This window comes from Ovis canadensis, chromosome 2 (genome assembly GCF_042477335.2).
Source record: "Ovis canadensis isolate MfBH-ARS-UI-01 breed Bighorn chromosome 2, ARS-UI_OviCan_v2, whole genome shotgun sequence".
Classification (NCBI taxonomy): domain Eukaryota; kingdom Metazoa; phylum Chordata; class Mammalia; order Artiodactyla; family Bovidae; genus Ovis; species Ovis canadensis.
This window is the reverse complement of record NC_091246.1, coordinates 65,340,722-65,484,900: the sequence shown is the minus strand read 5'-3', so window position 1 is coordinate 65,484,900 and position 144,179 is coordinate 65,340,722. Positions and strand designations below refer to the sequence as shown.

At 39.4% G+C, this 144,179-nt stretch overlaps 1 protein-coding gene across 1 annotated transcript; it reads right to left on the bottom strand.

Moving 5' to 3' along the window:
• Nucleotides 1-62,895: 62,895 nt before the first annotated feature.
• CEMIP2 (cell migration inducing hyaluronidase 2) lies at nucleotides 62,896-143,428 on the bottom strand. Its single transcript, XM_069576363.1, has 24 exons — nucleotides 142,889-143,428; nucleotides 124,633-124,975; nucleotides 118,502-118,642; nucleotides 117,368-117,929; nucleotides 113,780-113,949; nucleotides 109,757-109,945; nucleotides 107,855-108,024; nucleotides 106,336-106,545; nucleotides 105,827-106,032; nucleotides 105,615-105,684; nucleotides 102,460-102,588; nucleotides 100,584-100,672; nucleotides 94,508-94,639; nucleotides 92,855-92,890; nucleotides 91,961-92,116; nucleotides 89,272-89,449; nucleotides 86,812-87,027; nucleotides 82,513-82,721; nucleotides 78,278-78,460; nucleotides 75,778-75,997; nucleotides 72,305-72,403; nucleotides 69,143-69,297; nucleotides 65,262-65,365; nucleotides 62,896-64,927 (listed from the first exon to the last, which is right to left on the bottom strand). Exons 2-24 carry the CDS (start codon nucleotides 124,961-124,963, stop codon nucleotides 64,731-64,733), a joined length of 4,152 nt encoding a protein of 1,383 aa, XP_069432464.1. The 5' UTR covers nucleotides 124,964-124,975; nucleotides 142,889-143,428; the 3' UTR covers nucleotides 62,896-64,730.
• Between the last annotated feature and the right edge of the window lie 751 nt (nucleotides 143,429-144,179).

Sequence of the window (144,179 nt, the reverse complement as noted above, 5' to 3'; positions counted from 1 at the left end):
GGCGCTTCTTGACTCCCTACTTTTGCATTCCAGTCCCCTTTAATGAAGAGGACATCTTTTTTGGGTGTTAGTTCTAAAAGGTCTTGTACTTCTTCATAGAACCGTTCCACTTCAGCTTCTTCAGCGTTACTGGTTGGGGCATAGACTTGGATTACTGTGATATTGAATGGTTTGCCTTGGAAACGAACAGAGATCATTCTGTCGTTTTTGAGATTGCATCCAAGTACTGCATTTCAGACTCTTCTGTTGACCATGATGGCTACTCCGTTTCTTCTGAGGGATTCCTGCAAACAAACTGCAGAAGGACCACAGAGAGAAACAGTGGCTACAGGCCTGTCAAGCTGTGCTGTGACTTTCTCATTGCTATGAAAGCAATAACAAAGTCCTGAGCTATTCAACTAGATGTTAGAGAAGTGAGACATGTACACAGACATGAAAAATGAAAAAGAGATAGTTTCAACCCAGTTTTCCTCCCCTGAAGCCAGTTTTCCCTTAAGCATCCTTAAAAAGGATGGCTTATCCTTATAGTGAATAAATGAGACATTTAGGTCCAATAACATAGAAGGGTCTTTTTGAATATTTAAACAGATAACAAAAGACAAGACTGACAATCTTACATATTTATGTCTTCACAATTATTTTTCACTAGACTTCATGGGAGCTGCAGACAATACTACAGATTGGTATACTCAACACCCACCTCAGGTTCTTTCTAGTATGTGTCTTCATGTGTTACAAGGTTAATATCACCCAGGTTCTATTGTAGAAATCTGTAAGGTTCATTTATAGAAATATATTTAAAATACATAATACATAACCAATTTTAAATACAGTCTATGACAAACCTAGACAGTGTATTAAAAAGCAGAGATGTTAATTTGCTGGCGAAAGTCTGTATAGTCAGAATTATGGTTTTTCCAGTAGTCATGTATGAATGTGAGATTTGGACCATAAAGAAGAGTGAGCATCAAAGAACTGATGCCTTCAAATTGTGGTGCTGGATAAGACTTTGAGAGTCCCTTGGATAGCAAGGAGATCAAATCGGTCAATCCTTTAGAGAATCAACCTTGAGTACTCATTACAAGCACTGATGCTGAAACTGAAGCTTCAGTACTTTGGCCACCTGATGTGAAGAGCTGACTCACTGGAAAAGATCCTGATTCTGGGAAAGACTGAGGGCAGGAGGATAAGAGGCAACAGAGGATGAGATGCTTGGATGGCATCATCGATTCAACGAACATGAGTTTGAGCAAACTCCAAGAGACAGTGAAGGTCAGGGAAGCCTGGCATGCCACAGTCCATGGGGTCACGAAGAACGGAACACAACTGAATGACTGAACAACAAAATTTTCTACTTATCACTCAGTTCTTAGAAAGTGCAATGTTATTTCCTTCCCCTGTGCACATTCTCCATATTCAAGTATCATGAATGTCTAGTTACCTAGGGCAATGGGGTTGGGGTGGGGGGATGGCAGGTGGAAGGGAGGGTGAAGAGGGAGGTGATATATGTATATTTATAGATGGTTTACATTGTACAACAGAAACTAACACAACATTGTAAAGCAATTATCCTCCAATTTTAAACATTTTAATAAAATTTTTTTAACAAGCTTTAAAAATTACCCCTCTAATAAACAATACTCAATTACTCAGCTCAACTTTTAAACTCCCATGGAATTTGCTACAAATTTGGGTCCTTCAATGTTTTGTATGGAATAATGCTAAATGTATGCTCAGACCTCTACAATGGTGGGCCTAGAGAGGCATCCCCAGGTGGAGAAACTCCACCACCAAGGAAGCCCCCAGGTATTCCTCCTGGCATGCCTCCTGAACTCTGGTACAGCTTGATAATGACAGGGCTGCAGACATTTTCCAGCTCTTTCTTCTGATGTTCAGATTCCTTCTTCTCTGCAGTCTGGTTCTTATCAAGCCAACTGACAATTTCACACTTGTCAAGAATCTTGTTTGTCCTTATTATTGATCTTGCCTTGAAGTTTTTCATCTTCAACAGTTGCTTTCATGTTGAATATACAGGATTCAAGCAAATTCTTGAAAGACACCTTGCCTGTTTTTTGCAGAAGAAAATTTTACAAGATTCTCTTGCAGAAATATCTTTTGGAGATTTGTAACGCGTAACTAAACAACGGTAGGTGGCAGCCACATAGGGAGATCAGAACTTCTGTCAAGGAGAAGAGGTATTTGGCTCTCCTGCAGTAACTGTGGCTGAGGTTCTACTCTCACACTGCTAATATCATAAATAATATGGAACATGCAACAGCGACAAGAAAGTTTCCATTAAAACAATTCCAAGGTGGCTTAGAGTTTCTCTACACTATTTTTCCCTGACTGTACAGTATCCAAATGTAGCTCCCTGGCCCTCCTCAAAATTTGGCATGCTAGCTAATGCTCTAAAATTAATCACTTTCTATATAAACTACTGAAAGTAGATTCTGTTATCTGCAACTATTAATGCGGGTCCATATGGGACTTTATACCAGAAATGCTTCCCAAAATTGGATCCTTTAAGGAAATGGAAATTTAATGTTGGTTATTGGGTTAGCCTGCCTCAGCTGCCATAACAAAATATCAAGGACTGGGTATTTAAACAACACACTTATTTTCTCAAAGTTCAAGAGAGTGGAAAGTGCAAGATCCATTTTTAGTGAAGTCCCTGTTTGGTGAAGGCCCTCTTCCTGGATTGCAGATTGCTTTCTTCTCACTGTGTCCTCACATGGCAAAGAGAGAGAAAGCACTCTCTGATCCCTCTTCCTCTTACAAGAACATTAATCCTATCATGGGAACTCCATCTTTATGACCTCATCTAAACCTAATTATCTTCCAAAGAGCCCACCTTCAAATCCAAATACCATTCACATCTGGATTAGGACTTCAGCACAGAAGTTGTGGGCAGGAGGTGGGAAGACGAACATTCAGTCCATAACAGCTATCTATTCTGATTAGGTGTGTGTGAGATCAGTCAGTCTGGTTAGCCTTAGAAATTGGGGCGTGCATGCATGCATGCTAAGTTGCTTCAGTCATGTCTGACTCTTTGCGACCCTATGGACTGGAGCCTACCAGGCTCTTCTGTCCATGGGAATCTCCAAGCAAGAATACTGGAGTGGATTACCATGCCTTCCTCCAACTGAAGAATCAAATCCACGTCTCTTACGTCTCCTACATTGGCAGGAGGGTTCTTTAATACTAGCACCACCTGGGAAGCCCCAGAAGTTGGGGCACTAATTACTTAATGGATTTCCAAGGATTTCAGGGTCAAACTGTCACTATAGTTCCCTTGAATGAAGAAACTGCTGCAGGCTTTTATGGGTCACATTACTGCTATAGAAAGCTATTTTGAAAAATATGGGGCATACAGTGGTCATGTGTGAGCCAGGCTGTACTGGAGAGCTTTAACAAAGAAAATGGCATGCTTGGGCTGTTAAATTCTTGGCCAAAGGCACAGTCAGATAACCCTGACTTCCCCAGTGTGTATGATATCTCTTGTAGCTGCTGCACAGATGCAACCCAGAACCTGTAAACTGTTAGTCGCTCAGTCATGTCTGACTCTACCACCTCTGGACTGTAGCTCATGAGGCTCCTCTGTCTATGGGATTTCCCAGGCAAGAACACTGGTGTGGGTTGCCATTTCCTTCTCCAGGGGATCTTCCTGACTAGGGATCAAACCCAGGTCTCCCACATTGCAGATTCTTTACTGACCAAGCCACCAGGAAAGCCCCCAGAACCTGTAAGATCTGATCCTACTGGTTGCTAAGTTACAATATAAGGCCAATTCCAACCCACCCAAAAGTCTTATATGAGAGATAAGGCATGAATTTGGAAAGAGTGGGACCTCAAAAACAGAAATAGGGAAATGCATGGAATTTGGGAGACTTCAAGTTACCCATTCTCTAAAACCCCACTGAGCCTCTCTTATCAGCAAAAGTAGCCTTAACCTCCCTGTTGGATAAGACTTTTGCTGCCTCACTTGAAGACTTTTTCATGTTTAAAAGGAGTTGAAGTCAGGGAGTATGATTCCTCCAGCTCAGTTCTTTCTCAAGACTGTTCTGGCTATTTGGGGTGTTCTATGTTTACAAAAAACACAAAGTACGAGTCTGTCATGAAAACATTTTTTAGAGGCAGCCAGAGTTCTGAATTGGAGAAGGCAATGGCACCCCACTCCAGTACTCTTGCCTGGAAAATCCCATGGACGGAGGAGGCTGCAGTCCTCTTGCCTGGAAAATCGCATGGATGAAGGAAGCTGTAGTCCTCTTGCCTGGAAAATCCCATGGATGAAGGAGGCTGCAGTCCTGCTGGTGGGCTGCAGTCCATGGGGTCATGAAGAGTCGGACACGACTGAGCAACTTCACTTTGACTTTTCACTTTCATTCATTGGAGAAGGAAATGGCAACCTACTCCAGAATTCTTGCCTAGAGAATCCCAGGGATGGGGGAGTCTGGTGGGCTGCAGTCTATGGGGTCGCACAGAGTCAGACACGACTGAAGCAACTTAGCAGCAGCAGCAGCATGTTTCCATACAAGTTTAAAAATTTTATTCTCTGTACTACAAAGCTACAGTAATCAAAACAGTATGGTACTGCAACAAAAACAGACATATAGATCAATGCAACAGAAAAGAAAGCCCAGAAATAAACCCAAACACTCATGATCAATTTATCTACAACAAATTAGGTAAGAATATACAATGGAGAAAAGACAGTTACATGTAAAAGAATGAAATTAGAATATTCTCTAACACCATATACAAAAGAAACCCAAAATGGATTAAAGACCTAAAGTTCAAACCCATATCATTGAAGGGCATAGAATTCTACCAACTGGCCTTTATGAACCAACAAATTCAAAGGTGCTTAAAATATCTATCACAAACCAGGATGTTCTGTGGTAATTGAGGAAAGTCTGCAAAGAAGGATCACAGTGTAAGCCCTTTGGAATTTGGGGAAAAAAATTAACTGTTTAGCAAATCATTATTTTCCTTCTAAAATAAAGTTTCTGACTTGGTCCTGGTCCCTGAAAATATGGACAATGAGACACAAAGCAACCATGAGATCTGAAATATATGTGATAAATTAGGGCTATTGATCCACCAAGCCAGCAGCACCTCAGAATCAATTAAGGTTTTATATTTAATATCACTTCAAGTAGGTCATGAAAGTACAACTTGCATAAGCATGTATTTTTATATACATATTCCTAATATGCCTACTTCTGCTACACTGCCACATATATGACCTGGTGGGAAGCTGCCTTTCAGAAGCTGATTAAGGGGGGTTGGAGGTTGAAATGTTAGTGTGATTCACAATTGGTCTTGTCCAAAATGCTAGCATTAGCCATAAATGAACTACTGCATACGTACAGCCTTAATCAGGTCTGGCCCTAGGGACAGCAGTTGGAAAATGTCTAGAAGACAAGTGGACTGAGCACTCAGTCTACAATAATTCACAGAAGTTTGTGGCTAATGGTTTGTCTGAACAGTCATGGACTTAGATTGATGAGTAGGTATCAGGAATAAGTATATATATGGTCTTCTTGGGCTTCCCAGCTGGTGCCAGTGATAAAGAATCTACCTGCCAATGCAGGAGACCCAAGAGATATGGGATTGAATCTTCCGTCGGGAAGGTCCCCTGGAGAGGGGCATGGCAACCCACTCCAGTATTCTCACCTGGAGGAGTCCATGGACAGAGAAGCCTAACAGGCTACAGTCCACAGGGTTGCACAGTCAGACATGACTGAAGCGACTTAGCACGCATGCATGCATGCATGGTCTTCTCAGAATCAACCAAGTATTAAAACACTTGTTAAAAGCTCCTTCTTATAGCACTTAACAATAATTTATGTGAACAAAATTATTTACTCTGTGGATGTCAGCTGGCATTTCTATCCACTTTTCAATGGGCTCATCTATCAAGTAACAGCAGTGGCAGGAATGGAAAGAGTGCACTAGAAAGTACACCAAGGTTTATCTGGCTAATGACTATCTAAAAGTCAAGCCACAGAAACCAATAGCTAGCACTATACCTCTGGGAAATCAGCCAGGCACCTGGTGGAGCAGAGGAAGTAATTCATCTTCTCTGGGATAGACATTTATTCTGCATATAGATTTGCAGTCCCAGCTAGTCATGCTTATGCCAACATCACCACCCTTGGACTCTCTCATTAAAACAGACCACAAAATATTGATCTGGACTAATGAATTTAATTTTCCAGCAGAGCTAAAGCAATGGGCGCCACTCACAGGAGTCACTAATCTTCTGATGATCTCCATCACTCAAAAGCAGTTGACTATATTAAGCAGTGGAATTGCCAACTGAAAAGTCACAACATTAGCCAGGAGTTTGGGTTGCTCTTCTACAGTTTATTATAAGTAAGTAAATAATATATGGTGCTAAACTATATTGGTCCAGGATTATATCTCTTTGCTTGGGCTGCCATCATAGTATACCATAGACTAAGTGGCTTAAACAACAGAAATTTATTTTCTTGCAGTGCTGGAGGCTAGAAGCTGGAGATCAAAGTTTGGCAGGGCTGGTTCCTTCTGAGAGCCATAAGAAATGGACCTCTTCCAGATCTGTATCACTGACTTGCAGATGGCTGTCTTCTCTCTGTGTCTTCACATTATCTTTTTTCTGTATGTGTCTGCATTCAAATTTCCTCTTCTTAAAAGGACACACATCATCTTTAATTAATGTACACCTTAATGTATTCATTTTCACTTGTTTTCCTCTGTAAAGATCCTCTTTCCAAATACAGTCACATTCTGAGGTACTAGGGATTAGGATTTCAACATATAAATGTTTGAAGGTAACACAATTCAGCCCAAAACAAGCAACAGAAGGGTAAAACTTAGAATGATGCTTCTCAATACTACCTCTAATAAACTCCTGACAAAATTTCTGTTTTCCATTCTTGTGTCTTTGTGCTTAACCTGTGTAAAGACCTCAGCAGGTAAGGGAGTGACACTTTTTGCTCACAAAGTAATAGTTCGATTTATCTAGAACATAAGAATGCTACCCAATCATTTTGAGCTTCTATGTCTCTGCAATGTGTTGGCAAAAGGACTAGGGGGATATTTTGTTTGCTGAGGTAACAGATCCTAATAATGGAAAGGAAAGAAGGTTGCTGCTCTACAATGTAAGCAGAGAAGCACGTGTCATGAAGTCAATGATTCCTTTGGATCCTCCTAATACTCCTAATACTGCTATGTTCAGCAGTAATAGTCAATGAACAAATACAGCAACCACATAAATATAGAACCAATGAGGCTCAGCCCCTTATGAAATGAAAGCATGGGTTATTCTGCCAGGGGTATTATACCCTTTCTGAGGGTAAAAGAATGGAAAATGAGAAAAGGAAATTGTTAATGTGTTGTAGAAATGATGACAATAGCATACATTCATATTGCTCAAATATGTTAGTAAGTTTTTCTTTTAAAAAAAAATTTCCCATCCCCTTTTTATTTCATATATGGTACATTCATGGTGATTAATAATTTAGCTATGGGATATCAAGATAGCATTACAATTAGCTAGAACAGGTGCCAGCAAACTTTCTGAGAAGGGTCTAACAGTGAATATTTTAGGCTTTGTATGTCATATTGTATCAATTGCAATTATTAAACTCACCTATTGGAGTACAAGAGCAGTCATAAACAATATATAAACAAATGAGTATGGCTATGTCCCAACAAAATTTCATTTACAAAAAATGAGTGGTGGCTAAATTTAACCTGAAAGCTACAGTTTGCCACATCCTGAACTAAAGGATAAATGCATATCAAGATATTTTTATTAACTGGCGAAACTGATTTTCCCCTTTGGAAGGAAGGTAAGAAATGGTTGCATTATGTTTTGGGGGAAAGTTTTCTTACTGCCATAGTTGTTTTGAAGTTTAGTCATAGGTCTTTGTAGACAGAGCTAAAGAGGTAGACTGTGGAAGGTATAACAAACTGGCTCACTCAGTTCCTGAAGCCAACCCCTTTACCATGCTTTTCTGTATAAGAGGGGGTGGAAAGATAACACTTCATTCCTATGAATCCCTTTTAACTGGAGCTTAACATGTAACCTAAGTTCTACCAAGAAGGCACATTCATTCAAGACCTGAGAACTGAAAAGAATAAAGGAAGGTAGAGCAGTACTCAGGGAGATCAGACAAGCACAGTAGCAGGACTGTTTGGTTTTCTTAGGGCTAAAATGGTGACAGTTTTACTGTGTGGTCCCTAAAATCACTGGAGTTGAGCAGAAAGTAGCACTGGAGGGAAACTGTACTAGAACAGTCTTTGGCACGATTAGAGCTTTCTTTAGACTTCATTCTTTCCAAATGTTAGCATCCAAGGTTGGTGAACTGTCTTCCAAGAGAGTAGAATACTAAAAATATTAGTTTTTATTATATTAATCTCTCTTCTTCTGAATGAGAACTCCATTTTAATAATTTTTTAATTCCCAGAAATTTGTATATGCCAACACAGAGTTGGCATCTGTTAAACTGTAGTAAACTGAAACTAGTGCCTCATTATTATCCTAAATAGAAGAGATTCTTGCCTGAAGCACGTAAGGCTGGAGAATGCTGTAGTGGCCTGCCAACTTTCTCCCCACCATACCAACCAACTTCTGGGACTTTGTCAAGGGAAACCAATGACACAAAAACCTTTGAAATAAGGCTCAAAAGTGGAAGGCACAGAGTTTGTTAGATTAAAACTCTATCTTTCACAAACAAAATCAGATTTCTGAAGGTAGCACTGGATAGCCACACAAACAGCACAGAGCCTGACACACAGTAGGCCCTCAGCAAATATTTCTTGAATGAATGAATGAACAGATGAATGAATGACTATCCTGCGCCAGGAATATTGCTAAACACTTTACCTCAATTATCTCATTCAATCCTCACAACAAACCTATGAGTTATGTCCTATTTTTAATCTCTATCTTGCAAATAAGGAAGCTGAAGAGCAGAAATACAATAACATGCCAAGGTTTACATACATAGCGAGTGACAGAGCTGGTATCTTTCCACTACCCCATATTGCTATTACATATTTCAATTAGCATCTTCAGATAGATTTTTATTACTCTTTAAATGAAAGTGAAGAACAGGCACTGCAAGACAAACAAACAATCACAAACATCATTTGAAGGCTGATACAAATGGATGAAAACACAGTATCAGGGTCAGAAGAGATTGTTTTCACATTTTTATGGTAAAGAGGCAAAACCTGGAGATCGAAGAAAACAAACTTTGCCCTGCGCAAGCTTTACACGTAGCTTAACAAATCCCCCTGTATACACTGAACTTCTATAATACCATAAGTTAAAAGAGTGACCCTTTTAGGCTTTGACCAAAAAAAGTCACTAAATAAAAACTATAAATAGATGAGTAAATAATATTCCATAGAATTTTGCTTTGGGGGGAAATTATCTTCATAAATTCCATCACCTGGATTATTTACTGGTAAATAAACTTCTATTAATATTTATGGACATGTATATATTCAGTCACAATTTTATGTAAATACATAAATGTAGGTTTTTGTTTTTGTTTACTTTTTCAAGCTTTTATCTTTCCTGCTGTATACATAAGCCCTTGTGCCCACCCCAAAGAGATTCACTTTTAAAACACAGTCTATATCCTTTTATATATTATTTATGCTTATATAATTCTATTTAATCATATTATATACAGATTTATACATCTATATATTACAGTGACAAGTTTGGCGGGGAGCATTGTTTTACAAGAGGGAGTTCAGATTATGCTTTTTTGTATCCCGCTTCCTCCCTCAACTCCTCATGGAAATCCCTCCAAGTCAAGTGGGACTGCTCACATTCATTCTTTTAAAATGGCTGCATCATATTCCAAGGTCTGCGTATATTGTATAATGTATTCAGTCCTGTTCCTATTAGTAAGGAACGTTGTTTTCCTACAGGCCACTAGAGAGCACCAGTGAAACAGTGTCAAGTTCAGCAAAGTCTAGTTTGGGGTGAAGATTTGGGGAGATTTATTAAATTTGCCTCTTCATTCTCACTGTCCTGATCAAGGTTTTATTCATCCTCAGCTCAGGGAGTAAACCCAGAGCTTTCTGGGTATCTCCAAGCAGTATCTTACCATGCTACCCTGGGGGGATGCAACAAATTCACCAGGATTCTTTTTCAGATTCCCTGCAGTCATTAACAGGCCCAGAGGGCAAAAACTGCAGAAACACTGTAATCAGCATTGTTGTTGCTCAGTCCCTAAGTCGTATCTAACTCTCTGCAACCCCATGGACTGTCGCATACCAGGATCCTCTGTCCTCCACTATCTCCCGGAGTTTGCTCAAATTCATGTCTATTTAACCATCTCATCCTCTGCTGCCCCCTTCTCCTTTCCCCTTCTATCTTTCGCAGCATCAGGGTTTTTTCCAGTGACTTGCCTCTTCATATCAGATGGCCAAAGTACTGGAGCTTCAGCTTCAGCATCAGTCCTTCCAGTGAACATTCAGAGCTGACTTCCTTTGGGATGGACTGGTTTGATCTTCTTGCAGTCCAAGGGAGTTTCAAGAGTCTTCTCCAGCACCACAATTTGAAGGCATCAGTTTTCCAGGCAAGAATACTGGAGTGGGTTTCCATTTCCTACTCCAGGGGATCTTTCTAACCCGGGGATCAAACCCACACCTCCTGCATTGGCAGGCAGTCTTCACCACTGCACCACCTGGGAAGCCCATATAATTGGCAAAACCAACAAAAACAGCCACTATCACTGCTGTCACTGCAATTACTACAGTTTATGGAGAAGAAAAAAACTGGCAATAATCAGGCTGATACATTTATCTTATTTACATTTATAACCCTGATACATTTATCTTATCTTCACAACAATCCTATGAAGTATGCATAACTGTTATCCCATTATACAGACTAGAGATACACACACACACACACACATGTATCCAGACCCTTCAGAGAGCCCAGGAATATTCCTCATGCCTGTATACTGCGTGTGTCACTATGCAGCCCCTTCTCTATCTCTGTTTTCAGCTACTGGCTGAAATCCATCCATCTCAAACCATCCATCAGCTACCATCCATCTCAAACCAAATCCAATCCAAATTCCCTACAGTTTTCCAAAGACAGCAGAGTGCCTCTGACTTTGCATTTGCTATTACTGCTGTCCTGTGTTAAGTCTTCCTCAGCTTCCCAGGGGACATCACTTGATCCCAATCAACCCCTTATCTTCAAGGAAAACTCCTTCTAAAAAGGAGCCAGACTACATTTTACCCTGTCTGGGGAGCTTCCCTAAGTAGACTTTAAAAAACTTCTTGTACCACAAGAAAATGGAAAAAGTTGTTTACTTTAGAAAGTTCGAAAGCCGAGTCTTAACTGTTCTTAGTAACCCTGTGCCTGGCAGTGGCTGGCAGATGTTCAGTACACATTCATAAATGAATGACTGAATGAATGAGCTGTAAGGATTCTCTCTCAAAAAAATAAAGAGTCAAACCCAATTCTTAGCAGCGTAAAATAAATAAATCAAAGCCAAGAGACTTGGGTGACTTCCTTTCAGGGAGGATTTGTGTGACAAATCCATTCACCAAGCCAATCAGATGCAAATAAAGAGCCCCCAGCTTTTGTTCGGCAGCTGAGCCTGCAGTGCTTCTTTGACTGTAGATCTGGACAGATTAAAAAAACTGAAGAAAGAAAGAGTGTGTCGGGCTATTCACAGAAGTCTAGGGTCTGCCATTAGTTGCTGCTGAGAGATAAGGTGCAATTTTTATTAGAACAGAAGTACTTCAGGCTCCAGAATTACAAACCAGTTGTTGGGAGTGGGGTGAGGGGTAGAAAATTCATCTTTCATCAGAAAAAAAATTTGTGGTAAAGTGGATATTATTTTTCTCTTATAAATACACACAAAAACTCTTTGACTTGGTTGGTCTTACTTATTATTTCCTCTTGTAAAAGACTTACCAGTCCTCCTGAGGAAGGAAAACAAAGACCCAGCAATGTGCAAGTCATTGGGACCACAATTAGAAATGCTCCTTCTAATGAAATGTTTTCTTTTCTGTAAACTCCAGATGCTACTGTTAAGAGCTCCCAATTTATTGACTAGGGGCAGTACTCTTTGCTGCCCAGTATTACAACATTCTCTGCCAGCTCATTCTAATGACAGATTAGGTTCTTGTGGGATTCTTCACCCAGGAATACAGTCAGGAACTTACAGTGGAACCTGCAGCCACAAATACATATATTCACAGGTACTATGAGAAGACGGTTAAAGTTTTTCCCCTCTCTGATAGAAGCTAGCCTCCTCGTTTTTTGCATGTTTCAAGTCAAATCAAGTAGAAACACATATGAAGTATTTTTACTTTTTGTGCCCCAAAAGCTTAAATGCATTTTTAATATCACAGAACCAGAAATCTGGATGGAAGCTCTAAACATTATCTGTCCCACACACACAAAACTCCACTTGACTCATCCCTGGAAGCAAACCACCCACCCTTTCCTCAGGAATATCTCAAAAGGACATCACGCACTGGTGCATCCTGCTATCTCTTGGCACAATTTGTTTCCTTGAGGTTCAAATACCATTGTCTTCATTTCCTTTACTGCTCAAGTAGGAGCTTAACTTTTCCATTACTTTCATTTCCTGCACTGCTCCAGTAGAAACTTGTTTTTTTTCCATCATCTCCAATGTCGCTGTGGGCTTTTATACTGTAGAGAGTCATCTATAGACGGGGCCCTATATGTTCTGTGTATTTTGCACCTCTTGTCTTCGCACATACTGTGCCATCTGCCTGGAAATATTCTCTTTACTCATGATTCACGGTCTCCCACATTAAGAGCTCCTACTGAACTTGCAAGACCTAGGTCCTTTGTGAAAAGCCTCTTCACATCCATGTTCTGCCACTCCTCAATCTAAGATATTAAGTACTAGTTCCTGAGTGCTACCTACAGCTCTTCTAAAACTGTGCTAGTCAGAATGTAGTCCTTAGACCAATGGGAATAGCATTACTTGAAAGATTATTAAAACTGAGCTTTCATAGGCCCCACTTATGACCTACTGAATAATATCTAGAGGTAGGATCTGGAAAAAATCTGAATTTTTAACAAATTAGCTTTAATAGCACTATTTTCGAGTAGTTTAATCTCAGATAACTGTTGGCCATTGTGAATTTAATATTCTTGACAGACCAAAAGATTCATGTGTTATCATTTTACTGAACAAAATTGAAACAGAAGCCTGTGGATGTCATCTAATGAAAAGGAGATTATTGCTCTTCATTCTTAATTACAGATATATTGGAGCAGGGTTTGAGGGTGGAAGTTATATGGCAAATTTGGAAAGCCACAGATAACTCCCTTGAAGACACCAAGGGTCAAAGCTTTTGCCCTTTTAACATTATATTAGAATTTTCCCTTTGCACTTTTTTCTCATATTAGCCACAGAATCTAGATTCATCTCTTACTCATTGCAGAATGAATGAGCAAAGGCCCTCACACATACACAACATTTAAGATGTTAACTAAAACTGAATGAATGAACATTCGCCAAAAGCATTTCTTTCTGAAACTTCACTGTCTATTTTGGATAACATATTCACCAAAGTTACTTTTGATTTGGTCTCTGCAAATAGTTCTGGCTTCCCCTACTGTTTTTCAAACTGAGATCTCTGGACGGATCAGCTGCATCAGCATCTGGGATGTATATCCTGTACAGATTACTAGACTCACTCTATAATACTGTATCTGAATCTCCAGTTTGTGGGATCTAAAATCCCAAGTGATTCTTATGTAGACAAAATTAAGAGACCCACTGGATTATGTGGTTACCCCAACTTGCATGGTCTCTAACCATGGAGTAAGGAAAATATCCTGAACCAGACGGCTCATTATCTAAACTCAGCATAGGAGGAGTCCTAATGGGACAAGGAAGAAAGCAGGAATCCCACAGAGAAATTTCATTATGCAAAGATTTCAAACCGTCTCGTGAGTTCCATTGTATGTTTGGATTGAAATCCATACCTTTGTCAATACTTGCTTTGGGAAGTGAGAAAACAGTTTAAGAAGTTTCTTTTGCTAAGCCATCTCTTACATAAAAAAACCAGTGAAATATACTCCCAGGAATTCAAATCAAGAAAGGAAAACAAGTAGAGGAAGTAGGGGAACTATTTAACAAAAATAAAAAATAAAGAATAAAGAGCTAAACATAATGTTATATATTCTTCCCAAGCTCCCTTTCTCAAAAGAGTCTGATGCGAAGGCCCAGCAGATATCAATTTACCATGGTATGATTTTAAGGGGCTGAAAACTCAGTATCTGTTCACTTTAAAGCTCTGGAGATGTATTTTCCTGTTCCATGAGCTGAGTAATACCTAAAATATAAATATACTGAAAAAAATGCACACTGGCTTAAATTCAAAACAGAATACAGGAAGACAGTGGTGAAAGAGAATAGTTTTTTAATCTTCCTGAATCACCCCATAAAAACAGAACCAAACCAAAAAGGCACAGACAGAAGCTAAAATATTAAGGAATAAATTATTCTCATGAACCCAAACAGGAGTAAGCATGAATGAATCACAGACCCAGATAGTATCAGCATCTATAGAGGAAAAAACCAAGGGAAGTAGGGAGGCATCTAACAGATCTGAGAAGAAAATAACTCCAAAACTGCCAACGTATATTGACTGGAAAGCATGGGTAGCCAGTTTGAGGACTGCATGCTGGTGAACTGGAAGGAGGGCTTGCAACTGAGCACAAAGAGCTGGAAGTTAACTAATTAATCTGGGACTTACAAACTGGGAAATTAATTTGCCAAAATGCTTTTCCAGAGCAAGGCTCCATATAAGGAAGGACTGTTGGGAATAGAACCTAAGCTGACCAAGAGAGGGAAAAAAAGCAAAGGTCCAAAGAACGTAGAGATGAGGAACAAAACCAGGAGACATTCGAAAGTATGAGGCAATGTTTCTGAACAAGAACAATAATTAACAGAAACACAGAATTCCACAGCAATGGAGCTAGAAAAGCTATCCTGACATGTCCCTTCTTTCTCAAAGTGGAGGAAAACTAATCTCATGCAAAAAATAAGCAACAGAGAAGAATCACAGTTGAATTCTATACAATATTTTTATAAGAAATAGAAAATTAGGTACAAGATAGCATCTCTACAGATAATTAAATCACTCCAGAAAAATATTCACAGATGAAAATTGAAACTTAATGTTTTTCATATTAACTAATCAAAAAAATTTAATGATAAATTATATAAAATAACAACATAAATCTGAATTAGAATAACTCAGAAATGCAGTCATAGAACTCATGACAGAATAAGCAGGTTTTAAAAAAAATCATTTCAAAATATAACATGAATCACATCACAAAAGAAGGTATCCAAATGGCCAATAGTAATATGAAAAGTATCTCAACGTCACTCATCATCAGAGAGGCAAATTTAAACCACAAGATATCACTATATACCCATTAGTAAAGTCACTCAGTCGTGTCCAACTCTTTGTGACCCCGTGGACTGCAGCCCACCAGGCTCCTTAGTCCATGGGATTCTCCAGGCAAGAATACTGGAGTGAGTTGCCATTTCCTTCTCCAGGGGATCTTCCCGACCCAAGGATCGAACCCGGGTCTCCCTCATTGGAGGCAGACGCTTTAACCTCTGAGCCACCAGGGAAGCCCATATACCCATTAGAATGGCTAAAATTAAAAAGACTGATAATACCAAGTTCCATCAAGGATGCATACTGGTGGGAATGTAAAATACTATGGCTGCTTTAGAAAACTGTTTGGCAATTTCTAATACAGATAAAAATGCATCTGCCCTGTTATCCAACAATCTGGCTCCTAGATATTTTCTAAGATAATTAACATATATGTTCTTCTCAAAGATTGATACAGGAATGTTCATCATAGCTGTAATTTTTAATAGCCAAAATCTGGAAACAATACAATGTCAACAGAAGAAAAAATAAATTATAGTATACATATAAACTGCTGATATATACTACAATGGATACTCTATTGGATATACTGGATCTTTTATGAATTTCAAAAAACATTACATCGAGCAAAAGAAACCAGACATGAGACTCATACTACTATGATTCTATTGATTTTTTTTAAATTTATTTACCTATTTGGTTCTGTCGGGTCTTAGTTGCAACAGTTGGGCTTAGTTGCGCTGTGGCATGTGGGATCTTAGTTTCCCAGCCAGGGATCAAATCCATGTTTCCTGCAATGCAATGTGGATTCTTAACTAGTGGACCATTAGGGAAGTCCCCCATCCTATTGATTTGAAATTAAAGAACAGGTAAAACCAATCTGTGGCAACAGAAGTCAGAATAATGGTGAGATTTTTTTGGAAGTAAGGGTTTTTACTGGAAAGAAGCATGAGGAAAATTTGAAACTATAAAAATGTTCTACATTTTGATCTGATTGATAGTTACACAGGTGTAAACATATGTGAGTCAGGGAACAAGACCACTCTCAGCCCCAGGAGGACTCAGCATAAAGTTAGACTCATGCCTATAATTTACCACAGAGTACAAAAAAAAAAAAAAAGACGCAAAGAAAAAGCAGAGAAAAAGCACATGAAGCAAAGTTCAGAGTAAACCAGGAGCAAGCTTATAAGAGTCCTCTCCAGCGATGTCACACAGGACATTATTTTCTGCAGCAATGAATTCTGATATGTGTGAAGTGTTGTCCATTAGGGAAATCCATAAAAAAAAAATAAGACAAGACTTTATCCAAAACTGGACAAAAGTTATGAGGGTTCTTCAAAGGTTCAATGTCTACAGGAGGCCAGGTGGAGGTTCCTGATGGCCAAAAACAGAACTTCATGAGAAAGGTAGAATCTGAACTGATGGTTGGATGTTAGGTAGAATTTTGAGATTCAGATATGAAGAGAAGAGCATTTAAGGACTAAGGAAAGACACATGCAAATTAGCAAGGTGGATTTGTCTTGGGCTTTTGTCAGCCCAACGTGCGCTGAGAGAACTAGCGTGATATTACCTACATGACTTGCCATGATCAAGCCATTATGGGCATCAGACAACGCCAGGCTGAATGTGATGACACCACAGGCTCTTCCAGTCCACATCTAAGGCAGATGCTATTTTTTGCCTCTTGATACATGGCAACATGGAGCACGAGTATGACTTCAACAAGGAAAACTATTGACTCCACAAAGCAAAATGATGTCTTCTAGAGAAACATCAAATACATTGTACAATCACCACTTTGTTTGTAACAGTTTGGTCAGACTTCACCTTTTTTTCCCCCTCATTTGCTCAATAGATATTTATTGAGTGGGTAGTCTATGCCAGGCATTGTGCTACACCCCAAGGATGAAATATATGGGACCCAGTCCCAAGAAGTTCAGAGACTGGTCAGAAAAGCTACATGCAAATGCATGGATTTCATTAGAGAACAGTAGGGGCTTTAGGCAAGAGAGAAACAAAGGACTTTAGGATCACACAGGATAGGACAGAGCCCTAATTTGATGTATCTGCTTTCCACTTTGACAATAACACTCACTAATGACTGTTAAACTGAAGAATGGATATGATAAGCTAGCTACTTTCCAAAACTGGTCAAATGAAAAAACACTAGGTTGTATGTAGGTAAGGTCGGAGTGCCCTCTGCTGAAACAGGAAGCTGGAATTAGAAGATAAACTATTCTGAGTTTGTCTATATAAAAACACTCTCTCTACCTTTTGTTTGTAGAAATGAATAAATATCATCCTCTCCTAACCATCATCCATCTCAAGCCTTGTTTGATTCTTGCATTTATTGAGTTGGCAGGCAATAAAAGAGGACCGAAAAAACACCTGTGGACATCCCAATAGCAAAAACAGACAGGCAAACAGGGATATAAAAACTTTCCAGGTTGATTGATGGGTTATCAAAATCCAAGGTGTGCTAGCCTAGGATCTTCTCACAGAATGACCACAACACTGGAAGCCCAGCTCCTGGCAAGCTACTATGTGTTTTTGTTCTCCCCACTCCAACACAAAGAAATCTTTACATGAATAAAAAGAGATTCAGCCAGGAAAGATATGGAGGAAACTTAACTTCGAATTACTAAGTGAAAGAGGCCAATCTGAAAAGGCTACATACTGTATGACATTTTGAAAAAGGTAAAATCATGGAGACAGTACAAGATCAGTGGTTGCCAGGGGTTACGAGAGAGGAGGAGATAAATAGCTGGAACACAGAGAAGTTTTAGGGCAGTGAAACTACTATGTGTGATATTATCATGATAAATGCATGTCACTATACATCTGTACAAACCCATAGAATGTACACCACCTACAGTGAACCCTAGTGTCAACTGCAGGCTTTGGGTGATAATGATATGTCAATGTATATTCACTGACTGTAACAAATGTACCTCTTATATGAAGGATGTTGATAGGGAGGAGTCTACATAGCAGGGGACATAGAGGTGTATATTAGCTTTCTGCTGAATTTTGTGTGAATATTGCTCTAAAAGAAAATCTGTTTAATAAAGAGAAAAAATTAATTCTGGCTAAATTCACTCTAAGGTCTCAGAAGGCAAAAGAGGTAATCTGTCTTGCCATCTGAATGGGCTGTAGATAGAGACGGAGGGAGGGAAGATATGTGTGATGAACTGCATGGAAATGTGAGCTTCAAAGCAAACCACCTTACTTCTTTCCTTTTGCCCAGTTAGTTGAGTCGCTCAGTCGTGTCCAACTCTTTGCAACCCCATGAATCGCAGCAAGCCAGGCCTCCCTGTCTATCACCAACTCCCGGAGTTCACTCAGATTCATGTCCATCGAGTCCGTGATGCCATCCAGCCATTGCATCCTCTGTCATTCCCTTCTCCTCCTGCCCCGAATCCCTCCCAGCATCAAAGTCTTTTCCAATGAGTCAACTCTTTGCATGAGGTGGCCAAAGTATTGGAGTTTCAGCTTTAGCATCATTCCTTCCAAAGAAATCCCAGGGCTGATCTCCTTTAGAATGGACTGGTTGGATCTCCTTGCAGTCCAAGGGACTCTCAAGAGTCTTCTCCAACACCACAGTTCAAACGCATCAATTCTTTGGTGCTCAGCCTTCTTCACAGTCCAACTCTCACATCCATACATGACCACTGGAGAAACCACAGCCTTCACTAGACGGACCTTAGTAATGTCTCTGCTTTTCAATATGCTATCTAGCTTGGTCATAACTTTTCTTCCAAGGAGTAAGCGTCTTTTAATTTCATGGCTGCACTCACCATCTGCAGTGATTTTGGAGCCCAAAAGAATAAAGTCTGACACTGTTTCCACTGTTTCTCCATCTATTTCCCATGAAGTGATGGGACCAGATGCCATGATCTTCGTTTTCTGAATGTTGAGCTTTCAGCCAACTTTTTCACTCTCCTCTTTCACTTTCATCAACAGGCTTTTTAGTTCCTCTTCACTTTCTGCCATAAGGGTGGTGTCATCTGCATATCTCAGATTATTGATATTTCTCCCGGCAATCTTGATTTCAGCTTGTGTTTCTTCCAGTCCAGCATTTCTCATGATGTACTCTGCATATAAGTTAAACAAGCAGGGTGACAATATACAGCCTTGACATACTCCTTTTCCTATTTGGAACCAGTCTGTTGTTCCATGTCCAGTTCTAACTTTTGCTTCCTGACCTGCATATAGGTTTCTCAAGAGGCAGGTCAGGTGGTCTGGTATTCCCATCTCTCTCAGAATTTTCCACAGTTTATTGTGATCCACACAGTCAAAGGCTTTGGCTTAGTCAATAAAGCAGAAATAGATGTTTTTCTGGAAGTCTCTTGCTTTTACCATGATCCAGCAGATGTTGGCAATTTGATCTCTGGTTCCTCTGCCTTTTCTAAAACCAGCTTGAACATCAGAAAGTTCATGGTTCATGTACTGGTGAAGTCTGGCTTGGAGAATTTTGAGCATTACTTTACTAGCATGTGAGATGAGTGCAATTGTGCAGTAGTTTGAGCATTCTTTGGCATTGCCTTTCTTTGGGATTGGATTGAAAACTGACCTTTTCCAGTCCTGTGGCCACTGCTGTGTCTTCCAAATGTGCTGGCATATTGAGTGCAGCATTTTTACAGCATCATCTTTCAGGATTTGAAATAGCTCTACTGGAATTCCATCACCTCCACTAGCTTTGTTCACAGTGATGCTTTCTAAGGCCCACTTGACTTCACATTCCAGGATGTCCGGCTCTAAACGAGTGATCACACCATCATGATTATCTGGGTCGTGAAGATCTTTTTTGTACAGTTCTTCTGTGTATTCTTGCCAGCTCTTCTTAATATCTTCTGCTTCTGTTAGGTCCATACCATTTCTGTCTTCTATCGAGCCCATCTTTGCATGAAATGTTCCCTTGGTATCTCTAATTTTCTTGAAGAGATCTCTAGTCTTTCCCATTCTGTTCTTTTCCTCTGTTTTTTTGCACTGATCGCTAAAGAAGGCTTTCTTATCTCTTCTTGCTATTCTTTGTAACTCTGCATTGAGATGATTATATCTTTCCTTTTCTCCTTTGCTTTTCGCTTCTCTTCTTTTCACAGCTATTTGTAAGGCCTCCCCAGACAGCCATTTTGCTTCTTTCCATTTTTTTCCATGGGGATGGTCTTGATCCCTGTCTCCTGTACAATGTCATGAAACTCAATGTCATAAACCTCATTCCACAGCAACAAGTATCAGAGGCCATCATTATGTGTTGGTTAAAATCCAGCTGATTTAGTAGAAATGGAAGCATTCGTTCCAAAGTCACAAGGATTATAATCTTAACTTTTATTTCTAACATACATCTCAAACTGCAGAACTCAAACCAACATTCAGATATAAATGTGATCAGAAAAAAAAGGGACTTGTTTAAGGACCCACCTCCAACAGCCTGGTAGTGCCTGGCCCCAGGGACTGGCATGTGCTGAGGATATCACATGCATGTAACAGAAAAGAAGAGGCAATCCTGTGCCTTGTAAACGTGGAAGTTCTACAAAAAATAACTCTTCTGCAAATGAGTACCTTATAGCAGCAATTAGAGCTGCTAAATGTTGCTATCTTTCCTTTGAGTTAGATTATTTGATCTGAAGTTCTTTTTTTACTCTGAATTAACTTGCCAAAGTGGATCTCATATTTTGAACAGTGTGATTAATAAATCTTTAAAAATATCCCAAGAGGAATACTACAGTCATTTATTTAACTGTGTTTAGAGTAATTAACAGTTTTAGAAATTGTCCTAGCCTCTTTAATTACTGAGTGAGTCTAAATATTTTGTCACTCCTGCATGAATAACATGTTAATGCACATGAAAAGGTAAGGGTTGGCGGGGTGGTGGCGGGGGTGGGGTGGGGGGTTGTCTCCTTGGACAGGTGCTGAGTGCCTTACTTGCAATAAACATCTCCAGCCAGTTTGGACATCTGGTAGAGGTTTTGTAGTGATGAACATCTGGAATTTAATTTGCAACATGTAGTAGAAACTCCTTCCATGAAAAAAAAAAATCTCTTCTTTATTCAATGTGATTTGCAATCTCTTAAAAGCTACACACATCCCCCAGCCGGCCTCCTGGGAAAAGTCTCCTCAAGGCCTGTTGTTGAAAACCTTTGGAATTTCTTGGCTTTGCAAAATGGTAACAATGCAATCCAAGAAGGTTATTCCAGTTCTTTCTCCCTCATTTCAATCCATTGATGAGCTATGGATTTATAATTAAAGTGACCCCTTAAGACACTTGGACTTCCCTAGTGGCTCAAATGGTAAAGCATCTGTCTACAATGCAGGAGACCCAGGTTCAATCCCTGGGTCAGGAAGATCCCCTGGAAAGGAAATGGCAATCCACTCCAGTACTACTGCCTGGAAAATCCCATGGACAAAGGAGCCTGGGAGGCTACAGTCCATGGGGTCACAAAGAGCGGACATGACTGAGCGACTTCACTTTCACTTTCACGACACTTAGCTTAGTCAATGCTGTCCTCAAATCCATAGCCTGTGGATTCGACAATATGTGCGAAGATGTGTTAAGAGGTAGGGAGAAGAAAGACAGCATGGAGTTTGTGTTTACAGAATACAACATTCTTCTCCTGTCAAAGAGGGTTTTTGAGACTGCTCTTTTCATAGTCCAGTAGATTGTCTGCTCCACTGTAAAGGACTAATATCAATAAACACCCTTACTTTCACTTTTGAGGCCCAACCACCATTTCTTGGATATAAAGCTGGCTTAGCTTTCAGCACAATGCAAAACACATTCTAAGACATTTCTTTAATTGAGTCAGGATATCTGAAGAAAACCTAACAGACAGACCTTAGATAAGATGGCTCTTCCTCTTTTACTTCCATCCTCAAACACAGGGCCAACCCACCTCCAGAAACCAAGAAGGAGTCATGAGATAACATCAGCTTCTTCTCTATTTTTTTAATTGGAGGATAATTGCTTTACAACGCTGTGTTAGTTTCTGCTATACAACAAAGTGAATCACCTATATATATACATATATCCCCTCCCTCTTGAATCTCCCTTCCACCTACCCCTCCATCCCACCCCTCTAGGTCATCACAACACTGAGCTGAGCTTCCTGTGCAATACAGCAGCTTCCTACCAGTTATCTCTTTACACATGGCATCAGTCCCTTTTTTCAATCTCAGTGGTGAGAGGTAGCCCCACAGGATGAAGTCTAAAAGCTGACATTCAGATCCTGAGTGTGTCTTTCCCAATCCTTTCTAAATTTGGCCAATGGGCAGTTTTAAATGCAATATAAGCCAAAAATTACTTCTCAGAATGATTTCCTCCTCTATTGAAACTGATCCCAAAAGGAAATGTTGACTCTGACTCTTCCTCAATTACTCACATTCAGCATTTCCTACCGTCACTAACACCTATCTCATTAAATGGAAACTGCCTTCAAATAGTTATGGCTGTTACAAAAATCTTATGTTCCAGTCTTTCACTTATTTCTTCTTATAACAAACTTTCTCTTTAGAGCTAAAATATCAGATTCAACCTGCTAAAGTCCTTATTATTTTTCTAATAATTGAAACATGAATTAGTTGCTTGTGAAAAACATGTTCAGACCAGAAAAATACATCCTTGTAATTGGGACCTTTTGAAATGGAAATTCATACGGGAAATATACAATATGGGAACAGCTTAAGCGGGTTTCTTTAAGTCGGTACCAGATGAGCTTCCCGAAGTCTTTAGCTTTAAAACAAAATGAAGCCTAAAATTGGCTGAGTAAAAGAGGACTTATTGGTGGTCAGCTTTGCATGTGTACATATATGTATTAGATTGGGAACATATGTTTCAAGGAAAAGAACCCTGACACAGTGAAACATTTTCACCTGACAAAGGAAGGAAATCTATCTGAGTGTCTTGTCTATAACATGTCGTTTGCAGTGATCAGTCTGTATACAAGCGTAATCTCTGGTGTCCCTGTTTGTATTGGAACCATTTCCTGAGTGATAGTACATTTCTGTTTGACACCCCATGCCTGGGAAAATGTCATATCACTTACCCCCACCCAGGCAGGCACAAGCTTAAGACGTCATCAACCCTTTCTGTTTCCGTTGCTGGGCGTGGGTTATTCTGCAGAGTTTGCATCGTTCTCTATTTACTTCCTGCTCAGTTAAAACTATAGAAGTGTCCAAATCTTGGTTTCAAAATGACTTGGCAAAGTTCAGAAAAGGAAGGCAAGAAGGAAGTCAGAGTTTTATAAACAGAATTTTGAAGACCATAAAATGTCTCCTTTCCTTGCTACTCAAAATGTGATCCATGGACCAACAATGTTGGAATCACATGGTCGCTTCTTACAAATGCAAAACCTCAGATCCCACCAAAGATCTACTAAACCAGAATCTACCTTTTAACAAGATACTCCAGTAATTCGGTACATGCTGAAGTTTGAGATGTGATCTTGTTCAACCCTTTTAATTACATATAAAGAAACTGAGTCTCAAGTATCTTGTGCCAAACCACACAGCTGTACATCAGGGTGGCTAGGATTAAAACCTTAATATGAATGTTCTGTCTAGTCTATTTCCATTGTGCATGAAAGGACAACACACAGCTCAAATGCCTCAGGGACAATATTTCTTTAAACTCATCATAATCTTTCAATCCACAGGCCAAACCAATTTCTCCTTACCTGTCAGAGAGCCTCCTCACTTCTCTCTTCATCATCTCAGATTCCACTACAAGCCCTCTCCTGTAAATTCCTGAACTTCTCTAGAAACCTTTTCTCAAAGTACCCACCCTAACTGAATTCAACAACCCACTGTCCCCATTCCTGCACCCAAAGAACTGAGCAAAGCTAGAGAAAAGTCATTCAGCTGAATAAATTGCTATCATTTTACATTTAAAATCAGCAACATCAACTGAGTTGATGTTAATCTTATTTTTCTCTAGTAGTTTCTTCATTTTATACGTTTCCAATTTTCTCAAACTCCCACACCCATTCTCAAGTGATGACATGTCTCCAACTTTACAGAGATAATACAAGTAATTAGCTATCAAACCCCTCAACTTCCAACCACTAATTCTAAATATACACACCATCCAGCATCTCTTCACTCACCTTGTCCTTTTCTCCCTTTTACAGCAGATAAATCACCTATCTCCCACCTAATAAAGGCGAGCTCTAAATGGCCTATGAAACTCACTCACTCTCCTCTTCTCTGGAAGGGACCTTGACCCATTGATCATCTCCCTATGCCACATGCATACATTCTTGCTTCTAAATCCATTTTATCTGCATTCAAATATATTCAAGTATCTCTCTTGTTAAATAAGGAACAAACTAGCAAAGTTTTAGAGAAAATCTCCCAGGCTGATCCTACTTCAATTCTCTCCTTCATAGTGAGCTTCTTGGGAAAGGGTATTCTCTAAACATGCAGTATATACTTTTTCTTCCACTCATTACTTTTCAAAATGACTTCATTAATGCATGATTTGTTTAATGTAGGCAATGGGGGAGGGGGGTGGGGATGAAAGAATAAAGAAAAAAAAAATCACCAGAACTCTCATATCCCAAAACAATCATATTCAAAATAGTCATTCTCTTTATAACATTTTTTATATCACTGTATACCAACAAGAGGATGGATAGGTAGGGAGAAAATGTAAAACAGAATAGTATTCGAATGCTGTTTTTTAAGTAAAATTTAATTGATTTAACGGTTCTTGCATTTAACAAAAGAAGTGTTTAGGCAATGAAATAAAGACTGACTCTATACTTGAACAATAAGGAAATTAGCCTTCACATTCTTAGCTTTATGAGTTATATTGTGATTTCCATTTTGTCAAGATTTTTTAACACTTTAAATTTGTTTTGTAGTCATAATTCTCCAAGTGTTTACCCCTAGTTTTCTGTTTAAATGTATTTAATCCTCAACCATGAAATTAAAAGAAGCTTACTCCTTGGAAGAAAAGTTATGACCAACCTAGACAGCATATTAGAAAGCAGAGACATTACTTTGTCAACAAAGGTCCATCTAGTCAAGGCTATGGTTTTTCCAATGGTCATGTATAGATGTAAGAGTTGGACACTAAAGAAAGCTGAGTGCCGAAGAATTGATGCTTTTGAACTGTGGTGTTGGAGAAGACTATTGAGAGTCCCTTGGAGTGCAAGGAGATCCAACCAGTCCATCCTAAAGGAGATCAGTCCTGGGTGCTCATTGGAAGGACTGATGTTGAAGCTGAAACTCAATACTTTGGCCACCTGATGCAAAGAGCTGACTCATTTGAAAAGACCCTGATGCTGGGAAAGATTGAGAGCAGGAGAAGAAGGGGACAACAGAGGATGAGATGGTTGGATGGCATCACCAACTCAATGAACATGAGTTTGGGTGGACTCCGGGAGTTGGTGATGGACAGGGAGGCCTGGCGTGCTGCAGTTCATGGGGTCACAAAGAGTTGGACACGACTGAGTGACTGAACTGAACCGATCCTCAACACTGATCATTTTTACCATAGGTTTTCCATTCCTGAATATATTCAACAAATACATTTGGGACATCCAGACACTGGGGAGATGAGAGTGAGAAACAGGTAAGATTCTTACACTCATGGAACTTACCTGCTAAAGGAGAGAAAAAATGAACAAAACATATAAGAAAAAAGCCCAAAATAGTTTTCAAATCATGTGTGATTGGTGCTATGTACATATGGACACATGGAAAATAAGTGGGTAAAAGGCTATTTACCCAAGAAAGATCTCACTTTAGATGTGACGTGTGAGCTGAGTCCTTGAACAATTCAAAACTGTCAGTAAGAAAAGTCCTTTAAGGGCAAACATTATGCACAGAAAGACCAGAAGATGCCTAAGGCCAAACTAAGTGCGGCATGTTTGAGTAATAGAAAGAAAGCCCATGTGACTAGTGGAGATTAGGAGACAAGAGTATACAGTTAGAAAGGCAGACAGAAGTCATTTCATGCAGGGAATTTTAGGCCAGCATATGAGGTTGATACTCATTCAACATAAAGATGTTAGAGAATATAAGCAAAGGAGGAAAGATGGACATGAACTAATTTACATTTTTAGAAGACTAATTTTTGACGCCTGTGTAGAGAATGAATTGAAAGAGATGGTGGGGCTTCCCTGGTGGCTCAGCAGTAAAGAATCTGCCTGCCAGTGCAGGAGAGGTGGGTTCAATCCCTGGTCCGGGAAGATTCCATATGCTACAGAGCAACTAACCCCGTGCACCGCAACTGCTAAGCCATGCACGCTACAGCCTGTGCTCCACAAGAGAAGCCACCGCAACGGGAAGCCCACGCACTGCAGGGAGAACAGCCCCCACTCGCTGCAACCAGAGAAAAGCCTATGCAGCAACAAAGACCCAACACAGCCAAAAGCAAATAGATAAGTAAACAAATAATGTTTAAAAAGGAAAAAGATAGTGGAGTGAAAAAGTAGAAGTAGGAAGTCCAGTTAGGAGATTATGGTAGTAATCAAGGCAACACTACTTGGTGGCTTGTGCTGTGTGCTTAGTCACTCAGCTGTGTCTGACTCTTTGCGACCCCATGGACTGTAGCCCTCCAGGCTCCTCTGTTCATGGGACTTCCCGGATAATAATACTGGAGTGGGTTGCCATTCCCTTCTCCAGGGAATCTTCCTGACCCAGGGACCGAACTAGTGTGTCCAGTATCTCCTGCATTGCAGGATTCTTTACCTGCTGAACCATCAGGGAAGCCCAATGGTGGCTTGGACTAGAGCAATAATAGTGAAGATATAGAACAGTAGCAGATTTGGGATATGTGACGTAGAGGAGAAGGGACTTTCCAGAGCAAGGTGAACAAATGAGGAAAAAAAAAATGGAACCAAGGACAAATTCTAGTGTGTGTCTGATTGTTCATTTTGTAGGTTTGTTGGTTTTGTTTTACCCAAGCAACAAGTTAAATGAGTGGCACTTACTGAGAGCAGTAAAAGCTGAAGCAGTAATAAGTTGCATTGGAAACAGCAGTCCGGGAATGTCACATCTGAGATATCTATGAGAAATCCAGTAGACAGAGCTATTTATGTCTAGTCTGGAGTTCAGTGAAGAGAGGAATTTAGGAGTAGTCAACATATGGATCGAATTAACACCAAGGGGGAAATCACCTTGTGTAGACAGTGGTCTTTGTCCTCACTGTACAACAAAACCACCTGAAATGCTTTAAAAAATAATTGGGTCCAGGTCCCTACCCCCAAATAAGTCAGCATATGTGAGGATGGCATATGGCATCAATGTTGACAAAGCAGACCTAGGACCAAGCCTTTAAATACACTCACACCTTGAGTGGAAGGAGGAGAATCCAGTAGACAGAATCACAGGGAGAGATGAAGAGAACCAGCAAAGTCCTAAAGCAGAAAGTGTTCTGTGAAGGATGGAGTGGCCACTCTCCTGCTGAGACATCTAGAAAGATATGGATTGAGTATGAAGGAGAAAGTCAAGTCGCCATCTGTTTGCTTTTATCAGTTAGGCAAAGAGAAAACATCACCCAAGAGAGTGTAGAAATAGAGGGATACTAAAGGCAAGAGGACAGGAAGTGTGTAAAGGTCATTTCGAAGAACCAGAGAGTAAAAAGGAAACACAAGAAAAGCCAGGAAGTATCAAGTGCTCTTTTGAAAATTATGGGCACAAACTTATAAAGCGGGACTAGTAAATGCATTTGTATTAGTAATTCCAACCCCTACTCAGAGTAGATGATAGTTGGGTTTATTCATGATAGGGTTTCTGTTTTGAATTTTAATTTTTGTTTGTTTTGTCAAATGAATATAATAAGGGGAGAAAGAGAGTTAAGCTCAAGTTTCCCAGGGGTTGACTGCAAGCAACAGACCACTGAATCAAAGCTTTCAATATGGGAAATCTTTGGCTCTAAACCAAGCATCATCCATAACAGAAAGGCTATCATTCCAGCGAAAATTTGCCAAAAAGCGAAATAAAAAGCATGATTTAGGTTTCCAAGGAATGTATTTTTGAGTATATCTAAGCTGGATAAAGAGGACACGACGCTAGAGAGGTGGACGAATAACAAGAAGAGGTAATAAGGTCAATGAACTGGGGCTCCCAATGGGAGAGAACTGGTGGAGTACGAACACAAACATGAGCAGAGGACCAGCGGTGGTGAGACTGCTTGTTCTAACTGCTTTCAACTCTTAAATTCTTCTGCTGTGATTATCTCCAGCTTTTTCTCTGTGTAAGTAATTTGATCTTCAGCTGTGTGTACTCTGTTCTTTGTTGTCTCTAGTTTATGTATAAGTTTGCTAATGACGTTGTTTCAGTTCTCAATTTGTTCCCTTAGCTCTGAAATCTCCTTTTGTACTTCAGGCTGCTGTTTTGTATCATTCTGTCCTTGAATTCTTATTTCTAATAGCCCTGTTCTTAATAAGGAATTTTTGTTCATAATTCTTTTGCGACCCAAACCCCTCACAGAAATATGGACTTAACTATTGATCTGTGTTTTTCCCAGTATGTGCCCCCTTCTTCCTTCCTTCCTTCCCCCTCTCCATCCCTTCCTTCTATCTTCTAGTCTGGCTTCCTTCCTTCCAACTTCCCTTCCTTCTGCCCTCCTCTCCTTTCTTCCTTTTCTTTCTTCCTTCCCTATTTTCACTCTATCTAGCACTGTGGATTTTTTTCTTTTCTTTTTAACACAAGGTTAAGACAGATAGCTCTAACTAAACCTTTCTTTTATCTAACAGAATGCAAGCCAACTCGGTGACACTATTTGAAGCTCATCTGAGTCTGCATGGTTTTCTCCTTTAAGCTAAAGGTTAAAAAGTGATTATTGTATTAGATTGATTTTTCTATGGTCTATGGTGCAAAGGAATAAGGGAAGCTCTGCTGGGGCTCTGGGCAACTTAAAAGACATGAGTTCTTCTATTTCTTCAGAGATTCTCTTAATATCCTTCTGAGAATTCACATCACAAAGCTGTGGGTTCTATTTCCCCTAAAAATATTCCTATGGGTCAAGGATGCCCAAAGTCTTAAGATTACTGCTCAATTTATTTAAAGCCCTGGAAAACCTGAAGCTCTGGAAACCCTTCTTTTCTCTACTGAGAAAAGATGATAGTTGAGGGTTTCCCTTGACTTTTTCCTAAGCTACCTACTCACTTCTTCAGTCTGCTTCTCCACAAACGTGGGAATATTTATAAGAAGTTTCAGGATTTTGCAGACCTACCATTTCTCCTTGTGCTTCTTCTAGAAGGTGGGAGTGGGCTAAAAGCACTGCTAAGCCTATCCATGCTAGAATCTTCTGATTCTTTGGCTACAAGATTTTCACAGTTAGAGAGTGGGATTATAACTACTTTCTTGTTTGATTGCTGCTGGTGAACTTACTGCTGGTTTTAACTACATTTGCTGTTTGAGGAACATATTTTTGTGATCCTTTTTCACACGATGGTCTAACCAAGGAGTACCAAAAATGAAGTGTCTGTCTTCATAGAGTTCATATTCTAGTGGAGGATGTTAAACATTAAATAAATAACAGGAAAGTTTCCAAGTATTTCAACAAAAATAAAATACAGAGAAAATAGCATCTTTTAGAATCCTCTCACTAATATTAACCTCTGTTATTCCCTAGATCTATTATTTATAAGGATCCAGACCTACAAAGAGCACATTAAAGGCAGTTTCTTTGGTTGGATGTATTGAAGCTTTAAGCAAGGCTTAAGTGAGTTGTGATGTAACATTTAATGGAAAATTTGTTATTTGGGATTATCATGGGAGCAAAGAAGGCTTAGACACTAAAAAGTTCTGTAAACTGGCTATTCACAGATGGAGGGAGCCCTTAATTACAGTGTTTGCAAATTTCTGTAATAAAAGTACATATAGCATGCAATTTCAAACTACTAACAACTGAGTAATCAGCTTAGAAAGTCCTGAATTAACAATGGGCTCTTGTGAGCCAATACAAAACAGCAAAAGGCAAATCTTTCAACCTGTGACCACAAGGGCTCCTGCTTTGGAACTCAAGTTCCAGTCCTTATTTTCAGAGTGGCCCTGAACAAGTTATTTAGTCTTGCTAAAAGTCAGGATACTCTCATCTTTATTAAAGGTTCAGTGATATCTAACTGATAGGAATTTGTGGTGGTTAAATCAGATACTGAATAGTCCGTAAAATCTTCCTAATTCATTAAGAACATACATTGGGGTATACTGTGAGCTAAGCTCTGAACCAGAGACTTTGAGAAACTTCATAACAACTGAAGACAGAGTTCTACAATCAATACATAACTCGATGGTGAGGACGCACTTCCTTCTCTTAAGCCCTTTTTCTCATGCACCTACCCAACCAATTTAAGCCACCTGAATGTCCCGCGGTGGAAACTCAGCCTCCTGCTTTAGTCCTGACTTCTTTGGGGACTTTGGACAAGCTATTTTGGCTCTTGGCCCAACCACTTCCCCATTTGGAAGGGGAAGCTCATTCTCAGCAATCCTACCCACAGACCTTACAGGGAAACTTCCCTTGGGAGATGGGATTAAGTAAAAATGTTTACCTCCCTCCATAGCCTCTGGTCCATTTACATGTGACCTTGTGAATTCCTTTCCTCAGAGACTCCATCTAGGGAAATGTGCAAAAGGCAACGAAGAGGACAGGAGGGAAATACATCTTGGCTGGTGTGGCCCCATGGAGGACAAGCACTGTCTGTGCATTACCTAAGCCAAGCTCTGTTGTCGAGGCAATAAACCTCCTTCTTGGGAGGCAGAAAGCATTAGGTTTGGATCTAGCAGATCTGGTCTATTAAAAAGGCCTTGGTCTTTCTCATCAGTAACCTGGGCACAATAACTATATAGTCTTCATAGTGTTATGTAAATGTTAACTGAGAATATGAATGTAATATACTCAGTATGGTTTCTGGCACCCATAATGCTCATAAAGGTTAATTAAAATTATTATTAACATTAAATGTGCTCAGTCACTCAGTCATGTCCAACTCTTTGTGACCCCATCAACTATACCCTGCCAGGCTCCTCTGTCCATGGAATTTTCCAGGCAAGAATACTGGAGTAAGCTGCCATTTCCTACTCCAGGGGATCTTCCCAACCCAGGGGTCCAGACCCAGGGGTTGAACCCACATCTCCTGCGTCTCCTGCATAGGCAGGCAGATTCTTTACCACTGGACCACCTGGAAGTTCTTATTATTAAGGACATCTTTCCAGTCTTTGAGAAGCATCACCTATGACTTTCTTACAACATATGCCATTAAGTAAATTTCAAACTTGCTATTTCAGGACTTGTCTCACTATGTTGCTACTTTATAATTGTTTCACTATGTTGCTACTTCATAATTTTGTGATCCTTTATGCCATTTTGCCTGGTAGGAATTTTTCTGTGTGGCTTTGTGCTACATGTCAGTTTTGACTGTTTTAAAAACCCTATTAAAGGTTCATTTGTTTGACATTTATTTCTAGCTTTCTTGAGAAATTTTTTAGCTTATTTCTATTACTTCCTTATTCTGTTTTTATAATGAAGACTGTGAAGCATTCAGCACCATGATGGCCATGGGGAAAATCCTTTAGGAAGGCTGGATCCACTTATTCATTCCACACACATCTGCTGAGTACATGTCTTATGCCTATGTGCCAGGAACTACCCTAGGATCTGAGGCCACGGAGAACAAAAACACAAGTCATTAGCCTCAGGGACCTCACAGACCAAGTAAAGATATAGACAGAACACCTGGTAATAAATATATGGTGTGATAAATGCTAGATCCAAAAATTCTACAATGGTACACAGCCTATGGGTCAGAGTAAGCCAAACTGGGGAAGGAGGAGACAGGGAAGAATTTTTGCAGTTTGGAAGTAATAACTGGGTGACTGAAGTATAGTCATTTGAGAAAGAGGACAAAGAAGTCCCAGGCAGAGGGAACACCATATGCATAAGCACCAAAGCATGAGAGAGACTCGTCCATTCAGGAAACCATATGTAGCTTGATTTATTGGAAATTATGAACAAGCAGAGGGAATTCCAGAGATGATGCCTCCTTCAGGAGCCGGGTCAACCAGTTCATATTGCAGCCTGATGTCCATGGGGAGTGATCAAAGGACCTTAATCAGAAGAGTAAAGAGGCCAGCTCTGTGCTTTGAGAGGTCACTGCAGTAGTGATAAGGAAAAGATCTCTAAAGAGAAGAAAGGCTGAAAATGGAGAGACCTGTTTGTAGGTGAATGCAACAGGCAGAGAATGAGAAGGGCCCAAGCTAAGGTAATAGCAGTGAAATTCAAGTAGTAGATAGCTACCAAAGAAATGAAGTAGCAAAATCAGTAACTCTTGGTGACCAAATAGACACAGTAGAATGAACTCTTAAATGCTTAGATTAGGTATATAGACAGATTATAATGGCATTCACTGATAGGAAGCATTAGAGGAAGGATATAGTTAAAGGAGTTTTAAAAATATCCATTTTAAGTGTCTTAGATTGAATTGCCTGTCAAGCTTCCAGACTAAAGTGTTTAAGAATGATTCAGCAAATATTTTTCAATTTATACCAGTACCAGATCATCACACTGTACACCTTAAACTTACACAATGTTACATGTCCATGATATCTCAATAAAGCTGGCAGGGGGAAAGAGTGTGCAATATATCTAGCTTGAAGTTTAAGAAACAGATCTAGACAGGATACAGCTGGCAGTCAAAGCCACAGATATATAGAGAGAGTGAATAGAATGAGAAAAGAATAAAGGCTTTTTTCTTACATGATAGTATACATGTTTCAATGCCATTCTCACAAATCATCCCACCCTCTCCCTCTCAGTCTGTGTCTGACGCAGGACAAGGCATGCTTGGGGCTGGTGCACGGTGATGACCCAGAGAGGTGTTATGGGGAGGGAGGTGGGAGGGGGGTTCATGTTTGGGAACGCATGTACACCCGTGGTGGATTCAAGTCAATGTATGGCAAAGCCAATACAGTATTGTAAAGTAAAATAAAGTAAAAATAAAAATAAAAGAATAAAGGCTCGAGGAAGGAGAGCAGAAAACAAACACAAAACAGAAGAGAGGGGTAAAGAAAAAGCCAAAGACATAAAGAGTTGGAAACCACATCAATACTTTGTTCAGGTACCACTTTCTCCAGAGAGAACTTCTCTTGGTCTCTCTAGAACCAGGCAGGACCCTGTGGAGCTCTTGGGCATGGACACCTTTCTGTGTCCCCTATTTCTTGTTTATCAGAAACAGATTCCAGCCTCCATGACCTTCCCTGGGTTACATAGCACAGGTTCAAACTGCTGCTAATCAGGGAAGGAAGGGAATGCAGAGGTAAGGAAAGAGTAACCAAAAAACAGGATTTGTATCCAACAGATATGTAAAAATTTTAAAGCCTGATAAGTCTAAGTGTGAATGAGGAAAATTAAGGAACAGAATGGTGCCAAAGAATTGATGCTTTCAAACTGTGACGCTAAACAAGATTCTTGAGAGTCCCTTGGACTCCAAGGAGATCAAATCAGTCAATCCTAAAGGAAATCAACCCTGGATATTCATTGGAAAGACTGATGCTGACGCTCCAATACTTTGGCCACCTGATACAAAGAGCTGACTCATTGGAAAAGACTCTGATGCTAGAAAAGATTGAAGGCAGGAGAAGGGGAAGACAGAGGACGAGATGGCTGGATGGTATCACCAACTCAATGGACATGAGTTTGAGCAAACTCTTGAGAGATGGTGAAGGACAGGGAAGCCTGGCATGCTGCAGTCCATGGGGTCACAGAGAAACACTGAACAACAATAGGGCAGCCTTGGAACAAGGTCCTGGTTCCACCTCAGGGGATACACATAAAAATATCCTTTAAGCTCTTTATAGAACTAAAACTTCCAATGGAATATTTGTAGCATTCTTCATTCTAGAGAAGTCCATTTGAGGCTAGATTATAGGATCAGAGAAGCTTATCAAGAGATTACCTGATCTAATACCAGATTAAAGGAGTGCAGGCCCTATACACACCCTAATCTTATCAGCAACCCCACTCTTGAACTATTACTATTAAAACTCCTCACCAAATCTTTTTTTTTCTCACCAAATCTTTGCTTGGGACACACAGTTTTCAAGGGCAGAAGCCTGCTGTGTCTCCCTTCCTCCTTGCCTGGCAAAGCAATGTTGCCGTAACATTCATTCACATACCTCTGTACACACATGCAAAAGTTCTTCTGGGTTCCATGTAAGCAGAACTCCCAGGTCATAGAGAATGTGCATCTTTATTTTGATATAACATGAGGATTATAACCCTTACAAAATATAGTCAAATTGTTCTCTGAGGATTGCAACAATTCACTCTCTCACCACCTGTATGTCAGATTTCTGTTCTGTTTCTTTGCTTTCCCCACTCACACTTAGAATCATGAGACTTTTATGTTTTCACCTATCTGTTGGATACAAATCCTGTGTTAATTTGTATTTCCTGGTTAGTGGTGAGGCTAAGCACTTTTCATTTGCTTACTTAGCCATGCTGGTTTCCTTTTCTGTGAACTGCCTTCATATGCTTTGCAAATGTTCTAAGATTTTGTCTTTTTTTTTAGATGTTTGCAAAGATTCTTAATATAGTCTGGACATAAAGTCTTTTTCAGTTTTGTGTTGCAAAGACTGTCTTTATGTCTATGGGCTTAGTTATATCATTTCAACTTGTGTTATACATAGTTTCTATTCTATTATCAGTCACTCAATTTTTTGATCTACAGAGTCAGTGACAATATTTTTCTAATTAAGTCTGGAGGATTGGTTTTCAAGGTGTGGACCTCAGGCCAGCAGCATCAGCATCACCTGGTAATTACTAGAGACGCAAATTCTCAGGTTCCAACACAGACTTAATGAATCATAAATTCTGGGGATGGGACCCACAACTTTGTGCACCAAGTGATTTTGACAGATACCAAAGTTTGAGAAACACTGACCTAGAATTATTTACCATCTCTATCCAACTCCTCAATAACCAAAGTCTTCTTTTCCTACATAATGAGAAGACATTGGCTACCACTTCTGTTTCCACTCGGTATTCTTATCTAGAAGTCTGAGTATGTATGTGTGTATCAACAACGTCAATAGTTAATCAAACACAGCAGTATTCTAAGAATGTGAGTTTCTCTTCTTTTGCATCTTGATCCTTGGATATGTGTTCATGGTTCTCTCATTGAGGGTTTTAAGTGGTAAATTTTTATAATGTTTGAAACTGTCTATAAGGTCCTAATTTTTGAGTCATAGTTTATCTGGATTTAGAATCCAATGTTTGCAGTTATCTGCTATCAGCACCTTGAAAATATCTGTTGTAATCTGGCATCTGCTGCAGATGAAAAGTTTGTTATTCATCTATAGGTATTCATTAACAGGAATTCTGTTTTTTTCTCTTGTGGCTTTTAAGACTTCTCTTTATGCTTGGAGTCTGCAGTGTTACCATCTTGCATCTACATGTGCACTTATTTCTTTTTTTTTTCATTGTTCTTCATGTTCTTTAAAATATGAAGATTTGTGAATTTCTTTAACTCTGAAATGTCTTCAGTCACTCTCTGAGTAATTTTTCACCATCCTTTCTTTCTTTTGAACTTCTTGTTGGATGTATGCTGAAGCCTTTCAATCTGTGTCTTCAAAAGTCTCTTCTCTCCTTTTCCACATTTTTTTTTTATCTTACTCTCTTTGTACTGCATTCTTGTGGAATCTCTAATATAACCATCCAGAATACTATCATTTCCTTCAACCGTATCAGTTTAGAATATACTGTGTCTTATTCCACTGCTTCTATTTGTCATGTACAAGATTTATAATGCATATGTATCTTTTTGTTTCATTTCTGCCTGTTTTTCTTATTTTTATGAAAGTTTTTCCTTTATTTACACTTTGAGGATCCTAAATACATGCATCTAAAGACTTTTTTTCATAATCTATTATTTTTAATTGTACTAAAAATGAATTTGCCTCAAATTATTGGTTGTCCTCTTAAGACTAGATTTCTTCATATGTTTCAGAGTTTGTAGTTCAAGCTCATTTTGGTAAAATGTCTTTTTTCCCCTTCCTTTCCAGCCAGTCTCCCAGGTCTAGAGGCACCCTGCAATTGCCCCTCTTCCCCTATGTCCCTGATGGTATTGCAGATATTGAAGATTTGCTACTGTGTAGGCCTCACCTCATTATCACGTTGCGAATATGTACAGAATCTGTTTTTCCCAGGCACTAAGTTCATAGAAGTGACAGCCCCAAGGAGCTCTCCAGCCTCTTTTCTTAACCAGGAAAACCCTATTCAAGGGCCTCGTTTCAAGAAGCTTCTGCCTCCTTTCAAATATACTGCAGCATGGTCCAACCCAACTATAGCTTTGTTGTTCTGTTGTGATTCTAGTACAGGGAAATGTTATCCTTTTTTATTAGTATATCTATTACTTTCATTTTCTCTTTTTAAAACTGCTGTATATTTCAACCAAAAGTGGAACTTAAAAAAGTAAATGTATAGTGGCTTCTTGACACACAAGGTCTGACAAGGAATCCGCTTTTTTATCCTTTTAGGATCCAGGAAAGTATACAGAATGAGGTAGACTTTTAGTCTCTGGTCCAATAGGCGATGTTTGAAAGTTCCCATATCATCCTCAGTTCAGTTCAGTTCAGTCGTGTCCGACTCTTTGAGACCCCATGAATCGCAGCACGCCAGGCCTCCCTGTCCATCACCATCTCCCGGAGTTCACTCAGAGTCACATCCATCGAGTCAGTGATGCCATCCAACCATCTCATCCTCTGTCGTCCCCTTCTTCTCCTGCCCCCAATCCCTCCCAGCATCAAAGTCTTTTCCAACGAGTCAACTCTTCACATGAGGTGGCCAAAGTACTGGAGTTTCAGCTTTAGCATCATTCCTTCCAAAGAAATCCCAGGGTTGATCTCCTTCAGAATGGACTGGTTGGATCTCCTTGCAGTCCATGGGACTCTCAAGAGTCTTCTCCAACACCACAGTTCAAAAGCATCAATTCCTCAGTGCTCAGCCTTCTTCATAGTCCAACTCTCACATCCATACATGAATACTGGAAAAACCATAGCCTTGACTAGACGGACCTTAGTCGGCAAAGTAATGTCTCTGCTTTTGAATATCCTAACAATGAGTAAAATGCTAAACAAAGTGAAAATCCACAATTCTCATACTTATCAAAGAGGTGAGGTCATAGGGCAAACTGCTGCCCCCAAATTGGAGAGACAGACAGGTAGATACAAAGAATCACAACTTAACAGAGCAAAACCCTCCACAGGAACCAAAAGCACAGTAGGAAAACCTAAGCTGTACCTGGAAAACTGCTGGAGGTTCACTGTGGACAAGTCTGGAAGTTAAACCTCCCAGAGGACCCAGCCATCAGGAGGCCCTGACGCTTTTCTGAGTTCTACCTACCAGGTTCTCACAGTGAATTTGGGGGGAAAATTGTCTCATGCTTCCAGGGAAGGGAAAAGGAATCATTCTGAAATATCCTAGATAATTTTTTTCTTAACATGGTCAATCCTTAAAAGATACTATTTGACGAAAGCGTAACTTGATGAGATTTAATCAGAGTCTAACAAGTTGGGAGAAGGGAATACTCAACTCCAGCCTACTCTGGCCATCCTGACCCACCCATGGTGTAGAGCTTTGGACTGAGAAACACTTGTGAAGTTCACAGCCCAGAGACACAGGCTCACTAAAAGACTGAGACTTAATCAATTCAGTACAGTTCAGTAGCTCAGTCATGTCTGACTCTTTGCAACCCCATGGACTGCAGCATGCCAGGCCTCCCTGTCCATCACCAGCTCCCAGAGTTTACTCAAACTCATGTCCATTGATTCAGTGATCCCATCCAACCATCTCATCCTCTGTCGTCCCCACTCCTCCCGCCTTCAGTCTTTCCCAGCATCAGGGTCTTTTCCAATGAGTTGGGTTCTTTGCATAAGGTGGCCAAAGTATTGGAGCTTCAGCTTCAGCATCAGTCCTTCCAATCAATATTCAGGACCAATTTCCTTTAGAATGGACTGGTTGGATCTCCTTGAAGTCCAAGGGACTCTAAAGAGTCTTTTCCAGCACCATAGTTCAAAAGCATCAATTCTTTGGTGCTGAGCCTTCTTTATGGTCCAACTCTCACATCCATACGTGACTACTGGAAAAACCATAGCTTTGACTAGATGGACATTTGTTGGCAAAGTAATGTCTCTGCTTTTTAATATGCTGTCTAGGTTGGTCATAATTTTTCCTCCAAGGAGCAAGCATCTTTTAATTTCATGGCTGCAGTCACCATCTGCGGCGATTTTGGAGCCCCAAAAAACAAAGTCCGTCACCACTTCCATTGTTTTCCCATTTATTTCCCATGAAGTTATGGGACCAGATGCCATGATCTTAGTTTTCTGAATGTTGAGTTTTAAGTCAGCTTTTTCACTCTCCTCTTTCACTTTCATCAAGAGGCTCTTTAGTTTTTCTTTTCTTTCTGCCATAAGGGTGGTATCATCTGCATATCTGAGGCTATTGATAGTTCTCCCAGAAATCTTAATTCCAGCTTGTGCTTCATCCAGCCCAGCATTTCTCATGATGTACTCTGCATACAAGTTAAATAAGCAAGGTGACAATATACAGCCTTTACGTACTCCTTTCCCAATCTGGAACCAGTCTGTTGTTCCATGTCCAGTTCTAACTGTTGCTTCTTGATTCGCATACAGATTTCTCAGGAGGCAGGTCAGGTGGTCTGATATTCTCATTTCTTGAAGAATTTTCCAGAGTTTGTTGTGATCCTCACAGTCAAAGGCTTTGGTATTGTCAATGAAGCAGCAGAAGTAGATGTATTTCTGGCACTCTCTGGCTTTTTCAATGATCCAACAGATGTTGGCAATTTGATCTCTGGTTCCTCTGCCTTTTCTAAATCCAGCTTGAACATCTGGAAGTTCATGGTTTGCGTACTGTTGAAGCCTGGCTTGGAGAATTTTGAGCATTACTTTAGTGTGTGAGATAAGTGTAATTGTGTGGTAGTTTGAGCATTCTTTGGCATTGCCTTTCTTTGGGACTGGAATGAAAACTGACCTTTTGCAATCCTGTGGCCACTGCTGAGTTTTCCAAATTTGCTAGCCTATTGAGTGCAGCATTTTCAGAGTATCATCTTTTAGGATTTGAAATAGCTTAACTGGAATTCCATCACCTCCACTAGTTTTATTCATAGTGATGTTTCCTAAGGCCCACTTGACTTCACATTCCAGGATGTCTGGCTTTAGGTGAGTGATCACACCACTGTGATTATCTGAGACTTAATCATAGGACTATAAAACACTTCCCCTTCCCCCAGTACTTTACCACTACATCACTAAAGTCCTATTAACTGGAATTCCTTTTACCCAATACATCATGATTGACTTTCAGCAACAACAAAGCATAAGGCATACTAAAAGGCAAAAATTAGTTTGAAGAGATAGAATAAGCATCAGAACCAGACTCAGATATGGCAGGAATAAGACCTATTTCAGACCCATTATCATGAGACAGGGAATTTAAAATAATCATGATCAATATGCCAAGAAGTCTAATGGAAAAAATTGACAACATGCAAGAATAAATGTGTAATATAAGCAGAGAGATGCAAATTATAAGAAAGAATCAAAAACGAATGCTAACAATCAGAAACACTGTAACAGAAATGGAAAATGCCTTCAAAAGCTCACTAGTTGACTGGACATGTCTGAGGAAAAAACCTCTAAGCCTGAGCATATGTCAATAGGAACTTTAAAATCTGAAAGCAAAGAGAATAAAGATGGAAAAAGAACATAATATGAGGACTAGAGAATACAAAAGGTAACACAAGTGAAATGGGAAAATCAGAAGCAGAATAATGTATAATAAAGTTTGCATCTATATGACCAATCAAATTTCATCGTATAAGCAGTTCTCTTGGAAGAAAAGTACTCTCACTAGAATTTCTCATGAAATTTCTTCATAACTAAGTTATAAGTTACACAAGAAAAGCATCCTTGAAGTCACATCTCATGCAACTGGAACCAGTATAGAAACTGAAAAGACCATAAGTATAGTTTCTGTAAAGTGTAAATAAGTATCAGCAAATGTTCAGCATACACACCATAGTTGATCTAGGTAATTAATTGCTGTATTCTTCCCCACTGTGCCTTAGCAGTACCTCATGACCCTTCTCAATGCAATGCACTGGGCAGTCACTCCCAATTTACTACAATTACCATGCAAAATTAATTCTGTTCATCAACATTTCCTAAGGTGTTTATGTGGTGACTTCCTTCCATAAAACATTAATTGGTGAGAAAAAAGAATAAGGTCAAATGAACTTTAAAATAGTGAATCAAAACTATATAGGTTTTTTCAGTTACCAGATTTAACAATATACATCATAAATTTCTATTTTCTGAACTTCCTAAACCAGGAACAGTTCACTGAATTAGTGTTCCCTGGAACATACTTTGAGAAATAGAGCTCCAGGATTATTCATGGATACACTGTTTAGGGGAAGGTAGAAAAGTTTAGCAGTAGAGCAGTAATCAGGACATTTTCTCTGTAAAAGGCCACCTAGTAAATATATGGGACTTTGCAGGCCAGGTGGTCTCTGTCACAACCACTCACCTCTTCTATAATAACACTGAGTGTAGCTGTATTCCAATAAAACTTCATTTGGCAAAAGAGGCCTTGGGCCATAGTTTGCCAACCCCTGCTATAAACGAACATGATGATGTTTGGTCACAAAACATTCTTTCACTGAACAAATTGAGTGCCTACCATGTGTATTCTGGGTCCATAAATATTGTTTGATGACTGAATAGATGAATTTATGTGTGGAAGACAATAGTGTTTAGTGCACAGACACTACAGAGTCCTGGAACCTTCTTAATTTACATTTATATATGGTTTTTCACTTGACTTTTTTTAATCAGTATTTTTAGTATTACCATTGCACAAAGGAGGACACTGAGAATGTTTTTCGGTGGTTGAGCCAGAGATGGCATCTAGGAATTGTGGGAGCATAGGCATACATTCAGAATGGCATTTCTAAGTCAAGCTTCCTGTGTCAACTTGACATTGTCCAAACTTACAGTAAGTCCTGCAACTACTGAAGCGCAATGAAAACATGAGATATTAACTAACTTTTGTCTCAGGCAATGGAAATAAATTCTACCTTGCAGGGTTATATGTTCAGGATGGGACAGATTCTCGAACTGCTCAAAGAAATTGGTTGCATATTTTCCACATCCAACATACAGGTCCTGTCATTGAACTCAAAACCTGGCCAGTAGCAAGGAAAGATAGAGGCATCCTCTGTTCTTTTCAATGTTTTGTTTTGAAAATCTGATGGAAAAACTTTATTTAGATCTGGCTAGCCTGCAAAACTCCAAACAAAGGTTTCACATTTTGGTTGTTTTCTAGGTTCTGTTGATTCCTTTAAATTAAGTTAACCTCAGGCATGTTTGGGCTTTGTTCAAGTTACCAGCAGCCTCCATGTCCATGCCTGTTTCCCATGCCAGCTGTTTAGACTACAGTGTTCTGATATAAACATGCTTTCCCTGGTTATACTCTGCCCTTCCTGGAAAAAAAGAACCCAAGAAAATTCAAGTATTTAGCATCTGATAACTACAAAAGCAAAGAAGAGGACACAATATATAGTGAAAGGAGAGACTGTTGCCCATGATCACTTTCTCAAGCTCTGTTACACAATTTTTCCTAGTTGTAACCTTCTTGAATAAATGCTAGAAGTTAGCCTGAAAAAGAAAACACTTATGTCCCCATAGGACTGTATATCAAGTGGCTGATGCCAAACAATTAGCATTGTGTCCAGACATAGGGCTCCAATTTTAAAAAGAGCTATGCTCCTTGAAATTCCTTAGGTTTGGCTGCCCTGCTGGCCACATACCCAGCCACTGGAATGTTTAATAGAGCAAATGTTGCTCTCTTCCTAAGCCATTTGTTTCTCTTTCTAGAATCCCTATGGAAAATTTCCTATGAAACAGATTTGAGAGTCAGGATGAACAAAGAGAACCTCCCTTTGAACAACTGACTTCCACTCCCCCACCCCCAGTCACACCAGATGAGAGCAAAAAATGTTCTCAGATTGCACAAGTGAAATCCTTACAGGATTTGTAAGAGCTAGAAAAAGTGGGAACCGTTCACTGGGTTCAAATGTCTGATCTACATGAAAGCAAATTTCTACGATTCCCTTTAAGCTGGCATCACTCAGTTTAGCCAGTTCTCAAATAAATGAACCTATGGGGGTTGTCACTACTCACTATCTGTAGATTTAACTCACCCCAGAGCTCTAAAGTGTGGGAAATCAGGCACTAGCCATTTCCATAGAACAAACCAATCTTGACCCAAAAAGGGACAAAAACGATGCAAAGCAAAATGAAATGATAAGAAAGATGTGTGACTAAAGGAAGACAGAATATAAAGATGGGAAAAGGGGTTGTTCTTGTAAATGGAGAATAGACAATAAAGAATGCCTACAGCATTTAGAACCATGCCTATTAAATTCATTTAACAAGACCATTAGGCCAAGGTGATGCTAAATGCTGTGGTGTGCTACGTAAGCAAACCAAAATCTAAGCCTATATTTGCCTCAAGTTTACAAGATCAAAATGCTAAGGACAACAAATCACAAATCGTCAACAGGCTTTAAGTTACAGTCAATCAATAAACTCCTTACTTTGTTTCCACCTTTTCTCTACAAAAGCCTCTCCCCAGCTCTGGTCAGTGGAGCACTTCTAGCCACTTCTGGTTTGGCCCTGCTTGATTTAAATATTTTCTCAAATAAACACTTAAAATTTTTAATATGCTTCAGTTTATCTTATAGCAGTGCTGATGTCAGAAGAGGGGACTAAAAGAAGCTCCCCCACCCATAGTGCCTAGGTATTGACAATACAGTGAAGATACTTGTTGAGCCCTTCAGCTCACTGCTTTCTCGCTGCCTCTGGACTTGGTAGGTAAGTCCCTCTGAGTCCCTAACTCCACACTTTCTGCATTATGAGCTTTTAAACTTTGATTATTTCTTTTTCCAGTCTGGGTCTGACTCAGAAATCAGACTGAAACCAAGCAGGACTCTGCAGAACCCATCCAAGGACAAGCCCCTCCATGCCCCCAGCTTCATATCTGGCCTTCTCTGAGTTCCAAAGAGCAAATTCAAACAGCTAATGATTAGAAAAGTGAGGGAATGCAGAAACAAAGGAAAAGCAGTCAAGCAAGAAAAGTAATGATAAGCTTAAACAACAGTTCAGCAATAAAACAGAGTCATAGGACACTTAGTTCCTCCTCAGGGGATATACTTAACAGCCTGACACATACCTTTGAGTAATTTTGCAGAAACTAAGACCCTATGCAGGTGGAGGATGGTGACTACATGCTGACCACAAGTACACAGACCCTAGACTGGCTGAAACCAAAAGGCTGATGATTAAGATTTCCAAAACATGACCTGAAACCTCACTAACAACCAACCAGAAGAATATCCATGAGTTGATCACACACCTTGCAACTCTTACTCCCTAATAATAACTTTAAAAGCCCTTGCCTGAAAGCCATCAGTCTTTTGAGTATGAGATGCCTGTTCTCCTTGCTTGGCATTCATGCATACCTGTGCGCGTGCTAAGTCGCTCCAGTCATGTCTGACTCTTTGCGACCCTATGGATATAGCCAGGCTCCTCTCTCCATGGGATTCTCCAGGCAAGAATACTGGAGTGGGTTGCCATGCCCTCCTCATGACCTAGGATAATCTTCAGTAAGTAAAAGCTAGTTTCAATTTGCTGGTTTAATTAAAAAACGCATGTCTTCGGAATTACCAGCATTAAATTTAATGCAGACATGTAACTTTTATTATACCTGCATTTACAAATCAGTTATCTCTGTTAAGGGCTTCCCTTGTGGGTGAGCTGGTAAAAAATCTGCCTGCAATGCAGGGGACCTGGGTTCAGTCCCTGAGTTGGGAAGATCCCCTGGAGAAGGGAAATGCTACCCACTCCAGTACACTGCCCTGGAAAATTCCATGAACTGTATAGTCCATGGGGTCGCAAACAGTTGGACACACCGAGAGCCTTTCACTATCTCTGTTAAAAATTTGCCAGCAAGATAATAGTTAGCTCTTTATCATCTAGTGGAATTTTCATGACTAATCTGAACATGACTGTTAGAAACATGTGAATCAACAGATGTAAGTAGAGTAAAAGTTTATAAATGAAACTTGGTAGAGTTCTATCAAGTGAACTGATAGAAATTCACTGATTATCTAGGTCATTTTCAAATAAGATACAATACTGAAATACTGATTTAATCAATTATAGGTTTATCTACTTCTAGGTCCCTACTGCAGAGAGAAAAAAAAAAGTGGATATAATCAAATTCAAAGTTTATTTGTAGATTTTGATTACCTATTTCTGTAAAAAAATTTAATTTACATATTTCAGCAATTCTAAGGCACACTTTGTTTTTTTCAAATCTAATATACTGAAATTGAATTTTCTTACAACCCAAAGTGTTGCATTCACAATCCCTACCAGCCAGGCACCACCATGACTGAGCTGTCATTGCTGGTATATACCTCATTGGTCATAGTCGTTGGTGTGAATGTCATCACCTCTACTGAGCTATGTGCAATCTGGCACTACAGTGCTGAATTTAACTGCTGTTAAACGTTTTCAAAAATCTTTTGCTACGATTCAGCATTTAAACAAAATGTTTGGAAAATGCAGAAAGGCACAGAAACACAGCAGAAGGATATACATTTGATATGAGTGAAACAAAGTCTACTGTGTATGCAGAAAGACATGGAAACTGAACAGAAAATATTCCTTGTAGGAAGAATGACCACAGTGCCAAATATTCTTATAAGGGAATAATTAAATATAGGAACTGAGAAAAAAAGATGTTTGCAAGTAAATAATGTTATATTTCATTACTGAGATATATGCAAAGAACTTACTATCACAAGTGAGTGGATGCCACCGGAGGCAAGAGAAATTGCCAGACTCTCAGAAAAGCTGAGAGACATTTCAAAGCAATAATTGGTTTCTGGGCTGATTCATATGCAGTTTTCTTCTTTCTTGGCAGGACATAAAACAATGGTGAGTCTTGCAATCGATGGAATCCTAAAGTTGATTAAATATTATGTTTTTCATCATGGCTGAGTAGCAAGTAAACCTCAGTAAGAGTTTAAAGTAACATGTCGCACAGTAGTTATGACTTAAATACAGAACCTTCAAGACCTCCAGTTTCTCAAGCCCTCAGGGCCCATAACACACATCCAATCGTGCAAATCATCTGAAGGGACAGAATCAAAGCATATATGTGCCTAGCCAACTACATGGAGAACTGTGTATTGCCTTTCAGTGGCTCAGACAGTAATCTGCCTGCAATGCAGAAGACCCAGGGTCCAATCCCTGGGTCAAGAGTATCCCCTGGGGTAGAGCATGCCAAACCACTGCAGTATTCTTCCCTGGAGAATTCCATGGACAGAGGAGCCTGGCGGGCTACAGTCCATAGACTCACAGAGAGTCAGACACAACTGAGCGACTCACTTTTTTCATGCCTAGCGATCTTCTAAAAACAGGTTCAGGTCCTCAATCAGGTTTGCTTAACTAATGGTAGAGATGAGTAAGAGAACATGTACATCACACAGGCTAGTCTAAAAGAGCCTGGAAGACCATGAGGTGAAACAAGTGAACTCTCCCCAACCTCACAAATCAGGTTAATCACTTACTCCTGTGCAGAGGGTGGAGCATGGGATGCAGAAAGAGAATGTAACTGAAAATGTTATTCCAACGCTGTTGAGAAGTGGAGCACAAGTTTGATACTAATTTTCTAGGGCTACTATTAAAAATTATCACCAATTTAGGGTCTTAAAACAACAGTAATCCAGCAACCAGATGGAGGTGAGCAAGCGCGGCGCTCAGGTCCTGTGGGCAGCAAGGAGGAGCAAGCCCAGGCCCAGCTCTGGCTCGGGCACTCCTCAAGCCCCAGCCCCAGCTCCGCTAGCCCCAGGGCCCCTGAGCCCTGTGTTCACCTCAAGACCCAGCCGCGGGGTGCCCGGCTCATGGGGCTGCAGGAGGAGACAAGGGAGGGCTTCCAGGAGACCCTGGGGGACGGGCGACCTGTATAACCGTGAGGTGGCCATTTTCGGGCCCAACACCTACCACAACGGCCACTACCTTCAAGGCGTGCCTCAAGTTCCCCGTCTGTTTCCTTACCCTCTCGTCGGCCGCTCAGTTCCTGGCCAGGGCGTGGCACCTCGACACCTACAAGACCGGACCTCCAGGCTCCACACCCCAGGCCCGGTGTCCATCCAGCCCCAGCACCAGAAACTCCTCTGGCGCCTCACCTCCCTCCTCAGCAATGCTTCTCCCTGGTGAGAAGGACTGCTTCTCACCAGCCATGGTGATTCACAGGGAATGGAAAGAGAACAAAGGCGAGGAGCCAGCACTCAGGAATGATCTCGAAAGCAGGTCCTGGGACCGAGGTGGACGCAGAGGGCGGCGGCACAGAGCTTCGGGCCACACAGGTGTGAGTACGGAGTGAAGACCAGGGCGCCTGCGCAGGAGGCGGCTCCACTCTGACCTCGAGGCCCACACCAGACCGGAGAACGCTCTCAGAAGGAGGAGGATGAGCCGCAAGCAGGAGTTCTGACTTGCCCCCACCCCACTCCGTGAAATAAACCTACAAATTTTGCAAAAACGGCAAACAGAAACGTACACTCAGAGTTCTAGGGGCCAGAAACCCAAAATTAAAGTGTCAGCAGCACTGGTACCTTCTGGAGACTGATAAGAGAATCCATTCCTTACCTATTTTCTATGTTAATGATTGTTGGCATCCTTTGCATTCCTCAACTAGTAATTGCATAACTGTAAGTCTCTGCCTCCATCTTCACAAGGCTTCCCCAGCCCCAACCCTGTGCCAAACTTCCCTCCCATTTCTCTTAGAAGGGTAACAGCCGTTGGATTCATAGCCTATCCTATATCTAGGATACTCTCAAAGACATAAGAGACAAGGATTCAGTCTCTGGGTGGGGAAGATTCCCTGGAGGAGGGCATGGAAACCCACTTCAGCATTCGTGCCTGGAGAATCCCATGGACAGAGGAGCCTGGTGGGCTACAGTCCATAGGGTCGCAAAGAGTCTGACAGGACTGTAGTAAAACGCACAGCACAAAATCCTTATTTAATCTACCTCAGTTCAGTTCAGTCCAGTCACTCTGTGATGTCTGACTCTTTGTGAGTCAGACAACACCACAGTTCAAAAGCATCAATTCTTTGGCACTCAGCATTTTTTATAGTCCAACTCTCACATCCATACATGACTACTGGAAAAACCATAGCCTTGACTATACGGACCTTTGTTGGCAAAGTAATGTCTCTGCTTTTTAATATGCTGTCTAGGTTGGTCATAACTTTTCTTCAAAGGCATAAGCATCTTTTAATTTCATGGCTGCAGTCACCATCTCCAGTGATTTTGGAGCCCCCAAAATAAAGTCTATCACTGTTTCCATTCTTTCCCCATCTATTTGTCATGAAGTGATGGGACCAAGATTCTATTTCAATATAAGATCACATTTACAAGTCAAAATGACTTAGACAGATAGTTTGGGGCAATACTAAACAATACTTATGAAAACATGAGAACAAGAATTCTCCGCCTACTCCTCTTTTATTCTAGGCACTGTGCCAGACACCAGAAAAACATAAATGAGTAAAATCCTTGCAGTCCCTGTCCTTGTGCTCACAGTCCATTCTTCACTTTCCCTACTGCCAATGCCATAATAGAATGGTCTCCCAATTTTTCTCCCAGCCTTGAGTCCAACTGATCTGTCAGATATAAAACAAAATTAGGCACACACACAAAAAAGAACCTATAATAGCAGAAACAGGCAGTAAACATTGTATCTCAATGTCTTATAACAATAAAACCTTGTGCCTTATTGACGTCTGTGACAAATAGCCAAGGGTCTTCTTTATGTCATTCTCACTCAAGGACCAAAATTCATGCTTCTAGAAGAGCTAAGGCCAGGACTCAATGGCAGATCAGATAGTGTCTCTTACAGTTTCTGAAGACATGGCATATATTAGCATTGGTAAAAGTGAGTTACGTGTTCACTTCAAAGGCAGACAAGGAAGTATAATCCTAATAGAGGCTTAGAAGTGGGAAGAACTGAAACTATTTGGTGAGTTGCTCGAATAACTACCACAATAATTTCTTCTGTTGAAATATTTTTAATGGATCTATCTCACCTAAAGACTCCCGTTTGCACTCCTTAGCATGGTATTCCAGGCTCTATAGGGTGATCCCAATCTTAATTTTCAGCCTCATTCTCCCTCCTTCACTGCCATATACGCTCCAGCTACCCTAAATTTCAGGGCTTCCCTAATAGCTCAGTTAGTAAAGAATCCACCTCTATTGCAGGAGATCCTAGTTCGATTCCTGGGTCAGGAAGATCTGCTGGAGAAGCGATAGGCTACCCAGTCCAGTATTCTTGGACTTCCCTTGTGGCTCAGCTGGGAAAGAATCCACCCGCAATGCAGGAGACCTGGGTTGGGAAGATCCTCCAGAGAAGGGAAAGGCTACTCACTCCAGTATTCTGGCCTGGAGAATTCCATGGGCTGTACAGACCATGGGGTCACAAAAAGTCAGACACGACTGAATGACTTGCACTTTCACACTAAATTTCACTACTCAGAATTCCCTGCTGTTCCCTGCTCTCTAGCCTCCAGGCCTTTGTTCTCACTGTTCCCTTTACCTGGAACAACCTTTAATTCACTTCCCAAGTGTTTTCTTAAAGTTCTCTTCTTTGAAGCGGTCTCTAAGCTTAGGTACAATTAATCTCTCCAGCTGCAATCAGATTTCATTTGTACTTGTCTCATTCCTTCATTGATTTATTTACTCAAGAAGCAAATCATATGCCAGGCAGTATACTGCAATAAGAGAAAAGAGTATAGCTTTAGTCTCAGAACACTAACTACATAGCAGAGGAGAAAGAAAAGTAACAGGCAATTACAATTCAGGTGTGCACATGCCACTGTAGGAGAAGTGTGAGGTGCTACGGGAGCCCCCAGCACAGTGACAGTTCCTCAGAGGATAGAATGGCTAAAATAAGATCAGAGGCAGCTAGCCAAGAAAAGGAGTGGGGAGGAGAAAGATGTGGTGGGTAGAGAGAAAAGTTTGTGTGAAGCTCAAGAGAGAACACGTGGTAAGTTTGGAGAACTGAAAATATGTACTTCAGAAATACAGGGGAAATATGTGGCATACACTGTAAAGCAAATTGGAGACTGAACCACACAGTTCCTGAATTCGAGAGCAAATGAGTGCCTTTTTCCTACTTCCATAATTCAGCATGGGGACTGGTTCCTTAATTTGGCTTTCTTGATCTATCAACTTTTCTGAGATATTTATTTTTGTCCCTTAATGCTACCTCCTAACATTATGTTTCCTTCTTTTTTCAATATATATTTTCTGCTTAATTTTTTGCAGTATTCTATTAATATTATTCAATATTAATATTGTTAATTTTTATATATATATAAAGTGTTATTTTCTCTTTTCATTTTTAATTATTCCATAATATTTTGTGTAAGGCCTGCCTATAAACAACTTATATTTTATTTTTTAACCAGATTTTTTAATCCAATATTAGAAAAGTGAATTTAATCTGAAGCTAATTACTGTAATTACTGATACATTTGAATTTCTACCATTTTACTCTATATTTTATTTTTTGCTATTTATTTTTATGGGTTTTCTTTTTTCTCTCTTTTTTTTGTGGGGGTAGTGTTATCTTTCATTAAATAGATTTCTCAAACTTTTCTTTTTGCTTTCCAGTTTGGGAGTTACGCATTTTGTGCTTGATTTTTAGCAAGCATTTATAATATGATGACAAAGCCAATCAAGTCTCTCTTTTCTCTCCTGAAAAAGACAAGGACCTTAGCACATAGTACCTTCCTCTACCTCATACCTTTCAAGTTGGTATGTGGTATTTTATTTCTAGTCTGTTTTCAAACACAAACACAAATATTGTTATGCCTGTTACTCTGTGGAAAGTATTTTTTAGAATTATATGTTTCACTGCTTCCTTCGTCCATCATCACTTCTTGTACCCCATAGCTTCACTTTACAATCATTTTTCTCTTTCCTGGAGTATGGGCCTCCTGATTATTCAGGCTAACACCCTCAGACCTAGTGTATGGCCCTGATGATGTGTGACCTAGCACTTTAAAGGGTCCCTCTGGCCTTCATCCTGTGTGTCTGTCTTAGCTAAGGAATCCAGAAGCTGAAGAAGATATAGCCATCTGGGCATGCACCTCTTGTCTTCTGGACCGTATTTCAAAGATTCAGGACCCTGAAATTTCCTGCCTGGATGGCAAGTGTTTAAATTTTGGTTTAAATTTCTGGTTCCCATGGAACTTTAGCTCCCGCTGTTTGATACTAGTTCCTTTCCAGTTTCCAACCTGTATAAATTTTCCTGTGCTCATTTTGAGTTCAGCGGTGTGTATGTGTCTGTGCATACATGCACACATGCACAAAACATGTTACCTGACAAACCTATGTATTTTGAGTAGAAGGATTGTTGAGGGCAAGGAGACTGTTTTTCATCTGCTAAGCGCACTCTCTTAACCTTAACTTTACGTGTAAATTAAATGTAAAATTTAAGTGAAATAAAATTAACTGAATCACATTGATTAATTTTAAAATTAAATTACATGAAGTAAGCCTCTTACTGTGGCCCTTGGACTATGTATAAGTAACTCTATGATGTAGGGCAAATTACATTATCATTCTGACCTACAATTTCTCTTTTTAAAAAGGAGATTAGTGTGAGCTGCACATAGTGACTTCCATCCAAAAAGTACAGTATAGAAAGAGGGGACAGAGACAACTTTACAGCTGAGAAACCTGACAAACACGACCTCTACCAGGTGATAAAGATTACCGTTTAAGGTGATAAGTAACGTTAATAATAGGCACTCTTGAAATAATGTGATTAGAACGGCACTTTATCTCTGTGGTTTTCTTTTCCAAAACCCAATCTAATCATGAGGAAAATATCAGTCTCCAATGAGGGACTCTACAATACCTGAGCAGTACAACTCAAAACTGTCAAAGTCATTAACAAAAAAATGTCTGAGAAACTCTACAACCTGTAGGAGCCTAAGGAGACATGATTAATAAATTTAACATAGTATCTTAAATGGGATTCTACAACAAATAAAGGTATTAGTTAAAAACTAAGATAATCTGAATAAAATATGAACTTTATTTGATTTATCATTTCATTAATTATAGCAGATATAATATACTAATAATGCAAGATATAATGTTAATAATGGGAAAAACTAGATGTGAGGTATATGGGAAATCTCTTCACAATTTTTCAATAAATCTAAAACTATTCTAAAATTAACAGTTCATTTTAAGAGTTTGTAAAACAAAATACAAAAGATTAGATGTGATAATACCATATGAATGATAAAGTAATTTTAGCCTGAATATTCTGATATCAAAATACAAGATAATGAATTTCCAAAGTTAGCAAGAATAGAAAGAAAACCTCTTGTAAGAGGAAATTGGATCATGCAACTTCAACAGTGTTTGTATCCATAAACATTATCATTTCATATGTATCAATTTGTACCTTATCTACCCAGCATTGCTGCTGCTGCTGCTAAGTCACTTCACTCGTGTCCGACTCTGTGTGACCCCATAGACAGCAGCCCACCAGGCTCCCCCATCCCTGGGATTCTCCAGGCAAGAACACTGGAGGAGTGGGTTACCATTTCCTTCTCCAATGTGTGAAAGTGAAAAGTGAAAGTGAAGTCGCTCAGTCATGTCTGACTCTTAGCAACACCATGGACTGCAGCCTACCAGGCTCCTCCTTCCATGGGGTTTTCCAGGCAAGAGTACTGGAGTGGGGTGCCATTGCCTTCTCTGCTACCCAGCAGAGTACCCAGGTGCCATTGCCTATCTCCCTACCCATAGATAGGTTGTATCTATATTGATGCACTAAGACATAATTCATTCATTTTGACTGAAGCATGGTAGTCCCATGTATGAGTACACTATTGATATGATGTATTTATGCAATCCATCAATGATGAGTGTTCACATTCTTCCAATTCTTGACCCATATAAAAATAGCAGTAAGTATCTCTACATACCTCTTTTGCACACATGAACAAAAAATTCATAGGCATATATATAATTAGGATAGTATATACACAAAGCTATTAGATATTGCCAATTTGATCTCCAAAGTGTTTGTACCTGTATACTTTCCAGCCAACAGTGTTATCTAAAAAATTCATTTTTTCTACATATTCATGAACCCTTTGAATAGTATTTCACTTTTTAATTGAATTCCCCCTAAATAATCATACAGTTAGCCATCTTTTCATATATGTATTTGCCTTAGATTTCCTGTTCTGAGTTGAATATGATTAAAAACCTCCCTTGGTTTGCTTTTATTTTTCTTAATGATTTAGAGAAGTTCTTAGGTTTTTTATACCAATTATTGTTTGTTATCCTTGTTCGAAATACCCTATCCAAGTTTGCGGTGTTTCTCTTGACTGCTTATTTTATCTTTCGTCACACAAAATTATTAAATTGTAATTTAGTAGAATTTTTTTTATGTTTTGTATGTTTCATGTATTTAAGTCATTCCAATATCAAAATTATATTCTTCTATATTTTCTCTAAATGTTTTATGTATTTATTTATTGGCTGCACTGGGTGGCTGTGGATTGAATCTCAGCCCATGGCAGTGAACGCTGAGTCCTAATCCCTGGACTTCCAGGGAATTCCCACTCTCTAGAATGGGTTTCCCTTATGGCTCAGCTGGTAAAGAATCTGCCTGCAGTGCAGGAGACCTGGGTTTGATCCCTGGCTTGGGAAGATCCCCTGGAGAAGGGAAAGGCTACCCACTCTAGTATTCTGGCCTGGAGAATTACATGGACAGTCCTTAGGGTTGCAAAGAGTTGGACACTACTGAGTAACTTTCACTTCACTTCAGGAAGTTTTAATAGTACTACTTTCTACATTTAAATATTCCAATTACATGGACTTTATTTTTTTTCATACTATGAGGTAGGGATCTAACTGCGTTTTTTTCTATGCGGAAAATCAACCTTTCTCACATGTATTGGACAGTGTGTCTTTTACCCATTGGTTGTAATGCCATCTTTGTTACAAATCTGCTTCTGGGTTCTTTGGTTCACTTCACTGGTTAGGTTGCTTGTTTAAATGGAGACTTCTGGGATTTAACCAAAGATTCTAATTCAAGCCATTTAGAATGGAACCTACGAATCCACAGTTTTGACAGTAAACTGCATGGTTCTGATGGAACCGGCCCACAAACCACATTTTAAGAAGGACAATCCTGTACTCTGGGAAACAATAGATAATGGGAGAATCCATAATCAGGATTCCTCCATCTTTAAAACCTGTTCTTTTTCCGTGTGGTATCTGAAACTTTTATCATTCATAATTCAACAGCCCATTTCAAAGCAGTTTGACTCACAGAAATCTAATCAGAGAGAAAGTCTAAACCCTCTTTATCTAGCTTTCAATTTAATACCAAGGAGGTGAGTACATATAAATAGCTAACTTCCCCATAGTAATTAACAGTAGACTTACCTTCACTCTTGAACCACTGACAAAGGCTCTTTCCATGACCAAACTTGAACCAGGCTCCTCTGGGTTTTTTCTGACGAGGTTCCTGACCTTGGGCTCTGTCCTTGGCCTTTTTAATCCAGTTTTAGCAAAACTCCAATGTACTGAAAACTCCCCATCCTTAATATCTAATCAAATTTCTCATTCCCCCTCCCCACTCTTTAGTATTTCATCACCTGCCAGCTTCAGCAAAGCTCTGTCGGGCCAGAATCCCCTAACGCCTGCTGCTTTTTCTTAGTCATTTGGCATCCACCAGTCCCCACCCCGCTCCTTGGGTATAATTCTTCACATGTCCTTGTAATATTTGGAGTTGCACTCCATCTCTCTCCCCTACTGCAAAACTCCACTGTAATAGCCCCTTGGAATAAAGTCTGCCTTACCATCTCTAACAAGTGTCTTGAATATTTTTCCTTTAGCATCACAGTCACCAGTGTACTATTCTATTTGTAGCTCTCACCAAAATGATGATACTGGTTCAATGAATAAACTTTCAGACATATGAGAGCAAAACACACACACTAAGAAGGAGGGCAGGATTTGTTTAAAATAGTATTATCTCACTAAGCAAACTCAGAATGACTACATAGATTCAACTGGCTCTGACTGGTTAACTTAAGTACAGACAGAGCTTAAGCAAAATGTTAAAGACAACTAGGGTAGAGTCATTCTTCTCCCTCCTCATCCTTTATTTCCAAGTCTTTCATTGGTTACCTTTATGCTTCATATTTAGCATTTACCTTCTGTAAACAGATAAAGAACTAAATAAAATTTAAAGAAACTCTCATTATTGTAATCTGATAAGTAGCTGCACTATAGGTGGTAAGTTGACAAATTAGAAGTTGACTACCCAACAGTTATACTTAATAGATTTTAAATGTAATATTTGTAGATACCATGTTAAAAATTTATAACTGAAATAAACTAACTCATTTCAAGGAATTGTAAGCAAGAGACAGAAAGCATAGATTATTGGTTTAATAAAACCATACACCCTCCAGCAAAAAATAATAATAATAATAATAATTTGGGGTTTGTATCATAATTGACCTTTTTCTTCTGGATAAAACTGCACAGGAAGCCCCTAATCCTCATGATTCCTAATCTTGTTTATGTATCATCTATCTACTTGGATTCTTACCTAACCTTGTTGGCATATGTTTTCAATATAGAGCTGCAACAAAGGAAAGCTGTAATTACCAAATCTCTTCCTCTCAGCTATTGAAATAAGGTGATTTACAGAAATGCAGGACACCATAAACAAAGGGGATTTTCCAGGGCTCATAGAGCACAGCTTCCAGGAAGATGCTGGAATAAATACACTTTTTTGTGGCCAAGACCCTGGGCCTGCAATCCAAATAGATTATATGTTTCAGAGCCAGGTAGTTACTCATCTAGTCTCCATGTTCTGAGAACATTGCTTAAGCAGGAGGAAAATCACAGTATTATCCATAACCTTCCTGAAGCTCGTCGGAAGGGACTCCGTTCAAATACAACTATTCATATCCTGTAGATGGTAGTGACTCCAGTACCTAATGAATGATTATCCGGTTTGTAAATTTTCCAGATTTGTAAACTTCCTCCAGGCTTCAATGGAATCAGCCTCATGTGCAGGTGAAGTATGTAGGAGGGCAAAATTGTCTTAAAAATCAACCAAATCAGATAAAACTTCAAGCAACACACACTACTTTTAGCATTATAGGCACAGTGGGCAGACATGAAAATGGCTGTTTTGCCTGAGAGGGAATTTTAGACACATGAACCAGTCTGACTTCGAACTAGTTTACAAAGGGCTAAGGATGCTGAGGGTTGAACATGGGACATGTGAGTAATGATGGGGAATCAAAGGTACAAAGAGGTTTGGGAACATGGTCTTGCCTAGTGTGACAAGGCCATAGCAGTGGACCCTGGGCAGTGAAGAGGAGATGGAGGTGGAGTTGTGCTAGAAAGAAATGGGGTACCATAAACATAGTAAGATTTGTTGCCAAAGGCACTCACTTTCCAAGTCCTCTAACTCAGCTTCAGCTCATCACATAAACCTTCCCTCTGAACCATTTCACTGCACAATAGCGTTTTTCCTACTTGATAAGAAGGAGTGAAATGTGGATAAAATATTGGAAAAGAATCGGAAGTGAGTTTTTTGCATTCCATGTTAGTTTATGGTGAAAGGGATTAGAAGAGGCAAGCCATTAACGGCAGTTTTCACTTGTGAGAGTGGACAGCAGGAAACGGCACACACAGCTACAGAGCGGGGTGCAGCCGCGTGTTTCCACTTCACAGGTGTCTTTCCACGTTTCATAGCTGCAGTCTGAACACAGCTGGTTTGCTGAGTTATGGTGCCAGTCCAAGGAAGCGCCTAAATGCAAACCTCATTCTGGATGCGCAAACCAATTGCCTGCCCTGGGGGCCTCTTTTCCAGATACAAACAACTGAGTACAGCAAGTGTGTTAAAACTAGGGCAGGGGCTTTCGTAATGAGCTCTCAGTGGTTCCCAAATCTCACAGTATCTCTGAAGTTTGTTTAAAAAATACAGATTCCAGATTCCTGACAGCAGAAACTAACACAACACTGTAAATCAACAACATTCCAATAAAAATTAATTTTAAAAATACAGATTCCCTAATCCTTAGTCCTCAAAAAAAAAAAAAAAAAGACTAAATTAGAATACATGAGTGCTGCACTCAATATGTCAGCAAATTTGGAAAACTAAGCAATGGCCACAGGATTGTAAAAGGTCAGTTTTCATTACAATTCCACAGAAGGGCAATGCCAAAGAATGATCAAACTATAGTACGGTTGCACTCATTTCACATGCAAAAGCAAGGTAATGCTCAAAATCCTTCAAGACAGACTTCAGCAGTACGTGAACTAAGAACGTACAGATTTACAAGCTGGATTTAGAAAAGGCAGAGAAACCAGAGATCATTGCCAACATTTGTTGAGTCATGGAGAAAGCATGGGAATTCCAGACAAAAACTACTTCTGCTTCATTGACTATGCTAAACCTTTGACTGTGTGGATCACAGCAACCTGTGGAAAATTCTTTAAAAGATGGGAACACCAGACCACCTTACCTGTCTCCTGAGAAACCTGTATGCAGGTCAAGCAGCAACAGTTAGAACTGGACATGAAACAACAGACTGGTTCAAAATTGGGAAAACAGTATTTCAAGGCTGTATATCGTCACCTTGCTCATTTAACTTCTATGCAGAGTACATCATCGAAAATGCTGGGCTAGATGAATTACAAGCTGGAATCAAGATTTCTGGGAGAAATATCAACAACCTCAGATATGCAGATGATACCACTCTAATGGCAGAAAGTGAAGAGGAACTAAAGAGCCTCTTGATGAAAGTGAAAAGGAGAGTGAAAAAGCTGACTTAAAACTCAACATTCAGAAAACTAAGATCATGGCATCTGGTCCCATCACTTCACGGCAGATAGAAGGGGTTCAAGTGGGAGCAACGACAGATTTTATTTTCTTGGGCCCCAAAATCACTGCAGATGGTGACTGCAGCAGTGAAATTAAAAGAGCTTGCTCCTTGGAAGGAAAGCTATGACAAACCTAGACAATGTATTTAAAAGCAGAGACATCACTTTGCCAACAAAGATTTTTGTACTCAAATCTATGGTTTTCCCAGTAGTCACGTACAGATGTGAGAGTTGGACCATAAAGAAGGCTGAGCACCAAAGAATTGATGCATTTGAACTGTGGTGCTGGAAAAGACTCTTGAGAGTCCCTTGGACTGCAAGATTAAACCAGCCAATCCTAAAAGAAGTCAACCTTGAATATTCACTGGAAGGACTGATGCTAAAGCTAAAGTTTCAATACTTTGGACACCTGATGTGAAGAGCCCTGGAAAAGACCCTGATGCTGGGAAATATTGAAAACAAAAGAAGGTGGCAGCAGAGGATGAGATAGTTGCATGGCATCACTGACTCAATGGACGTGAGTTTGAGCAAATTCTGGGAGATTGTGAAGTCAGGGAAGCCTGACTTGCAGTTCATAGAGTTGCTAAGAGTCGGACACATTTTAGTGACTGACCAACAACAAACAGGACAACAATGTTGACCTTTTCTGACCTCAGTCAACAAAAGCTTGGATTCTGTCTGCAGCCAAGCCCCTTCATGACTGTGCTTGTACCGTTAGCTTAAAACTTCAGTTTTGCTGTTCCAGGAGACACTGCTTTGGGAAAGACCCCTGGTGTTCTTCTTACTCATCACTTGTAATAAATTTTCCTTCTCCCAATCTGTAGCTTGGTTGTGTCCTTCAGCTTAATACCCAACAAGAGGCAAACCTAGTTTTTGGATAACAAATCGTCTGGAAATCTGATTTTCTTTGTAAATAAAACACCTAGGTTTGTTCACTATTCTTATTTGATCCCCTCTGTAATTTTACAAAACTATTAGTAATTCCACTTAATAGATGAAAAGGCTGCTGCTGCTGCTGCTGCTGCTGCTGCTGCTGCTGCTGCTGCTGCTAAGTCGCTTCAGTCGTGTCTGACTCTGTGCGACCCCATAGATGGCAGCCCACCAGGGTCCACCAGCCCTGGGATTCTCCAGGCAGGAAGGAACACTGGAGTGGGTTGCCATTTCCTTCTCCAATGCGGGAAAGTGAAAAGTGAAAGTGAAGTCACTCAGTCATGTCCGACTCTTCGTGACCCCATGGACTGAAGCCCACCAGGCTCCTCTGTCCATGGGATTTTCCAGGCCAGAGTACTGGAGTGGGGTGCCATTGCCTTCTCCGAAAGGCTGAGGATCAGGATTAAGAAACAGTTTGAAGAAACACTGCTGGTAAATGCCTTAGTGGCATCAGACAAAACACCCACCGTACCTTCAACAATGAACCCTATCAGGCATGTCACTCTGTCTGGAATCCATTATTCACTGAGCTATTTTCCTGAGAAGAAGACTGCTCACATGCATAATTTTGAAAGAGGCAACAAGTTCTGGCGTAGTCTTTCCCGTCAGAACTCCCTTCTTCTCTCACCCCTACTGGAACTAATGATGCCCCTTGTCTCCCAAGCGTGAAGATCTTAAATTCCCCAACATCAGAAACCTATCTGACCAAAGCCTTCCTCCCTCAGGAACTGGGTGTTATGATCAATGAAAGCTGGTGGGAGAAGGTGGAACAAAATAAACCTTCCATGCCCTCCCAGAGAGTATATTACCCTCCTTCCTGGTAAGGACCCCTCATATCCATCCAGCCTTCTCCAAAACCTCTCCATGAAGCTCATGTATTAAGAGGCTTTTGTGTACAAAGCAACTTGCTTATATGAAATAATTCATTCTACCTTAAAAAAAATAGACCTGCAATTGCCGATCAGCACTTTGATAAATGTGGGATAACTAGGATGAATACAGTTCCATCCAAAAGCAAAGAAACTTAGGTGTTTGTTAGTCATGCAGCCTGATTGTAGCTTATTGTACACTTCCCTTTAGACTCCTTAAAATAATAAAAAGAACTTTCAAGGGTGGCTGGGATTTCTTTCTAGAAGTAATTTTAGTCAAAGGAATAATTCTAGCAGTGAGAATTTCAGACAGTGAAGAGACTTTATCACAGGCTCCAAACCTTTGCCCCAGAAACCACCACATACTGTGTTGTGGACCAGTTCTGCCCTGTATTTGTCACCAAACATTGTGGGGAAGACAGTGTAGATGAAGCTGTTAAGAGTTTAAAAAAAAAAATTGTTCAGCTGCATCCTCTATTAAAGGAAAAGAGAGAGAGCGGTAACAGGGGCTTACTACTTGTTACGGGGTTCTCAAATGTTAGTGCTCATAAGAAACACCTGGGGAGTTTGTTTTTATTGTTACTATTATATTTAATTTTTTGGCTGTGCTGCGCAGCATGTGGGGTTCCAGTTCCTCAACTAGGGATTGAACCAGTGGCCCCTGCACTGGAAGCTCAGAGTCTCAATCACTGGACCGCCAGAGAAGTTCCCTGAGAAGCTTGTTATACAATTATATTTCCAGCTGCAATTCCCAGAAATGCCAATTCTTCAGTCTGAGTTGGAGCCTGGGATTTTGCAGGTTCATCAAGTACCTCAGGTGATTCTGATGAAGATTTTTCCCTTAATTTTGTTTTAAAAATTCTCAAGCCTTAGGAAGGTTCCAAGAATAGTACAATGAACACCAGTATACTCTACACCAAGATCAAGGGTCAGCAAACTCTTTCAGTAAAGGAATACAGTTCAGACATACCTCAGAGACACTTCCAGTCTGGTTCCAGATCATTGTGATAAAACAATATCACCATTAAGCAAGTCACACAAATTTTTTTTACTAGTGGATATAAAAGTTTACACTATACTGTAGCATATTAAGTGGCAACAGCATTGTCTAAAACTATGTTCATTTATTAATTTAAAAACTTTATTGCTAAAAAAATGCTAATCAACATCTGAGCCTTCAGTGAGAAGGCTTTAATCCTTTTCCAGTGGTAACAACAAAGATCACTGATCACAGATCATAACAAATATAATTTGTTAGAAAAAGTTAGAAATGTTGCAAGAATTACCAAAATGTGAAACCCAAGTGAGTAAATGCTACAGAAAAATGGTACCAATCGACTTGCCCCACGCAATACTGCCACACACCTTCAATTAACAACCCATATGTAGGAAATGCAATAAAGTGAAGCACAATAAAACAAAGCATGCCTGTAAATATTTTCAGCTTTGCAGGCCATGGTCTTCGGGCAACTACTCAAACATGCCATTGCCAAATGCAAGCTATAGTCAATATGTAACAAAATGAGCATGACTGTCCTCCAATAAGACTTTATTAATGGATACCAAAATATAAATTATACATAATTTCACATCATAAAATATCACTCTTTTGACTTTTTCTAACGTTTTATATTTGAAGATATGAAACCATTCTTAGCTCAAAATTAGTACAAAACCAGTCAAGGGGACAGGTTTGTTCGACAGGTTAGTTTTCCAATTCTTGACTTACCAATTTTGATGAAAAAAATCTAAGCTTTTCTGAGGACGAATCTTAAATCTGTTATTACTTTCATAACCAGACTAATTACAATGTTCATCTTAGAAAAAAATTTTTAAATCAATCTATGAAGTTGTTTTCGACCCACTATTTGTTGGATTTTCAGATATTGCTATGGCTGATATTTTTGGATGCCCTGTGGGGCACAGTTCCTCATTCAGAAGTCTTCATAGTTCAATCAGTCATTCTTTAATTTTATCACATAAAAGCAAAGTGTTGTGTGCCCTTCCCTACAACACCTAGGCCTAACTAGCATCCTGTTTTTCAGCTTCTCTCTCTTATCGAAGATAAATGTGAGTAAAACTTTCAGTCTTACAAATGATGCCAAGAGTCCAGCAAGAAATAAACAGCATTTTGTTATTTGTGAGCAAGGGGCTGGCGATGCCTTTTCTTAACTTTTTTCCCTCCCTTTTGTTGAAAATGAGCTCCAGTCCAGAATGTGCATTCATATTTCTAAAAGTCTGGATTATTACTAAGTTTAGACTAACTATAAATATACAAACCTGTTACCCAATTACTCCCATTCATGGTATTCACTTCTAGGGGAATTTCTCAGGTTATTAAACTTGATTTCACAAGTATCTGAAAGCCAAACAAGAATTCTGGAGGGTAAACTCCAACCACGCATCATGAAATCAACAAACACTGTCACAGTGGAATTTAAGTACTTACCTACTACAACCAACTTAAAAAAAAAAAAAACCACACATACTTAAATTAAGTGCATACCTGCTTACTGAAATGCCTTTCAACTGGGCTTATCCAAACATTACTTCATCCCTTAAGGAATGAAAACTTAAGTTATCTGAAGCATTCAAGCCTCTCTCCATCACCGCATTGCCCACCCCTCCTCCAAACCAAATATTCCATCTAATGGTACAAGGATATGTTCTCTTCTGATGGAGCTGGAGAACAGAGGAGTCATAAACCTTCTCCCCACTCTCAGGTCTAAACATCAGTTTAGTGGCTGCTTTGGAGTCCTATTCTGTAAGACCATGAGCCTGCCTTTCATCTTCTCACATGCACTCTCTTCCAGCCTCTGAAGATAATATACAACATGCTGATTCAGGTGGAGAGGGAGAAATCTCACAGGAAAGACTTAAAACCCAAGTCTGTCGATATATGAGAAGGCCCTGTGTTTCTCATCAGCTGGCCAATTCGTGGATGGCCACATTTCTGGAACTCAACCAACTGCCTCACCTGATGGAAAATGCTTATAAACTTATAAATCACCTTTGAACACATTTTCCCAGTAGAAATAAAACAGACTGCAAGCTCCCAATAGCCTGAAATGTGTATATCAGCTTTGATAACCAATTTAACAATTTGAAACAACTAAGAACTAAAAACGATCGAAAGTTCAGACAATAGCAAAATGTTTTGTTGAGGGCTGGGAGTTCCATAAGCAATATAGGAATCACAAATAAAAATAGATAATTATAATTTTGTTTTTATCACACAAAAAATTACAGACTGAGGTTAAACAGTGGGCCTATTATATTAGTACAGTGATACCTAACCCTGGCTACATGTTATTACCATCACCCAGAGAGCTTTTAAAAAATTCCAATGGCCAGGCTGCACCCCACACCAATTAAATATGAAGCAGGAGCTGGAGTGGAGGGAACAGACCAGGCCATCACAGGTTTTAAAGCTCCCAAGCTTTCTCCAATGTGCAGTCAAAGAACCTCTGCACCAGCCTTCTGAAGTTACTTAGTCTTACAAAATCTACCTAGTGGATGAAAATTTCCTCATTATTTCTGCCCATAGCTTCTTTGCAGATGGGATATGGAATGAAAAAAAAAATTGACTGCTTGCTAGATAGTCACACACATACATGAAAAAATACATGCACACATATTTTTATTTTATTTAAATTGGGCCCTGACCATTAGCATATAAATCAGAAAAACTGAGTGCTTTAGAACTTATATATCCTCTTCAAATCTTTAAAGAGCCAAACTCTAAAAATCACACATAAAAGATATTTGTCATAAAAACACACACACACACAAACTTTAATCACCTTGAGGAACAATGATCCAATAATATATTTAATAGGTAAGATTTCATTCATCAATGTACAAAAAAAACACCCCAAAACCTAAACTTTGATTAAGACACGTACTCTTTTAACAAGGGTACTTACAGTTAGAAAGGTTTATCGGTAGCACTTTGAGGTAGCATATTTTGAAAAGTAATGGAAATAAAGTCACAGAGCTGCTCTGCAGTTTCTTTTGGACACAAAAGGACAGGCTGTTAGCTGTTGCTCTTGACAGAGAAGAGTGAATTTGTCTGTACTCATTGCCAAAGTCAGCCTGACCATATTCCTTGCTGTGGCCATCCCCACGTTACACTTCATACACTGTGGGTTTAGGAAAAGATAAAAGCATTTCAACACCTCTTTCCTCTTGGTGTAGTGACATCCTGGCTGTGGCATCAATCTCCTTTAGCCACATGCAGTCCTCACTGGCAGGAGATGTACACACCCAGTAAGAAGAAAAATAGGGCATTACAGTGCCTTTTTTTCAGTGGGCTCTAACGATTTACTTAAGAGTGATGGACTCCTCTAAGGCTAAAAAGAGGTTTGTTTCTGAATATTCTCTCCTTGATTCTGGCCCTTAAAAGGTTCTCCTGTTTTTCCTCTCCCTGAGTACAATATTTCGGGGTATCATTAAGTTTTTTGCAATTGTCCTGCCAGGTTGGTGAGCAGAGAAGCTTTTTTAAAAAAATCCACACAAAAAACAAATCTAAAAAACGGGTGCAGGAGTAACTCCAAGAACAGACTTCCTTTGTGCAAGTTGAAATGACACAAGTTAATAGTTCAGGAAAATGGCCTGCTCCTTTTTTTAAAAAATGTAAATATTTAGCTCAGCTCTTGCATTTTAAATACAAATATACAGTCAAACAGGCTAAGGATTAAAGCTGCAAAAATGGTCCCACCAACATCAGACCAAGGTGCGGGTCCAATTTTTGCCCAATGGTCACAGATTAAAGGGATGTCGAACCCATAAAAGCCCTTTTTTTTTCCCCCAATAATACTTGCTGTTTGAAAGTTGAATCCTTAGAAGGAATCAATATACAAATGAATAAAAATAGCACATGTCCAAGCAAAAAAGGGCATGAGCTGGGCCTGAGTTGCCACTTAAAACTCCATCATTCAGTATCATACAAAATCCTCAAAGGCTGCCTGGAATCAGGGCTCAAGGCATTCCTGGACATGCCAGCCACCCAGGTCAACTGCCGACGCAAAGTCAACGACACAAGTGAACATTAGACTTCAAGTATCCAAGGTGCTATAAGAGCTGGTCCTCTCAAGGACTGACTCTCCTCAGGCTGACTCTCAGAAGCTCCCCTTCCCTCACAGCATCCCATTTTGTACAAAAGATGAAGCACTGTTTACGGTCACTACGAAACACAGGAGTGGGACGTGAGGGATAAGAGAACTGATCTCTGAAATATACCAGCCTAACAAATACAAATAAATTCTTTACCACTTTGTACAACTAGAAGGTGCGTAAGCTGGTATTCAAGCAATCTCTTTAAACTCTTACTTTTCTCCCCTTTCTGCCTCAAACAGGAAAATGCTTCCGTTGGGTTAACAGTGTCATTTTAAAATGCCATAAATTAAATAAGTTAGTTCACATTTTATCCCCCAGCACTTAAGTTACAGTTAAGTCTCTAATGTGCCTTTGAAGTTTGCTTCAACAGCTCCAGGTCTCTTCGGCGGATAGTGTCAGCTCTGTGACAACCATATTCGTCCAGCTGCAAAGGTATGAATTGTTCAAGCAGCCCGAGGCCCTGTCTAGCAGGGCTGGTATACAGCTTAGTCCATGATGGTTTAAAGTTTCCATTGAATCCCAAAAATATGGTACTTCCTAAAAAAAAAAAAAAAAGTTCAATTTGTATCTCTACTAGTTGCAGGCAAGATAATGTGAAAGGTGAGGTGGAGGTGAGCGAAACAAAAAACAACCAAAAAACTATACTTCCTTACGTCAGAGAATGAACTCTTACCACCCACCCCCTGCCCCAAATAACAAACTACATCCCAACACACTTCCTCTAACACTGTCTCCTGATTTAGAAATTATCTTCATAATACCCACCCCAGCCTAACAAGCTCATGAAAGCAGGCTGGTAGCTACACTCCACCATAAAAATGTATATGTTGCTGCTCTCCTAAAAACTTTATGGAAGAATACAGATACAAACCTTTGTTATAAAGATTGGCTGGCTTGGCTAATCCCAGAGGTACTAATGAATCCGAAATATTCAACTGCTTTATCTGTCCTCTTGTGCTCAACAGGACAACTGACCTGTAAAAAAGTTAGAAAATCAGAGCAAGTTTCAATAATTCAACATGTGTTTACTGAGTACCTTTCTGAAGTAAATACTAGATAGATAAAAGCAGAACTCACAAAGCAAAAAGCACTCCACATGCCTTTTCATCCTTGCTGTTACAAGGGTCTACTTCAATTCCACACCTGGAACTTAATGTTTCTATTACAAGGAGGTCTCTAAATATAGGGAAAACTAGTGAGAGTTGGACTGTGAAGAAAGCTGAGCGCCGAAGAATTGATGCTTTTGAACTGTGGTGTTGGAGAAGACTCTTGAGAGTCCCTTGGACTGCAAGGAGATCCAAGCAGTCCATCCTAAAGGAAATCAGTCCTGGGTGTTCATTGGAAGGACTGATGCTAAAGCTGAAACTCCAGTACTTTGGCCATCTCATGCGAAGAGTTGACTCATTGGAAAAGACCCTGATGCTGGGAGGGATTGGGGGGCAGGAGGAGAAGGGGATGACAGAGGATGAGATGGCTAGATGGCATCACCGACTCGATGCACATAAGTTTGGGTGAACTCTGGGAGTTGGTGATGGACAGGGAGGCCTGGCGTGCTGCGATTCATGGGGTCGCAAAGAGTCGGACACAACTAAGTGACTGAACTGAACTGAACTGAAAGTCATATACATCAGTTGACCTAGTGGATGTCTTGGGACACAGCTCCTTCATGGAGCAAACTATTTTAACAGAAGAGGTTGGTTTTGTTTGTTTCAGACATTCTATACATCTACTTATGTTCTACTATCTATTTACTAAGTAAATGGATAAACGCCAAACCTTAAAAAAAAAGAAAGAAAATGTTTCCCATGTCTTGGTTTAAATTGCTACTTATATTATGAGTATATCACCACATACAATCAGATCTGTTTGTGGATTTTCTCTTCTGATCTCTCTCTCCTTTGCCACTACTACACATAATTACTATGGCTTTATGGTTTGGGCTTCCCTGGTGGCTCAGATGGTAAAGAATTCACCTGTAATGTGAGAGACCTGGGTTTGATCCCTGGGTTGGGAAGATCCCCTGGAGAAGGGAACAGCTACCCACTCCAGTATTCTGGCCTGGAGAATTCCATGGACTGTATAGTCCATGGGGTCACAAAGAGTTGGACATGACTGAGAGACTTTCACTTTTGGTTTGTTTTAATATCTGATAAAATAAGCCCCTTGTATTATTGTAATTAGTTTTAAAATGTTTTATGACTCCCTTATTTATTTTTCCAGATGAACTTCATCATCAACTGTCAAATACAATAGAAAAGTAACCTACTGGTATACTAACAGAAATGTATTAGATTTAAATTTTAATTTAGATAGAGTAACATGAGTATGCCAAAGCCTTTGACTGTGTGGATCACAATAAACTATGGAAAATTCTGAGAGAGATGGGAATACCAGACCACCTGACCTGCCTCTTGAGAAATCTGTATGCAGAACAGGAAGCAACAGTTAGACTGGACATGGAACAACAGACTGGTTCCCAATAGGAAAAGGAGTACATCAAGGCTGTATACTGTCACCCCACTTATTTAACTTATATGCAGAGTACATCATGAGAAACAAGGGGCTAGAAGAAGCACAGGCTGGAATCAAGATTGCCGGGAGAAATATCAACAACCTCAGCTATGCAAATGACACCATCCTTATGGCAGAAAGTGAAGAGGAACTAAAAAGCTTCTTGATGAAAGTGAAAGAGGAGAGTGAAAAAGTTGGCTTAAAGCTCAACATTCAGAAAACGAAGATCATGGCATCTGGTCCCATCACTTCATGGAAAATAGATGGGCCAACAGTGGCAACAGTATCAGACTTTATTTTGGGGGGGTTCCAAAATCACTGCAGATGGTGATTCAGTTCAGTTCAGTTCAGTTCAGTTCAGTCGCTCAGTCATTCAGTCGTTCAGTCCAACTCTTTGCGACCCCAGGCCTCCCTGTCCATCACCAACTCCCGGAGTTTACTCAGACTCGCGTCCATCGAGTCAGAGATGCCAGTCAGCCATCTCATCCTCGATCGTCCCCTTCTTCTCCTGCCCCAATCCCTCCCAGCATCAAAGACTTTTCCAATGAGCAGCCATGAAATTAAAAGACACTTACTCCTTGGAAGGAAAGTTATGACCAACCTAGACAACATATTAAAAAGCAGAGACATTACTTTGCCAACAAAGGTCTGTCTAGTCAAGGCTATGGTTTTTCCAGTGGTCATGTATGAATGCGAGAGTTGCACTGTGAAGAAAGCTGAGTGCCAAAGAATTGATGCTTTTGAACTGCGGTATTGGAAAAGACTGTTGAGAGTCCCTTGGACTGCAAGGAGATCCAACCAGTCCATTCTAAAGGAGATCAGTCCTGGGTGTTCTTTGGAAGGAATGATGCTAAAGCTGAAACTCCAGTACTTTGGCCACCTCATGTGAAGAGCTGACTCATTGGAAAAGACCCTGATGCTGGGAGGGATTGGGGGCAGGAGGAGAAGGGGATGACAGAGGATGAGATGGCTGGATGGCATCACCAACTTGATGCACGTTGAGTTTGAGTGAAATCCGGGAGTTGGTGATAGACAGGGAGGCCTGGTGTGCTGAAATTCATGGGGTCGCAGAGTCAGACACGACTGAGGGACTGAACTGAACTGACACCTTTACAGAATTAACTTTTCCATCCAGAAGCAGGGAGAGCCTTTCCTTTTACTCTTATCATATATCCTTTATTATAGCATTTCTTTTCTTAATATATTGGGCGCCTTGCATGACTATTGTGTTGCTCTAAACATCTGTGGTGAGCTTTATGTTCCAGATTGTTTTAGGTGAAGTGACTGACTCTGTTTATTTTCCAACATTAGGAAAAAAATCTTTAGATACATAAAGAAAATTGAGGCCTTGCAAAGTAAATACCTACAAATGTATTAAATCAGAAGATAGAGCTATATGTACACAAAGAATGTTATACTGAAAGAATATCATGACTTTACGGGACTTGTTGAGATCTGGTTCTTTAAAGTTTAAGGAGCGTAAGTGACCAGATCAGTTGATGATGATTCAAATGCTACATAGGACTTTGCTCCCTGGGAAGCCTATGTTCCTCCCTTTGGGGCTTCATTAAATGAAAGCCTGTGTGTAAAATCAATGTCCACAGGAAAGCAAAGGGGGCAGAAAGGGGACTGAATTTATCTTCTTGCCTCCAGTCAGGGTCTGCCCAACACAAATACAGCATGGTGCACTTTGTTCAGATAATAACAAAGAAAAATGAATCATGCTAGGGCTCTTAAAAAAGAGATCACACACTCATCCACTTAAAAAATCAATTTAGTCCTTTCCAGTCAATTCCAAGTGACCCAGGTGGCAACTTCCTATACCAGAGTCATAGCACAATGCTGTCCAAGGGTTCATCAGCAGGATAGACTGTTACAAAGGCAAAACTCAATAAAATTGTTTTAAAATGATAATGAGCCTTCTGAGAGAGTTGGGTACAATGTAGATCAGCTTAATACTAAGAAGTGGGATAGGAACGATCCAAAATGTTGAGCTTTTCTCCTTCCAAGAACCTTCCCATCATTTGCAAACTCTTCTAACATCCAAGCCCTCACTTATCAATGATAAGCAACTTAGATCACACAGGCATCAACCTGAAACTGGAAAAGGAATGAGTATCCATCCTTCAAGAATCCTAAATACCCAGAGTAAAAAAGAAAAGTACAGAAGCCAAAACTCAGAGTTAGCCAGGTGTCATCTTTAAGGTACCTTATCCTTTATATAGGGCAAGCTTCACCTACCTTGGAGGGATGCCTGTTTTTAAGTATTCTTCCATGCGACTGACATCAGTGAAAGAGAAAACCTTTTTTTCTGTCAACCGGAAGGGAACACTGCAGGCATCCACGATCAGGAGGAGGACGCCCACACTTCGGAAGGGAAAGTCGGTGCCGTTGATCTGAGAATACAAGATCGTCCTCCGCTGTCATTACCAATTCAGTATCTTTCCAGCCCCTTTCCCTCTGTCTTCTAAACCCATGAATCAAAAACAATAATCCCAAGATTCAAACTGCATGTTCCATCACTCTTCCTCTGCCAACATTTGAAACTGAGTCTGTGTTTTCACAGGCTTTTACCTTGACTGGTCTCTACTGATTGCTCTAAGCAAGACATGGCAGCCTACACTCAGCTGAGTAGGGTGACTCTGCAGGTTCAGGGGTTTCATTCTTACATACATACTCTCTCACTGGGGTCAGTTTCCAACTCAGTGATCAGGTGACGGCCTCTATACTGAAGCTCAGATGTTGTCACATTGTTCAGGAAAAAAACATATTGTATAAACTATATACAATAGGTATCTAGTCACATAGGTAGGTAAGTAGAGAGAGAGACTTCCTTAACCCACATAAACTCCTGCCCCATCAGAGCTTAGGTTTGAAACATCGGAGGAGGCAGATAGTTTCATCTGCTTTGTTCCATACACAGGTCTCCCTTAAAATCAAAATGGAAAACAGGAAATTTTACCAGAATTTAAGCCACGAGTAGTGATATCTTGTTCAAACAATTACTGTGAACTGAAAGTTCCAGGCGTTCTCTTTAAATTAATGGCTTGAGACATTTTCAAGAAAAAGGAATTCCAGATATACCCAAATCTCATAAATTCCTCAACCAAAAAAGGAAAGAAAAAAATCTTGACTGAAAAAATGATTTAACACTAAGCCATGGACACTGTTTCTCTTTAAAATGTGTAAAATTATAAACTATCTTAAAAGTTAACAAATGAGAGATGCTCTCTTCATTATACCTGTCCTCACTTGGAGAAGTTATACTTAAATTTTATTTCTAATCACTAATGATCTCACAGGAATTCAAAATGGCTTTTTGCCTGTATTTAAACTGCTCTAGTCCAGAGATTAATTCTAGAAGTGCTTAATATATAGTGCCATTCTATATTTAGAAAGATTGAAAGTGACTCATTTTTTTAAACCTGAATACTTAGAACTGAGACACATTTGATTAAACAAAAAAATCATGATCTTTAACACACTCAAACTGCCCCCTTGAAAACCTGCTGTTTAAAAGAAACATAAGATTTTCCATAAAAACTAAAGTAAGGCCACATCCAGCAAAGACTTTTCAGGTAATACATGCGAAAAGTGTTGGAGGTAAACATGACGAAACACAGTCCTCTGTGACCTCCTTACGGTTCCAGGCACGCAGTGACTCCAGCAATGGAGTCAAACAATGTCTGCAGACCCCAAGGAATACCCTACCTGAGACTGTCTGGGCAATACAGTATCTTGTTTAATTACCTACTAAGCTAGTGGAGCAGAGACTCAGCACCCAGTTGCATCCCTTTGCAACTGACACCCACCAGATTCCACACAAGGAAGCTGGGATGGGTTCTTCACACTGCTGACTTTACTGAGATGTTGAGCTAACAAACTTCCTACATCATGAATATACTACAAAATGAAGACATGCTAACATAAAGCAATAGGTATATATACGTGAGAAACCTTGGAGTTATATTTAAGTAGGGATCTTTCTTTCTTTTCCTTCCTTCCCTCCTTTCTTTCTAATTGTGGTAAGAACACTAACATGAAATCCATCCTCTTAAATATTTTAAGTGTACAATATATTATTACTGATTACAGGGAAAATGCTGTAAAGCAGATTTTGAGAGTTTATGTATTTTATTCAACCGAAATTTTATGCCTGATGATTAATAACTCTGCGTTTCACCCTCCTCATCTTAAGTAGGGGTATTTTTAATTCAAAATTATTAAAAAGTTCTTAATTCAGAGTTAAGTTCTGGCAGTGGATAATGGTGATGGCCACAAATAAAAGAGATTGAGAGAGGAAGAAAAACAAAAAGATTTAAGTTTGTTCACATATATGTGAATTTGTAAATGTGTTGTCCACCACTTTAAAAATTAAAAAAAAAAAAAAAAACAGCTCCCAAAGAGACCACATGAGACTGAGCCCAGGCCCTGGCTGGGTATCAGTTGGCTAGGTACCTCCTACCCAAAGAGCCCTTTATATAGATGCACTCTGGTCAACTCAGTTTTGGACAGGCCACATGCCTAAAGCGGGCTTCCCTGATAGCTAAGTTGGTAAAGAATCCGCCTAAAATGAAGGAGACCCCATATCGATTCCTGGGTTGCAAAGATCTGCTGGAGAAGGGATAGGCTTCCTTGGTGACTCAGCTGGTAAAGAATCCGTTTGCAATGCAGGAGACCTGGGTTTGATCCCTGGGTTCGGAAGATCCCCTGGAAAAGGGAAAGGCTACCCACTCCAGCATTCTGGCCTAGAGAATTCCACGGACAGTATAGTCCGTGGGGTTGCGAAGAGTCGGACACGACTGACTTTCACTTTCACTCAGCTTTCACAGACTGATTAACCTTGCTGGCGAACTTGGCTTTTAGTCCAAATTCCAATACTGACACTCAGGCTAACACTTATACTTCCATTAACCTACTTAAAGACAACTAACACTTTGCATTGTCACCTTCCTCATCTGAAAAACTGGGAGCCAAGCAATCTCAAAATAAGAGGCTGAAGAGATTTTAAAACCTTCACCTTCCATATTTTAAACAAATAACTGGGGAGTTTCTTTAAAGTTTCAAAAACTGAGGTTAAAAACAATTTCCTACATATTAATTATCAATGACAATTTTTTAAACCAAAAATACCTTTTCTCCTATAGAAAAGGAATCTGGGTCACCTGAATAATTTTAACATTTGCCTAAAAGTAATCAATAAACTGAGAAAAAATTTTTAATAAATTTCATTTATTTAAAAATACATATGTTTAGGAGTATTTATACCTCTGTTGTATAGCTCACTACCAACAATAAAAATGTGATTAGAAACAAGTGAATGTTGTCAGAGATAATTTATGTTACCAGGATAGAATGAAAAAGTGAGAAGCTGAGGCAGTGCACACAGCAGATGGTACTCACAGAAATAACAGACACATCTCCACGCTGAGTCTCTGCTTGACTGGGTGACCGGAATTGCACAGGGAGGTAGCTTGTATGAGGATCACTTGTAAACACCGCCTACATGGGGAAGAAGTTCCATATCTATGTTAACCTTCCAAAAAGATCCTTCAAAATAAACTCAACTATATCAAAGCCAGTGAATGGTTTTTTGGGGTTTTTTCTCTGAACTTTCTGTACATATTTCATGACCTGGAATTTTATTTTTTGATTCAAGCTTTAATAGGAGAATGGTATGTTCCTCATTTTCTAGAGCAATCTCAGTTTCAAGTCATTGCAATCTTGTTAATAAGATCAGCTCTCTAAATGACTATATAAATATGCTTTTATCTAAATCTTTGTAAACATTTCATGCAAAAATGTCACAAATCTTTTTGAAGGCTCTTTTCAGACCAGTTATCCTCAACTGTGATTCAGTCACTCCAGGATTGAGGAAAGAAGTATAGATGACAAGGATTACTCTGTTTAAAAACTTTTAGGGGCCTTGTACATCACCAATTTTGTTTAAATTCCTCTACCTGACCTGCAAAATGTTCCACAAACAGAGCCACTATTCTATTTCCCATATTCTATCCACATTCAACATGTAGGGGATTTCCCTCAGTTTTCCACTCTTCTGCCACTTGCCTTTTCAGATGCTGTTCCTTCCCCCAGAACGCCCTTCCATTTTCCCTTCTACTTCAAACCACTTCCAACCTCCAAATCCCACCATCTACCTCCTCCCTAAAGGCTATCTTCTCAATCAAAAGCACTCAACTCTTTACACAATTTAACACTTGAAAGTATATGTACCGAGGAATTCCCTGGTAGTCTAGTGGTTAGGACTTAGCACTTTTACTACCTCGGACTGAGTTCAATTCCTGGTCAGGGAACTAAGATCCAACAAGCCATGTGGTACGGTCAAAAAAAAAAAAAAAAAAAAAAAAAATATATATATATATATATATGTATGTATGTATGTATATTCTTATAAATCAATGCCAACAAGAACAAATAATCATAGCAAGAGCAGATAATCATGATGTTAAGTATCCAGGAGCTGAACATTTGTTTGAAGTCTCAGGTCTGAAGTCAAAAATTCTTGTGAATTTTCCTACTTATCAGATGATTAAATTATCTTTACAAATTCTAGTATTTCTTAAGTATAAATTATTTGAAGTCTTCTCAGTAATGAAGGACTTTCTTAACAATTCAACTTGAGAATTAGGCTGGAAAATTTACTTCTCCACAAAGATTATCTGACAATTTCACTTTAACAGTCAAGACATTACACAGGACAGGCAAGGATTCATATAAGCTTATTTCTGTACCTGGTTTATTTTCTGGTCTGTTGGTTAGTTTAGTTGAACTGGAGTATAGAGGTGGCTCAAGGGTATAAGAGACCAAGACTGTGATAGTGAGTTGTCATCAGAAAAATAATCATCATATATCACAACAGGAAGCATAAATCCCCCTTCCCTTCCCTGTTCTTACTGCCACCAATGGACAGAAACAAGACAAATTAGAAATAAGAAATAAAAAGAAATATGTAGAGGTTTTCTCCCTCTTATTACAGTATGCATTTCTGTGGCAGTAAGAACTTTTTTTAAAACTCCTCCAGGCCCATGAAACTAAAATGCGAATGTTTATCAGAATCACCTGCAGGGTCTGTTAAAGCAAAGACCATAAGCCCCATTCCTTAAGTTTCTGATTGGGTAGAACTGGGTGGGGCCCAAGAGTTCCAATTTTCCCAAGTTCCCAGGTGATGCTGATGCTGCTGGTCTGGGGACCACAAGTTGAGAACCATTCCTCTTGACCCATATTTGTTTATATATAGGTTAAATATTAATCAGGGCAATATTGATTCTGTACTTCTTTTTCTTCTGGAATCAATGTGACTTCCTATGGGGTTTCCCATGCCTGATTTTAGCTCATAATTTGGATATACATTTCACTTCCGGCCAAAGTCAGTTTGTACTTTTAATTATAGGTAAACATAATAGCATATGCTTCAAATTAATGGTTTTTCATCTTAATGGAAACAATATTCATGAGTGCCTTTTCTAAAGATAAATTCCACACTGCCAAATAAACAGATATTTCCACGTCACTGACATGTATACATAATAGTGATATTGCAATGGAATCACAGCTGAGAAAGAAACGGTGACAACCAATAAATCCACAGTGACCCAGGGCAAACTGATGTGTAAATACATTTTGACTGATTTTATTATAAATTTGGACTGGTTTGCTTATGATCATTAAATTCTAGAGTGGGCCAAAATTCAGGAGAAATCTTTCAATATTTATAAACTGGCAGCAAACATGATCAAAAAATTTACGAACAAATGCTGGAGGGGGTGTGGAGAAAAGGGAATCCTCTTGCATTGTTGTGCTGTGCTTAGCCACTCAGTTGTGTCTGACTCTCTGCAACCCCATGGACTGTAGGCTGCCAGGCTTCTCTGTCCATGGGGATTTCCCAGGCAAGAATTCTGGAGAGGACTGCCATGCCCTTCTCCAGGGGATCTTCCCAATCCAGCGATCGAACCAAGGTCTCCCACATTGCAGGCAGATGCTTCAACATCTGAGCCACAAAGGAAGGCCTGGTGCCTGCACTGCTGGTGAGAATGTAAACTGATACAGCCACTGCAGAGAAGAGTGTGCAGGCTCCTTAAGAACTAGAAATAAAACCACCACATGACCCAACAATTCCACTACTGGGCATATACCCTGAGGAAACCATAACTGAAAAAGACACATGTACCACAATGTTCACTGCAGCACTATTTACAGTAACTAGGACATGGAAGCAACCTAGATGTCCATCGACATGAATGGATAAAGAAGCTGTGGAACATATACACAATGGAATTTCAGTCATAAAAAGGAATGCATTTGAGTCAGTTCTAATGAGGTGGATGAACCTACAGCCTATTATACAGAATGAAGTCAGAAAGAGAAAAACAAATGTTGTATATTAACGCATATATGTGGAATCTGGAAAGATGGTATTGATGAATCCATCTGCAGAGCAACAACGGAGATGCAGACACAGAAAACAGATTTGTGGACACTGGGGGAAGGAGGACAAATAGACAGTAGGATGGCAACATAAATTACCATATGTAAAATAGATAGCCAGTGGGAATTTGCTATATGATGCAGGTAGCTCAAATCAGGTGCTCTGTGACAACCCAGGGGGTGAGATGGGGTGAAAGGTGGGAGGAAGGTTCAGGAGGAAGGGGACATGTGTATACCTATGGCTGATTCACACTGATATATGGCAGAAACCAACACAATATTGTAAAACAATTACTCTCCAATTAAAAATAAATTTAAAAAATAAAATAAATGGGCAGCACAGATGTTTCAGCAGGGAAAAATGTGCAGACTACACAGAACCTTTTGACTTTTTCTCTTGGACTAAAGCCCACTTTTATTCCGTGTTTTACCTGACGGGTTCCACAGCCTTGACAGAGTCCTTTGAGCATGGATGGCATCGACTTGAGGGCTGATGGCTTTCTGTAATACTGGGGATACGCTTTGGCCATGCAGTTACTGATGTCTTTTGAGTCTGTTGCTGCCTGGATCTTGACTCTTTCGCATCCCTGAGATGAACAGTAACTGTGGCCATCCCTGTGGCTTTTGGCTTTAAGATACAGAAACAGCAACCTGCACAAACAGACCAGTCCAAAGGGTATTAGATTTTGACTTTCAAAAACTTACAAAAGTTCCTCAAATTAACTCATGGCCAGTGGGGATATTCATCCAATAATTTTTTCTCAAAAGAAAAATAACTTATAAAACTAATAAAGTTGTTTCTCTTTCCTTTCTGTCCTCATAGGGTTCTAAGTCAAACACAATACCACTTTAGAAAATATCATGAAAATCTGATCCATCATTATGGACAGTATCAAAGTAAATTTCTGGTTTGAATAACCTCAATAGGTAATTTGGGAAGATGGAATTTGGCTTGGCTCAAAAATTCCTTGGAAAACTTAATACTTATGTTGAGTTTAGAATCTGGTAAATTAGGGTGGTTTATTCTTTCTTTCTTTTTCTTTTAGTTTATACATTATTTTGTTTTAAGGCACAAAACTGGAATAATAAAAACAGCAACTTTGAGACTTGTTTGTTTAAGGCTAAGATATGGTCTCATATCAATTCCTGGGATGTATACTAAGAGCAGATGGGCCTGGAGTCCTTCTGTCTACACTTTGGCCAAAATCAAGTGAAATGATCAGTCCCACCCACTCTGAATTCTCCTCCAAAATGAATGGAAAAGCAACTTCTAGGCAGCAGTCCAATGTCTTGTCAGCAAACCTAGGCCTTCTAAACCAAAAGAAGTCAAGATTCTAAAAACGACTTGATCAACTGTGATTGATTACTGGAGTTCACAAGTTCACATTTTAAAATGAAGTCAACAAACAATACAAAGTTGAGACTATGAGGTGAAAATCAGCCACTGTTCCAACACCTGGTCATTTTAACATGTACATAAGGAATGACAGGGATCTAATTAGGCATGTGCCTTTTGATATATAATTAAAATCATCAAAATGAACAGAATTAAAAAGAATTTGAACCTCTAAGGCTGAAAGGTTCTAGAAATACCCAGATGAAGCAATATTTCCTTATCATTGTACATATTAATCATTAATTTGTGATCACCAGAATGTCCTTACAAATTTGGGCCGTACATTTATTTTTGCAGAAAATCAACTGGGAATGTGGCTGTTCTGTCATCTATAGAATAAAAGTCCAACTAGGTTTTAAAAGGTTTTAAAAGTCCAAATAGGTTTTAAAATTAGAAGTTAAACATAAGAGAAAGTGATACGAAAGGATTTAAGCTAATCACGCTGGCTGCTGCACCAGCCCTGGAGGGCAAATGAGTCACTTCTTACCCAAAGGTTAACAAGGCAATTGAGTGAACTCCAACCTTATTCCCCCACAGTCAGTCCAGCCACCCTTCTCTTAAATCCAAAAGTTTCTTTCCCCAAACATGCCATGCCATGTTTTTCATGCCTCCATGCATTTATCCATACTGTTCTTGGAACACTTACTCATCTCCTCCTACTCACTCCTCAAGAGTTAGCCCCAGTGTCGCCCTCGTGGGTTGTCACTGACCACCCAAGGCTGAACTTGTGGATTATCTCAAAAGGCACACTATAAGACTTACAGCATTTAAACCTTTCACCCTCCAATTACTTGCTTTACATGCCCACATCCTTCAGTGGACAGTGAGTTTGCAGAAGAAATGCATCTTATTTACGTGAGTATCTTTATAGTATCTAGACAATGGTGTGGAGTAGAAATGCCAGCTTAAGGAATGGATATTGGAGGAGCATGCTACTTTCTGGAAGAGTACAGGAGATCAAGCCTACCATAACCCAAAGGCTGAGAGTCTGTAACTGGATAAAAGCAGACAGAGCCAACAGGACCCCAGGTGAACAGGATTAGAATTAAAAAGTGGAAAGATGCAGCCTAGAGGAAGTCGAAAGCAAATATGCCATGGTTACACAGTGTTTCTTGTTTTTTGTTTTAAACCCAAGGTCAACTTGAGAGATAGCCTTAAAGGAAGAGAAAAATGAGCTTTTGCTAAAATATGAACTATATCATATGGAAATAATCATCTTTAGAGTTGTTGTGGAAAACATCATTTTAATTTTCAACTGGGCCTACTGGTTCTTTATTGACAAGGATAATTTCTCTCTCTAAATTGCCTTAATAGGTATACGGCAAACATCTCACTCGATTCCTATTGCCAACTGTAATTATGAGTCATTCTAGTTCTCCTTAAACCTCTAATGGTGATGAGCAGAGAATTACCCACATCAGCTGCTTTTCTAACTAGCCATCACATCACAGCCTATTCTTAGTTACACCGAAGAACTAGTAATTTCACCATTAAAGAAAAGCAAAAGTTTTCGTTCACTGGTTGCCCTGAATTACCCCGTGCTGGAGTCAAAATAAAATTTCCTCTCAGACTGCTTCTTCTGCAGTTCCTCCAGAGAATGCACAGGCTCATACTCTTCCATTTTGGATAACGAGCCATTATGCCGCTGTAAAAAGCCAAAGGTAACCTGAAAACTTGTGTTTGATGGATAGCAGAGACCGACTCGAATCCAGTCATTCCTATAAAGGAGAGACAATAAAAACACAAGTCCACATTTGAGCCAATATCTTCTGAGTATTACAGCATATGTAAATTTTAGCCATGATATTCTCCTTCCTAAATTTCTACTGTGTATGGAGCCACTAACAACGAAAGTCCTGAACCCTAACACACATAAGCTATCCACCTTTCCATGTTACCCAGATTTCTCTCATCATATATTTACAATGATATGGCTTAGAAAAATCTTGTTTGCAACAAGATTTCAGAGAATGTGAATAAACGTTGGATAAAATGTACTCAGATACTGTAAGCAGATAAGAAAATTAAATGAGATGGTTGGGAATGGGTACACTAAGATGGAATAAACACTGATAGCCTGATTGTGGAAATGTACACCGCCAAAAGTTTTCCAAAGGATTTTTTTATTCATAAATATATTTGCATCTTTTATAATAACCCCAGGAAAAATTCCTAGTGGCAAAATTGCCAGTTGCTGTTATTGTTGTTCAGTCAGTAAGTTGTATCCGTAACCCACCAGGCTCCTCTGTCCGTGGGATTTTGCAGGCAAGAGTACTGGAGTGGGTTGCCATTTCCTTCTCCAGAGGATCTTCCCAACCCAGGGATCGAACCCACATTTCCTGCTCGGCAGGCAGATTCTTTCCCACTGAGCTGCCAGGGAAGCCCTAGAATTGCTAGAGACAAAGGTATATGCATTTTTAAAGTCTTTGATAATATTACCAAATTGCAATAGTGTTTTTTCTTACCTAATGTTCTTGGATATAAAATGAATACTCTTCAAAAAACCATTAAAAACATTTCTCCTTTTTTTATCATTTGCTTTTTTCTGATGTTCTTTAAATTGTGGTAAAATACAAAATTTGCCATGTTTGACATTTTTAACTTTACAGTTTAGTGGCATTACGTACACTCACAAGGTTGTACAACCATCACCACTATTCATTTCCAGAACTTTTTAATCATTCTAAAGAATTTTAACACAATATGTAATGAGGGTTTAAAACTGTTCACACAAATTTCATTCAGTAATCCCACTAAAGAATTAGAAGCACAGACTAAAAATAAATAAGAAAAATGTTCTATCCGGTATTATTTGTAATAGTAAAAGGGGAGGAGGGACAGGAGAAAAACAGTCTAAATGTTCATGGGGGAATGGAATAGTTAAATACATTTTGGTATAAGATATACTCAGAGAACCTTTGAGGGTGGAAAGAGATGGGAACCCTATACACATTTACAATGCCTTACTTTGATTAGAAGAATTATAGGCTTTTGCAGTTTTCTTTATGTTTTTCTCCATTTTCTTAGTTTGTGCAATAAGTATAGATTTATAACTTTTAAACTGTTATTTTCAAAAGTGCCACAAAATCCATGATCTCTCTGTAATTATCTTAAACATGGGAAAAAAAACTTACATCTCCTCCTCTTGCCTCTGCCCATGATATAATTTTTACAAACTTTTAGATGATTAAACAAGGAAACTCTGACTGAATTTCAAGCCCATATGGAGTTTTGAAACTTCTGGCTCAGCCCTTTTTTCACTTTAAAACGTTTTTTACTTGCTCAGTATTTATTCAAATAATTATGTTTGGTATGTACAGAACCCTGTTTACCTTTTGACTGTAATATCTCACCCTCAGGTTCACAACCTGCCAGCTATAACTTTTTGGACTGCTGATCACTCTTTGGCATGTCTCCGCCACCCTCTCTGACAATCATTTGTTCTTTCATTGACTTCTAGGTAGCTCACAGATGGGAGTGATATGATCAGACTGGCTTTTAAAAAGAACTACACCCTGGCCACAATGTGGGCCAAGGATTGGAAGTGGGGGGAGGCGGGGAGACCGAGTAGGAAGCTGCTGCAGGGATCTAGGGGAGATGATAATGACTTAGTCACAAGCAGTGAGGGTGGCAAGAGTGAAGAGATTTGAACAATATTAAGGAGACAGGACCAACCGGGCTTGGCCACTAATAGGATGGAGAAATGAGAGAAAAGAAAGAGCCAAAGATGAGTCCTGAGTTTGTTTTCTTTTTTTGACTTGGTTGACTCAGTAAGTGAAGGTGCAGTTCTTTGGCAGCAACAAGTATTACAGGAAAACAGTAATGGTTCAGTTTAGAGCATATGCCAGAGACCTAACATCTCAGAATAAGAGCATCTACCATATGTTCAGCCATTCTTAAAAGTGGCCTCAGTTCAGTTCAGTCGCTCAGTTGTGTCCGACTTTGCGACCCCATGAACCGCAGCACGCCAGGCCTCCCTGTTCATCACCATCTCCCGGAGTTCACTCAGACTCATGTCCATCAAGTCCATGATGCCATCCAGCCATCTCATCCTCTGTCGTCCCCTTCTCCTCCTGCCCCCAATCCCTCCCAGCATCAGAGTCTTTTCCAATGAGTCAACTCTTCGCATGAGGTGGCCAAAGTATTGGAGTTTCAGCTTTAGCATCATTCCTTCCAAAGAAATTCCAGGGTTGATCTCCTTTAGAATGGACTGGTTGGATCTCCTTGCAGTCCAAGGGACTCTCAAGAGTCTTCTCCAACACCACAGTTCAAAAGCATCAATTCTTCGGCACTCAGCCTTCTTCACAGTCCAACTCTCACATCCATACATGACCACAGGAAAAACCCTAGCCTTGACTAGACGGACCTTAGTCGGCAAAGTAATGTCTCTGCTTTTGAATATGCTATCTAGGTTGTTCATAACTTTTCTTCCTAGGAGTAAGTGTCTTTTAATTTCATGGCTGCAGTCACCATCTGCAGTGATTTTGGAGCCCCAAAAAATAAAGTCTGACACAGTTTCTACTGTTTCCCCAGCCTACTTAGAGGCAAATTCTTATATGATCTATGTCCATTTCTGTTCATTTCAGTTAGTACTTTAAGAGAGTTCTGACAAGTCAAGGTTTGTGACCAATCAGGTGAACAAACCATTTCAATTTTGCAGGGACCTATCTGAGCAGTTTCATGGAGTCCCATGGTTTAACCACCACACATATCTAGATAGTCCCAGTTCTGGTTTCTAGTCTCTCCTCTGTCACTTCCCTAACCTAGGCTCCCATGGCAATCAATACATCAGTCTCAGTCTTCGAGCAGAACTAGCCCTTTACCAACTCTGCTGCTTTTGTAACAAAATGATCACTTACTGTCACTTCCTCAGTGTAGCCTGGCCCAACTCCCTTATGCAGGATAATTGCTCTTATCCTTTGTCCATTAAAAAAATAGTACTGGCTTATTTACTTAAATTTTGTTCTACCTGTATACTGTGAGCTCCTAAAGGACAAATATTTCTCTCGGTCATCCTTGTATCAACTGGCACACAGTAAACATTTAAATAAATTAAATAATAAATTAATTAAGTAAATAAAGAGGTTTTGATTAAAAGTAATACCATGAGAGCAGACAATTGAGAAGTCAAGAGGGAATAGAAAGATGCTTTCACATACAGGCAGAGGTGCAAAATATCTGGCATTCAGGCCACAATTTTCCACTCCATGCCCACTGATGACATAAATAATCAATCATACCACTCTCTTCTGTCAAGTCTAAACTTGGCCTCAAAAACCTTTTTACTTTCTAGGTAACCAACTGCTCAGCTGGAACACCAGATTAAAATGCCTTCCTATCCCAGCTATGGAGAATTAAAGTATTCAGCATACAGTATTAAAATCTACTGTTGGGGAATTCTCTGCCAGGCCAGTGGTGAAGACTGGTGCTCTCACTGCTGAGGGCCCAGGTTTGGTCCCTGGCCGGGGAACTAAGATCTCACACTTCCACATACAAGCCACATGGCAGAGCTAAAAAAAAAAGAATCCTACTGCTAAATGGCTTTCTGCAATACCTTGGCCATAGAGAAAAACACATGCTTTTAAAAGGAGAGGATTTAACCTCTATTATCCCTTAATTCCATCAATATAACATATATAGCCTTTCCACAGCAGGAACAAAGTACGTAAAGCCGGCATTCTTTACTTGCTACAAAGGAGATAGGTTATTATTTGTCTCCACTAAATTACTACTTGCTCAACTATTTGAAATAACAGTAACAGAAACATACTTGTTGAAGTTTATGAGGTATAGAAAAGCAATCTTGGGTGCTGGCCCATTCCAGTGGATGGTGTAGCCCTTCTCCAGCATGATCACAGGCTGGTACTGTGAGAAAGCTGCCTTCTGGTTAATTCCTCGGAGCACCATAGGATAGTCTGGATACTCATCTCGTGTGATAGTCATAGTCAGATTCGGAGTGCTCCATGTCTGCACATAGACCTTCGAAAAATAATTAAGAATTAAAGAAAAGAGAATGAAAATTTAAATAGCTAAAAGAAAAAACATTTCCAGCAAACATCAAGTGTCTCTACTTTCAAAAGAGAGATTCTATGATCTGTGCCAGACAAAAATGAGTAGTAGCCAACTTCATCCTAAGCTCCACTTACAATGAAGCCTACTTAAGCTGAAATGGTAAAAACAGACCATGTGCTCTGCTAGCCAAGATCTTCATCATCTCTTCCACAACAGGCCAGCTTATTCATCAGAATATAAAACCTCTGTGGTTTACATAGCTTGTCAAAGAAATCCCTCAAGTACACACATATAAAAAAATCCCTCTGAAGTACACACATACAAAAAATTAGTAAATTAATGTGAAAACTGATACCCTCTAGTTAAATCTGAAAGGCTTTCCTCTGAAATAAGAGGTGGAAATTTAAAATATCTTAGAGCTTTGGCTTTCGATTTTCCATGACCTGCATCAGCCCAAGAAGTCATTTTTCACCCATTAAAAACAAAAAAGTTATAAAGTGTTCTGCAAAAACTGGAAAAACATATTAAACTGAGGCAAATTTGAAAGCCCTGAGTTTATTCCAGTGGTATTTGGGCCCCATGCTACACCAAAACAAAATCTTCCCCAAATGCATCCTCCAAGGAACAAACCTCAGAACAATTTCCTAAAACAAATCAGCATCTGTAACAGAATTCCCCAGAAGTATCGAAGCGTCTGCAGAATGCTGCGTGTAATCCACACGACTTCTCTGTTTTCTGTTTCTCTATTACACAGTTTTGTCCATAGTGATTCCTTAATTATAAATTCTTTGAGCCAGGAAGTCTTAACTTTCATTTGTGTTTGACTATTTTGATATAACTCTTCTATACTGACACCATGTAAATATTAAAATACAGATAGGAAATACATAGTTTGAGACTGATTGTCTTCATTTAAATATATATGTTTAATATATTATATTTACTTGTTGTTTACTTAAATGTTTATATGTGACCTGTACTTCATTACATTGGGTTGACCAAAAAGTTCTTTCAGGATTTTTTCATTACATGGCAACAGAAAAACCCAAATGAACTTTTTGGCCAACCCAATAATAGGTTATATAAAAGTTATATATAAAATATAATAAAATACACACCCCACCCCAAACACCTATCTATAACCTGCCTTTTCACAAATCCAAGGATTTGAGGTGGCACATGCTCCTTATGAGGGCTTCCCTAGTAGCTCAGCTGGTAAAGAATTCACCTGCAGTGCAGGAGACCCTGGTTCAATTTCTGGGTCAGGAAGATTCCCTGGAGAAAGGGTAGACTACCCACTCCAGTATTCCTGGGGTTCCCTGGTGGCTCAGTCGGTGAAGAATCTGCCTGCAATGTGGGAGACCTGGGTTCGATCCCTGGGTTGGGAAGATCCCCTGGAGGAGGGCATGGCAACCCACTTCAGTCTTCTTGCCTGGAGAATCCCCATGGACAGAGGTGCCTGGTGGGCTACAGTTCATGGGGTCGCAAAGAGTCGGACACGGCTGAGTGGCTAAGCACAGCACAGCATGTTCCTTATGATACCACCTTTCTTCTTGAGTACCTTTATCCTTGGGTCAGCAAAAAGCAGACATTCCATTAAAAATATTTACAAATAGCTAATATCTTGAGATCCAGTTGTTTCTAATTTTTGCTAAAAACTTACAGTATTATATATCATCCAAGGAACAACAAATGGCTGTAGATCTGGGCTCCCAACCCAAATTTCAAATCCCCTGGAGAAAATGTCTATCTTACCATTCCCAGAGCCTCGTGGGCAGGATTGAACAAACAAAAACAACAAAAATATAGAATTACTACTTTGCTTTGTAAGACAGAAGTATCAGGTTCACATTCTCAAGTATATGAAATCCAGATTACAGAGACATTTAAAACAAAATATAAAGTCTTCATTAGTGAATACATACCACATTAAGAAAGACAAACAGATACATGTTCCTTTGAATACACATGGCTAGCAATTTACCTACAACTGTAGCTATTAAAGAATTTAAAAGCTTCTTATTTTTGTTTTAATTCTCAAATTTCTACATCTTCTTAGGCATTAATGAGTCTACTTAATTTTAGAGGGCAATTCTGGTTAAGAATAAAATGAATGAAAAAATAAATCACATTTTTAACTACATTCTTTTCTTCTTTATTTTTTACTATAATTAATTCTCCATCCTTTCCTGGTCCTTCCTGGAACTCAGGCAAGTATGATTCTTCTTGCTCCCATGGGGATGAGAAATCCCACAACAAAGAGGCTAGTATTCCTTTAAAAGAAGCCAGAAAAATCTCTCTAATCTTTATCCCTCTTAAGCCCTTTGTCTTGTCTATTGATGAGAATCTTTTTGAAGCTGTTTTGTGTTTTTTTTTTTTTAAACTTAAGAATCATAGCATTCTTTAACAATGATGATTCAAAGTCTGAAGAGTAATAAAGAAATCTGCTTCAGGAAGCTCCCAATACAGAAGGCTTATTAAATGGCAGAAACCATAAGACCCCAGGGGCTCAAGAAATTGAAAAGCAGGAGCCACAAACACACACTTGATGGTTCAAGTAGCCAGAGTTCAGCAAAGGTACTCCATCACCAAACTGGTCCTTCCCCAGGAAAAACCCATCCTACAAATAAGAGAATTCAGCAGCACATCAGCAAGTGAGGCTTCTTTCTTGCCTTTGAGACTATCAGAGCTCAGTCTGCCTTGGAGAATACCTTGCTCTTCCTCTAATTCTCCTCTTCACGCTCCAGCTATCCTTTTCCTTTATTCTTTTATCTCCCTCAACATTTATTTTAAAATATGACCATGTAATTGTCTAAAATATGGAAACAAAATTCTGCTCTCTTCAAAATTCTGGGCAACTGGTACCTTCATTCTGCAATCTTCTATCCATCCAAAATATCACTATTAAAATCATCTTTGCAACTTAGAGCCTTGCTCTTCAAATAATACTAATTGCAGCAAGCACTTCACTATGTGCCAGGCCACGGGTGAAATGTATTATCAGTACTCATGCATTCTATCTTCGCAACAGCCACATATGAAAGAATCTAATATTATCCTCACTGTGCACAGGCACAGAGCAGCTAATTAACTTACACATCTCGTATTAAGAAAATAGCAAAGCCAGGATTCAAAGCCACGTGGTCTAGTTCCAGCATCTATTTTCTGAACATTATACCTCCCAAAGTGTTCCATCCTCTTATACTTGGCATCCAGTTAATAAATGCACACTAGCTTAATGTTTTCAAAGAAGTGTTTCCCAATCTATAGCATCTCCTTCATATTTTCATAGATATATTATGATTTGCAGAATTTCCTTGGATTTCTTCCTTGTCCACGCATTTCCAATTCCCAACTCTGTTTCTGAGAATATACTACTTTCCATGTGACCTACTGATATTCTGCCTCACAAGTTAGATTCCCTAATTTAGAGATAAATAGAGATAATAACCCTAAAGGGCTTCCCAGGCAGCACCTGTGGTCAAGAACCCACCTGCCAATACAGGAGCTGTAAGAGACATGGGTTCAATCCCTGGGTTGGGAAGATCCACTGGAGGAGAGAATGGCAACCCACTCCAATATTCTTGCCTGGAGAATCCCATGGACAGAGGAGCCTGATGGGCTACAGTCCATAGGGTCTCAAAGAGTTGGACACAACTGAAGCAACTTAGCACTCAGTAACCCTAAAAGCAAAGAATAAAATGGCTTCTCAGGGGGCACAGCTGTAGCACAGCTAGAAAACCTGGCCTAAGACTCAGGAAATATGGTTTCTCACCCCAACTATCTCCCAACCATACTTAACCAAGTGCAAATTAATCCTACTTCTTTTGGGTTCACTTTTCCACTTTTAAATTGGTTTGTAGTGGGGGAACTTGAAATAAAATTCTATGAGTCTATGATTTCTAATGAAATTTTTCTTTTTTTTGACTGCTTTAAAAAAAAAAAAATCATGCTTTGAGAAGTATCCATCAGCCCGAAGACCTGAAGAGTACTCCTCACAGAAACAGTGCTGTCAGGAGCCGGGGGGGATCAGGTATCACGATGCACTTTGGCCTACCTGGGCATAGCTCCCACTGCACACCACTGCGTTCCATTTGGTCACGTTTATACAGCTTGGATGGCGGATCAGGTAGTTGTCCATTCTTCCCACATAAGCATCCTTGTATCCCGTCACAGAGCCATCAATGTCGTGGAATATGGAGTTCTTATCACCATCTAGCTCACAGTCTTCAAACCAGGGGCCAGGCTTTCCAAAGAATACATTAAGAGAGACCTGACAGCAGTGAAAAACAAGGACATCCCACAGTGAGGGCTCCCCTGCCATGTTCCCCAGTGTCCCCTGCAAGAACCCAACTTCATGTTCATTACAATGCATTACAGTTCCTTGAAGACTATGCAGTTCTGAGTCACAGCATAGTTGTCAACCAACATTTTTGATTAATTATGACATGAATGGGGAAAAAAAACTTCCTGAAGCCTTAGTTTCGGCAGCAAGCATTCAACTTCATCTTTGATGTTTTCCCTTTTTTCAACTTAAAAACGATTACCTGTTCCCCAGATAAAACGAATTCATGGTAACAGAAACCAGAATAGTTGTGGAAAGAGGAACAACGTAGTCATATGTATTTGTTAAAACTTAAAACCTTTTCACTTAAGATCTCTGCATTTCCCTGTCCGCAAATTATACCTCAGTTAAATTAAAATATATTACAAGTTCAATCTCCTGAGCTAATCATTTCATTTTACTTCAAATGTTTTAGTTAACTTGTGAATGACTCCTGTCACCAAAAAATAAGTACAGTTCCAAACTGAAACAGTCTAAATGTTGTTTTGGTATGGTTGCCTGACCACTGGACTCATTAGAACATGTTGAAAGGTGTCTGTTATTTTTTTCTCTCCTCAACACAGATTAAGTCCAGCTCAGCAATTTTCATGTCGGATAACATTAATTCAATACCTTTATCAAACACATAGTACCTAGCTAGCTACAAAGCAGGCTACAGGTTACATCATTTATAATCTTTCGGTGCGTGCTAAGTTGCTTCAGTTGTGTCTGACTCTTTGCGACCCTATGGACTGTAGCCCACCAGGCTAATGTTATTCAAACCACGCAGATACACCTTACGATGCTTTTATGCCCTCGTTGCCCTGGCAAGTTTTAAAATCAACTGAACATCTAAATGATAAGCAACTCAATGGAAACTCAGTGATGTGTGGGACAAATGGTTCTAAGTTCTTAGTTCTAGACTCTTTTCTCTCTTTACTTATACCTCCCACGGTTAAATCTTAAAGTCTAGGACATACTCTCCATCTTTTTAGAAAGAACAAATTTGAGGAACATACCCTTCACAAATGGTTCCAGAGCATCAGCACCTTAGAAAATTCCAAGCTGATGAAACACTGGCCTTAAACAGCATGGATTCTCTTAAGCTGTGAGAACTCTAACTCTGCAACAAATGCAACATCTAAAAACTGTTTTTTCAGTATGACCATGTCAGTGATCACTAAACTCTATGTATGGAGAGAACATCCAGGCTGTAAGGGAGCTGCCAACCTCCACAATGGAGAGGCAATCCAAGACCCACCCTATTTACATGCAACCCTGTCCACAGTGTAGCTCTTCCTCTTCCCCTGGAGTAATGCAGTCTAGACGAGAACCAGTCAATCAGTTTGCACCTGTGCCTCTGTTCCATGCCTCGGCTGTTCACAAAAACCAGTTATAGACTTTGGTAAACTAACCTAAGTTCTCTTTTAAACTGGGGAACCACAGAGTTTGCCTATGGACATGAATGACAAAACTAGGAGTCACTTTACAATTGTGGCTGCCTGTGGGAGCAGAAAGCAAGATGGTCTGAGACTCCATCTCTACACTGCTGTCATCTTAGAAGTGGCAAGATGGGAAGAGGCTGGGGGTACATAACCAGATTGGCCTATGTACTGATGGTAAGGAGGGCACTGGTGAAACTACTGAGAAAATGATTTCTGCGGCCTACTGTATCATAAACAATTATTTCTCAGTCTTTTTTGCAATCTTCATAAAAATACTCCAATAGTTTATATCAGAAATAACCCAATTTGTTTCCTATCACCCCAGTATTTCTCTTCTTTCCCAATCTTTTATTCTCCAGCTCCCCAGGATAGATCTCAGAAAAGTAAAATACCAGGTAAAACCCAAATCTCTTTATGGATTATTATACTGAATTCCCCAAAATCATATGTCCTCTTATTCCCATGAAATTCTACAATTCCCACCACTGTATCATCACATTAAGTCATTTTCCCTTTGATGATATCACCAGAATATCAAAAATACTCTAGGTCACATGGGACTTCTGTTCTCACCCTAAACTCAGCAGGACAGAGTACCTGAAATCAGGAGTTACTCTTGCATAGAATTCGCCTCCCAAGCCTAAAAACTCAGTGCAAATCCCATCTCTGTGTTTCTTTCTCTGGAAATGTGCCATCCCTCCGCTTGGTACCCATAGCCACTGTATAGGAGCCATAAGAACGTACTTACATGTGGACCAAACTTTACGAAGGAGATGTTATTTCTAGGGGTTATCTGCCAGGAATTCTTCATGAGGAAGCCAATAGCACTGGTATATCTATCTAAAGTTGGCACATATTTTTTGAAAGTGCACCTGGTGAGATGAATGGGCCCATCATAGATTTGAAAGCCTCTAATTGGAAATGTCCTGTTGAAATAAAAAATTTTGTTTAATGCATATGGGCCCATCTGTTTAACAGCATTTCACTTACATATTTGTTTCATAAATACTGTTAAATATCCCATATACATTAAGTACAATTCTAGGATACAGTGCTAATAAAGCAAGATCTCCAATCTAATGAAACCTATACTGCAGTGAGAAAGGCAAACAAAAACATAACGGGTAATTTCAGATAAGAGCATAACAAAAGACATAGTAATAGGATAGAATTGAGTAGGACAGAGATGCTATTTCACATACAGTGAAGGCCTCTCCAAGAGGTGACTTTGCTTCCTTGAATCAACTCAGTTAAGATCTTTTCTTTGATAACTCATACCATTTAGCTTTAATTCCGAAATCTCTAGCACAAGAAGACAAATCTGTGCTTAATCAGAGAGACCTTCTTTCAAGCCACTAAATAACATTAATAAGGAGAAATGATATACTTAAAAGTACAAAAGTATAAGTTTGCAAGGCTTACTATAGCTAGATTGAGAAATTCATTTTATTCATTTTACTCTGTTCTGTCCAAACATAAGCTCCTTAACTTACTAATCATATGTTATTAACCATAATTAATGTACAAAACCCATAATATTCTGGATCCCTTAGGTTTTTCCCCTATTAAGTTTTTTAATGGCATTGCAGAGGACTTCTACAGCACCTAATTAGTTTATGACTTGGCAGTGTTTTACAATAAAAAATCATATACACTAGCAAGAAAGTCAAATAATCTGGTTAAAAATCTATGCCTATCTTTGTGTATCCAAGAATATATCACAAAATGGTCCTCTGCCATAGAAAAGGCTGCAAAGATACAGTAAAATAAAAATTAGGCCCATTGACCAACCAGCAATCTTTGTTTAAAAAATTCCTTGCTAGCTAGCACAGAAGCAACAGCATTTTGAAGTATTTTACATTGGAGGCCAATGTAAAATAAAAATAATGAAATTGAATTGCCCACCATTTTACTGCAGCCCATACCCAACTAATACAGCTTTTTTTTTTTTCTTTAATTTACATATTAGAAGAAACGGCTTTGGCTTAATCGCGAAGAGCAGAGCACTGAAGCCAAACTAATAGGTTTTGAGTCCCACATTAGCTACTTTTAGTAAGTTACTCATTTATAAAGCAGGACAATGACAACACCTACCTCACCAGGCTTACAAGGATTAACTGAATAATAAAAGATTTAGAACAGGGCCTGATACATAATAAATATTTAGTAAATGTTAACTATTAAAAATCCATGAAGTTCCTTTCCTAGTGGCTTCCATGGTCTAACTAAAGGAAGTTCTACACATTGTGTCATGTAGTAAAGACGTTTAGTATTTCCCAACAATAAGCAGGGGAGACAGGCCAAGGATAGGCTGCCCTTTGCTAGAAGCTAGTTAAGCCCTTCGGCCAATATTTACCACCTGTCATCTGTCTGTTTGCCTTACCCCGCTGACCTGTCCTAGCCCAAAATCCAGACACAGTGGATAGCTTTAAGGGGACTGATGCTTAAGGGGTCAGGCTTTAAGGGGACTGATGCTTAATGAGATCTGACATTAGCTCTGATGTAAGGACTTTAGAACACTAATTTTTCTCTACCTGGTTTTCTTACAAGTAAAATGACGACAACTCTAAACTGTGTCTCAGAGCTGAGGTACAGATTAATTAGGTAATAGTTTCCCAAAAGTTCTGAAGAATCTTTATAGTGCTAAGTACTATTTTAATGACTGTGATTATTTTGACAGAAAACATGCCAAAAGTCTACCCCATACCCTTTCAACATCTGAAACATTGTTAATTATACAGCTAGTTAGGTTTTGAGTCAGCTTTGGCATCTATCAACTGATTTTCTAGGACTCTTTTCAATAAGTAATTTCTTTTTTCCAGTGGCTATTTCTTAAAACTAACATCACCATGTTAAGGAAAAACTGATTTGATGTCCATAGTTTATGGTTTGGTGACTTTCTGTGGCTCAGGAAAGGAAAAAAAAAAAAAAAACTACCAGCTTACATAAGACTTTATCCAAGAAGGATAAACAGGATAGTTTTCTTCATTATAAAACTGATGTGCTGGTTTAGTTGCTTCGTCATATCCGACCCTTGCGACTCCATGGACTATAGCCGGTCAGGCTTCTCTGTCCAAGGAATTTCCTGGGAAGGAATACTGGAGTGGGTAGCTATTTCCTTCCTCAGGGGATCTTCCTGATCCAGGGATCAAACCCAGGGCTCTTACATTGCAGGTGGATTCTTTACCACTGAGGGAAACCCCATAAAATTGATAATGACATCTATATATAATGTTTAATAGTTAATGCTCCAGAATCCCAGAGGATAATACATACAAATGAAATAGCAATGATAATGAATCATTTTAATAATAATAAATATGGTGGGAAAAGTGTCATGGTGGGAATCTATTCAGGCTTATTATGGAAACTTTTGTAAGGGTTAGAGCTTCATTTATTGTTTAAAGGTAACATTCCTCTGATACAGCAATGCTCACCTGTTTCTAGGTAATGTCCGAGGCTTCAGGTCTATCCCTCCAGTGCCTACATACTTGTTCTGACCACCCTGAAAGCCGTAATTCCTGCTCTCCCCCACAAAGAGAGATTCAGATACCTCTTGGCTGGAACCTTCATCACTTGGGAAGCTTCCATCACTGTTAAAATAAGAATAATCATTAGTCACACAGGAAGGCAAGCTATAACTTAAAAAACCTAAAAATTTTCAAAGTAGCCAGCAGCTTCTTAAATACATATTAGTGAGTTATCAAAAGGTGCCTCTAAATTGTGAGTATACCTCTTATAAATTAATATGTGGTTTGCAAATTAGACTTAAACAAATGAGATTTAATTTAGCAGCAACAACTAATTATTTTAGTCTCACACAACAATATTGCAAATGAGGAGAATAAACTTGCCCTAAATACAACAATGAGATGACAAGCATGTTTAAGATGGGCATGAGAGTAACTGTTATCTGGGGAAAAATATGTAACATAAAAAGTTCAGTTCTTAAGGACCACTGTGAAACGAGACCAACTTTTAAGAAAGAAAATATTTAATTTGCTGCCAACTTTTACTCCCTTCCTCTTTATTCCCCTACTTTTTAAGATCTTTAATCAAAAGCTCAAGGGTTTTCTTCTAAGCAAAAAATATGATGGGCCTATCCTTCTGTGCAGTTCCAGCTAGAGCAACCTCCTACTTTGGTGTGAATTCAATTAATCAATAAAAATGTATTTTTGGCCCTCTAGTGGCATCAAGAAGTGAGTGCTATTTTTTTAATGTTAATAAATGATACAGCATTCCTGTGCTATCAAAAAAAACCAAAAAATCAAGGTTATTTTGCCTTACAACTTTAAAATAAACAGATAAATATTTTTTAAGTAATTACAAACCTGGCAAAGGTCAGTCCTATTCCATTGTCTGCAAATCTAAAGAGAATGAAGGAACATTTTAATTTATCACATCATGTAAGAGGTAATTCTCTCAATATTTGTCATAAAATCCAAGAAGTTCCAATAATATTTACTCTTCAAGACCACATAAAAACTTCACTCTCCAATAACTAAAAGCATAGTCTCCATAGTAAAGGCACCTGGTTTGAATCTCAGGTTTGCCAATTACTAGCTGTGTGACCTTGGGCAAGTTACTTGTGTGTCCCTCAGTTTTCTCACCTAAAGGCTGAAATAACACTATAAGCTTCCTCATAGGATATCTGAAAGCATTAAAATGCTAATTCATTTTAACTGTTTAGAACAGCATCTGGCACACAGTAAAGAGCACATGAAAAGTGAAAGTGTTAGTCACTCAGTCGTGTCTGACTCTTTGCAACCTCATGGACTGTAGCCCATCAGGCTCCTCCGTCCATGGAATTTTCCAGGTAAAAATACTGAAGTGGGTAGCCATCCCTTTCTCCAGGGGATCTTCCCAATCCAGGGATCAAACCCAGGTCTCCGGCATTACAAGCAGATTCTTGACCGTCTGAGCCACCAGGGAAGCCCAAAGAGAATGTGTGTTAAAAACCTACATTTACAATTTTTATCATTAGGTTGGCTCCCATATCTGTGTGTTCTGCATCCACAGATTCAACCAACTGTGGATAAGAAATATTTTTTTTAATTCCAGAAAACTCCAAAAAGCAAAATTTTGTCCCCCAGTGCTGGGAACTATTTACATTGTATTTACAACTATTTAGGTAGCATTTACAGTCTTGAGTATAACAAGTACTCTAGAGATGATTTAAAGTATACAGAAGGGTGTGTATAGGTTATATGAAAATACTGAATACTATGACATTTTATATAAGGATCTTGAGCGTCAAGATTTTAGTACTCAATGGGGTCCTGAAACTGATCCCCCATGAATACCAAGGAATGACTAATTTTTATCAATTAGATCATAGAATTCTCTTCAAAGCTTTTCAATATCAATTCCAAATTATTTCTACAGATTTTATACGGTGTCAGTTTTTTCATGATAAATGCCAAGCAATTAACATCAGTATCAGCCAGAAAAAAACAATTTTCTAAACTCCTGAACACCAAATCTTAGCTTGACATACCTCAGGCTCCTCCTAAAAGTATACAAATGGAAAAGAAGTGAGAGGCTTATTGCCTCAAGTCATGTTAAAACATAAGTCAACAGACTTATTAAGGTGGAATTCAACTTTTGTTTTGAATGGCAGTGGAAGAGCATCATGAAACTGAGTTTCCAAGAGGAAGGAAAAAAGTGCAGGTAGTTTCGAAATCTTTATTTAGTTCTCTGACATAGACCATGTTTGTTATATAAAGTCCCAGTTTCTGTTTAATCTCATCAAAAAGCTCTCATGTCACCAGACAAGTTCAGTTCCAATAACAGCAGCAGAATGAGACGATTCCAAACATTTGCAGTCGGTTAACATACTTCCTCAGAGCTTGTCCTGTCTATTAGTAATGATACTATGATTCCAGAAACCACCACTGTACTTTCGGTCTACTGAGTTTTTAAAAATAGCCTAAAAAATAAATACATCGGTGTCATCAGATAGTAACTTCGTAGAGAATACCCACGCTGAATTCTGAACAACAATGTCTCCTCCTCTAACCCAAGCTCCGTTGTCGTTATTTTTAAAAGCAATGAGCCTGTCAATTAAAGCAGCAACACGTGGCTTTTCAGGGTCTGCATCCTGATGAGGCCGAAACCTTAGGGTTGGGAGAAAAAAAAAAGAGATTTTTAAAGAGTAATAAAAAGGCAATGGGAATCAGCTATTTAAAATTATAAGCTTAAGTGTCAAAAAACAAGATTCAAGATTTTTGTCTTGACCAAAACAAGACCAAAAAACCAAGACACAACTTAATATCTGCATTTAAAATACAAGAAAAAAAATTTACAAATTTGCAGAGAACTGATTTCATATTTCAGTTTGTTTTTCATCAATTTATCTTATAGAGTGGACATTACAGAACATTCCAAGCACTAAAAGCATTTCAAAAATAAACAAAAACCTCAAACTAAGAAATATAGCATGTCTTCATAAATTCTTAAGTTACATGATATTAAAATAAACTTACTAAGTAAATTAATCATATATTTCAACATACATATCTGTGAACCAGAGTATTATTTTAGTTGTGTGCTGGTGAAATGTTTTAGATATAGAGGGAAATCTGGGTTCCATGTCTCTAAAATGCCTTAATTTAAAAGAGATTATATTTATAGAATATTACTCAGCCATAAAAAATGAAAATTTGCCATCTGTGATACAGATGGACCTAGAAGGTAGTCTGCTTAGTGAAATAAGTCAGACAAATAAACACAAATAAATGCTCCACATTATCACTTATATGTGTAATCTAAAAATAAAACAAATGAATATATCAAAAAAAAGAAACAGATTCACAGATACAGAGAACAAACAAGTAGTTCTCAGAGTAGTTACCAGTGTGGAGAGAAGGGAGGAGGGAGCAGATGGTGGTATGGGATTAAGAGATATACACTACTATGTATTAAATAAACAGGGCTTCCCAAGTGGTGCTAGTGGTGAAGAGCCCGCATGCCAGTGCAGCTGACATAAGCAACACAGGCTCAATCCCTGGGTGGGGAAGGTCCTCTGGAGGAGGAAATGGCAACCCAGGCAACAAGGATATGCCATACAGCACAGGGAAATGAAGCCGGTATTTTATAACAACTTTAAATTAAGAGACACTTACTCCTTGGAAGGAAAGTTATGACCAACCTAGATAGCATACTGAAAAGCAGAGTCATTACTTTGCCAACAAAGGCCCATCTAGTCAAGGCTATGGTTTTTCCAGTGGTCATGTATGGATGTGAGAGTTGGACTGTGAAGAAGGCTGAGTGCCGAAGAATTGATGCTTTTGAACTGTGGTGTTGAAGAAGACTCTTGAGAGTCCCTTGGACTGCAAGGAGATCCAACCAGTCCATTCTGAAGGAGATCAGTCCTGGGTGTTCTTTGGAAGGAATGATGCTAAAGCTGAAACTCTAGTACTCTGGCCACCTCATGCAAAGAGTTGACTCATTGGAAAAGACTGTGATGCTGGGAGGGATTGGGGGCAGGAGGAGAAGGGGACGACTGAGGATGAGATGGCTGGATGGCATCAACGACTCGATGGACATGAGTCTGAATGAACTCCAAGAATTGGTGATAGACAGGGAGGCCTGGGGTGCTGAGATTCATGGGGTCACAAAGAGTCGGACGCGACTGAGCGACTGAACTTTAAATGAAGTATAATCTATAAAAACACTGAATCATTGTTATACATTTGACACTGCTGCTGCTGCTGCTAAGTCACTTCACTCGTGTCTGACTCTGTGCGACACCGTCGACAGCAGCCCACCAGGCTCCCCCGTCCCTGGGATTCTCCAGGCAAGAACACTGGAGTGGGTTGCTCTCCAGTGCATGAAAGTGAAAAGTGAAAGTGAAGTCATTCAGTCATCTCTGACTCTTAGCGACCCCATGGACTGCAGCCTACCAGGCTCCTCCGTCCATAGGATTTTCCAGGCAGGGGTGGGTTGCCATTGCCTTCTCCAACATTTGACACTAATATACTGTAAATCTATTATAATAAAAATATAAAAAATAAAATATCAGCACTTTAAAAAGTAGACTGTATTTCATCGACTTATTAGTTATAAAGACTTAATTTTACTTTTTCTTTCTCTTCCAAAAACATTTACAAGGATCTTAATGAAAAGACCAAGGAAAAATACTGGTGTCAAAAAATGTTAAGTGTAACAGATCAAATAATTCCAGAAGGCTTCCTAATTTAAAATAAGATCGCTTCCATCATAATCTTACAAAGCTGGGGAGGTGGAGAGAGAAAAACTAGAGAGCTTTACAAAAACCCATTCAGCAAGTTGAGATGCTTCAGCCATATAACCATGAAGTATCATTGGCAAAAATTGCCATTATGAAAGTTGCTGGGACACGGTAGTGTCCACCAAAGATGTATGTATGTTACGATGGGAGAGGCAGCTACGCAGAGAAAGCAGCAAGTGCAAAGGCATGAGCGAGCTTGGCATGCTCAAGAACAACAAGCAGGTTGGCTGGTAAGTACAAAGCAAGAGGAAGAGGACAGAGAGGAAGGCGTGTTTCAGGCAGGGATGTGGTTCTTTATTTTAAATGCAAAGGGAAAAGTAGAATGGCACTGCCAGGGGCTGGAGGGAGGAAGAAATGGGAAGGTGATGGTCAAAGGGTATAAAAGCTTTAGTTTTATAAGATAAATAAATTCTAGAGAACTATTCTATAGGTCTTTTGACAAAAAACTAATTTTCTACTTCATAAAATAACGTCCATAAAGGAGACAGAAGGAAACTTTGCCCTTGATAGTTCATAGGTGTGTACTTATTTCCAAACTTACTGAGTTCTTGACACTATGTATGCACAGCTTTTTACATGTCAATCATACCTGAATAAAGTAGGTGGGTCAATAAGTGTGATGGAAAGTTGTCAGAAACATGGAGTCAGAGCAATGATATACCGAATTTTACTTTTTAACTGGTCACTAGCTGCTACTTGGTGACAGGATCATGGAGAACAGATAATAAGGACAGCACTCTAGAAAGCGCTCCACCCACCCTTAAGACTGTGTATGTGACCCCGTACACTAAATAGCTCTGACCTAAGGGGTAAAAAGACTGAGCCGTCGCCCACTCTCCTGGCATTGTAGCTGCTGCCAAACAGCTCTGCGGTCATTACATAATATCAAGCAGATGGAACAGTTTTGGAAAGGAAACTACACAATGTTCTAAAAGAAAGCCAAAAAATAAAAATAAAACCAATAAAGCAACATCTAATTTTCTGCTGTAGCCATCTCATTTTTTCTGAAATTCCTATCCATATAAATCGTTGACCACTTGCTTAAATACCCTTTATTTTTCATCTTCCTTTCCACTTAGTCTGTAGAAAATGCAGCTAATTTTCCATCCCCTTCCATTTATGAGCCTTTAGCACACTTCCCGACTCTCACTTGTCTTCTGCTTGACATGTACTAGTCGGTTTTCATGTTCTTTTACTCTCTTAGATGAAACTTCCCTGTCTTCACCTGAGAGCTTTCTGGAGTTAAAATATTCTATCTTTGGATTCCTATAGTTTCACATCTTGAAGATACAAGGAAAGACTCATCTGATTAAGTCAACTTCCCCTTTGATGAACACATTAAATACCTTCTGAATCCCATGAACTGGATGTTTAATTCATGGGCTGACTTATTACTCATTTGTGTTTGAGTTTGATCATTTTCAGTCATGTCTAGACTGCATGAATGCATGTGGCATATTTTATTCATCAGTTCATACAAAATTAAATGTATATACTAGCTGCCAAATGTCTTGTTACTCTTCTACAATCAGTTCTTCTCAATAACAACCTCCAAATGGAGTCTAACTCCTTACCAACACGTATGCTCTATAAGCTAGTGAGAAAAGTATAGAGAGCACAGAAAAGATTATCATTATCATGGTATCAGACATGCATACACAGGGTAAGGAGCTTCTTAGGCCATTATGAATAGGTTGTTTTATTATCAAGTATAATGAAAATATCAAGATTCTGAAATATATTTTCTTCATTCATCCCTTCATATACACACATATAATTTTTAAGGCAGGTAAGAGTCGACTGTGTTTTATGTAAAGATTTCTTGATTAATACTATTAATAACTTAGCAAAGCACACATTACTAGTTCTACCAGTTATAACAAACTCTCAAAAAACAGTAGCAATCTTCTAACAAGATTCCTTTGTTTTGTCAGTTAATATTCTCTTCTTGGTTCATCATTTATTGCCATCTATATGCTCCTTTTTCATCTCAAGTTTATCTCCTGTTTTTCTACGTCATATCTTGCTCAGCTATTAAGTGTCTACCACTCAATTTATTTAAACAATACTCACAATTTCTCCACTTCTCAAACATCATCTGATTATTGCTTTAATATTTTTCAGGCTTAACTTGATCTTTCATAACAAGTAGTTTTACTAACTTATTTCCCCAGTTTTACTGTGTCACAAGGATTCTGCTTCACTGACCTAAAGTGTGGCTCCTACTTTATTCCCTTGTGAACAACACCTGGCATTCTTTTCTTTAAGTGCCACCCCTGGTGGCTCAAATGGTAAAGAATTTGCCTGCATTGCAAGAGGCCTGGGTTCAATCCTTGGGTTGGGAAGATCCTCTGGAGAAAGGAATGGCAATCCACTCCAGTATTCCTGCTTGGAGAATTCCATGGACAGGGGAGCCTGGCGGGCTACAGTCCGTGGGGTTACAAAAAGTAGGACATGACTGAGTGACTAACACATTCATGTTTTCTCTGGACCTTTTATTATTGTGACACAATGATTCTGCTTCACCAACCCAGAGTGTGGCTCCTACTTTATTCCTTTGTGAACAACGGCACCTGGCATCCTTTTCTTAAATGACTGTAAACAGAGTGTATTAAACCTAGCACCGTTTCAAATCCTTTAGTTGGGCAATCCATCTGAAGTATAGAAAAATAACATACACACAGCTTCTACTGAATATGACCTTAAGTTGCCATCTTTTCCAGAAAATTTTGTTTCCATTGGAGACATTTTATTTATTTTGGCTCATATCATGCTCATGCTCAATCATTCAGTTATGTCTGACTCTTGCAACCCTATGGACTGTAGCCCACCAGGCTCATCTGTCCAAGGGATTTCCCAGGAAAGAATACTGGAGTAGGTTGCCGTTTCCTCTTCCAAGGGATCTTTCTGATTCAGGGATTGAACCCATGTCTCCTACGTCTCCTACATTGGCAGGCAGATTCTTTACCACTGAGCCACCTAGAAAATGACTGGGATATAGATCAGCATTTCAACGAAGTTTGTTTTTTTTTTTTTTTAACATGCACTATATAAGCCAAAATAAATTAAATGTCTCCAATAGAAACAAAATTTCCCAGAAAAAATGGCAACTTAAGGTCATACACAGTTTCTACTGAATATGACCTTAAGTTGCCATCTTCCGGAAAATTTTGTTTCCATTGGAGACATTTTATTTATTTTGGCTCATTTACAGGATGTTGAAAAAAAAAAAAAACAACTTTGTTGAAATGTTGATCCATATTCCAATTACATTTTGTGGTTATAAAGGATAGTAACAAAGAGCCCAACTATGATGTGAATCTAAGACTACAAACAACTGAACCAGAACTAGCTTGATCAAGTTTGAGACTTTTCCCTTTGAAATAGATTTAATGTAACATTCCATTTTGACCACTAACAATAAATTACATATTCCTTGGTTTTCAGGGATTATATTAAAACATCTTAGCTTGTTTTTCGATGAATCATATTTTACTGTAGGCCAAATCTGGACCCTTTTTCAACATATCTCTCTTCTTTTTATTTCTCTTTCTACAACTCCTTCTAACATCAATTTGCAACTGTCAAAAAGAGAAGAAGCATCCATTTCTTTGGCATCTCACTAAGATAAAAAGCCCAGCCAAAGTACCTAGAACAGCAAAATAAATGATTTTTCAAAACCCTCCTACAAACCTTAAAAACTTCAGTTTAACTATGTTTGTTACTGGAGAAGAGGGCAATGGCTCAACTCAGAAAGTTTTACTTTGACAAGATATGGCTCGAGTGTGACTTAAAAGGACCAGTTCTACCTTGCGCTGTTATCCAAACAGAGGTACTCCCTTGGGTCAGCAGCACTAGCATTGGTTGTTTTGACACCTTTGTCAATAAATAAGCCAGCCTGGAAAACATAATAATGGACTGAAATGAATATAAATCCCAAGTTATAATGACATATAGGATACATGAAAATAAGTTTTAACTTATCACATCTACCAAAAAAGGAGGGAGAAGAGGTAAACAGCCAAACAGAAGTATTACAAAAATGGCTACTTTATTGGGTTTGTTTTTTTTTTATAATTTTACTCATTTGGTCAAACCTTTCTTTAGCGCCCACCTTGGGGGTCACCAAGAATTATATGTCACCCAGAAAACCAGGGTCTTTGCTGTTACCCCATAAACGAGGAGGAAGATATGCAATTAAATAAACAATTACAACACAATATAGCAAGCATATAACGAAGGAAATAGATGATGCTTTGGCAGCACATAAGAAAGGCACCAAGATGAGACCTTCTCTGCAGGCAGGAGAGAGAATCCAGGGAATGCCCTGAATTCAAAAGCTGACACTTGAAGGAACCAGCCACACAGAAGACCAGGGCAGAGACTGAAGGGCAGGGAGCGGGTGGGAAACATCTAAGGAACCCCGAGGAAAGCACTCCAGGGAATCATTTGTACAAAACCTCTGGGGATGAGAGACAGCAGGGCACATCTGAGGGGAAAAAACAATCTTAGATGGATTATCAGGAAATATATGGAGGGAGGAAGAAGACTAAGGAGAAGCAAATGCCCGACGATGCAGAATCAGTATGCTTAAGAGTCAAGACAATGGGATTCTAATAAAGGGTGTGCAATCCACTGCATTTTAAGAAAGAATACTGTAGTCTCAAATTTAACAAATTTAAATTTAAAATCTAACAATCCACCCTTTATTCAGATCTAATATCTTTTATTTTAAATTGATATAGTGGAATACTACATTTCCTCATGGTACATGATATTACAAAATTAATTAGAATAAGGTGTTTTTTGTAATACCACCAATAATTTTAAAATTTTGAGGACTTCTACTTGGAAGTGCTGTTTTCAATTATTACCACTCTTAATCAACTATTCAGTTCATAAATATCACAATTCTGTGTAAAGCTTTTTCCTCTCTTAAGTCTTCATCAAGTGATTCTAAGTTCTTCAAATTATGTCACACTTAGGGTTTTAAAGGATCCTCTGAGTTTCATAAAGGGAAATTATTCATTGAACTTTGACGTGGATTACATCAGAGGAAAGAATTTGGGTGCTGTTCACATAATAAAAATATCAAGATGCCTCAAGAGTACAAAATGAACCAGATGCATTTTATCTCCAAGGAGGTTAAGTGTCAAATACCATGAAAATCAGAGTTCATAAATGGCCTTTCATATATTTGACCTACATATCATTTTAAATTAGGTCAAATACTCTTAAACAATATTTCACTGTTTACATAACTATATTAAATGTCCAATAGGACATTCCATCAGCACTGAGAGAAGAGAGAAAATATGCCTTTTAAGCCCCAGAAGCATACAATATACTAATGTGTACATCCTTAGAAACATGCAATGATATTAAAGATTGGAAGGAAAGTGAGCGGAAGGAAAGAGGATGAGGACTCATGGTTCAAGTCCATTATTATAATTATTCAGATTGCATGCACATGTGTGCCGCAGCATTTATTTCTGTCTGTATATAAACAGAAAGCTGTCTATACATCCTGAATGTGGCAGGATTAAGAGTCAGCTTTTTTAATCACAAATTACTTTCTCTGATGACAAGTTCTAACTAGTATTAACATCTCTCAGTTGTAATCACAGTAGTCCATCCTTTACCCTGTAAATTACACATACCAATTGTTAAAACTTAGGAACCTACCTTAAAACTTGAATGGACCCTGTTATTATAAAATATTCCCAGTGGAGTGAGTTCTGGTTTTGCTAAGAGCTGCAATCCACTGGATTCCCCCGTAGGTTCCTTGTGGAATAAATACCATATTCCAGCATCCTATAATTAAAAGGGCAAGGTCATTAAAGGCATCCTTTTATAAAACCACTCTATGAAACACCCTCACGTAAACTAAGCATTTCACAAACAGGTTTAATCTTTTTAACACGAATTATTCATTGTTTCAGGTTCAGAGTTGACTTTAAAAAGTGGTGCACTCATGTAGCCAACTCTCAAAGCAGTGTATCAGGTTTGATTTTTTTTTAAAGCAAATTTAATTTTGCTTTTAAGATGGGACAAAAAAACTGGCTGATACCAAAATTTTATTCAAAATAACTTTCCTATCATTAACTTTAAAAAGTCATGCAGAACTAGAACCAAACAAGCCTCCCTTCCTTTCACATGACCAGGACAGGATAGCCTTTTAGCAATATGGGGTTTTTTTTCTATTTACTTCCAAACCTGATCAATAGATGAGTCATACCTATTAAACAACTATCCATCAACACACAGAAATCACTGACTTCTTTCAAACAACTCCAATGCCATTCCTATCCTGAGGCAAATTTTTGCCAAAGAGAAAAAACCACCACATGCATGAATCAGGATGCTGTCTCAGTCTGGGGCCTGTCTGTTCAGTCTCAGTGTTACTTACCTTAACTGGAGCAGCGGAAGAGTTTGAAATTTTCTGACACTCAAAATGGGATATAAAATAAAATGAAATGTTCTTAATCTCTGTGACAATTTTTTATTTTACAATTTAATTAAAAATCAGCCCAGTGTGAAGGACAACTTCACATCAACACTGATTAAGCAGATTGCTAAAACTCAAATGTATAGTCCAAAGTTACAGTATCGATTCAGATTTAGCAGACATTCATTTAGTGCCAGGTATACAATAGCCTATTCTCAAAGAATTCATAGTCTAATGGGAAACATAGAGGCAACTAAAGTATAGCTAATAAGTACTATACTAGTTTTGACAAAGTCCTTTAGGAACATAGATGAATTGTGGAAAACATATCAGCAAAATGAAAGCAGTATTTGGCATTTTTCCAGGATAAAACTTTACAGGTAGGTCTCAGTAAAAACAAACTCCTCTGAAGAATGTGTCTGCCACCTCTATGCTTTTGGGCACAAAACAGACTCAGAGGGCTATGAAGAAGGCTCCACACCATAGCCTTATAAACTAAGGGCAGTGAACCCTCCCAAGACGCAGTAGAGTTTGGGGCTGGGGGATGGAAACAGGGGGATAAGGAAGTAGCAGCTGTTTCCTGTTAAAACACTGTGGTGTCAAGACAGGTAAAGGGAGCTTTGTAAAAGGCAGTGGAAAGGTACAAGAAAAAAGGGTTTGATTTACTTTGGGAGGAAAACCCTTGCCAAAACATGAGCTTTACGGGAGCAGTTTTTCTAGACAGAAAAAAAGAACTCACAGAATGAAAAGGGAGAGGAACATATAAGAGATGGGAACAGATAAACACCTGCTTTCTTCTTTTCTCAAATGAGCCCTCATAAGGATGTCTGGCAACCTCAACTTACATTTTTCATGGACTCTTTGCAATTACTTTGATCTGCAAGCCATGACTTCTGAAAATAGCTGAAAGGAGTCTCTGCTCTGTGTTCATTTGTAATGTAATGTAGGTCAGATGATCCTGGGGTAAGACTGCACATCAAATCCTTGGCCACCTCTACCCAAAATCTCATCTTCCAACTAGAAACTCTCAGTACAAATCCTATATGGGCTCAACAAATATTTGATGAAACATGAATGAATAGAAGACTGAAATGATTGAATGTCCAGATCTCTGCCCTGTGAAGTAAGACTCTTATGCTTTATGTTTTTAAGAAAAACCGCAGATATAAATTCTACCATCACCCAGTGATACCTGCTTTCTTGCTATCTTGAAGAAATACTCCCTTCAGGTAATTTTTTCCTTTATTCTGGAAAACAATGATAGATATTCCTTTCCTTTTTAAAATGTTAATAGCCATGATGTATGTGTATGAATATTCAGGTTTTGCTGCAAAGCTCATATTTCTGTGCTATAGTTTTCAGCACAGATATAATCATAATAGTATTATGTCTTAAAGATTCATTTGTACATTATAAATTAGCAGCTGTATTATAAAAACACTCAATTACAGATGTAAATTTCTCCGAGTTTATCCAGGAGACATTTCTGTCATCCAAAAATAGTTCATTTATTCTCTTAAATTATCCCTGTGTATGTGAAACAATTTAAGGCACATAACTAGTACATGGCACACAGCTGAACTTCCCTGGTGGTACAGTGGCTAAGAATCCTCCCGCCAATGCAGAGGTCACAGGTTCGACCCCTCATTCAGGAAGATGCCACACATCTCAGAGCAATTAAGCCTGTGTGCCACAACTACTGAGTCTGTGCTCCACAGTCCCACGAGCAGTAACTACCAAGCCCACATGGTGCAACTGCCAAAACAGCAAGAGAAGCCACCACAGTGAGAAGCCCACTCACCACAATAAAGAGCGGGGCTACTTTCTCCAACCAGAGAAAGTCGTAGAACAGCAACGAAGACCCAGTGCAGCCAAAAATAAATTAATAAATAAAATAAAGGCACACAGTTGAGTCCTTGCTCTACTAAGGAGGTGGATTTTCCAAGTGTATAAAATCGCTATATTTAACAAAAAGGATATGCCCCTTTGACCAGAATGACCATTGTCATAATGTTCTACAGAATAATCCAGTCTCATAAGGCTTTTTTTACTCATGAACATATGATTGAAATAGGAGAAGCCAGAAGGATTGTACATAATACACTAAAAATACACTCTGGAGATGACATGATAACCCGATATACTAGCCCCCTCTTTTCTTCCATTTAGCATCTGTCTTTGTACACTCATGAATACTAACTGGCACAAATGATGTGAAGAAACAGAAGAACCATTTCAACCACAGCCTGCTCTGAGAGCAGGCTAAAATAAGCAGTACCAGAAAGCAAGGTGCTTGAGTTAGACTACCACATACTCTGTTGCACAGACATATAAACCAGAACACTTACAAACAAGAATGCAAAAAACATTGATGCACTTTAGTGTTATTTACCTGTGAGCCTGCAGCTGCATTATTAATCAGATTATTGTTGGGATGAGCAATCCAGAAAGTTGAAACAGCCCTGAAAGGCATTTTTTTTAAGGTGATTTAAATATTCGTCAGGAAAAATCCCATCTTCTAAAAACCTCCCACTAAACATATCCCCCAAAAGCCAACAGGCCTAAGCCATCACACGTGAGCTTTTCACTCCACCAATTACTCACATACAGTCAGTGGCAGGCACAGGGATATAATTTCCAAATACTTTTTCCCGCATGGTGATGCACATGGAGTTATTCCGATCCGTGGGAAGGAGTGTGCCTGGTTTGGTGAGGAGTCCCAGATTGTGGAACAAAGTATTTCTCTGTTCAATACCATCTTCCAGAAAGAAACAATGACCCAGTGTGTCAAATCCGATGGTGTCTTTTATCTGCCAAAATACAAGTGTATAATGTCATTGGTAACAAGACTGGCTGTGGTTGACAAGTGCTATTCATGAGGCATGCTAAGTACAAAAGCAAAAAATTTTCATCTTAGCTGATGGGGCAAAGTCAAATGTCAAGGTTCACTGATCTCTTAAGAGAACAGAGAAAAACAGCAGAATTCTCAGGAAAGCAGGACAGAGTAAGACCTGTGGTCCAACAGCTTACTTGTATAAAATTGACAAGTCATGGGAATGAAGGAGAGGTGACTGTTTTCATAAAATGTATCAGCACAATATGAGGTTACTCACCAGCAAGCCATTTGTCCCATGCACAGTGATGCATCTTGAGAAGCTGTGATGAATAGACAGGCCATCCACAAATGTTGCATGTCTGTACCCTCCTTTGTAATCCACATCTCCACACAGATGAAAGTGAACAGGGTACCGCCCCAGGTGCTGCTGACCCATGTGTTTCAATTCCACATGAGAAAGATGGACTGAAGTAAAATTCTTCCTTATCTATAAGATAACCAAAAATCAAACTAACACATAAGCAAAGTAGCTTAGGGTAAAGTAGCTCAGAAGCAAAGTAACAAAATACATTGTTTTGTTTTGTTTTTTTAACATTTATTTGGCTGTATCAGGTCTTAGTTGCAGCGTGCAGGATATTTGTTGGGTGCATGGGCTCTCTAGTTGCCCTGTGGTATGTGGGATCTTAGTTCTCTGACCAGGGATCGAATCTGAGTCCCCTGCATTTGAAGGCAGACTCTCAACCACTGGATCACCAAGGAAATTCCCCCAAAATATTGTTTTAATAGAAAATATCTGAAGGAGACCAGACATGAAAGCATTTTTCTTTCACATTCTGTTTTCTTGGATCTCCAGCTCAGAATTTAGCAAATGCTTCCTTACATAAATGAATACTTTAAAGAGTAATAAAAAAAAATAGCCTCTTATTAGGAATCAAGGACAGGTAACCAGGAAGGCTATAAAAATGATTTTTGTATATATGTGTGGGTTTGTTCAAATATTTTGGTCATTTCCTATCCAGTCTTGTTCTTTCATTTCTATAATCTCCACTTTTGTTTGATAAATAATTATTTCTAAATCCTCCTTCAATGATTTAGTTAGCATACAACGTTGTTTACTTCTGTTCTTTTTAAAAAATGCCTCTATGATCCACAACTTAAGCAGTCTCAATATTTATAAACTCTGGATTTTCAATCATACTACTAAAAACAAAGTCATGACACTGACCAACATTTCAGAAATCAGTGTAACAGAAACATAGCCAAAAAGAATATCCTACTCAACACACAAAACTGATTTTAAGACACATGTAGTCAAAATGCAGCCCAAGAGTCCAATAGATTAGTACACAGAGCAACAATAAGTGCTCAGTACTTTTACAGAATAAAAAATCTGCATATAAAAAATATCTTTACAGAAACATATCTTGAATTTGTACATCACTACTGCTTACCCTTTCAGAATATCATGTTAAAAAAAAAAAAAGATCCTTTCAGAGATTGCTTGCATGATACTGAGATTATTTGTTTTTTTTTTTGTCTGTATAACTGATTCTTCCCAATATAAATTGATTTCATTCTTCACAGGACAATTCTTAAATGATTTAACTAAGAGTCCAGATCAACTAAATGAAGATATAATGTTATCTTTTAATCATCTAAAACCTCCTTGTCATTGGAAAGATAAATAAAATGTGATATCAATAGCCATAAAGATGTCATTCCAAAACTTGAAAGCTTTGTCAAACATGTACTTAGCAGTCACAGTTTCAAAGAATTCATCAAATCCTTTTGCCTACCATGACATGTCCTCCAAAGGTATCATAATCAAAGAACTGACACTGATTTTCAGCATAGCATGAGTCTTCCATTTCTCCTCGGATAACAATATTCTGGGTAAGAATTCCAACCTCAGCTCTCATGTCTACACCATCTATAATCTCACCCGTGTGCAGGAACTGAGGCGTTTCTGGTTGACGAGGGCAAGGCAAAAATAACATCAGAACAAAGAAAACATAAAACTTACATCAAAAAGATAGTAATCTTTATCTTGTAACTTCAAGACATTATTAAATTTATTGTTTATTTCCATTCTTCAATACCTCAGAACAAAAGAATCCCAGGAAGCAGGGATTTTATGGATTTTCTACTCTAATCACCCACACTCAATGCCCTTAACCCTCACTCCCAACTATCAAACCCACACACAGAGAGCTTAACCCTCCCTAAAATACTGGGTCAGCTAAAAAGCTCCATTTGGGTTTTTCCAGAAGATGTTACATAAAAACTCAAATGAACTTTTTGGCCAAGCCAACAGTTCAGTCTTCTCTTGAGCAGCACCAATAATCTGGACCCCAACTAAGAATCCATGCTGTCTCTCTCTGCTTCCTGTCCATGTGCTCTTGTTCCACTCCCCTGAGGACACATGAATACCCAAGTGCATGCCAGTACCTAGGAAAGCTAATGGTTTTGTAGATGTTGATGATAGGGTGGAAAGTTTTTTTTGCTTCTCCTTCAAAGCTAAAGTAACCTGCATTTGGACATTAACAGTCCAGAAATAACCACCTTTTCTTTCCACTTCTTCTTTTAATATTATTATGCACTTTTAAATCCCTACCTTTACTAAAAACTTAGAAACACTTTACCAACAAGCTTTTATCTGATCTTAACTATACAAACTCAGGAAGGAAAGACACAAATAAACCAAATAATGGAGATTCATTATCATGTATACTTGTTAACAACAATGGGAATTTCCAGACAAAATTAATGCCAGATGGTATGATGATTTTTTAGTTTTTACTTTTCTGCTTATGGCCTGTCTGGTCAAGAAGGAAATGTACAACACTGAGTGAAGCAGGAAAAACTGCCAAGTGAGTCAATTTCATTTTTTAAAGCAAAAAAGTTTCCTTTAACCCAAGTTCTAAATTACCCATTGAGTGAGTACTTATTAAATAGCTACTCTAAATTTGTTTGTTTTGTATCATAAATGTGTCATGCATAATTTTTATTGCAGAAGCAAGGAAAGCAATATAATGAATAAATGCACAATGAATCCCATAACTGAGGCAATGAAGGAAGCAGCTTTGCCCATCACCAGCCTCAAAATAAGTAACTGGTGAATGTCGGTCATCCTTTCTAAACAGAGTTTACAGCAAGGATCTCATTGTATATTGCTCTCTCTCAAAAAAATACATTCGTCAAGATTATGATAGGAAATGTAGTATTATGAAAATATCTTTTTGGTTTCATTTTAAATGTTTGTGAGATCTACTTCTGGCCAAGAAAGCAGACACTCAAAGACCATGAGTTTCATTTTTTTACATAAAAAAGAGACACTTCTATTTAAAAAATAAATCTAGTTTACTATTATCTAATAGAAATTTAATAAAAAAAGTTTGAAAGCATCTTGAAAAAAAAATTCAATCCATCTAGTTTGTATCTCTTTTTTTTTTAAACATAGAAACTGGCATAAAAACACTGATTTGTCTATAATACATCATTAACAACAACATTATTGCTCAATGACTACTTTTATCTAACATCCTCCGGGACTCTAGTGTTCAAAGCACCCCACTGCTAAGACCTTTAATATTGATGATGATGATGATAACAATGACGATTGAAGGAAAAACAAAGAATCCCAAGGATCATATCTCAAGAAGAGTGTTTCCCAAGAAGCCTTCTGAGCAGTCTGATACCTTTGACTTTGACTTGGAAGCGGCTGCATTCAGGACAGGGGAGAAGAGTAAACTCCTCTGCTTGGTACATGGAATAGTCCGTGCTTGCGACCACAATCTGATCTCCGGGTTCCCAGCTACTAACATCATCCAGCAGGTGCAGTTTTACTCCATCTATGGCCTCTACCCTGAAACCTGAAAAAGAAATACCTAGACCAAAAAGCAAGAAAGAAAGTGATTTTTTTTTTCCAAAATCAACCCCTTCACCGATTCACAAATCAAAAGATAAATGTAAGTCAGCAATGCTTCAATCTGACCCACGCACAGGAAAAGATAGGACATGAACACACATAATCTTAACATTAAGAATAAAAGCTGGCCTTAGGTGATTTCTCACTTCTAGACCTTGGCTCATCACTTAGTCTCTGTCTACAGTGTCCATCCACTCTTAATTTACCAACCAAGATACTATTCATCTTATAAAGTTCAGGCAAATCTTTCTGGACTTCCCAAACATCCTCTCAGAAGTAACCATTCTCTCTGGTATTCTTATTCTGTTATTTTTCTCTGGTGTGATTAGTATCATTCCAATGGGAAGACAGCTCACCTTCCTGGAAGTTACATCAGTGAAGAGAGCAAAGCACAGCCACCACGTATTGACCGCTGTCTCACAGTGCAGACTCATAAAATGCCTACTGAAGGGATGAGTGTCCCCACTATCATCTGCAAAGTAACCTAAAGGCCACATGATAGTGCCCCAGTCCAACTCAGCACCTTTCCTGGGATAACATCAGACTTGCAATCCAGGAACTACTAATTTCTGATCTTTCCTGAGACCCCCTTCTGAAACTCACAGTTGGTTCCCAACTAGGCAGATGGAAACTGAAAAGCTGACCCAACATCTCTCTAACTTGCACTCTTTAACATGCAACCAAGTGCAGAAGCTTCTGCACTGCTTCTACACTGTTCCCTGCTTCTCAAAGTGTCCATGATATAATCTGTCATGGTCCAAAACCTGATTTAATGCAAATGAATATGGAATAGATGGAAGCTATGGAAAATATGGAAATGTGGGGAAACACCATATTTCAAAGATATCTGTTTACTATCTGTATTTCAGTATCACCTTTCCAATTAACTGACAAACTACTCTGGGGCTACTTGAAGATACTGACCCTAAAAGTCGATGAGGGACTTCCCTGGTGGTCCAGTGGCTAAGACTCCAAGTTTACAGCACTTGGGGACCCAGATTCTATCCCTGGTCGGGACAACATATCCTGCATGCCATAACTAAAGTCCCGCACACCACAACTAAGAGTTGGGACAGCCAAATAAACAAATATATTTTTTTTAATTTTAAAAAAATAATAGTCAATGATAGGAATAAAAAAAACTCATTTACTTAAGTTAGAGGAATCAAAATGCAGGATATTTAGGCAAGACACAAAGAATAATACAAATATCCTTACAGTCTTAGGGATACTTGATAATATCTAACCTGAGGAAGTTCTGAAATCTGCTCCACTAGACTGATCTACCATGCTTTCCTGTTTCTACAAAGCACCAAAACAAAACAGAAGGAAAAAAAAAAAAAAAAAGGAAGGAACCTAATAAATGTAAAGCATTTTTCATTATGTTTCTTTCACATAGATACTAAAGCCCATAATGGAATTTTGTCTAAATAAAGATAATAACTATCAATGATAGCTAACAATTGTTGGAATTTCACATACATAATAACCTTTCATCAAAACAGCTTTGAGATAGAGGAACTATTATATGCATTAGAGATAAAAGAAGCAAAGGTCAGGGAATCTGACTAATAGCTGAAAGAAGATAGTCTGACTAATAGCTAAAAAAAAAGCCCACAATGAATGCTAATTTAATTCCAGAGTCCAATTTTCCTAACCTCGATACCATTCTTCCTTCCTAAAAACTAAAACAGGCAGGTTAAGAGTAAAGATAAGCCAGAATATCATGGTAGCAATGATAATCACTACCCCAAATTTCAGATTTAACCAAAAAGATTTATCTAAAAAAGGGAAACTAAGAAACATTAAATTTTTTTCATAAAAAATTTCAATGATGCTTTTTAAAAAATTTCTAGATAAATAAGTTTTAACTTAAAAGATCATTAGAATTTGTTTCTGTTAAAAAAAAAAAGCAAGGTTACATAGAGGAAAATCTGTATTATTCAACAATTCTTCACTCTTTTTTGGATGTAGATGAAAATCCTTTCTGAGATATCTCCTACTGGCACTAATGAACTGGAAGTATGAAAGAAAATATGTTCATCATCCTAGCTTCCTGGAGTGACTTTCTACCTCTTCCAGAAAATAGGAAACACTAACACAGAACACAAACAATATCCTACAATAGATAGCTAGAATGCACACTTTCCCAGAAATGAGCAGTCATTGGTAATGTGAAAATGTAAGCAAAATTTCTCAAAAGGAAATGTTGACTCCATGTTTGTCATCCTCTGCCTGGAATCTTACTGAAAGAAGTTCCACTAAACTCTTCATGCAAGTCCAAATTCCTGCTCAGAAATATTTCTCATCTACCTATGTTTTTTGCCAGAGGCAACCATGATGTGGTTGAAAGAGCAATAGTCTTGGAGGCAGAAAACTTAGCCTTGATTCCAGTCTCCTCATCCATAATAGATACCATCTCCTCACCTCAAACTCAGAAGGCTGCTTAAATGGAGCATGTGGAAGTCCTATTACATACCAGGAACTGTTTATCTGTTTGTTTTAAAGCAAAAGACTCTTTTTTTAATTACAAGGATACAAAATACAGTTATATCCCAAGTCATGTTTGTATTACTGTTAAAATAGCTAACCTTTATTGAGTGCTTATTATATACTCTGTGCTAAAAACTTCATATTCTTCATGTTTGATATTCACAGCAGCCCTATGTGGTAGTTTCCATTATTATCCCCATTTTCAGATGAGGAAACTAAGGGTTAGGAAGTTGAAGTCATATGCCATCATCATATAGTAAGCAAAAGAGCTGGGACATGAACCCAGGCATTCTGTCTCCAGAAATCCATTTCAGTGAATACTTTACTACAGTACTGCTAAAAACAGAAGTATGTGCCCAGCCTAAAATAAACCTTTCTGGGTAATTACAGATGCAATAAAGCACCTTTTAATTACTCATTTCACATTAATTTTGGTATAATACTGGGTTGGAAAAGAAAGGTGGTGGGCAAGCACAGACAGGAGGCTGCCAATTCACCTGGAGCCAAAAAAATCTAGCAGCAAAACACAGAAATTCTTCAGTGAATTTCCTTTAAAAAAAAGAGTATCATTGTTAGACACGATAGTTCTTCTGAAAGGTGGATTCTAATTTTCAAAATATGCTGAAGAAAAGTAAAGGCCTAAGATAACTTTATAATATATTATTTAAGGAAAGGAAAGCAGGTTAAAACAAAATGAACACTAGGGGAGGGAACATAGATTTTAAATGCTAATTAACTCTGAATGATAGGGTGAAACATTAATTTTAACTTTATACTTTTCTCTGTTTTCCAGTTTGACTATAAGATAAACATAGTAGCTGAATTATCAAGGAAACATTGCTAAGAAAATGAGTAATTTGTTTACACAGCATGTGTTCAAAGGTAATATTTGTCGATAGAGCTATATAACAATAAGATCCAACGTACAAAACCAGTTCACTATCACAGAACATAATCAAAGACAGCTCACCCTATCACATCCAGATTGGTTCAACTGATATTAAGTCTAGGAAGCTAAATCTAGGATCTAAATCTAGGAAATCCATTAACCACACCTAATGACTCAAGAGTGAAGAACAATGTCCAACTGAGGATGCCTAAACTAGATCATTTTCTAATCCAGAAAAAAAAAGTTTTGTTTCGGCCTAAAAGATCAACTATAGTTGGAAAACTATAGGTTTCATCTTCAACCAGTTGAGAAATCAAAACAGACTATCATTTGAATATAATGCCACTTTATAAAACATCTGCCACAATACTTACCAACGTATTAACAAGAGTATAAACTGTGCTTGCCTACCTTCAATCCATTCACTATAAGCTGTCACAGAGAACTTCTGACCATCCACAGTATAAAATTCTCTTTGGGCGAGAGCCTTCCCTCCACTACTATGATTCTCATAGTTTCTTACAGACTCATTGCAAGAAGTACTGCCACCGTCAATGACACCAACCAAAGCCCAAGCTTGCCTAGAAGGAAAAAGAGCAGGTGCAACTGATTATCTGTCATGGTACTGACCCAAATCCCCAACACAGATGTTATGACAGGTGCTATTAATTCTATTTCATTTTTGTCAATCTCTCCAACTCTTCTTCCACATGTGGTTGCAAGTCCAAACTTGACTGAAAAAACTGACATCACAGAAGGAAATGAACCTGGATTTTAAATCCCTGTTTGTCCAGTTCTATAACAGGTGAAACACTGATTACTATGATTTCAATCAATCAATGACTTCCTCAATTCATACTCTTTTCATTCACATTATTTTTTATTAATTTTTTTTCTAATCTTCTGGCCACTCAACATGTGGGGTGTCAGTTTCCAACCAGATATGAAACCCGCATCCCTTGCATTAGAGGACAGTGTGTGTTAGTCACTCAGTTGTGTCCGATTCTCTGCGACCCCAAGGACTATAGCCCACCAGGCTCCTCAGGCCATGGAATTCTCCAGGCAAGAATACTGGAATGGATTGCAACTCCCTTCTCCAGGGGATCTTCCCGGCCCAGGGACTGAACCCAGGTCTCCTGCATTGCAAGCAAATTCTTTACCATCTGAGCCACCAGGGAAGCCCCCATTTCTTTCTAAATGATTATTGCCTGGTCTCTTTTCCACTCTTATCTCTGCAATGTTCTCAAATCTAACTAGATAATAGAATCATATGGGAGCTTTAGAAACATATCCAAGCTTAGACCCAGCCCACACCAATGCAACCAACATCTCTACAGGTGGGGCCTAGAATTAGTCTGTTTTAAAGTTTCCCAGATGCTCTGACTGTGCAGCCACACTGGAGAACCACCAAGTTAGACCAGCGGTTCTCAAACTTCATTGGTATCAGAATTAAATGTAAGGCTTGTTAAACCAGACTGCTGGGCCCCACCTTCTGACTGTTTGACGTGGGGTCATAGAATTACTGACAAGTTCCCAGGTGATGCTGATGCTGCTGGGCTGGGAACCACACTGAAAACCTGAGTCACAGGTCAGAGGTTAGAGCAGGAAGTGTCATCTTTGACTGCACACACTGCCAGTGGGGAGTGGGGAGGATGTGCTACGCTTCAGAGATCCGGATGTAAATGATGTACAGTGGGCCCTGGGCATGGGTTTTTTAAGATCTCAGGTGTGCAAACAAAGCTGAGACCACTGGGTTATTAGTTTACTATTATTAAAGCTATAGAATCACTGTTCGACAGGTTTTTAATTTTATATGCTTTATATCTATTTGTTGAAAGCAATACACTTGAAAAACACCATTTTATTATTGTGATACTGTGATAAACATTCCAGGAACTTTGCTCAAGCTTATGATCAAAGTCAATTCAAAAAAAAAGAAAGAAAGAACAAAGACAAAACATCAGAAAATTAGCCTTAAGACTCCTGGTTTAAAACATGAAAAGAAAAATCTCAGCTTCCTATTGTAGAGGGAAAAAATGCCAAATATAATCTATGCTAGACAGATGGCTGGATATTCACAGATGAAAGTTAACCAATGCATGCTTACATCCTTACAAATCCCACACCCGCCCCTGCATGGATTAGCTACTCTTTGGCTGACTGTGCTTTATAGCTCTATTTATATTCTTTGATACAGCAGAAAGAATCAAATGAAGAATGCTTCAGTTTATTATCTCCTATATGAGGGAAGGAGAGAAAGACTATCAGAGGCTTTCTTTATTTACCAGAACTGCCTCAGCAACTGCAAAACAATGTTCTATTCTACTGACACTATCTCCAAAACACTCCTACTTCCCTCCTCCATTTGAGGAAAATTTCAACGTGCCAGAACATTATCTTCAAAGGGGCATGTTTATGTACCCTGGAGATAATGGCAAAGCAAAGGAACATTGGCAAAGGATCACAATTCTAATTTCTCCGTCAAATCAGCCTCAATATTTTAAAAGGAATTTGAAAACAATAGGGAAAAGATTACCCCAAAAGTTAAACAAAACATTCAGAGCTAATGATCACACAAATCCAGAACAATAATGACATAAAGAAACAAAAGTTATTATCTCTGGTACTACTGGATAATGAAATAGAGTGGGTGTCTAGGCAGACCATGCCTTCACTCCTAGATCTATCAATTGTAGAAATACCTGCACATGAGCATGAAGAGAAGCTCCAGTACTTTGGCCACCTGATGCAGAGTTGACTCATTAGGAAAGACTGTTGCTGGGAAAGACTGGGGGCAAGAAAAGAAGGGGGCGATAGAGGATGAGATGGTTGGATGACATCACTCACTCACTGGACGTGAGTTTGAGCAAACTCTGGGAGACGGTGAAGGACAGGGAAGCCTGCATGCAGCAGTTCATGGGATCACAGAGTGGGACATGACTTAGCGACTGAACAACAAATATTCCGTGTGAGTAAAAAGCTTTAAAACCATTACAGACCTTTTTTCTTCACTAATTTTTGTCTTCTTAACTTTCTCTACAACTTCTATAGATAACAATCCATTCCAACACTGACCAAAGGAAAAAATAATAACTAGATAAATCAACCACCAAAGGAAAAAAAAGAGAAACTAGATCATTTCAACATGCCAGTTTTGAAGTTCGCTAACTTCACTGCAGATATCCCCTGACTTTATTGTGAAAAGTAAGCAGAAAACTTCTGTTTTCTTTGTAAATGTTGAGCCAGCTACTTCCCCAGAACTGCATCAGGAAATCATGATTAATCAGAATATGGCACAAGAACACAAGAATAAATTGTAGGCATGAATACTACTATTTGGATGAACTTCCTAGCCCTCCAGCTTGTGCCAGGGTCTCACAGGACAGTGCCAATCAGACAAGATTCAAAAAAGGATTCAAAAAACAAAAGAAAAAAAAGAGAGAGAAAGAAAAGAAAAAGAAACCTGTTTATGTTCCACCCCTCCTCATGCTTTTAAGACAATTTTTACACCTTAGCTCAGAATGAGGCCCTAACCTTTCAACTCCAATTCAAAGTAAGAGGCAACCAGACTTCCAAGTTGTAGTGGCCACCTGACTTTCTCCATCACACTCTCCTCTCACACAGACACAGATTCTAACACCCAGCAGGAAGGAAAGTAAAAAAAGATATGTTTGGGGCTTCCCTGGCAGTCCAGTGGTTGGGAGTCCACCTGCCAATGAGGAGAACATGGGTTTGATCCCTGGTCCAGGAGGATCCCACCAGCTGAGGGGCAACTGGGCCCTCAAGCGGCAACTACTGAGCCTGAGGGCCCTCGAGTCCGTGCTCCGCAACAAGCCACCAAAATGCAAAACCCAAGCACCACAGCTAGAGAGCAGCCTCAGCTCGCCACAACTAGAGAAAGCCCTTGCAGCAAGGAAGACCCAGCACAGTCAAAAAAAAAAATTAAAAGTTGTAAAATATATCTTCATGCTAAAAAAAAAAAAAGATATGCATGCCCACCTGTAGCCCAGCCCTTGGATCAGTTTACTTCCCAGCCGGTCCTGGATCATTTGTATGGTTCCTTGTAAGAGGCTTTTAACAGCTGAATCTCCAACAGCTATGGCAACAATCCGTCCTGGATCCTGGTCTCTCAGGAATTTCTGAAGTCGCCTACTTTCATTTTGGAATTCATGGGTATCAAATCTCTCAATTTCCAAAATTTTGGCTATGTCTTGATCAATGACCCTCACATTGAGGCCCCTGGAAAAGTCCTTTTCAAAGGCATAGGAGCCAAAGGTCAAGCCTGAAGAATTCAGAGTTCTCACCAACAACGTCCATGATGCCTTCTGTGTCCCATGTAATTCCAGTGTCCCGCCGGCTTCCACACCAATAAATTTTTTGCCAAATGTTGGCATACTTTCACCTTCATCTGACTTGCCATACAAGGCAATTGTCGCTTTGGATTTATAGCGGCATTTTTCTGCTCCAATATGAAGCGCCCCACCATCCTTGATCAGGATGTAACGAGTCCTCAAAGTAATATTTCTGGATCCATCTTTATCGTCCCCAAATACAAGCAGTCCTGCAGGGAATAACACTAAGTAAGCCAGTTTCTGAAATATCTTTCTAAGATACAGAGAAATAGCTTTCATCTTAAGAGGGGGAAAAAAGCACTTCCGCAGTTAAGTTGGGAGAAAGAATTTACTAAAAGTCTGCTTAGAAAATGGAATCTGTTTTCAAAACAAAGAAATGGAGAATTCATATCTCAACACGCTAAACATGCCCATGTGTAAGAATTTCAATCCATTCACTTTAAAGGTAAATCATGTATAGAAAAATATCTAAGACTCTACAAATCTGAATCTCATTTTTACCTATATTATCCTACCTTAATTCTCTCATCACTCTTCATAGTTGTAACAAAGATTTAGCTATGAGAGATGACCTTCTGGAGCTCTTTCTTTCTGTATAAATCAACGGTCTTGACTTGAATGATTTCTAAGGCCCTTCTAGCTGTTGAATTCTACGGTTCTAACTTAGGAATCTTTCCTGTCTCCACAGTTAGAGTGACACCACATTCCAAATGCCAACAATAGTTTTCTACATAAAGAACATCAAATGTTGCTGTTCCCATAGACAGGGACCGTTACTCACCTCCATCCTGAATAACTATAGAATTCACTGTGGCATCTGAGGTCAGACGAAACATATCTCCTTCCTTGATAACAACTTGTTTTGCAGAATCTTGTCCTGGATCCCAGTTCCTGAGACGGGGGTTTTGATCTGGGCAATTCTCTATAAAACAAAGCAACATCAATACCCCATTAAACCAACAAGACACAAAAATACCTTCAGCCAAATGCAAGTACTACTGTTGTTTATTGCAACTTGCAAGTAATGGGCTGACATATTTTCTTTCCATAACGATGGAATTCCTATCCCATCCCACCAAGCAGAGCTATGTCAAATCCTTTACTTCCTCAAAACATAAAAAAGGTTTCACCACAAAAGCAAGTTGCTGCCACCTAGTTTGGGTCAGAGTCCAGTAAAAACAGAGTTCCCCTGAACTATCTACCCTGGAAACAAATCAACAGTAAGAGGCAAAACTCTGAATTGTGTTTAGAAAAGAAAATAAGTTCACAACATACTGATAGATAAAAAAAAATAAAAGAAAAAAAAAAACAGGAAAATTGCTAAGCAATATGTATATTAGGTCTTCCCAGGTTCCTTCCTATGCTTGGAGAATCATAAAGCAGGTGATAATGGCACTTCCTTCATTACAAAGGCAGCTGCTGATAAATCGAGGTATCTTCAGACATGCACATTTCCCCAACAAAACTGCAAGAGGCAAATGGCCAAAAACATGACTTCTCATTTTCAGAGATGAGGAAACTACAGATTAGAGAAGCCAAACCCAAGACTACTCGGCAAGTTGAGTGATATGAAAGTTCCCCTTTAAGAAATGAGGTTTACTTTCCTTGCAGTGTTCCTTTGCTAGAATTTGCCTCTTGAATAGATGATGATGAAAATACAAAAAGTATTTTGCATTGCCAAAGCTATTTAATGCATGAGACCTTTCATTTCTGCTATAATTTGGAAGAGAGAGAGAAAAAAATATCACACCAATTTTTTAAAATTTATTTTTAATGTTGGGATAATTATAATATTGTGTTGATTTCTTCCATACAGCAACATGGATCAGCCACAGATACACATATGTCCTCTTCCTCTGGAGCCTGCCTCCCACCTCTCACCCTATCCCACTCCTCTAGATTGTCACAGAGCCCTGGTTTGAGTTTCCTGAATCATACAACAAATCCCCACTGGCTACTTTACATATGTTAGCGTATATGTTTCCATGCTACTCTCTCCATTATCACATCAATTTTGACCAATTAATGACCAAGTAGTTATGGAGGACCAATTTGTCCACTCTGGACTAGATAGTGTAAAATTCATGAAGTTCATAATATATAAAATTTAGAATGAGCTCACAGCCCTTAGAGTATATAATCTAGTTTTGTATGAAATAATACTGAAAAATATGGTAGTTTCTTTAGATGCAAAAAAACTCAGAGAAAGAAGAGGTGGCACTAGAGTAACTGAGACAGCTTCAATGGAGCAGACCTAGACCCCCAAAGAGTGGACAGAATTTAAATAAGAGGAGCATGAAGGGGAGATATGAACGTTAGCGATGCAAATATCCCTTATGGTCCAAGTCCATTTGGAATAGCCAGATGTCACCTACATTTAAACTAAGCAAAGATTAGAAAGGACAGGATACACTTGTATGAAGGTGGAAGGTATATACTACAGGATAATGTGAGAAAAAGTAGAGATACTGCGTACATCACAAAGACATAGTTTTTTATAGGAAGCAAACTGTGATTCCTTGTTTTGAACTTGCACACCACTAATGCAAACATCTATTTCTAAGTATTCATGTTGGTTTATGCTTTCTCTTTGAGGTGATAGTAACCACTACCATTAAAATTAGTCCTACTAGGTAAGACCTTGGCAATTACTTCATGGAATTAATTTTTGTCCTAGCAGCTTTATAATCACTGAAATTTAACTCTGATAAATCATTCTTACTAATATACTAAGAATAGTCAAACTTTTCAAAGAAACAAGAACCGTCTTGAATTCATTCTGACTTAATATTGAGTATTTCTTGAGCTTTTCTTGTTCCTCCCTCTCCACCCATAAAACATTTAACTGGAATTCTCCATCATATCACAAGCAAATGTAGGTCCCAAGAAACAAGCAATGGACCCAGTTAGAGAAGAAAATCCAGAAGGAAACTAATCTCAAAAGATCTAAAGCCTACTATAATACTTATATAATTCCTCTTGTTTATAAATATTTAAATATTTATATTATATCCACTAAAAAATTTTTATCACCCAACATTCCAATGTGTTTTTTTCCAGTAAAGTACATTTAATGAGAAAACATGCAGTCTGCAGAAAGCATCAAAAAATAGCTTAGCCAGCCCCACCTTCTTGGCTACCCACTTATTGAATAGTGGGATCCATTATTAAAGTTATGTAACAGCAGTAACCACAGTAGGGCTGATTCTGAAATATTTCAGCGCCAGATCTTTCCACTGATATTCTGCCCTTATACTGCCAAAATGTGAAACTAAAAAATGTTGATTCAAGGAACCACATCACCAATTCACTGTCTTAGCTGGAATATGAAAATGTCAATCAAAACCACAGATTTTAGCTCTGATTTTCCGTAATCTAGCATCCATTTACTGTATATTGCTTGGAAAGAATGAATCAACAGCAGCGAACTTGGTTATTTCTCTGGAGAAAAGAGGAAAGAAAGTCAATGGTATGTGCAATGAAAGCAATGTCGCAAGCTCTTCATGAGGCCCACTGGCTTGGCCAACAAAGATGTTGAGAGACACCTCCACATCACTCTGTCATACTAAATGAAGTACAAGTCAGAAAGATAAAAACAAACATTTTATATTAACACAAAACCTAGAATCTAGAAAAAAATGGCATGGAGGAACTTATTTGCAAAGCAGAAATAGAGACATACCAAGGGAGGAAGGTAGGGTGGGATGGACTGGGAGATTGGGATTGACATACACACATTACTATGTATAAAATAGATAACTAATGAGAACCAACTGTATAGCAAAAGGAACTCTACTTAATGCTCTGTGGTGACCTAAATGGGAAGGAACTCCAAGGAAGAGGGGAATACATGTATACGTATGGCTGATTCACTTTGCTATACAGCAGAAACTAACACATTATACAGCAACTACACTTCAAAAACAAAACAAAACAAAAAAAAAACACACACATACATTAAAAAAAAAAAGTCAAAGAACATCTCTCTTACTTCAGGTCTACTTCTTTACAAGAATTGAAATTATCTCCCCCTAAACCTGAAAGTCTCTAAGACCCCTAAATCATCCATGAAAACCAAATAGACTAATGTTTCTAAGTCTTATAACCCGTAAGTGAAAGCATGTTAGTGACTCAGTCATGTTCAACTCTTTGCAACCCCATGGACTGTATCCCGCCAAGATCCTGTCCATGGAATTCTCCAGGCAAGAATACTGGAGTGGGTAGCCATTCACTTCTCCAGGGGATCTTCTCAACCCAGGGATCAAACTGAGGTCTCCTGCATAGCAAGCAGATTTGTTACCATCTGATTCATTCCAGGGAAGACAATAACCAGTAAAATACTTCTCAAATGTTACATCCATTTAAGAAGGCACTAATTCACCTAGACCCAGACATCCTGGAAAGTAAAGTCAAGTGGGCCTTATAAAGCATCACTACGAACAAAGCTAGTGGAGGTGATGGAATTCCAGTTGAGCTATTTCAAATCCTAAAAGATGATGCTGTGAAAGTGCTGCACTCAATATGCCAGCACATTTGGAAAACTCAGCAGTGGCCACAGGATTGCAAAAGGTCAGTTTTCATTCCAATCCCAAAGAAAGGCAATGCCAAAGAATGCTCAAACTACCACACGACTGCACTCATCTCACACGCTAGTAAAGTAATGCTCAAAATTCTCCAAGCCAGGCTTCAGCAATATGTGAACTGTGAACTTCCAGATGTTCAAGCTGGTTTTAGAAAAGGCAGAGGAACCAGAGATCAAATTGCCAACATCTGCTGGATCATGGAAAAAGCAAGAGAGTTCCAGAAAAACATCTATTTCTGCTTCATTGACTATTGTCAAAGCCTTTGACTGTGTGGATCACAATCAACTGTGCAAAATTCTGAAAGAGATGGGAATACCAGACCACTTGACCTGCCTCCTGAGAAACCTATATGCAGGTCAGGAAGCAACAGTTAGAACTGGACATGGAACAACAGACTGGTTCCAAATAGGAAAAGGAGTACATCAAGGCTATATATTGTTACCCTGCATATTTAACTTTATATGCAGAGTACATCATGAAAAACACTGGGCTGGAAGAAGCACAAACTGGAATCAAGATTGCCGGGAGAAATATCAATAACCTCAGATATGCAGATAATACCACCCTTATGGCAGAAAGTGAAGAGGAACTAAAAAGCCTCGATGAAAGTGAAAGAGGAGAGTGAAAAAGTTGGCTTAAAGCTCAACATTCAGAAAACGAAGATCATGGCATCTGGTCCCATCACTCCATGGGAAATAGATGGGGAAACAGTGGAAACAGTGTCAGACTTTAGTTTTTTGGGCTCCAAAATCACTGCAGATGGTGATTGCAGCCATGAAATTAAAAGACGCTTACTCCTTGGAAGAAAAGTTATGACCAACCTAGATAGCATATTCAAAAGCAGAGACATTTGCCAACAAAGGTCCATCTAGTCAAGGCTATGTATGGTTTATCCAGTGGTCATGTATGGATGTGAGAGTTGGACTGTGAAGAAAGCTGAGCGCCAAAGAATTGATGCTTTTGAACTGTGGTGTTGGAGAAGATTCTTGAGAGTCCCTTGGACTGCAAGGAGATCCAACCAGTCCATTCTAAAGGAGATCAGTTCTGGGTGTTCACTGGAAAGAATGATGCTAAAGCTGAAACTCCAGTACTTTGGCCACCTCATGTGAAGAGTTGACTCATTGGAAAAGACTCTGATGCTGGGAGGGATTGGGGGCAGGAGGAGAAGGGGACGACAGAGGATGTGATGGCTGGATGGCATCACTGACTCGATGGACATGAATTAGAGTAAATTCCGGGAGTTGGTGATGGACAGGGAGGCTGTGATTTGTGGGGTCGAAAAGAGTCGGACATGACTGAGCGACTGAACTGAACTGAATTCAACAAAAATCTGTTGCAGACGATAAAAAGTGCAGACCAATATGGTGCTAATCCTGGTGTCCTAGTCTGCTTTCTCCACAGCTTTGAGCCCTTTGATTTTTAGAGATGGATGGGGTGTATTATAAGGCCAGTCTTCATTGGTACTGGGGTTTCCCAGGTAGCTCAGAGGCAAATAATTTGCCTGCCAATGAAGGAGACGCTGGAGCTGTAGGTTCGATCCGTGGGTTGGGAAGATCCCCTGAAGGAGGAAATGTCAACCCACTCCAGTTATTCTTGCCTGGGAAATCACATGGACAGAGAAGCCTGGTGGGCTACAGTCCGTAGGGTTGTAAAGAGTCAGGCATGACTAAGCACACACACATTTTAGCAATACTAGATTGAGGCTGACTACAATATCATTCAAAGTACTGCTATGTTACCAACTCAAAAAGCAAAAACCATTTAAGAAATTAAAATCTTCTTAAATGAAGTTTAACTATGAAGACAAGTGTATCAGAACTTATACCCACTAATGGATATTTTCCTTTAAGGATACACATTATTCCTCAAAAATACTGGGAGCTTCTCTTTTGGAACTGTCCCCTCAATTGGTTTCAAATGGCAGAACACAAATCCTATCGCTTTCACTTTTTTCCCCCAATTAAATGTACTTTATCACTGCATTTAGTAATTCTTATTACTAAAAACTTGTGGCAATCTGAAAATCATCCCTATTACAAAGGATGAAATTGTGCCGCCACAAGATTTCAGTAAAGACTCTTAAAATTACTATTTTGAAAAGAAATGTTCCAAGAAGGTCTTGAGCCCTGGGGCAAAGTGGCAAAATGGAAAGGAAGAGCAATCTTTTATCATTTTCAATGGATTCCTTTAACAATTGCTCTCATTCATAAGAAGTTATAGCTCCTATTATCTAATTATATATGTTAGCTAGAGCCAAGTTAAGATAACAAAAGATATTTCAGAATTTATTCTATTTCCTTCCCTTCTTTCTTCTCCTATATGCACTCACCATCTGGAGCATATTTTGAGGATATTCCTAAAATGACTGCAAGTGCAACAAAAAATGAAAAACTAGTAATAGCAAAGCAAATGAAAGTATTTTTGTGCCTCTTCTGCTTTCGGCGCTCTCTCTGGACTTGCTGTTCCTCAGATGAAAAAGCAAAGCTGGCCTGGGCTTCCTGTCGGATGGAGGTAAATTTGGCTGAAGCTTGGCTCTTTGGAGGAGGAGGGGGACGCAGTGGGACAACCTTCCCTGGAACATAGCCAGATGAACGATGGCTGTTTCCATTCTGAGGTTGCAGGAAAGCAGGGGAGTGTCCCCTGGAATTAGTGGCATGCATGATACACTGTCACTGTGAAAAGAAACAAACAAACAAACAAAAATTTAGGCTCAGAAATGTGAGAACTGTAATGCCTTTTTTTTAGTGTGGTAAAATATATATAACATGAAACTTAACATTTTAACCATTTATAAATGTATAATCCAGTGACATTAAGCATATTCACAATGTTGTACAACCATCACAATCATCCATTTCCAGGGCATTTTCATCATCCCAAACAGAAACTCTGTACCCATGAAGCAAAAACATTTCCCTCCTTCTCGCCAGTCACCACTGTAATGACTTTTTCGAAAATATCAAGTCAGCTTACATCCTGATATATTAAACTATGTCATCAATCACCTTCAGTGATCTGCTTCTAATGCCACTGCTTCTCCACCCTACACACTATAATCACCTGATAATGTTAATGCCCAATGCCACACCCCAAATATTGTCAGGAGGCAAGCAACCATATCTTTTAAATGACACAGATTTTCTAATGGGCATCTTGGTTGAGAACCACTGTTCTGGGCATTTTTTCTCCACTGTGCATAATATTCACAAGGGAAGCTTGTTAAAGAGGTATATTCCTAGGCTCTCCACCCCACTGATTCTGGCTCAGTGGGTGGAAAGAGGGTCCTGGAGTTAATATTTTTAAAATGTACCTTGGTGACACTGAATCAGGTTTTCACCCTTGAGTATAATTACTGTAAAGCTCTTCAAATTGAAGTTAAAGTTTATCTGTCATATGAGGGCCACAAGGTGGTCCTAACAAGTTTCAACAGGCAAGCATACATGTTTCAGTTCAGTTCAGTTCAGTCACTCAGTGGTGTCCAACTCTTTGCAACCCCATGGACTGCAGCACACCAGGCCTCCCTGTCCATCACCAACTCCTAGAGCTTGCTCAAACTCATGTCCATTGAGTCGGTGATACCATCCAACAACTCATCCTCTGTCATCCCCTTCTCCTCCTGCCTTCAGTCTTTCCCAACAGCAGGGTCTTTTCACATGAGTCAGTTCTTCTCATCAGGTCAAAGTAATGGAGTTTCAGCTTCAGCATCAGTCCTTTCAGTAAATACTCAGGACTGATTTCCTTTAGGAAGGACTGGTTGGATCTCCTTGCAGTCCAAGGACTCTCAAGAGTCTTCTCCAACATCACAGTTCAAAAGCATCAATTCTTCGGTGCTCAGCTTTCTTTACAGTCCAACTCTCACATCCATACATGACCACTGGAAAAACCAAAGCTTTGACCAGATGCACATTTGTTGGCAAAGTAATGTCTCTGGTTTTTAATATGCTATCTAGGCTGGTCATAACTTTTCTTCCAAAGAGCAAGTGCCTTTTAATGTCATGGCTGTAGTCACCATCTGCAGTGATTTTGGAGCCCAAGAAAACAGTCTGTCACTGTTTCCATTTTTTCCCCATCTATTTGCCATAAGTGATGGGACTAGATGCCATGAAGTGATGGGACTGGATGCCACGATCTTCCTGAATGTTGAGTTTTAAGTCAGCTTTTTCACTTTCCACTTTTACCTTTATCAAGAAGCTCTTTAGTTCCTCTTCACTTTCTGCCATAAGGGTGGTGTCATCTGCATATCTGAGGTTATTGATATTTCTCCCGGAAATCCTGATTCCAGCTTGTGCTTCATCTAGCCTGGCATTTAGCATAATGTACTCTGCATAGAAGTTAAATAAGCAGGGTGACAATATACAGCCTTGACATATTCCTTTCCCAATTTGGAACCAGTTGTTGTTCCATGTTCCATTCTAACTATTGCTTCTTGACCTGCATACACATTTCTCAGGAGACAGGTAATGTGGTCTGGTATGCCCACCTCTTCAAGAATTTTCCATAGTTTGTTGTGATCCACACAGTCAAAGGCTTTAGCGTCATCAATGAAGCAGATGTTTTTCTGGAATTCTCTTGCTTTTTCTATGATCCAGTGGGTGGATGTTAGCAATTTGATCTCTGGTTCCCCTGCCTTTTCTAAATCTGGCTTGGACATGTGGAAGTTCACGATTCACGTACTGTTGAAGCCTGGCTTGGAGAATTTTGAGCATTATTTTGTGTGAGATGAGTGCAACTGGGCGGTAGATTAAGCATTCTTTGGCATTGTCTTTCTTTGAGAATGGGATGAAAACTGACCTTTTCCAGTCCTGTAGCCACTGCTGAGTTTTCCAAATTTGCTGGCCAACTGAGTGCAGCACTTTAACAGCATCATTTTTAAGGATCTGAATTAGCTCTGCTGGAATTCTATCACCTCCAATAGTTTTATTTGTAGTGATGCTTCCTAAGGACCACTTGACTTCACACTGCAGGATGTCTGGCTTTAGGTGAGTGATCACACCCTTGTTGTTGGTAATACAACTTATTTTTAACCTTGCTATCACTTAATAGACTGTGAATTCATTTAATGAGAATATCTATACTATCTTTTTAAATACTGACATTTTGTTTTAAAAAATAGCAGGCATTCAAATATCACGTTTAAGATGGTTTTAAAAAATAGTGAACTCCGGGAGTTGGTGATGGACAGGGAGGCCTGGCGTGCTGTGTTTCATGGGGTCGCAGAGTCAGACATGACTGAGCAACTGAACTGAACTGAACTGAACATTGCTAGAGCACTTACTACCTGGCCCTGTTCTAAACACCTTAGATGTGTTAACTCATCTAACACATTTAATACAACAAATCTATGAATAGGTGCCATTATCCCCATTTTACACACCAGAAAACTGAGGACTAGAAAAGTTAATTAGCTAGTTTACAGAGAACCAGGACTTGAACCCAAGAATGTTGACTAACAGTTACACTAAGGTGTCTTCCAAAACACTTGAGAGACAGTAATTTCAAAGAATCAGTTCTGCAAGGGTATAACCAGAAAGGGCACTGAAGAGTCTGAAAGGGCACTTTAGTATTCTCAGAACTTCTTCGTGCAGAAGTTTACCAGACTATATATGATTCTTTCTAATCTAAGAGAACCTGACACAAACACAAAAAGGCAGTCCTTCTTATTTTCTATATTCTTTATATTAAGCATTTAGTTTTTGAATAAAATAATAAGTTTTAAATGAAACTGACTCCAATTTTGTCAAATGAAAGAGAAGGGGGCTAGGAGGGAGAAAAAGAGAAAGAATGGAAGAAGGGAGGGAGGGGAAAAAAGGGAAAGAAGCATTGTCATTTAATGTTCTTACTGCAACAGCTGTGGATAAATAAGAAACATGATGTTCACTACTTCCCCTCCTTAACAACTGTAGCATCTCAGAGCCACCTGACTTCATTCAATACTCTCACAATTAATCCCCCTCATCCCCTGCCAAAACAGCAAAAAAGGGTACCTCTAAACTGCTCTAAACTACAGCAAATCCACTAAACACAAAATGTGACCAATTAAAGAAGCCACAAATAAGTGTTCCCAGACCCAAACGACCTGGAAATTAATGGGGACAGAAGGGGAATCTAATCAGGAATTGATGCTGATTTTACATGGGGCAAAGAACATTCTGAGAGTCAGCGTGTCTGTCAAAAGCACTTGGTTTGTGGAGTTTGATTTCTGGACAAAAGTAATTATTTAGATGAAGCTTAAGCTCCATAACAAAGGGAAAACAACATGATTCAAGGTACTATTGAAGAAACTGCTGCCTGTGCCAAGCAGCAGAACAAAATAATGGATACATCCTGCTGGAACAAATGAGAAAGTATGACAAAGACCCCTTTATGATCATCCATTAACAAAGAAAGGACTAAACTAGATATTCTTGAGTGCCAGGCTCACCAGGGTGAGAGGGGAATCAGACTATAATCTCCTCTGAAAGGGAGTGGGAATCTTTTATTTGAAGCTACAATCATCTGAAACTTCATTGTTTCAGGGTGAGAAAGGCTGTTATTACTTAACAGGCTGGAGGCCCCTTTTGTGGAAGATACTGTCTCCAGATGTACCCATAACAACAACAAAAAAGGCAGTGAGAGGCTCAATGAAATCACCATCCCACTTGAAAAAATGTTGTCTTCACATTCACAAAATGGTATCCTAACATGAAATTTCACATGGTGTTAATCACAAACTGACACGATCAATAAATCAGAAATAATCATGATGTGTTTTCCCCATAAATCTTCCCCAAAACAATATATATTTTTTCTATATATTCTGAGCCCATTAGCTCTATTTTACTGAAAAACATGAAAATACATAGTAATAAATACAATAATTATTTTCCTAAATAATAAATTATTGCAACTATATTTAAGAGTAAATTTACAAGAAAATAATCATATTATATGCAGATTATCCTCTCTATTATGATTTTAGAATATATAAGACAAATACATTGCTATAGGATTTCACTTTACATTTACGAGTTTAGTTTAGGATTTGTATTATAAATTAATTACTTTAAAATATATTAATTGCTTTTTATAGATTTCAATAATTCATGGGAAAAAATGACATTTCACTCATTCAATAAACAATTGTGAGCTCTTGCTGTCATTAGAGAATTGTGGTAGGAACTATGGGTGAAAAGACAAAAGATATACAGCATCCCCAAGAAATGCAACTCCTAAATTCAATTTTATTTATTTACTTTTAAAAATTATCCCAAGTATTTATTTTGAGTATTTGTACAAGTGAAACAGTATAAAATTTTAAACAATATTATACATAGAGTCTTAAATCCAATTTTTAAATCCCTTGCTTGAAGGAAGAGTGAAATTGACCACGGAAATACTGTGAGAGGTACCCAGGCCATTCGGTCCAAAAGGCTGTTATCTTTGGTTGCATTAGTTTGAGTATAGGGTCCCCAAAACAAAGAGACCTAATAGAGGAAAGAGGATGAAGAGTTTCCCCCAGTCTTTCAAGCCTTATTCTAGGTGAGCATGAGGTGTAATTTTTAAATTTTTACTACAGACTGAAGTTCCTACTTAATACACTGTTCATTTGTTTATATCACCTGTCATTTTTTAAAGGACTGTATTTCTAGCGGAAAGCACACAGATTACAGAAGGAACACACCAAGATTTTAAGAGTTATTACAGACTGTGCTAAACCTCTAAATGCAGAAAATCCATCATGAGCAATAATCCAAGTCATTCATATAAAATTTGGAAATACACTTTAAAAAGGTTCTGAAGCATAATTTTTGGTATTTAGATGTTCCTTGGAAGAATTAGCTTGTGAGTATTTATTTCCTGGATGATTAAAAAACTTAGTAGCCCCAAAAGCTTGGTAATAATTAATTAAAAATAAAATCACACAATTAAAAATCTGCACAGGGGATTTAGGCAAAATTTAAAGTAGATAATGAAAGAAATTATTAAAAATACGAAAAATCAGATCAACCTAAAGATCTGTAAATGCTGAGAAATAAGGGAAGCATTTTAAAACCTAGTACTTCTGTCAAATTCTCAGCTGCCCTCACACACACACACACACACAAAATCTTAAAAATTTGCTGTTATTTAAAATAAAATTCTTTTCTTGTACAAAAAGAGTATACCCTCAAACAGAAACTGTGGGAGGGGCTTATGCAATGGGCAAGAGCATTCAATTAATTGGATTCAATTAATTTATTTAGTTATAAATTAAAATAATCTCAGAAAGCAATTAATTTATTTTGAAATTTCAATAACATTCAGTTCAGTTCAGTTCAGTTCAGTCACTCAGTTGTGTCCAACTCTTTGTGACCCCATGAATCGCAGCACGCCAGGCCTCCCTGTCCAGGATATCATAGTTTTGGGTTTATATGATTTATTACAAAGGTGCATGATGTTAAGAAAATCCACAATAAGCTCCCTGTTTGTTCTTCCCTGTACTCTGTTTAAAACTCTTATTGAATCACCTTGCTTTCTATCTTATGTTTCAATTGATGTAAGTACATATCCCTCTCCTGCACTTAACCAGAAGCCTCTTAAGAGCAGGTACATCTTACTCTTCTTGGCATTCTCATGGGAACTTACACACAATAGGAACTCAGTTAAGTGCTTACTGAACTTAGAACTTTAAAGTTTTCCTCTCTCTCTCTCTCTCTCTCTCTCTCATACACACACACACACACACACACACACACACACACACACACACACACTTATACCTACACACACAGACTGGAATTTCCCATTGACTCCTTTTTCAACATCCTTGAGGCTCTGGGAAATCTGTCTAATCTCTGTATTAGTTGCCCTAATTTGGAGAAAGCTGAGAACATTTCAAACAAAAAAGTCAGCACATTAATTTTTATAAAATGTAACCCTAATATGCAACCCAGTGGGTGACTAAAAAGTATTATTAACAAATGCAAATAGGAATTCTAAAGATAAAGAGCAGCCAACTATCTAGACAAGCTCAACCTTTCACAATATTTTGTAAATTTTAACCACACACTATAAAATGCAGTAGGTACTTAGGAAAAAGGAAATGCTCCATTTCACTTTATATTGTTATGCTGACAGCAAGTAAGCTTTTATCAGAGGAAAAGTCTTCTCAATACAGAGATAGCAGCAATTAATTGAAAATTCCTTCTTTAAAAAGGTTGAGTTTTCATTTTCTTTCTACCGCTGAGCTGTTAACACAGAAGACCAACTGCCTACCACAAGTGCTCATCACTCAGTGGTTGAGTACAGTTGCCCCATAGTCAGCAGAATCATCCAGCCCCTCCAACCCAATGCTGAGGGAGTCCCAAAGCCCACTGCTACGCCATACATATTGGCCCCATCACATGTGCATATGTGCTAAGTCGCTTCAGTCGTGTCTGACTCTGGGCAACCTTATGAACTATAGCCCACCAGGCTCTTCTTTCCATTGGATTCTCCAGACAAGAATGCTGCAGTGGGTTTCCATGCCCTCCTCCAAGTGATCTTCCCCACCCAGGGATCAAACATGAGTCTCTCAAGCCTCCTGCATTGGCAGGTGTGTTCTTAATCACCAGCACCACTTGGGAAGCCCTTCGCCCCAACATACCAAACTCCTAATGAAAATGCAGCACTTTTGACTGATTTGAGCTCTCCTAAATCCTGCCTACACTTGATATGAAAGCTTAGTTTTGAATGGAAAATTCAGTCTTGTAGGAACAGTTGAGAAGCTGGCATGATCTCCTCAAGCATATCTTTCTTGGAGCAAGGACATAACTCTTGAAACAGTATTCAAGCTAAAGGTCAGTTTTACAAGTGAGTCTAACTTTCCAGCCGTTTCAGTACAACCAGCCAAAACCTGATTAAGTAAACTTTTCCTTTTATTAATATCTTAGTACGTCTTTGTAACAGATTGACTGGTATCCTCAGTCACAGAAAAAAGTAAAAGTAAACACACCAAGAAAGAGAGGTGTTCATAAATTATCATGAAAACAAATGATAATTTTGTTTATAATTACTAGTAATGACGGGGAATGACCCTGATGCTGGAAAAGAAGAAAAGGGCGACAGAGGATGAGATGGCTGGATAGCATCACCGATGCAATGGACATGAACTTGGGCAAGCTCCCGGAGATGGTGAGGGACAGGGAGGCCTGGCGTCCTGCAGTCCATGGGGTCGCAGAGAGTTGGACATGACTTAGCGACTGAAGAACATCAAATCATGACCTAATAAAAGTCTTAACTATCTTCTAATGGCTTTGAGCTTTCAATTAATATTTCTAACTTCCAATCTCCTATTTATAGGGAAAGGACAAAAAAGAATATCAAGGTGATTTTCAGGTTTGGGCTTTGTGTGGGAGAAGTAGGATGTTTCATCTAGTTTTGCTTTAGATTCAGGTTATGTCACTGATAAACAATGAGCTCAATACCTCAATCATATAAAAACTATTCAGCAAGAAACAAACTTAGCAAAGCTGACCTTTAGGATCTTTAATTTCACAAACTATCAAATTTTAAGTGTTATCAATATTCTCATATAATGATTTTCAAATGCAAAGAATAAAGCAAGGAGTTTCAGAAGGGGGAATTCTCTTATACAGAGTTTAGCGGAATATACTTTATTTCATAGTCTATTATCAGAGCACACAAGATAAAATACACTTTTCTACAACAAACACTGTGAAGGAATTCAGCATAAATGCTAGGTCTATTCCTACAACTATTTGAGACAAAATAGACAGAAGGTGGGACTTCACTTTCATTCAGAGATCTGCTTGGTTTTATGTGAACAGAATCTAAAAGAACTGAATACTCTGAGATGCCTGAACAAGTGCCTTCACTCTGTCCCATTCACATTCTCCCTCACTGCCCAGCACTTGTCACTACCCTTCTGTCTTTTTCCTTCAACTCTCAAAATCAGGATGAGTCACAGTCCCAAGAAATAAGACACTGTGCGCAGTTAATTTACCTGCACTGGTTCCTGTTCATTTTGCTAATTACCCAAATCAATGCTCAGAAGTACAAGGGGAATGCACTAAACCTTAATGATAAACAGCTTCCTATGAAGTGAGCGGATAAGGGACTGAGACTCTTTAATCTCATTCTTTCTCCACTTGGTCAATTTAGACACATATGATGAATGATATACTCAAAAGTTAACCTACTATGTAAATATCAATAGACACTTGCCTTCTAGTTTGGCATCCTATATTGCTCACATCTCTCCCCTCCAAGGGAAATAACTCTCTATTTAATACATTAACTCTATTAAACTACAATAGAGAGAAATCATATGGAATATTTCAAATGTATAGCCCTAAAAAGACTAAATTTACTTTAAAAAATGTTTTGCCACAATCATTTGCATTGGAACAATTATTATTTAAAGTTAGAAGACATTTTTTTTCCCTGTTTAGAAATTTACTTTTCATTTAAGCTATACTCTCTTTGTTAGAAAACTGTAGTCAGGAAAACAGTAAATCCCTGGCAAGGAAAAATTAACTACAAACACCAAGAGTTTGCTTACATGGAAAACAAGAAAACAATATATGCTTATGGGGCCTGTACTTAAGGATTTCAGATTAGCTCATTAGCTACAATTTCATGTCTATATCCTTGGCAAATTCTATTGGAATCTCTTGTTAAAATATGAATCTCTCAAAACAAAGAGTATTTATACTATCTAATGCCCAAAGTAAACCCAGTGAACACTTTCCCACTCTAAAGCTAAGCTGAGTGGCCCTTTAAGAAATAGTTTAATTCATTATTTCACTCCTCTCATTTATGCAAAACATAGGAGGCAGATGTCTGATTTGTCTGCCACCAAATATACTCATTAATCCTTTCTTTCTTCAAATCTGTTAGTCTATCCATGAAAAGCAAGGCTTGACCCTAAAGCCAAGATGGCTGACAGAGTGAAAAGGCTGGAGAACGTTACCCAGGAAACAAAAGAGAAGCAAAGGGAGCAAAAACTACAGATTTACAGACCAAGGGGGAGGAAAGGGTGACAACTGAGGACACCGAACATTCCTCGCCCAATCAAAAATAAAATCAGAAGGAAAAAAACGAAGTACATAGGCCTCTGGTTGGAAGTAAAAAAAAAAACCTAAAGGATAAAACTAGAGGATGACTGTTTTTCCACTTGGAAAATTGAAGACAATGAGAGGGTCATTTTACCTACCAGTCCTCCGCTCCTCACTTCTGTTTCCTTTCTTCTGCTTATTATTTCCCAGATTCCTCTTTCTCCTTAATTCTTCCTCCTGAAAAGCTGTTCTCTTGTCTTCTCCTCCCTCTCAAGTCTTTAGACCATCCCCCTTCACTCTTGTGGAGAGACTCCCAACCTGCTGACAGTGAAGGATGGCCATGCAGAGGCACACAATGGCAAGCGCAGGCATGTCATCAGCCTTGCAGCTGGCCTTTGAAAGAAAGAACCAAAGCCTAGGCCTGACCTGACGGAGGCCGATTTAATTAAGATCACAGCAAAGGGCAGAGCTGCCTGTGGGCTGCAGGGACGAAGCTTTAAGATGCTCTTCCAGAAGAAAAATGCAAGGAAGTCGTGGTGGCAGAATGTTGAAAGGTGGGAAAAAAGAAAAGACAACAGAGATGTGTTTGATAAATAAGCATAACTGTACCAAAAGTTTACAATCCAGCGATATACAGACATTAAAATGCAAAGACAGTAGGAAACATGTACCAAGTATGTTTTGACACGCCTTTCAAATGAAGAAATATTCCAGATGAATAACGCAATGACCAGACTGAAGTGATCCAGGCTACTCAATTCAGCAACAAAGCAAATTTCCTAGTAACGATAGGGCTAGGACCATAATCCAAATGTGGAATTTTTTTACCTATACAACATAGCCTATTTTAAACACAGTATATCTAAGAGAAAAGCCTTATCAAACAGGGAATGTGTACAGGCTTGGGCATCACTTAAGAGACAAAGATTTTGTGAAGATTAGGATCCAGTAATACAAAAAAATATACATGATCTCTACCTTAAAGGAGCTCATACTCTTGTGTTGGAGGTGTGGGGAGTGAAGGAGCTCACAGTCTAGTGTTGGAGGAGGGGGTCGGGGCTGACACAGGTAAACAAGTAATAACAATACACACTGAGGCAAAGACACTAGGCTGGTGTGTCTAGAGAGGTGATAGCCTGATTTTATTTAATTCCAAACCTACTTACCCAAACATATACCATCAGACTACTACTAATAGCTTCCTTCGTATGTGCGAACTAAAATTTACCACTGAATTTTGCCCCTAAAATGACAACACATTGTCCAGCAATAACCAGTATAGGGAGAAAACAACAAACTCATGAGGTCTTTCGTATTCTCTGACAGTCTGGCTGGTGAGTGTCTTCCACAGGTGAGTTCCTGGCCAAAATATTAACACAAAAGAATTACAGTCCCTATCCTCCTAGGGCTTGTGAAAACTAGGCCTACTATAGGGACCATATTACACCTCCTCCACAGTCTCTTTGACATTCGTCGAATTCAAGAGTACCAGAGAGTCAAAAGGTAGGACCTCCACTGAACGAGCAATTATTCAGAGCTAGAGCAGAGACTGGACTCTGCAAGGCTGAACAGGGACAGAATATAGCCAGCAGAAGGAGGCAAACAGGGGCTGAGTGTTGAGCTCACGTGCCACAAACACAGTCCAGGAGCAAGAAGAAATACTTTAAGGCTAAGGCCAAGCTCAGATGACATGGCAAACAGGCAGCTGGGGAAAGTTATCCAAGAACTGACCATATATTGTGAAGGGTGGCCATATCATAAGGACAGTGTCTAAATCAGCAGGCACTTGGGAAAACAGCAACTAACATCCATCCAAAGATGTCATTAATCATGCAGAGAAGACGATTCATCTCTCATTTGGTCTTTTCTCCTATACCTTCATACACAGCCCACTGCCCACCAAATTGCTAGCTTCTCAGCATTACTGGCACTTCATTCTATGACATTGGATGGTTAGGGGATGGCTATGACTAAGCACCTATTAAACAATTAAAGCCATATCTTTTGCATTAATGAAGTATAATATTTTTTAAATCCTCATGTGTGTATGTTCAGTTGTGTCTGACTCTTTGTGGCTCTATGGACTGTAGCCCACCAGGCTCCTCTGTCCATGGGATTCTCCAGGCAAGAGTACTTGCCATGTCCTCCTCCAGGGGATCCTCCCAACACAGGGAAGGTCTCTTGCATTGCAGGCAGATTCTATACCACTGAGCCACCGGGGAAGCAAAAACGATGGTATATGTGTGGGGAGTCTTTTTTTAAGCCACATTTTTTTTGATGATTCATTTTTTCTCATTCCTTCTGAAACAGGAATCAGGCATCTGTCTTTATGCTACACTTAATTTTTCCAATCCCTAAAATATTAAAATGAACTTTCTAACTTCGATGTGTGTTTAAAAAAAAAGCTCATTTATTCTTCAGGAAATGAGTCACTATAAACAGAGACCATTATAAGAGAAGGCTTGCAGTCTTAAGTTATAAACCAGTAATTAGGCAAGAGCCCCCAAATCAATAATTTTATTCTTCAGAGACACTTAGTATTCAGACATGACTAGGACATCTAGTTTGTGGAGAATATGCATATATTCTAATACTTACATCAAACTCAGAGTCAATGAGGACAATTCTTTTCTTGGTTGCTCCATATGGATTGTCTCAAACTGCAACCTTTTCAGGCAACAACAATGTTGCTTCCAGCCACACTTCTAAATGCAATGTTAAAGTCAAGAGGAGCCTGGCAGGCTACAGTCCATGGTGTCGCGGAGTTGGACGCAACTGAGCGAGTAAGCACAGCAAAGCTAAGATCACCACAAGCTCTCCTAGGCAAACTTTTCATAATATAAAATCCCATAAAATGCTGCCAAGTTTTTATTTATAGTCCAAATGAAGATCAAGCACTGATAAATGTAAAAGATTAATCACTTGTCATCATGTAATGAAAAGAAATATCTTGTTATAAGCCTGATTAGTCTAATAATAATTTCAGAGCAGATTTGCCTACTAGATTAAGGACTCATTTATTGGGAGATAGGAATTCTATGTTTCAGGTCATACACAGCTTCAAGACTGCTTCACTTTTTGTAAAGAGACATTTTAATAAAGACCCTATGCCTCATACATCTTTGTATCATTCACAGCAACTTGCCAGTGCCTTGAACATCTTAGGAATGTAATCAGATATTTGCTGAACATAGTTTCTAACAAGCAGTATTAAAGTCTTCTCAAAGCAAGTACAGGGAAAACAAAAGAACATGCAAACCTGTTTCTAATATGTCTTTATCATATGATTCAAACACAAATCTGAATAATGTTCCCAGGAACTTGCTTCTTTTTAAAAATGTGCACTTCAACAATACTTTAAGTTGGTATACTATTTATGGAAAATGCAAGTAAAGTTAACATACTTTTACACTTAGTTCCTTATTTGACAAATTTATTACAAGTTAGCTTCACCCGCTCTGTGCACCATACCACATCTAGATTCTCGCAAATGAAACAGAAGGTATAGTGTCTGCCTTAAACTTGGGTGCAATGGGTTTCTAAGCCCAAATGCAAGTTATTTCACTATTAAAACATTAAAATAACTAAGTTCTAACAAAACCAAACAGGAGCATAATAGAATATATTGGCGAAAAAGAAAAAATGCTGGCTGAAAATAGGGACAAAGGGGTTCTTGTCCCCACTCAGCCATTAATTTACTACATGACCTTACCTAATTAGTTAGCCTCTGTGGGTCTCAACTTCCTCATTTTAATATTATTTTTGAAGCCCATTAAACTGCATGTCAAGACTCAGCATGTAACTGTCCTGAGAACTGATTTATAGTCATGCCACCCTTCCCCCTAAAAAGTCACATGTAACATGGCAGTTTTAAATAGCTGAGTATGGATTTCTATCAAAGGCAATTTATTAAAATGTCAGATGAGCTTAAGTCTATTTCAAGTAGAGAATTAAGGCACATATATTAAAGCAAGTACTGTTTACAGATTCAAGTTTCACCTAGACAGCAGCTGTTGCTATTGAGAGCACAGTCTTTAACAGGGTAGTTGAAAATTATACCTCTTTACAAATGGAGAAAACTATTAAGGGTGATTTTCATGGTCTCAGAAACACAGATGCATAGCTTTTTGTTAGGATCAAGAAAAGGAGAAGAACAAGCCTGGCTTGGGAGGCAGGGAGGAGAGCATGGAAGTTTTACAGTACACACCCAGACAAGCCCCTCCCATTTGATGTACTGTACTAGACAGCCTTTACTTCTAATTAGCGTTCACAACTCAAACGCAATGAAAAGATTTCCTATGGCTGAGATGAAGATGGTGGGAACAAGTGAGCTTCACCATATGACAACAGCTGAAGACTTACACTCAAGATGGGATTCACGCAGGATGCAGCATGCTTGGGGCTGGTGCATGGGGATGACCCAGAAAGATGTTATGGGGAAGGAGGTGGGAGGGGGGGTTCATGTTTGGGAATGCATGTAAGAATTAAAGATTTTAAAATTTAAAAAATAAAAAACTAAAATTTAAAAAAAAAAAAAAGGAAATCAGTCCTGAATGGTCATTGGAAGGACTAATGCTAAGCTGAAACTCCAATATTTAGCCATCTAATGTGAAGAACTGACTCATTGAATGCTGAGCAAGATTGAACCTGGTGCTGAGCAAGACTGAAGGCAGGAGGAGAAGGGGACAACAGATGATGAGACAGTTGGATGTCATCACAGACTCGATGGACATGAGTTTGAGCAAGCTCCGGGAGTTGGTGATGGACAGAGAAGTCTGGCATGTTGCAGTCCATGGGGTCGCAAAGAGTCTGACATGACTGAGCAGCTGAACTGATTTGAATGAATTTAAAAGTGAATTCTTTGAAAATATTATTGAAATTTGACAACACGGTACTGGTGAAATGACATACATATAGATCATACATAAAATAATAGAGTCCCAAAATAGACCCATATAAAGTAAGGGTAACTGGTCAGAAAGAATGTGATGCATTACCATATGTGAAATGGATGACCATGCCAAGATTGATGCATGAAAGAGGGCACTGGGTTTCATGTAGATTTGAGTTCAAGTAGATTCAACTCAAAGCCAGTGCACTGGGACAACCCAGAGGGATGGGATGAGGAGGGAGATAGGAGGGGTTTTCAGGGTTGGCAGACACATGTACACTCATGGCTGATTCATGACAATGTATGGCAAAAAAACTACCAAATTATTGTAAAGTAATTAGCCTCCAATTAAAATAAATTATATATATTAAAAAAAATTAAAAAAAAATAAAATATTGTAGCCAAGCAAAAAAAAAAAAAAAGATGGGATTCAGATCCCTCAGGAATGGGCCAGTAACATAGACATCTGTGACTGAGACCAATTACACTAAGATATAAACTGTATCTATTTACAGCTGTTAAAAACAAGACATATTTTGAAAGTACCAAACAGCACTAGCTTATATGGTAAGTAAGTAAATAAGTAAGTAAGTAAGTAAAGTCGCTCAGTCGTCTCCAACTCTTTGTGACCCCATGAACTGTAGCCTACCAGGATTCTCTGTCCACAGGATTTTCCAGGCAAGAGTACTGGAGTGGGTTGCCGTTTCCTTCTCCAGGGGATCTTCCTGACCCAGGGATCAAACCGGGGTCCCTCACATTGTAGGCAGACGCTTTACCGTCTGAGCCACCAGGGATCATATATATACAGCAAATTAAATCAAAGTTAATCCTCAAAGAATTCCATAATGTCATTTTACAGATGAAGAGACAATTATGTGAAGAATCAGGGGATTTGCCTGATAAGCAAATGGTTAACTGTCAGAGCCTTGTTTTCAACTCAATTCTGACTACAAGTCCTCCAATCCATTTTGAAATATAAAGGTACTCTAACATCAGTTTCCAGCCCCTACTATTTTGTCTGATTTGGCGAATTTTATTTTTTCACTAAATTGCTTCCTCCTCCCATTCCCGTTCAGATCCTCCTCTGGGTTCCTAAAGCATTCTATGCATAATTCTCCACTTCCTGGGCCTTCTAATTGTTCACTTCCTTTTGCCCCTGAATAGACTCATTTCTTCAACAGCAGAGATTGTTTTATCTTTCTTTATAGATGGAAACCTCCCTTATAGATGGAGGCCATCTTTCTTTATAGATAGTGACCTCTCAAATTTCAACCATTTCATCTAACTCCCTCTCTCTACCAAAAAGAACACTCCACCAAGAGAGTGGGTAATCAGATTGCTTCCAGACAGCCTGACGCACAATAGGTGGTTAACAACTGCTAGCTGAAGGGATGGTGGGTGGATGGTGGATGATGCAATACTTATAAGTATTTTACAGCACTTTACAAGGTTTGCATTTACATACAGCATCTCCTGTGAGTCTAAAACTGTTAATTTGATAATGAAAATTGAAGTTTTCTTACCCGACATCTGGTTCATCATTCTCAATTGCAGAAACCTGCCCAGAGGCACCTAGCTAGTAAGTAGTAACTTTTCAACTTCAGAAATTGCCCACAAGCCTACCTCGCTCTCTTGCTTTGTTTCCTTTTCATTTCAAACATAGCTGAGAACAGGTTTGATTATGTCTATTGGAACATGAATAAGGTGTCCCATTCTGGTTTCCTGTTGTGAAATCTGACACTTTTGAAAACTTGAAGGGTTGGTTACTGGCCAGATCAAGAAAAGAGACTTTACTCAGACAATTAGCTGTGACAAAGGAAATCTAAACAAGTACCATGTAAGAATTTATTGATGCAAATTTCCTGTCCACATACACAGTGCCCAGTCCTCAGCCTGCTTGCTCATTCACAGACTGTTAAAGAGGAACAGGTGATGACTCAGAACTCACTTTTAACATTACTTTTCTGAGCCTCTAAACACATTAAGGTAAAACAGCATCAAGTGGACTGAATTGAAAAAACTACAAGACTTTAAGTTACACACATACACACTCATCCTGCAGAGATGAGAGGTGTGATTTTACTGTATAGGATAAAGCACCAGAAGGCGCTACCCAACCTTTACTAAGAAAGTGAGTGAGTGAGTGTTGTATTGTGTCTGACTCTTTGCCACCCCACACAGCCCATGGAATTCTCCAGGCCAGAATACTGGAGTGGGTAGCCTTTCCCTCCTCCAGGGGATCTTCCCAACCCAGGGATCGAACCCAAGTCTCCCACATTGCAGGCAAATTCTTTACCAGCTGAGCCACAAGGGAAGCCCATACTAAGCAGAAGAAATGCACGATCTTCTATTTCGCCCAGAAATGCAAACTCTTTTGGAACTTTGAGTAGCTAATCAGAAACAACCAAAGTGTGATGCCGACCAATTCTGAAAATAGCAAGCTTCCTTCAAGGGTCAAACAAACATTAATAGCTCCATTCTAGCCAACCAAAGAACCATAAGGCTAAATATTTTAAATGTACTGGTTTTTAAAACAGAGACGTTTCCAACAGGCAAGCAGGCTGTTTTGAGGATTCAGTCCTTCTTCAGCTCAAGTGAAACTTCCCTTCATCCCCCTTCCTCTGAATCATTCTCACTTTGTTCTGGGAAGAGCTACAGAAAGTAGCATCTGTACACTCTCAACACATGAAATTATGCAAAATCGAATCACTTAAAGAAGGGGATTGAATACAAACCAGTGAGTGACTCCTGTGCAGAATGAAAGTTCTTAAAAGTATGAAGCACTCTATTTGTAACCCCTAGTGCTGATGAAAGGAGACATATATCAAAGTCTGTTTTCCTAACCTAATGCGGAGAATTTAAGTGAGTGGCTTCCGCTCCACGGGAAATCTGGTGACACAAATCAACCCTCAGCAGAGAGCATCCAGGGACGTCAGAGCCTTAGTTTTACTGCAAAGAGTGCAGCAATCAGCATTAACTGCAGCACTCAGGGGTCCTCGCAGAACCAGATCCCCTTCTTTTGCCAAGACCTCCCAACTTTGCATTGGAAAGCTAGAAGTGGAGGATCCAGTGCTAAGCCTTTCCCCAGCTTTAAAGAAAGCTGCACGAGATCTTAAAGACTCGCCCCACCTTAACTAACAGAAACTGGGGTGGGGGACAATGGGGGTGGGAACCAACCCAGCGGAATAGAGACAAAGATCACCCCAAACGCGTACGCGCGCGCGCACTGAAGCCGAACATTCCTCCAATCTTTCACTGTAGTCTGCTTCCTGTGGGGTTTATTCCCCCAAACCAGCCCTCTCCAAAAAGTTTAAGGCTGTTCACACCGACTTTCAAAGGTCCATTGTTTCCTACTCCGTAAAAGTAATGAAAAGAGAGAGGGAGAGAAAGAAATCAAGACTCGGTTCCCAAAGACCCTTTCTTATGGCGAGGACTTACTCTGGGGAGTCTTGTTACTCCTAATCCAAAGAGGGGAAAGGCGGTGCGGGGGGGCAGGGCGGGAGGGTGCTGTTGGGGGGGCGGGAGGATGTTTGCCGCTTCAATAGAAAGGCCCAGATGCGACTATTGGGAGCCAGGAAGGACCGGAGGACCACCGTCCGCGTCCTGGCAGTGGCCCCCAGCGGGGAGCAAAGGAGACCAGGCAGGGAGAGGGGGCTGGTGACCCAGTTGCTTCTTACCTTCCCCTCCCCCGCTTAGCGTTGGCTAATTCAGGTGCCTACACAGCAGCCCAAGGAGACCGAGCAGAGCTCCTGGCGTCCCCGGGTCCGGATCTTCCCTCCATGGCCAGGGAGCCCCTCCAGCCCCGGAGCCCGCTGCCACCGCCGCCGCCGCCGCCGCTGCTGCTTTTACGCAACTGGCAGCCGCAGCCTCTGCCTGGAGGTGAAACACTCTCCTCCTGGGAGTGACGCGCACTTCCCTCCGCCTCCGCCTCCTCCTCCAGTCCCGAGCCTCCGGGGCAAGGGCCTCGGCTCGCTCTCTCCAGTGCAGCCGCTCCGCTTTCGCCGTCCCTTCCCCTTCGGGAGGAAGAGGAGGAGAATCGTGGCTCCGGCTGGAGCGTCCCCGCGACAACAGGGAGGGGGCGACCGCGCGGGGGCAGAGCGGGGTCCCGGGAGTCGGGCTCGTTCCTGGTCGGCGGGCGCCGCGGCTCGCTAAAGTCGCGCTCAGCCTCCGCCGGCCAGACAAGCAGCCCGGCTCTGCGGGGCCGAGGGCTACGGATTGGGCGAGCGGGCGGGCTAGACGAAGAAGGCGGGGGAGAGGAGGAGCCTGCGGCCGGAGGAGGTGGTGGCCGCGCAGGGCTCCGCCCGCTGTTGCAGCTTCGCTCCAGCTGCGGACACCAGCACTTAGCGCCTCTCGCTGCGGCGCACAGGAACAGCACCTGACCGCCCGGTTGCCGGAGCAGCCCTCCCAACCAGCGCCCCCCGCTGCGGCACGCATCACCTCCAGGGTTAAGCCTAACTTGAGCCCCCCATCGCCTCTCAGCTGAGCTTGACTCTGCACCTCCATCACATCCCCATTGAACCTGACAACGGCACCCCGACACTCCCAGCTGAACCCGACACTTAGCCACCCATCACTCCACGGCTGACCTGGACATTTTACCCCATCACCTCCCGGCTGAGCCTGACTTTGCGCCCCAGCCTCTCAAGGCTGAGCGGAACAGGCTCCTTCATCGCTCCTGGCTGAGCCAAACTGCGCCTAGTATCCCCAAAGGGACTTCCGCAACTCCCGAAAATGTTCTGGGCGCTCCGCCACTGCACCAAGGCTGCCCCCACCTGGCCAATCACTGGCGCTGGTTTCTTAGCCTTTTCGGGAGAACTCAGGACAGCTCCTCCGGCGGCATCCAATTCGGTATAAATATACCTACGTCTCCCCCACTCCCCTTGCCTGCACCACTCCGGGGCGGCTGTCGCTTGCGGGAGTGGCGCTGAAAACCGCTCCCTGGCCCACCCCAGCTACGCTGTACCTCTC

Bases quoted from the DNA above. Each gene is read 5' to 3' on its own strand.
- CEMIP2 (XM_069576363.1), bottom strand. From the start codon at position 124,963: ATGCATGCCACTAATTCCAGGGGACACTCCCCTGCTTTCCTGCAACCT. The intron at 75,998-78,277 runs GTAATTCAGGGC...CTGTTTGTGCAG, and splicing joins TATTTTGACTCCAGCACGGG to GTTGCTGTTTCTGTATCTTA. The intron at 65,366-69,142 runs GTAGGTGAAGCT...ACTTTTTTACAG, and splicing joins AAAACAGGCATCCCTCCAAG to GTCAGTTGTCCTGTTGAGCA.